We start from the raw sequence: 144,179 nt of genomic DNA on the forward strand, positions 1-144,179 counted from the left end.
TCGAATCCGGCGGCCGCGAAGTCAGGCGCCAGTAATTTTGTAATTCCCCATTCCCACTGTGTCCCAAAAGACTCAATCAGAATGGGACCAAGTTAGCACCGGCAGCGTTAATAACAGTGCCAGTGCTTCCGCGAAACTCTGCAGGTGGGTGCCGTTCTGCCTGCCAGGTCTGACACTTGCGAGTGGGACGGCACCCACAGATAGGGAGGCACTGGATTGGGTCCCATAGCAACCAAGATGCCAACGAAAATCTTAGAGTGCTATATCCTGCATCACACTGCTTGTGAGTCAAAATGAATGCTTTTGAGTCATTTTTAAACCGCAGCAGCTACCTTTGAGACTTACCACTTTTATGAGCTGGTTGACTCCATGGGAATAGAAACTTACCATTCCTCTTCCACGCATAGTATCCCGGTATTACCGGGATATCATCAGCGGAAACGGTATGGCGAGTCTGCTGGTAACCCGCCAGTAGCACCGGCGTGTTACCGCCAGACTTGTAATGAGGGCCTTTAGCAAAGGACTTTGGGCCTCATTCCGAGTACGGCGCTAACCAATGGCGCTATTAACGCCTTGGTTGACGCCGTACCCGGACCGGCAGCGCCTTGGTGGTTGGCGGAATTACCGCCCCATTCCAAGGTTGGCGGGGCGGTAATTCCCCAATCCCCATTTACCCTTCCCCATTCCCATTCTTGCCCCATAGGGCATAATGGGAGTGGGGAAGGCGTCAATTACGCCACCGTAAATTACGGTGGCGTAATTAACATCAAGGTCCCTTAGCGCCATGGTATTTAACGCCTGCTAAAAGCAGGTGTTAAAAGCACCATGGCGCTAAGGGAACTCGGAGTATGGCGGTAAGGGATTACCGCCACCGCTCTCGTTAGCGGTGGCCGCTATCCCTTACCGCCATACTCGGAATGAGGCCCTTTGTGTAGGCTGGACCCCCAATAAATGTTCAGGTGAAACATCCTTGGTTGAATACCCAAATGTGATTCAACTAAGTTAAGTTAAGGTGGTTCATGCCCTTCTACAGTCATTCTTCCATAGAGGATTCATCCATTTCAAGCCTCTGTAAAAGTTGAATCCTGAAAGCTTTGACAAGAGTCATTTACTGTTGATGTCAGTCCCAGTGTGCTTTGTAATTGCAATTGTAATTCTTTATTTGTAAAGTGCTTATACACAAGTGAAGTACTTCAACATGCCTCAAGGTGGAAAGGGAACAAGGGGATATCGTCATCATTCTTAGGCCTTGAAGATTCTCAATGATCTAACAGCAATAACTAGCATAATAGGCCAGGGCATTTCTACTAGTATAAGTGCTTGACAAAGAGTGGGAGGATAAGTGGTTGGGGGAAACATGCAAGACAAAAAAGGTTGGTCATCCATGCGCCTACACATGCTGCAACAGCCAGCTAGGGAGGGGAGATGAAGGAGGACATGACAGAAAAAACATGCTATGCCTAGTACATTCAAGGTTGTGCAAGTGCGCAGACAGAAGTGTGGGGGAGGGGGAGGTGGACAAGTGCGCTCAGACCAGCAGGGGCCAAGGTTAAGTGCAGAATGGGAGCCACTCTCATGGAATTTATTTCAAGTGCAGTAATTCAAGGCAGAGTGTGGAGGCCTGGAGGCAAGTACAGGACTAGCGGGCTAGCCTGGGACCTGTGAGGCTCTGGAGGTGCACCAAGTGACCAGTCAGCTGAACTGAACAGGTTGGGCATGAGATCAAAGGAGGTTAGCAAGGGAGAGGGAGAGAGGAAGAGAAGAGGACTGTCTTGAGGAGTTTTCAGAACGTAAGGAGGTCTAGCTCAAGACGGAGAGAGTCAGGTAGGCTGTTCCAAAGGGAGGTACCTGCAGAGGACCAGGATCTACACCCAAATCTCTGTTTGGAGCAACGGATCATCTGAAGAGATTTGAAGGAGGCCAAGTGGAGGGTTCTAGAAGGAGAGTATTTAGGAAGAGAGGGTTGTAGATAGTAAGGGCCCCAGCCCCAGAAGCCTTGTGGACTATGCAGAGAGACTTGAACTGCATGTGGGGAGGGGTCAAGGAGGTTTGAATGGCCTATGATAAGTGGGTCCCTTCTCTTGACTGTAACATGTCATCTGGGCTAGTCTAACTCCTCCCTCTCCCATGTCCATCGTATACCAACAAGAATTCAGAAATTACCATCCTGGTGTGACCTCTCCATTATCCTGGCACCACGTGACTTTGAAGCACTGGCTGCCAGCAAACATCTTGGTGGTTTATCCTGTTCTCTTCAGAATGTAACAAGCCATCCCAAACGGAACACAGAGGCTTCTAAGGCTGAACCCAAATGGTGTGTTTTAGGTGAAACATAAAGGAGTACACAAATCTCTGACAGGTTTATAGGACTCAGGAAACATGGTTCACAATCAAATGACACAGAAAGGCTTTTGGCCAATACAAATGTACATTCACAGATACAACCATAGTAAACTCGCTAAATGAACCTGAAGCGCTACATGTTTGCACTATATTTCAGTATATAGCAGTATGCGAGTGTTGTCTGATTAGAAGATGTCACTTTCTGATATATAAGTACCAGAATCATTTTGGATTAAAAACAAAAAAAAAAAGTCAAGTATTATCATCGTGGCTGTGGAACACACTTACGTGCATCTGAGTGGTCTGAATGGCCCTATCCTTTACCTCTTGCACTTTTACCTGCCACCCACGTTGTGTCCCATGTAAATCACAATACTGTGCACTCTCTGGAATCATTAACCCTAATAATCAGGTAACAATTCTGCAAGGTTTGAATTACCTGTTTCAGATGGGATAGATGGTTTTCCCAGGTGTGGCTGAATGATGCAACATCATCTAAATGGGCAAACATAGTTTGCCATCCTCCAAAACTTGTCAGGTGCATTTCTTTAACACAAAAGACATGAACTGGTAGATCCCTTCTGAGGTGGACAGATCTGACCTCTCTTTTGCAATGGCAGTTACATGAAGCTGCCAGTTTCTGGCCATGATGTGAAAGGTACTCATCTATTTGGCAGAGTCTAAATTCTCAATGAGCTCTTCTGCACCCAGTATGGGTTGTGCACCCATCTTGATCACAGAATAGAGTCCATTGTAGTTCACACAACAGTGAACTTCATTTGTCCGTTTGCTGAACTGCTGAACATTATAAGAAAAGTACTCCAGAGGGCTTGCCCATGGGATACAGGATGCTGCAATGATCCACAGATTCAAATTATTGGAGACTGTCCCCTTCATGAAATGTATTACCTTGTGAAGATGGCCGGTGAATTTTAATTTTTACTGGCGTTCTGTCTCATGTGTCAATATCATGCACACACACAATCATGTGTGACCTGAAGTCAATGAGAAAAATACTTGAAATCGACCGAGCAGCCACTGACAGCATTAGAGATTGCTGTCCTGTCATGTAAGAGGAGATTAGCAACTTTGAAAGGAGAACTGTTGCCTCTTTAGATTCACCATCTGTCGCCAGAGCTATCACCAAATCAACATTGCATTAATGTTGTTTAACCTAGTTGACATGACAGTCCATAGGCCTCTGCATGGGGTGTGTTTTATGAATGAGGTCGTTAACGTCACTGATCTTTTCCAGATATATGTAGGGTTTAGGCCACACATGAAGTGCACTGGGTTTGACAGGTTCCACTACCCAGAGCTCTTTCATGGAGGCATGCTGGTCATGCAACTGCTTCATCAATTCCTGGCTACCCATCAGATTTGTTTTGCACTGTTCCATGTACAGGGTCATTTTGAATCCTAACTCAAGCACATAATCTATTATGTCGTGAGAACTATTTACCCTTCCATCCTTCACTAAAAAGAGATAGAAAACACCAAACATGATGGCCAAAGGATGCTCAAAGGGACCAAATGTTACTCCATTCTGGGGCACCTTTCTTTAGGGTAACATCAGGGATAGCGAGATAATATACCATGTTCCTGTCAGCTGCTCTTTCAAGTCACATATTATCCCTTTAAGTGTGTTTTAAAAACTGTCCACAAGTCCATTGGTTTGGGGATAGAAAGTAGAGAACTTGTAAGTAACTCCACACACCTCCCTAATCGCCTTCATATGTGGAGATATAAAGTTGAATCCTGTGTCATAAATTATTTATTTGGCAAACCCATATGAGGGAGTATCCCTATCAGTGTTTCCCACGCTGGGAGGCTTTGAAAATCCTCAATGGGACTGCTTCAGCTCACTGTGTGGAATGGTCTACTTCTACCAAAGGTACCTATGTTGTTCAAAAGAACCACAATGTCCATTTCTATTCTCTTGAAAGGTGGCCCAATCAGTAGCAGTGGAAATAAGGGGCGTTCTGTTTTTCATTGCTATAATTGGCAGGACATTTGCAGATGTGGCAGGTGTGCACACAATATTTGGGTTTTAGACCCATCTGAGGCCAGTAAAAATGGGCATACTGCCTTTCAACTGTACTAAGAGTACTACCATAGGGGTTTCATGAGCCAAGTCTAGTAGGAATCTCCTGTACCACTGGTGAACAACCAATCGCCATAGCCCTGAATCAGAGTTTTGCAGGCCGTTGTGCAGGAGTCCATTGTTGCATTACATCGTCAACAACACAGGGGCCCCGCACTGGGCATGTTCCACTGACTGCTTTTGCAGACCTGACAGAGTAGGGACATCTGTCTTTGCCTGGCAGAACACACATTGTGGCTTAAAGCTGGTAACAGAGTTCTTGCAGGCCCTTGTGGTCTGAAGCTGCAATGGCCTCCTTATCAGATTTCCTTTCTATGCTAGTAGGCAACCTTGAGATCACTAAGTATGGAGCTACAACTGTAGGCACTTCAGTGATCACTTGTCCCTATCAGACAGGAGCAGACCCCTTAGTAGACATTGGGGGTCATTACGAGTTGGGCAGTAAGGGATACCGGGTACCGGTAAGGAGACCGGTGCCGATTATCCCTTACCCTCCCGATTCCGAGGTCCCTTTGAGGGAACCGTAAGGAACGTGTGGTCTGACCACACGTCCCTTACGGGTCCCGCTAAGTGACCAGGGTACTAATAACGGGCTTGCCATTCGCGAGCCTGTTATTAGCGCCCTCCCCATTCCCATTGAGCCCTATGGGGGCTCAAATGGGAATGGGGAATGGTTTGTTCAATGGGGATTTATCGGTCCCGCAAGGGTCGGAATGCACCGGTAAGTCCTCATTGAACAAGACCGGACTCAGACACGGTATGGGAGGCAGCCATGGGGCTAATAGCACCATGGCTACCGCCCATCTCGTAATGAGGCCCATAGTATATGGACTAGGCATTGCCAGGGTCTCTGGTATCTCACACTCTCCAGCATGAATAACCTTGGGGCCCTGGACTCCAATATCCTTTGGGCCTCATTACGACCCTGGCGCTAAGTGACAAACGATGGCGGTAAATGCTTACCGCCATCGTTTTCCGCCAGGTCCGATCATGACTCCTGACCGTAAACTACGATGCCAATAGCGGCATCGTAGTTAACGCTGCCGCTAACTGCGCTAAGGGTGCGCGCACGCGACCGCCCACACCGTACTTAGCGCCATGGCGGAAAGGCACGCAAATGCCGACCCAAGCGGACATGCACCTAACGCCATCACCGAGGCCGCAAAGTACCTTACGCCATGGTGCAAATAACGCCATCGCGAACCAACCGTAAAGGGCCAATTCAAGTGAATGCAGCTGCCACAGGTGCACAGAAACAGCACAGGTGAAGGCAATACAGACTCAGGGGAGTACAAAAAGAGCACACCCCACCCCTACCCACACCCAGTCACACTCCACAATGATGCCAATACGACTAGCAATGTTGGGGCTGGAGGACCTGATAGCAATGCATGTGCTACTACAACAGCAACAACAACAACAGGCAGCACAGAGGAGACGCAGGAGGAGAAGGAGGGCAAGGCAGGCCCAGCAAGCCCCACCAGCACAGCCAGTGCCACCACGCAGGCAGCCCCCAATCCCACGCATCAGAGCCAATCCAAACAACCTCACTGCTGAGCAGATCCACACCCTGTACCGTTTGGACCGGGACACCATCACCGCCATCGTAGACATGATACACGATGACATCGTCAGCATGATAGAAAGTCCAACCGCCATCCCCCCCCTACTGAAGGTAGTGGCTGTACTCCACTTCCTGGCCACAGGCACCTACCAGCACACAGTGGGGCACCTGCATGGCATTTCACAACCATTATTCTCACGAACACTCATCCAAGTGCTCGATGCCCTCCTCAAGCACACAGACGACCACATCTCATTACCACGGACTGCCCAGGAGATTGCAAACACCAAAGAGGGTTTCCATGCACTAGCCAGCATACCCGGTTGCATTGGTGCCATCGACTGCACCCATGTGGAATTGGTGGTTCCACGTGCCATGGAGGTACCGTACCGCAACCGGAAACAGTTCCACTCTATCAACGTGCAAATGGTCTGTGACTCCAACAAGATCATCACACATTGTTGTGCCCGATTCCCCGGATCAACCCATGATTCCATGATCCTGAGGAACTCCACAATACCACGCTACATGGAGCGACATGCAGGCCCAAGATCCTGGCTACTCGGTGAGTGCTATGTCATGGAAGTGGGCATGGGAATGACGTACCAGTGCATACTCCACCTGGCAGAAAGGGGGGGGGGATGCATACTCCACCTGGCAGAAAGGGGGGGGGATGATGCATACTCCACCTGGCAGAAAGGGGGGGGGGATGATGCATACTCCACTGGCCTGTGAGTAACACAGAGAACGGATACAGAGGAAGGGCACTCACAATGCACAAAACCCCTCTGCATACATAGGGTGATGGCATGCAAAACAGGCCATGGCAGCAATGAGCATATACTGGTTGCATAGTGTGAATCAATTAGTGCATGTAGAAGTGAGCCAAGGTAACAGTACCATGCCAGCCATGGTGGAACATCATGTTCCTGATCAGACAACATGACTGACACATACATTCTCGCCTACATACAGGTGATGCAGCCTACCCCCTGAAGAGGTGGCTCCTCACGCCAGTCCGGAACCCGCAGAACCAGCACGAGGAGGACTTCAACCGTGCACATACACGTACTCGTGTGGTCATAGAGCAGACATTCGGCCTCCTGAAGGCACGGTTCCGAAGCCTCAGCAGGTCTGGTGGGGCACTCCTGTATGGCCATGAGAAGGTGGCAAAGATTGTCATGGCATGTGTCATGCTGCACAATATGTGCGTCAGACGGAATGTGCCCCTGCCCCCTGACGCAGAACTGCAACCACCTGACGATGAGGATGAGGATGAGGAGGGTGCAGATGGGGCGCCACCACATGGAGGAGGCGATGTACAGGAGGGGCGTGCCATGCGCCAAAGTATCATCAACCACTGCTTCTAGCACACACGGCTGGTGTTCATCGCATGGAGACTGCACTTGGGGCACTGTGTGTCTCTGGGGCATGCACACTGTGGACTGTACACCAATAAAGCACACATACGCAATGAAAATGTCCACACATTTCCTTTTTTTGAAAGAAAAAAGTGTATTGGAACCATGAACTGTCGTGTCACACCCCCTCCCATCTCCCCCCTGCACACCCCAACACACCCCCTCCCACCTCCCCCCTCCCCCCTGCACACCCCAACACACCCCCTCCCACCTCCCCCCTGCACACCCCAACACACCCCCTCCCACCTCCCCCCTCCCCCCTGCACACCCCAACACACCCCCTCCCACCTCCCCCCTGCACACCCCAACACACCCCAAGTAGCTGTCAACAGATGCCTGTGACAGTGTCCACAGGCCGTCACAAGCCCCCTCTCCCGGCACCCGGGGCACCCCTGGCTGTGGAGCGCAGGTTGCATCCGGAACGGCGCACGGGGCTGCTCTGCGCAGAACTGGCAGTGGAGGATGTCCCTGGCTGCTCCTGTGCATGCACGTCCTGTCGTGTGTGGGTGAGGCCAATGACCGCACGACGCAAGGCTGCAAGTTCTGCACAGATGTCCCTGGACATGGCCTGCATGGCATCCCTCAGGGTGGCAGTGCTCTGCGCCACTTCCGCCCTTAGTGTCTCCGTGGCCTGTTCAATGCTAAACCTAGCCCCCACACATTCCGCTGCATGCTCATCCAGCATTGCGGACAGTTGATGCTGCCGTTGAGTGATGTCCTCGAGGGACGGCTGGCCGTGCTGGCCCATGGCCAGTGCAGGTGGAGTGATGGAGGGGCTGGTCCCCTCCTGTGGAGTGTGGACAGGGCATGGGGTGGAAGGCCACTCCTCTGCCTCAGTGTGCCCCTGTGTGTCGCCCACATGGGGGCTGGCGTCTGAGAAACAGGGGGAATGTAGTTGGTCAGTGGGGCTTCTGACCTCCTGCTCCATGTCCGAGTCAGAACATGCAGCTGTTGCAGCTGTCTCCCCGATGTTGCTGCTGGCCGCTGACCCCCTGCCTTCTGTGGCAGGCAATGTCGGTGGAGGTGGAGCAGCAGCTGCTGGCCTGCTGCCAACAGGGGTGCTTGCCGGTGGGACCTCCGGTATGACTGCAGTGGGACCTGCTTGTCGTGGGGTCTGCCTCACTGCAGCTGAGGTTGATGGTGCAGGGAGGTTGTTGGTGGACTTCGCCCTCTTCGGCGCAGGGGTCTCCTGGTCCTCTGGGTGTGATTCTGTGCCTGTGGTGGAGCAAAGGTGGGAGGGCGTTATTGATGGGTATACAGACTTTTGAATGACAATGGTTGACATTATTTTGGCCAGTGGATGAGGCAGATTTCAGGCAGTGCCATGCAGGTTGTCTCCTTTTGGTGTGGCATGTGGATGCAGGTGTGCGGGTGCCAGCAGTGTATGCAGGGTGGTGCTCGCATGTGGCTATGGGCAGTATTGATTTGTGTTGCATTTACACTCTAGGGCAACCTTGTGCTACACATGATTGGACTGCTGTGACTATGGCATGTCTTGTATGAGGCACCTACCTTCATCGCCTGATGTCGGGGCTCCCCTTTCCATCCCTCCAGCGCCTTCGATGGATTCCATGCCGATGGTGGCAGCACAGATCTCCTCCCACGGTTGGAGTTTCAGGGGGGATTCTGACCCTCCACCGGTTCCCTGGGCAAGGTTGCGGTTTGCCGAGATGACGGCTCTGACCCGTATGCGCAGGTCATCCCAGCGTTTCCGGCACTGCTGTGGGGTGCGGGGTACGGTCCCCACCGCGCTGACGCGCTCAGCCACCAGGGCCCAGATGGCCTTCTTCTTCCCGATTGCTGTTCGGCTCATTTCAGGGGAGAAAACAACACCTGCGTTGTCCTGCAGGGTCTCCGCTAGCATGCAGAGTTCCTCCCGGCTGAATCGCTCCTGGCGCAGGCGGTCACAGGCCTTTTTCACGCATTTCGGCATTTTCGGGAACTTGGGTGGGTGGGTGTTTTGTCGGGACAGGTGTCAGGGTTGGGTCTGGTGTTGTTTGGTAGGATGGCGATGGATTGTGTTTTTAAAGATGGCCGACGGGCTGCTTCCCGTTCCGGCGCGATGACGCTATTTCCGGTTTGGCCTTTTACGGCCACCGTAAATTACGGTGGCCGTAAATTACGGTGGCCGCTACTTACGCTGGCGGATGGGCACCTTGCTCGCTTAGCGATGGCGGTAGGGGCCTTTTCCGCCATGGCGTTATTTGCATTACCGCCATGGCGTAATGCTCGTGCGCGATGGGTCGTGATGTGGCGCTCTTTACGCCATCGTCCCACGGCGTAAACGCTCATTACGCCATGGCGTTAATGACGGGCGCTTACCGCCAGGGTCGTAATGAGTCTTTTTCCGAAATTCTCATTTGAGTCCCGTCCTGACTATTTTGGGAGCAGGGCGGGTCAATACCAAGAAAACATGCTAAGAATTCCAGCAGTCCATTAGTATGAATGCACATGTTACTCTTTAACTGCCATGTTGCCAAACTACAAAGCAGCTGCTGGGAGTGTCAGTAGATTTTCCCAACAGAGAAGCATGTTTGATATATACTTTTCAGCATGGACAATTATGAAAATTAGGTCCGATCAGCATATCTCACCTTCTAAGATGAAATCACCAGAATTATTTTGTATTAATATCAAAGAAGTTTACTACACTGTAACAAAATGTTTTTGTCACACTGGCATTTTAAATGCCTACATACGAAATCGGTGACTATTTTGAGATTCAGGGCCAGATTCATGGACGTTTTAGCACAGAACAAAGTGACTTGCAACTGCCAACAAACAACCTGATTCACAGAACGGTGCAAAGTGTATTTTTGTAGTGCAAAGTGACTTTGCACTGCAAAAGTACTCTTTGCACCATGCTAAATGGGCCTAATTCACGGTGAAAAAGTACGTTTGCAGTGCAAGGTGACTTTGCAATGCAAACATACACTTTGCACCTCTCTGTGAATCAGGTGGTTTGTTGGCAGTGCACGGTCACTTTGCACCACTTTCATTCTCATGAATCAGCCCCTTAATGTGCAGAGTGTTACAAGAGGTGCATTCGTGAGAATGTGATGCTCTCTGTGTATTTCTGAAAGCCCTAAAGAGACTGCAAGTGTCCTTCGCAAGTAGTATTAATTCCTTTAAAATCGAAATCCCTCCAATCCCACTGCAGCAATATTCTGCTTATTTTGCAGCCTGTAAATTTCACGGAAGGTAACAGGAAAAAAGGTGTCATACATAATATCTGTTTGCAAACAAATTAATTTTCTTTTAAGTATTCGTAACATTTGCCAACAAACTTCCCCAATATTTTTCTGCAATACCGTTTTAAGCCATGCGGTGCAGTCTCCCTGAAAGAACAGTTGCTCCCTAAAAAGTTTGGAGTATCAGAGGATTAGATATGTAATTGTCAGTGGCAGAGGTTCCTTGCAAAGTGCAGTGGGTGGAAAAGTTCTTAATAGATCCACTCTCTAGTAAATTAGTAAATGTGTCCCTTCTATAGGCTTGCTAATTATAGAAGACCTCTTTTTGGCTTTCCCCTCTGCCAGACAAGTGGTTGCTTTTCTTTTTCCCATCATTAGTCCCAAAAACTAGGAGTGGTAGCCGGGCAATCAATGTAAACACTACTAATTGATACTAGAGAAAGCTCAACAGCGCCCCTGTGAATGCCAGAGACAGAGGGTCTATTGAGACCTAGATTTTTGGAGCACTCTTAAAAATATCTTGAGAAAAGAAACTAATAACCTTCATTTCAGAAAATGAGTGGGAACAGAACTCTTCAAACTCGCCTTTGACTGAACACTATATGCTAAAAGTGACAGAACAACGGAAGCCGATAGGGAACCATAACTGTAGCTCCTCGTTTTTCAATAACACTTAGGGGGTAATTCATGGATTCAAGCGCAGAAGTGGCGCACGTGGCTGGCGCACAGAGGGAGCGTGCGCCAGCTTGCGCCAGCCGTGTTTGCCAAACCCCATTTTGATGCACCGCGCATTCATGTATTTAAACATCAATATCCAGCCGAGGTGCAGCATGGCGAAGCGATCCTGCAGCAGCGCCAGTTACGCCAAAAACATCTGCACAAATCCCCTACATGGCGCAAAGGCCAGTGGACCAGCATACAGCCCCCCAACCATGAAATTACGCTAAAGACGCCACTCAGCCCTCACGCGACAACCCAATGGCATGTAAAACTCACCTCGCTCGCGCCAGGTCAATCGCGTATAAAACTCCCCGTGCACCCCTCGGAATACACGTACCCCGGTTGTGCCAGGCCAATCGTGTGGAAAACTCCCCACGCACCCTTCAGAATACGCATACCCCGCTCGCTCCAGGACAATCGCGTGGAAAACTCCCCGCACACCTCTCGTAATACACGTACACCACTCGCGCCAGGCCAATAGCGTGGAAAACTCCCCACGCACCCCTCAGAATATGCATACAAAGTCCCCCCTGTGGTGTGGGCTGGCTGCGGGGCATGGTCAGGGTGGATGGGGTGCCTGTGGGGCATGGTCAGGGTGGATGGGCTGCCTGCGGGGCATGGGTAGGGTTATAGGAGGCTCCCCTGTGGTGTGGGCTGCCTGCAGGGGTGCATGTGGCCCCTCACCACATAGGTGCACGAATATGGGAGTACACAAGTGTGCTTTTCATGCGATTCTGCTGCTGCTAGCAGGGTGCGTGTTGTCCAGGGGTGCGCGAGGACTTTCACACGTGATAGGGCTGGAGCGAGCGCGGTATGTGTATTCCAGGGGTGTGCAAGGAGTTCCACATGCGAATGGGCTGGCTTGAGCGGGGTACGCATATTCTGGGGATGCGCGAGGACTTTCACACATGATAGGGCTGGCACGAGTGGTGGGTATGTGTATTCTGCGGTGTGCGAGGAGTTTGACATGCGAATCAGCTGGTGTGACCGGGGTACGCATATTCTGGGGATGCGCGAGGACTTTCACACGCAATATGGCTGGCGCGAGTGGGGTACACATATTCTGGGGGTGCGCAAGGACTTTCACACGTGATTTACCAGTGTGGGCCCTCCCGGGTGTGCCCTCCCCCCTTCCCCATGCCCCGCAAGCAGCCCACACCACAGGGGACACCCCTACAACCCCTGACCATGCCCTGCAGGCATGCCACATGGCACCATGCACTTGGGAGTACCAACACATGTCTCCCCACCCCCAGTGATGGCAACTTGCCAGCAGGCCCCGGCTCATGCCCCCCCAGTGACGGCAACCTGCCAGCAGGCCCGACTCATGGTCCCCCCACCCCACCCCCAGTGACAGCAACCTGCCGGAAGGCCCGACTATTGTCCCTCCCACCCCCAGTGATGGCAACCTGCCTGCAGGCCCCAACTCATGTCCACCCATCCAATACATTGTCACAACATGCATGCATGTAGCAAATGTCCACCCAAATCCCACCCCACGCTGCCCCCCCACAGTGCAACTTCACATCCATCCATTGTCCCCACTTCCCAGTACAGGCCCTATGGCATGTCATGCACATAAGCGCACATGCATGCACCGAAATACATGCCCAACATGGCCGCACAGCAGTGACACATGATTGAGGCAATGACGACTGACACATGGACCAAACCAATGAGAGCACACAACACAAATATTTGAACTGATGAAAATGTATTAAAAAACATAAATCTCCCAAACAAAAAACAACCTTGACAAGAAAAAATAAATGAATGTGAACTGAACTGAAATGCAAAATAAAAAATAAAAAAACTAAATGTGATCAAAACAAAAGGAAAAGCACCCAGTGGTCCATGTCCAGAAAACAAAATGCAGATTCCAAAGGGTAAATAATTAAAAAAAAACATTCCATCATGTGTGTCAAAAAATCAAAATAATAAAGTCCACAGTTCCAGAAATATTTACAATGAAAGTTCTTAGGATCCATGATCCCACAACCAAATTAAACCTATAAAAAATCCTACAAAAATACAACTATGCACAAAAAGTGGAGCAATGTACATGGACTCCAAAATAAAAATAAAACGAAAGGAAACCTAAGCCTAATAAACTATTCACAATTGCGGCGGGCTAGTCCCATGGCTCACCGTTCTTAACAAGAGTCTTGGCCAGGGCATCATCGAACTCTGAGTCTATGTCCTGGAGCCGGGACTTGGCACTATACTCGAGGGCTCACAGGGACGCCGACATGGTCTCCCCCAACTCCCTGCAAGACTCCTCGAGAAACTGTGCCCGGCTCAATGCCTGCCCCATGGAGTTCTCCACCCTGACCATGGTGAGCCGTGCCCTCTCTGCCTGCCGCTGCTCTGCATCCATTTGTTGGCCCATCCGCTGCCACACAGAAGACACGCATAGTCCAGGGTCCTCCTGCCCTTCAGCTGATGCCTGCCCCTGTGATGTTGAATGCCCTGAGTCCAGACGCCTCCTACGTCGAGCCTAGTGCTGCTGCCTTGATGTCATCTGCCTGTGCCATCACGACTGGCACCGGGATGCTGATGATCCCCTGGCCTGTCGTGGACATGCGCTGCTGGAAGTTGCCTGCACATCCTCCATTACCAGGGATCCTGTTGCTTGGGTGACCACCTCTGCTGAACCTCCGACTCCCGACTGTGGCAGGGATGGAATCTCCACCAGCCTGGCCATGGTGGATGAGGCAGGTCCACAGGGTACCCTGGCGGCATCTGGTCTGGAAGACGGCATGGAGGACGACTGGCGCATAGTGGGTGCAGAGGAGGAAAGGGTCACAAGAATGGCCAGCACATGGAGGAACCTTGCAACAATGAGCCGTCCTAGCCAGTTCAAGATGGCACACAGCTGCTCGTGATGATATGTGTTGTCCTTCCAGGAATCATGCACATCATCACGAATCACGCGTGTGCGCATTGAGACACCGACTAGGATGGGCTCAACCCTGTCACGGATTGCCTTGTCCGCAGGTAGAGGAAGGTCAGTTGATGTGGACACATCCGCTACCTGCGGACAAGCCTGGAATGAGGCATCCCTGCTGGTGCAGAGAGTTGCAGTCACAGAATCAGGGACAGGATTATGCACAAGCACCTCCACAGCGACCTGGGCTGCCTCCTGTCTCTGGACTGCACCACTTGCACCAGTGGAATCACACCCACCAGGCCCCATGTGTGGGTCTAAAGCAGCCTCCTCATCAGCCACCACCAACCTGGTTGCCTCTGCACCGTCTTCTGCATTGTCCTGCCCCTGCAGGGACTCACCTGCCCCTTCCGCTGCCGAGGAGCCCACTCCCAACCTTGGCTTCTTGGGCATCCCCTCAGCAGTTGCAGTCGTAGTGGCGGACACGCCACCAGTCCCCTCGCTCCTGGAAGATGGCATAACCTGGAAGGGTGACTGGGCCTTATGTCTCCAGCCGGTGGAGGAATCCCGCTGCTCTGCTCCACAGCGCTGTCTCCGTCCTCCTCTTCACTCGCCGCTGTGGTAAGGGAGACATTGAAGACAAGCATCAGGTGACTGAACGTAAGTCTGCCAGACACAAAGCAAATGCACATGAGTGGGACTGTCGTATGTCATTGCCATCATCACCTTCCACGACACACGGGTCCTTGCAAGCAACACACATTCACATACACCACTGCACAGTCATTCATCCGTCTGTGTCCACTTCCCATCATAGTGCAACCATGGACACCTAGTCCACAAGAGTCAATGCATGCATCGAGATGTGCATGTGTCATGCTTCCATGGCGTTTCCCAGTCACACACTCATCACTCTGTAACACACGCATGTGCACCATGCATGTCCATGAGGGTGACATCAGCATCCATGATTCACACAACAGACATGGCCAGGTACAGACACAGGCATGCAAACATGTGTGCATCGTCACATGCAGGTGCACATCATGCATAGCAACACACACACCATTGTCGTTGCACAAGCTTGACCGGACTCACATGCTTCACTGTCATGTCCCTGCACACAGACATCCATACATGGGGCATGCCAGACATACGTCCAAGGTGAAAGCACCTGATACACCTCAACATGCACTACGGTGTAGATGAACACATGGACACTTACCACTCGACTCCAGACCGGTCTGCATCTGGAGGACCTGGTGGTGAAGCACTGGGTTCATGCGCTCCAGGACCCTCATCTGGTTGTTGGTCAGCTGGTCCCGCCGCTGCACTTCTCTACGAGGATCAACGAGGCACCGGGCCTTCCTGAGGGCCCTGGACCTGAAGTGCTCCCAGCACTTCAGGACATGGTCGTAGTCGCGGGATGCCACACCCACGTTGACGGCACTCACGATATCCTTCCAGGTCCTCCTCTGTCCATCCCTGTCAAGGCGTGAACTTGAGAAGAGGGCATCATAATTCCCCAGTACTCACTCAACCAGGATGCCAACTTCATATTCTGTGAAGTTGGCAGCCCTCTGCCTCTCTGACTGGGGGTTGCCACTGGCCCCAGATGGTGTTGAGTCGCACATGGCAACCCCAGAGGCAGATATCAGTGGGGAACTTGGTCCTGGGGCTGGGCTGTGGAGTGATGGTACACCAGTTGGGAGTCTTCTGCGTCAGCAGAGGTGGTCTCAGGTACAGGATCCCTGGCTATGGGTTCTCTGCAGGCACCAAATAGCAGGGCATGATGGCAGCAAGCAAGCAGGCAGCAGTAGATGTGTGTAGGAGGCTGCTCGGGGATCTGGGGGGCAGAAAAATGGCCTTCTGGGCAGGAACATGGTCTTCCATGTGTTGTCGCGTGGTCAGCTTGATGCAGAGTGAATCCGCATGTGAAAAAACAGCATGTCAGCATGTAATTCAAGGAAAGGGCCTTAGCGCGTAAGTGCTTAAGTGATGTGATGTGCATGTCCGCGTGTGAATGCGTGTAATTAAAGGAAAGGCCCTTAGCGCGTAAGCGTGCCAGTGACATTACACGTGCGTGCATTGCCTTAAGCAGGGGTTAAAGGTCCAGCAGGGAAGCAATTCGCTGTACGTGCTTTTCGTGGAGACCAATGCATCTGTTTACTCTTCTGGATTCACACGCGATTACTTCACAGCATTTGAAGTTTGTACCTCTTCTTTTGGTGGGGTGTTGCCTACGCACACAAGCGCGTGTGTTTTTCTTTTTCTTTTCCATGCAAGGCAGACAGTCAGTCGCGCAAACTATTTTTCCCACTGTGGTTCCCCCTGTGCACAGTGTACCGTTTTTGAGGTCATAGTAGGCTGCGTGTACCATGCATACATGTTTTTTGTGTCCCTGGGTGCCACAACATACTGCGGGGGGCTTATTCCATGCACGTGGGCTACCAGGGACTTGTGCACGTTTTTGTTTTGAATTTTTACTTAATTTTTTTTCATTTTTTTAAATTTTTTTGTTCTTCCTTTTATTTATTTTTCTCTATTTTGTTTTGGGGTGCCTGAGCATTGTGTGTCCCGTCATTTTTCCCCAGGGGTCACAGACAGCCCTGCAGGAGCACAGGGGTACCTATTCCATCCAGTACCCTGCCCCCTTCAACCCAATTGCCCTGGACAATTGTTGAGTGCACCTCCCATTGGCTATTCACCATCTGTGCCATGGTTGGGAGGCCACCAAAGGGTAAGGGCGGCAAAGTTGGGCATCCTCCCAAGGGTGTGCGTGGTTGGGTACATGGGCGCAGAGACCAGGGGGGACAGGGAGTCCAGGGTGGCCAGGGTGGCTACAGAGGGGGAAGAGGCAGGGGTGTCCCACGTATATGGAGCAGTTATGACATCTGCTGCCCCAAGCAGCCAGGTGGTGGTAACTGCATGGGCAGATGCAGCCAACACCACCCCGGCAGTGAGTCAGACCCAAGCCAGACCTTCCGTCCTCATCCCAACACCCACTCCCTTGGTCCAGTCCACCAGCACCACTGCCCCCACTGATCAGGGCCACATTGGCCACTCAGAGTCAGTACCACCACCCAAAAGGAGGAAGTGTGCTCCTGCGCAAGAGGCTGGGACCCCAGACATGGCTCCAGCTTCCAGCACGTCGAGGAAGAAGCTTTTCGGCAAGCAGGAACTGGACTTCCTTGTGGACTATGTGTCGGAACACAAACGCGATATGCTTGTGGGCCCACAGTGCCATACAATGCCTGCCCAGCGTTGGGTCCACTGGCAGCATATTACAGATGGTGTGATGGGATTACAGGTGCGCATGGCTCAGGACTGCTACAAGCGTTGGAATGACCTCTGACGCTGTGCAAAACAAAAGCGTGCCTCCAATTATGCCATGTCTCAGGTGACTGGTGGTGGGCCAGCACCAGAGGAGGATGAACTCACTCAGCACAAGGAGATTGCTGCAGAGTTCATCCCAGCAGCACTAATCCATGGAGTGGGAGAGAGGATGGATTATGATGCATCGTCCGGTGAGTATTGATGCATGTTACTCAATGACATGTGTGTTTGGCGTGTGTGACTCTCCCAGCAACAACCTGGGTCCTTCCTTTCATCAATCTCCATCTCTACCTGTGGTGTTCACTAGGGGTCTGACCTCTCGGCCTGGCTTTTCAAACATTACCTGGCAGCTCTCGCCAACTGCATTTCCATTTTCTGCTACAACTGCCAGTGCTATGTTGATGACACTCAACTCATTTTCAGGCTGCCCTCGGCCACCTCCTCTCTCTCCCTCATTTCTGATTGCCTAATTGCCATTTGAAATTGGTGTACTGCCAACGATCTCTGTCTACATGCCAGCAAGACTGACATCCTCCTTATTGGTACACTTTTACCATCCTTTCCCCTCACTCTCTGGCCAGTCTCTCTTGGCCCTCCTCCTACCCCCACCGGCAAGGCCAACAACTTTGGGGTCACCTTTGACTCCACACATTCCTTTCCCGCACACATTTCTGACGTCTCTTGAGATTTTAACTTCTTGCTTCACCTCCTCAGTGGTACTCTGCCTTTCCTCTCGTTCACCTACAAGCGCACTGTCTCTCAAGCTTTGGTTGTCTCAAGGTTGGACTACTGTGACAGCCTCTTTCAAAATTGTACCTGCCTCCACTCTACACCCTCTACCACTGATCCAGTACAGGACTGCGAGACTTGTCCTTGAACTCAAGCCCTGGGATCCTATCTCTCCAGCTCTGAAATCCCTTCATTGGCAACCAGTAGATGCAAGGATTACATTTTAGACCCTCTGCATTGTGCACAAGGATTTCTGGGGCCTGGGTCCAATATACCTTCAACTATCCCTCTGCCAATACCTCCCCTCTGGAGTCCTTTGCTCCTTACCTCACACTCCCTCTGGGTGCGTCCTTTATCAAAGAAAAAAGCTGGGGGCAGATCTGTGTCTACGGCTGGGACCTCCCTTTGGAACAGCCTACCTGCCATGTTGAAACTTGAGGAGAAACATCTCTGCTTCCGGAAGCACCTCAAGACCTTCCTTTTTGCTCCTGCATTAGCCCCTCTTCTCCCCTCCCCAGCTGAACTGTTTTCTCTCTTGGCACTGTGCACCTGGACATCCCCAGGTACCTGCTCACCCTGCCTCCCTGCTGCACTGCCTGCATGCCTCCCATTGCAATGGGTCCTGTATGTGTACCCATACAGACCCCCACTCTTCTTCTGCACTTATCAGATTTGCCCTATCCCAATGATCTTGAACTTGGCACTTGCTGGCTGCACTACCACCTTTTCAATGCCTATTCTATCATAAGACTTCATTTTTATTCTTTAGTCTCCTCTGTTTGGCACTTTGCACTTCTCCCCCTTCCAAAGACTTTACCCCTTTTTCACTTCTCCATGCACTTGTGTGTTCTCAATGTCACTGTGCCCAGTAAGATTGTTGTTTTCATTTTCCTTTCTCCCTTGTTCTCCTCCCTTTGCTTGGTTGCGCTCTGAGCCACTTGTGTATGAGGGCAATCTTGATGAGATGTCATATCATGTCATATACATCCTTTGTGCTTGGTTCAGTGTGTCTCTCTCTGACTGTGCTGATGGCTTGGCTCCCCGTGTACATGTGTGCACAATCATGCTCCATGTGCATTCCATGTATGCTCCTAGGTGTCCTTGTCCACCTGCTCATTGTAGTACGTCTCCAGGATGATCCAAGTGTCATGTTATTTGGACAGCAATTTAGCGCTCACTGTGGGTCTGTGTGTCATCGTGCACAACTTTAGGGTGTCCACATCTGTGTTGTGCACATGGCTCCCCCTGTTACAGGCCACCTGCCTCTGTTCAACTGGTGTTGTGTCTTCTGCATGCATGGGTGCACTACTGATTGTTCCTCATCTGTTCTGCATCATGTCCACTTCTCATCGGCTGTAGTAACATTTGACTGACAATGTGCAATAGACGCATGCCAACACTGCCAATGCGCAGTTCTGTGGTGAACCTTTCATTGCCATGCAGTGCCTCCCTGCTATTCCCCAGAGGGTAACAATGCTACATAGTGCATGTCATTTGCACATGATGGCTGCAATTGCCCTTACACTGCCATCATGTTTGGAGCTTGACATCACTACGTATTTATTGATGTTGGAAGTTGAGGGGTACACATGCACTGCACCGCACACCCCCACTCCTGTGACAAGTTCAGCCCTTCAACATGCAAACACAATGCTGCTCTGCGATAGTGACCTGCCATGTATGTACCCATGTCCCTCTTTTCACTCTATAGAAACGCACTAGCGTAGGTGCCTCCTGTGACACATGTACTCTGCATAGTCAATGGTTGTTGAGTGCGGCACGTGAACATGCATGTTACATGTGTCATGGTGTGTTTGATTTGATTGAATTTACAAAAACCGACAAATGGGTACTCACACTCGAGACAGTCCTAGATTCTGTCCGACATTCAAATTAAATCTCCATAGTAATTTAAAGGCTAGTGTTTGCGAGGCAAATCACTGGGGATACACCAAGGGAGCAGTCTGAGAAGTGCTAACCATAAATTTATTGTTGAAAGCATAGTTTTTTTGAGATTTTACACAATTTCTAAAGCAAAAAATAAGTAGAATAGAGCAATTGAAAAAATAAAGAAAAACAGAACATTCATCACAAATATATCAAGTGCAAAAGAAGGGATAACATATTAATCACATCAAGATAAAACAATTATTACAGGCTACCCATAGTTCCTGCAACATATGGCGTACCAGGGTGTATAAAAAATTACCCTGGTAGGTATGTAAAAAGAATATTATTTTAGCTGAGTTTGTATATTTAATCTGCCAACGTGTGGGAAAGAATCAAAAGTTTGTTCCTAAAGGGAACAACATATATATAAACTGGCATCAGTAGTCAGAGCCTTCCTCAGGGCAGGATGGAGGTGAGTTGATAGTATCACCCTAGAGGGGGCAGACAAAAGGGAATACTTAAGTCATTTAGACAGGCTGCTATACAGACAACTTCAGAGGGATATCATAATTCAAGTGTATGCTGTCATAAATATACGGACCACTCACCCAGTATAGATTAAAGAACGGAGTGCAGTCCGTAGAAGGCTACTTTTCCAAACCTATTGAACTTCGTACGCTGTGTAACAATGCAGCCAAGTAGAAAGAAAAAAGTAGAGCGCACCTGGGTCACACTTCTGAAAATGCTGTGGAGAGAATACAGCCTTAGTGAGAGTAAAATTCATAGAAAGAGCGAAAAGTCAGTGAAGGAGTTTGTCGGACGCCATCGGAGCATGTTGTGATATTGCTCCTGATTATTTTATCTGAAAGGTAGCGCTCCGAATCATGAATATAACTAAAGAACAAGCACTACAATAAGTAAAAGGAGTGCGAGGTGCCCAGACAGGGTCATAGAGTGAATGGTGAGGGATCCTATAGGGGAACATAACGGGGAGACGGCATGCAGGTTTATAAAAGCATGGTATAAGTATACGGGTGCATGCAAGCCCATATGTGGATATGAGCATAGCATAGTGCTAATATCAAGGTTTAAATGCTCCGGGTAGAACTTGTCCGAAGAGTTAGGTGGAAAGGAAAACACGTCCGTCTTCAGTAAATAAAGATGGAGTCAGTAGTCACCAAGGGTGCTATAATGAGCAAGCACACCTAACCTGGAAAGGCAAAAACACTGTATGAGCGCTTGTGCTGGACCTAGGCGGAAACACAGTAATAACTATGTGGAGAAGCCATATGAAAGGAACGATGTAAAGAACCGGGCAGGGGGCTGTTGCTGAAACCCAGAATAAACTGGAAAACTTACCAGTGTACGAAAGTAGAAAACAGCAGAGGTTGGATTCGTCTGTGCAAATCCCTGTGGAAACGACACCACGTTCTGCTAACTCGGTTCACTGAGTTGAAGCCAGAGGACAGAGTGCCTCGTCATGCTGGGGTGAAATGGCTGACCGAAGGTCCTGTTCGGAACCGGCAGCTGTGATAGATTAGCGCCGTCTTGTTGGATACGAGGGGGTTGTCACGCTAACCCTGGTCCTCGTCAAGTGGGTGGAGCAAGCGCCCGGCGTCTGGTGCTCGGAGCGCGGGCTAAGCAGCCAATGGAAAGGGGGGCGGGGTTGCTAGCCCCGTATGTAAACATACCAGCCCTGATGTGCGGTATGGCCGAGTGTGCTGCAGGAGCCCGCTGAGTTAGAGCTGGTTGTGGAGGGCAGGCTGGGGGGGGGGAATGCTACGACTGTCATGGCCCTACAGCATTTTACAGTAATCATACAGAGTTACCATCAAGGGCACCGATGTCCGCACAATGTAACTGTATCATCAGTATGTCCAGTCATATGGGGGGTATGAACTCTTCGTTGAGACCATTCTGAAAGGTATCAAGACGATGGATCCACCTGGCCTCTTTTTGTAGAAGGCTCGTAAGGGCATTCGAAGAATGTACAACGATGTCAGCGATCCACCAGGTAATATCATCGACCAAATGGTGGAATTCCATGTAGTGACTCACCAATGGGGCACTTATGGTTTTACAACGAATCCTCGACCGGTGTTCGCAGATTCTGATGTGGGCAGCACGCATGGTCTGACCCACGTACCTGAGGCCGCATGGACATTCGATGATGTACACTACTTGCTTGCTTTTGCAATTTGTTAGATTGCGTAGGGTCAAAGGTTTTCCATTCACCATGAAATCTTTAGTTTTTTTAGTGTATTTGCACGCAGTGCAATTGCCACAGGCAAAGTGGCCCACAGCACTTCTCAAATTCCATAGTCCCTCTCTCGGTGCAGGTTTTAAGAACCTAGAGTGTACAAGGTGGTCCCTTAGATTCTTGCCACGTTTGAAGGCAAATCTGGGGAATGGTTCATCCTGTAGGCACAGGCGGGTAAGTGGCCAATATTTAGAAATCAATTTCTTGATTTTCATAGAGTGGGTGCCGTGTGTAATGACACAGGTGGTCCTGGGGTGGGTATCCGGTGATTTTATTTCGGGGGCCAATAGTGCCTCCCTGTTATAAAATCTGGCACGTTTCTTAGATTTGGATATGATGTGGCGTGGATATCCTCTCTGGGTCAATCTATTGTCCAAATCATGAGCATGGTGGTAAAAATCTTGAATGTCAGAGCAATTGCGTCTGATCCTCAGGAATTGACCGAATGGGAGGTTCTCTCGGAGATGTCTAGGGTGGTCGCTAGAAAAATGAAGGAGAGTATTCCTATCACTAGGTTTTCGGAAAAGATTGCATTTAATTTTTCCTTCACTGTGTTTAATTTCTAAGTCTAGAAAATTAACCGTTGTTGCACTGGATTCCAATGTGAATTGGATGTCACTGTTAACATTATTCAGCCAAGCAAAAAAATCGTCAAGAGTGTCTTTGGTTCCTTCCCAAATGAAGAAAATGTCATCAATGTATCTTTTCCATTGTTGAATGTTTTCTCTGAAGGGATTAGTGTCAGCCAAAATGTTTATTTGCTCAAATTCTGCCATGAACAGAACCGCTAGGCTTGGAGCGAAAGTCGCCCCCATTGCCGTGCCTTTCGTTTGTAAGTAAAACTGGCCGTCAAAGTCAAAATAGTTTTTTGTGAGAGCTAGGGTGAGTAATTCAATGATGAAAGGGATGGGGACTCTTTCCTGGAGGTCATATTTCATCAACTGTCTTCTCATACACTCAATTGCTTGGCCCTGGGGTAGGCTAGTGTACAACGATTTTATATCCATAGTAACTAGCAGATGTTGTGTAGGGTCAAAAGCAAGGTCTTCAAAAACCTGAATCGTGTGGGTCGTGTCTCTTAGGTATGTAGGGGTCAGGACACTCATCGGTTTCAAAAAGAAATCTATAAACTTACAAACAGGTTCAAGTATCGACCCCCACCCGGACACAATGGGTCTGCCTGGTGGATCGATGTTGTTTTTATGAATCTTAGGAAGGGCATAGATGGTGGGTACCCTTCCTTGGTTACTAGTCAAAAAATCAAACTCTTTCTTAGTGATCCATTCTCTGTCCCTTGCATAGTTGGCGGTCTCAATAATCTCCTGTCTAATTTTAGTGTAGCTAATGTCATCTTCTAGAAGGTCATGAACCATTTCGAGGTATTGGGTTGAGGTCATCAATACGATCCCACCCCCCTTATCAGCTGGTTTTATGACCAATGACCGATTTTTGGATAATTCCATGATAGCATGGTGTTCTTCTCTAGAGATATTATGTTTCTCTCTTGAGATTGTGTAGATCTTTAAGCACACATTTCTCAAAGGTAATGATTTCAGGCGGTACCTGATGGTCCTGTGGACAGAAGGTGGATGGCGCATGTAACCCTGAATCTGGTTCGACATACTCTTGTTCTTGGTCCTCAAAAAATGCTTTGAGACGCACGGTACAGAAAAACTTACGTACCTCAATTTCGGTCTTAAACCAGTCGGTTTGGTGGATAGGTACATAAGACAAGCCTTTGTTTGATTTGATTGCCAGATGTGGCTATTTGTGTGTTCCCCCATGCTTATGCTACATGCCATCTCTTTGTTGCCATCTCTCATTTCTGCCTTGGATATGTGCCTGCTAGAGGTTGTGTGTGATGCAGGTGATGTGGAACATGCAATAAATGTGTTGGCTTCACATTTTGCACACATCCTTTTCTGCTTTTGGGATACCCTTGCATTGCAATGCCACTGGATGCATGTTGGGGTTTGAGTTGCGTGTGACATGTCTGCTTCATGTGTTGGCTGTCAATGCTGTGATCTGTATGTGTGTGGTATATGTAACTGACATGCGTGTTCATGTTTCTTTTGTTCATGTTGCAGGTGATGACGCACTGGAGGCAGAGGATGAAGATGTCATCCCAGACACGGTGGTCAGTTCACATCAACAACCAGGCACCAGTGGTGGTCGTGGGGTGGCAGCCCACGATAACCCACTGGTGCTCCAGGCCATCGAGTCTAGAGCTGACTCGGAGTCAGGCTCTGATGGATCCTCTGACCACTATGTTGAGCCGGATCTGCATCATAACGTGTCGTTGCTAGTAAGTGATCCTGAGTTGGATGATCTTCTGTCCACAACACCTGCAGTTGGGAGCCAGGCGGGGTTGGAATGTCCACCTGTGGTGGTTACGGGTGCAGGGTCACATTCCACACCAGTTGGCCATGTTCCTGGGCATCATGTCAACAGAGGGATGCAGTCTTGCAGCCGCAGATGGCACCAAACCAGCAAGGAGCACTGCTCCTTGGCCCCGGCAGGTGTAGTGTCTGGCCATGCGGTGGCCGTTCACCACAGGGGTCAACTGAGTGGTAGCATGCCATCTATGCCATGGCACAGCAACAGGGGGAGCAGTTGAGATGATGGCTCAAGGTATGGAAAGTGTGGCCCATTCCATCCTCCCCCCTGAAAGGCAGGTGGAGCTGCAGCAGCAGGCTACGCGGTCCACGTGCCGCTCACTCAGGCTGGGCATGGCAGCCTCTGACAGGGCGCGCCAGGCTGAAATGGCTCTGCATCAAGCATTTGCTGCTCAGGCAGAGGCACACCGTGAGGCCCTGAGGGAGGAACACCGATCCCTCCGATCTACTCTGGGTGCGCTCATGTTGGATGAGAGTAGACGGGCAGAAGAGATATGGAGCAGCTTGAAAGAACCATCTCAGCTGAACTCCATGCAAGCCGGGAGGTGCTCCATTTGTCATTTTAGGGCATGCAGGCAGAACTCTGTCTTACACGTGAGTCCTTGCAGGAGGAAGCACGTGTGGCACGTGAGGTAATGCATGCAGACCTACATGTCATTGGCGTGCAGGTCCTGGCTTAACAGACCCTCATTCTTGCTGCCGCAGAGGGGCAAGCCGCAGCTAGGCGTGGTCAGGCAACTGTGCCGTATCCACCTTCTGATTTCCATCCATAGGGTGACAACAACAACCTATCTCCCACATAGGTCGGGCCGTGCAGGCGCTCAGCCCATTGAGGTTTTATTTTTTTAATCTCAACATCTACACATGTGGATGCTGAGGTGCACCCTGTACATCTCCCCTCCTGGGTGCTCCTCTCACCCCCAGGTCGTATGTGGCCATTTTCTTTTCTTTTCTGCAATTTAAAAAAATATATATTTTGGTCTATTGTGCATTCATGTGGCTGTGTGGTGCTTTGTGCCTTTAGTGGGCATCCACTGTGTGTTCCAGCAGGGCCCATTCAGGCTTGTCTTGTGTATGTGTTTTGCTTGGGGTCCTGACACATATGCTACTCCTGCTTCGCCTTTCATTGGGCTTGCAAGGATGGCTCGGTGTGACAGCATCTTACACAGGGACATTGGGCTTCTGTGGCCAGCCTGCAGTCCTACTTGTGTGTACACCCCAGTGGGTATTCCAGATGGCTTCTCCAATGCTCTGCACTTCATTTTGGTGAGTATTCTGTTGACTGTGCATTTCATCATGTTTCTTGTGATTTTTTTATGACTTGACTGTCTATGTTCATGCACTTCCTGATGGAGGCGGTATCATGCATCCTTTGGCTGTGTAACAAACACTGATGGTGGGAGGGGTTCGTGTGCTGACAATGTGGACACTTAGCCTACAGTGATTTTGATATGCCACATCAACGCTGCACGCTGAGTTATCCGTGTGGCCATGTGTTTCATCCACCCCCAATTCCTGCTTCTCCTGTATTGGCCATCTTGCAGCCCTGCCTGGTGTTTTGTTGTGCCATTTGAAATATGGCAGCATTGCTTTTGACTTGACTGTCCTGTTTGTGGCCAGGCCCTGCTCCCCCGTCCCATTGGTTGCACTTGTCCCTTGAGACAATCCGGGCAACCAGGAGGTTGGAGCCAGCCACCACTACCAAAGGCCCACAACGGAGGCCCTGTCTACCCATGTCCACCATGGTTCCACACCCTTCTGGGTCCTTTGATTGTCCCTCTGTCTCTCCTGCCCCCCGCCAGTCTCCACCTGTCCCCCGCCAGTCTCCCTCTGTCTCCCCCTTCACCGTCACACCCCCTCCCCTTCTACACCCTCTTCTTTCCCTCTGCCCCCTGTGTGTGCTTTCTTTCCCCCTCTCCCCCTTCCTGCCTTTACACCTTGGCCCCCTCCTCTCTTCTCTCCTCCCTCTCCCTCTCCACCACCCTTCCCCCTCCTCCTTGTCCTCTGTCTGTCTTTTTCCAGCACTACCCCAACTGCCGTCAGGCGTGGTGATACGTAGCTGCTTGTTCTTTGCAGACACTTCCCCCTCTGCCTCTGTCCATCCACCCCCCACCTTCACCTTTTTGAGTTTTATTTTGGCACTTACTTTTATCATCAGTCCCTCCACAAATGATTTTGATTACAGCTAGTCTGTTACCCCTTTCCCTTCTGTGTTTCTTCTCCCAATCCCCAGCACTATCTTGATTATTCATAACCTTCCATTGTTTGTCACTTGTTTTGTTACTCTCCTCACCCCCCCCTCCTTATGTGACTCTTGCACTGCAACTATTGCCGTTAGGCATAGCAATGTTGATGCTAGTTTTGTTTTCCAACATTCCCTCCGTAGACTCTCCCTTATTGTTACAAGCACTAGTACTATCTTCTTTGATTTGATTGTTTTTTTCACATTCTGGACTGTTTGAAGGACTTGTAGGAATGCACTGTTATTCTCCCTTGTTCCCTCCCTCCTTGAACTGCTTTGATGCACTTTGTGTGTAGGTCGTATACAGGTTACTTTTGGTTGATTGTACTTATTTTTCATGATGCTCAAGGGGTTTCCCCAACACAATGCACATTCACTGTGCTGTCCGGTGGACAATGTCTTGCAGGAGACACATACTACAGGACACGGCGGTTGTAATGCCAATTTGCTATTGTCCAATGTGCACGGCAACAGGTATTCTGAGTGTTGTAGCTTGTTCCACTGGTGGCATGCATTTGTGCCACAGTTTTTAGGGTGTGAGGTTTTGGTCAGTCATTTCTTCAGATTCCATGGCAGGTGTGATTCTCTGGTGCCTATTTACATTTTTCACGTGGCACTTCATGACAATTGTGTCATGTGTTGTGCATCTGGTTTGATGTTTTGCCGTTGCATACCATGGCATGGTGTGGCAGACGGGGATCATGGGGTTGGGAGGGTTTGGGTGGCATACCAGTACTTTCATGCCCTGTTTTGCAGGGGGGTGGGTGGGATATGCACTTTGCATGTGTTCCTTTTGGTCACACGGGATTGGTTGTGTTTAAATAGCTAGGGATGCACACAATGTGGCACTTCCAAAGACACATTCTCAGGGTGGTAAGGTTGTGAGAGTTAACTGTCTCTTTCTCATCATCGATTGTCACCTGGTATGTGCCAGGCCTGTGTGCACTCTGCAGGGGTTGGAGTTTAGGTGAAAAATGTGGCCACAAGCTGGGTATGGGCTGTCTCGCCACGTGCCCTTCCCCTCCCATGCAATAGTGCCTGTGTGTGGGGTTGAGGATGTGGGGGCACCACCATGTCCAAAGGTACGCCCCGCCGTGTTGCAACGTTGTGCAGGATACATGCTGCCACAATGATCCTGCACACTACTGGGGGTGCATATAGTAGCTGTCCGCCAGAGCGATCAAGGGAGCGGAACCGTGACTTGAGCACTCCAAATGTGTGCTCCACTATGGCCCTGGTTGCAATATGGGCTGTGTTGTATCTTACCTGGGGTGGTGTGGTGGGGTTCCGTATTGGCGTAATTATGTAGGTGCTCAGAGGGTAGGCACTGTCCCCTGGTAAGGTGATAATGGTTGTCATTAGTTGGGCTTGTGTATTTATCTGTGTGCAACATGCATGCATGTGCACAGGGATTTGTACTCACCTATGAGCCATGTGTTCCCATGCGTCCCAGCTTCCAGGGCCCGGCTCAGGGCAGACATTCTGTATATGAAACTGTCATGAGGGACAATGGATAATTTGCATAGACAGAGGTGATGATTCCCTTGGTATCGAATACAACCTGCACGTTGATGGAATGCCGGTGCTTGCGGTTGCGCTAGATGTTTTCAGTGGCCCTAGGTGGACGTAGGGCCACATGGCTGCAATCTATGGCACCAAGCACTTTGGGGAAGTGTGCCATCCTGTCGAAGTTCTGAACCACGGCCTGCCTTTCTGCGGGTGTTCAGGGCATGTATATGTGCCTGCGGACTGAGGGGCACGCAGTGATGATTGCCAACACCTGGTGTAGGCAACATGACTGCGTGGGCTGTGAGATGCCACCCACTATGGCAGTTGTCCGCTGAAATAACCCAGTGGCCAAAAAATGCAGTACATTGAGCACCTTCTCCAATGGGCTCAATGCTTGGGAGCACAGGGTGGGTGATGTGAGTTCATCCTCCCACTCAGTGACCAGGTCTAGGATGATATGAGGTGGAAACCTATACCTGCCATAGACCTGGTCATCAGGCATCCCAAAAAGGCTGGTCCTGGGCAAAAAAATGCAGAGCCTGGCTATTCTTCTCCTCCTGCGGTGTCCCACGATCACTGCTACGAGGAATGAGACATTCATCGTAGCTGTATATGCTTGTTTGTTGTTTGCACGCACCTTTATGCTACGAGGGGGCGCTTCTGCCTGCTTTCGTGTGGCGGACGTATTTGTGCATGTGCGTGTGTTTTGACGTGCAAAGGTTTTCCCTATTCGATTCCATGAATACGTGAAGTTCACTAGTGTGTGGGCGTTGTGTTTCCCAGTGGTACTTCCCACATTACACCTACATTTTCACACGTTGTTCCCCATTCCCCATGTTCCGCCCCCTTGTTAGGTGTGTGCGAGAAGTTGTGCGCTTTCCCCGTTACTGTCGCGCGCGTGTTTGGAAAGTCGCAATGACGTGTAAGGTAAGCGCAGATTTGGCGCACATCCCGGGAAAAACATGCTTGCGCCACAAATTTCAGAGCACAATTATTCCATGAATTACCCTCTTAAAGTCAGCTTTTTTGGGGCTGATTCATGGAATTTGTGCGCCGAAAAACGGGGATTTGTGCGCCATTCTGCCCGCAAATCCCTGTTTAACAAATGGGGATTTGCTGGCAGAATGGCACACAAATCCCTGTTTTTCGGCGCACAAATTCGATGAATCAGTTTCTTTCCGAGCTCTCCTACTTGGAGAATGTAATGGGTAGTGTGATAAAAATCCATGCACATTAATAAATACATGTCCAGGCTGCACTGCAGAAGGAGGCAATTTTAGTGGATTCCAGGGCTTTGTAACCCAATCATAACAGAGAAGCAGCTTCCGCACTTGCACGCACACAAACACACACACGCACGCACGCACACACACAGTGCACACGAATGCATACACGTTCGTCATTGACACATCCCACTTCCGAAGACCTGCTTTGAAGTCTGTACCAACGCCTTCTCTCATCCTTAATGGCCTCTCTGTTAATACTATCAGCGAATCTGGGAACATGCGAACTCTGAAAGGTACCTCCTAGTTTTACAAGACGTATGGGCTCATTTTGAAAATCCTGTAGTGTGAATGAAGCTGCAAAAGACAGGCTACACGGTGTTAGGCCTGCCTTAACTCCTCCATACAGCTCCTGGGTATTTTCATTGTTTTTGTAGAAGTTACATTTTGACCTTCCTTTTACAATTTGCCATGAAATCTGAGAGTTTGACGTAAAACCAATGATTTCCTATGAAATGTACCTGCTTTTTACACCAGCAGAAAGCAGGCTGATTACCTAGGAGACCATTCTAAACGCTGCAAGCCATCCCATTTATAATGAGCAACTTAATAATTTTGAGAATTCCACTCATTCGCCTCAAGTAGCCTGAGTCCAGGACTGCAGGTTATAACACAGATATCAATGAGAACATAAGGGAAGGCAGCTGGCTGAATGCCAGCATGAAGTTCCAAGACAGAAAATCAGACACTGTGCGATATTATTCTGCTAGATCTAAATGCTGTTAAGAGTGGCAAACCTCAAGCTTGACATAAAGGAAGCAGATGGAGCAGAATGAAAAAGTAACTTTTGGAGCAGAGTTTCTGTTGAACGTGGTGTGTTGCTGTCCATAAATGTCGACGGAAGGGTTCATTGGGCAAAGATAGTAAAATAAGCTGACATGAAAACATTGCTTAATACTTGAACTGTTCAAGAATTTGAACGTTTGACTAACTAATGCCCATTGTACGATTTTAAAGTGGTAAACATCACAAATGGTGCAATGATTCTTTACAACTGGACACATGCTTTCTGCATGGCTGTAAACTACTAGTAAATAATAAAACGAGGTAATCCAATGGGACAGCGCAGGCATCCTCATGCATGTGCATGGGGAAGAAAACTCGCATTCTCCAGAGCACTTAAGCTTTTACAGACTTCAATATGAGAGCCTAGACAATAACATCCCTTCATTTTTGTGTTTCTGTCCAAACCAGGATCTCAAATAGACATATTATACATTATGAAAAGCTAGTACCACTTGAAATATATGTGTGGACAGTGCTAAAGAGACAACACGATTGTGAATTGAGTGAGAGATTGCGTGTGTTTGTATATGGCTGTTTGAGTCAGAGAGCTAGCAGTCATTCAGTGATTGAATCATTGGGTGAGATGTCAAACCAAGGTTAGAGCATGTATATTTCTATAGCAAAACGTTGGTCACGATTGAGGAAATAAAAAAATAAAAACAAAATAAGAAATGTTGGCAAAGCCAACAGTTTTCTCTTTTATGCAGGCATGGGAAAGACATTTTCCAGTCACAGCTATAATGGTGCTATCTGGCCACATCTGGCAAATGGTGTAAGCACCTCAGTATATTATGACAAACCTCTTGGCTTCGTGAATGCTTGTTATCAACTGAAAATCAGTTGAAGAAACAGATATAAGGACACAAATTTTGATAAGTTCTTTGAGTGAAGGCACACTTGGTTGAGACAGGTTTATTACTCCAGGAGCTGGTTTATAGATGTATATATGCCATTACCTTACAGAAGACTGCTTGGAAATAACATAGGCATCCCCAAGAGACCCTGGGAAGGGTGTTATAGATGAAGGTTGGGGGAAAGAGGGTAGTGGATGAACATGGTCATATATTGTAACATGGTTATGGGTAGTCAAAGGGTGAACACACATAAAAACCATAGCCACTGCATGTGTGACCCTGATCACATCCCTACTCTGTCCTAGCTTCACTTCCCATGACTATAGTTTTGGAGCTTTGCAGCCTTTGATGCACCATCTAATTAACACAACTTCAAAACTTTTGGAGAATTATACCCAATGTCCTATGTCTCACTATTGTGCTACTATTTGAACGTGGAATGCCAGAGCTCTCAAAGGCCATGCATGAAAAAAACATCCAGCCCTGTCTTTCCCTTCTCGATCCTGGAAATTTTGGTTTATTGTCCGTTCCCATTTGAAATGTATTAAAACTACAATTTCCAGAACTCCAAGCAAGAACAGGATTTGATAGCCGCCTCCTGCAAGGCCACCAGAAACATGAAAACTCTGTGATTCTGCGTCACCAAAATGGTTAAACATTTGATCTCGGAATGCAATTTGATCAGTGAACACAAACGTACGTCAACATAGCATTTTGATTTGCCTCTGTCTGCAAGCCAACGGTTAGGGTGTTATATGGTGATTTGCTCCCAGAGACTTTTCCCATCAAGCACCACACCCCAGTTTCTAAAAGAGGTCAAAATGAAAATCAAACAAATTGCTGTAATTTTGCAGGAGAAGATATGGGAAATGTAGGGATATGACCCGAAGGCAATCAAAAAGCAGTCACAGAGGAAGGTCTGCGTATTCTGAGGTAAACTAGAAATGGAGCGCACAACACATACATAGAATATTTGCATTACACAATGAAATATTCAAGGACGTGAAAGAATTTACACAAATCAGCTACATATTTTAGACCAATAATTACCAAAGATTTTAATGTATTGAAGGTCATGTGAGAATACGACATTTTGCTATTTCATTGGACACAGCTTATTTATAGAGAAACAAAGTGATGGCCCCTTGATAAATGGTCAGATGTAAATAATACATACATTCACGTAATACTTGATATGTGTTATGGAGAATTCTCAAAATGTGCTAATTCATCCCTACCTTAGAGACTCCCAGCTCTTTTGCTGAACTTTGGGACTCTGTACTTTTTAATTCTGTTTGTTTTCTGTGTTTATTTTCTTTGGATATGGAGTTTTAGACAACTCCATAGGCACCATCGTTTCTTGTGTGTCACACAGCACCGTCAGTGCAGTGGTACTGGGATGTCTTTCAGACTTCCCAAAGGTTTAAATACCTTCTCTGGGACTGACTGCTGTCTCCCAGTGAATGAGAAGTTAAATTGACTTTGCTAGTCTTTTTAAATTGCTAGACCCAGCACACACTGCCTTACAGCAGAGTGCTGGAGGGAATACAGAGTATTCCCTATACCTAAAAAAAAATCATGTAGCACTCAAATGCTACCCTTTCATCTCAAAATGGATGGTGGCAGTGATATTACCCTGATTTTCCTGACCGTGACCCGAATAAAAGCTCCGGTAGCTGAAATACACCAGAGCCATGTTTTTCAAGATGGCGTCTGAGACCCCTCTGTAAAAACAGGTTCCGGTTGACTTTTCTCGCCATTTCTTTTTGGAAAGGCCCTTCTAGTGTTGGTCTCTGCATGCCAAATCAGGTTTGGTCCTTTTGTTCATTTCCCTTTGGCGGATTTCAGTACTGAAGCCCCCCTCTGGTGCCTGAGCATCTGGGGTGGACAGGATGTGAGGGAGGTGCCCGAAACTCCCCGTGCTTAGTCTCCTAGGAGACCTGAATGCACTCTGCTGTGATTGGCTGGCTGACTGTCCGGCAAGGACAGCCACCCTGCTGGGTGAGTGACAGCGAGGCTGGAACGAATGGGAAAAAACTGTTTAAAGTCAGGTCTCTGGGACTTTGAAGGCAGAGTCGACCACTGGAACTGGAAAGAACCAAAGACGAGCTGAAGGAAGACGACTGCTGCAACTCCTGGGCTGTTGGTTTGCCCGGTGAACCCCTGTTGCAGGTCTGAATAGCCTTAAACTCCATCGACAGAGAAACACCTTCAAGGACAACTTCTTCCCTTGAGCTGGTGGGAACAACCGACTCGCAAACCACCTGGAAGCCATCTCCATACTGGTCAAATTTTCTTCAGAGTGCTGTTGCAAACTGGATACCCAGTGAGAAGGATACCAGTTTGTGGACTTTAAGGCACTCACACCTTAAACCGATGTTTTGCCAAGCTTGTGGATCCTTCCCCGTGCAGTGCAGGACCCTCCAACATCCTCCCTCTTGTCCCCGCGACTGAGGCCCAGGAACAGCGAGATATGCAGGAACTGCCAGGAACATTTGCCTCAGCTACAGCTTTTCGTTATACAAAGGTACTGTACAAACGCAGTTGAGAAATCCTCTCTGCCGCGGTGAAAGTTTGTTGTCCCAACTGTGGAGTCTTGTTCACTCCTAACACGAGATATAACTCTTTTTTGTGCAAACTACTTCTAAGAACATTGGCAAAGTTCCCTACCAGAACTGTGCTATCCTATCCAAGACACTGATCCATTAACTTTGGCCCAGGCCTATTGAATTGAATTGCCTCTTGTAGTAACTGGAACTATTTTCCCTGCCTGAGAAAGTATTTGCGTTTCATTCTTATAACCTTTGTCTTTTTACCCCATATGAAAGTTACTGAAGTGCCATTTTGCTCGCACTTCAGGGGAGCCTAACTTGTTCTGAAACTTATTGGTTTGGTACTGAAGTGTATTATAGTTTGATATTGAGCTGCTTACTACTAGTGGAATGTTTTGTAACTAAATGTGTAAATAAATAAATGCTGGTTTACCAAAAAACCTTGAGTAAGTGTTTGTTTGAACCACCCTGATTGCAGGTCCTTTGTCTAACACCTTGTACTGCTCACATGCCTCTTGAGATAATCCTGGCTGCTCAGCCCTGCTACCACAAAACTGTGTAGTACAGACGTATACCAAAGGTTAGATTGTGCTTACACCTGTAGTCTTAATTGTGTAATGTTCCCAAAAGGTACTGCATGTAATTCTACCTAAAAGTGTGCATGCAAAGTTGCTAGTTTAAAGCAACTCATTACAAACCAGATCACTACTCACGCAACCAAAGGGCACCCCAATGGCTAGCTTGAGATTGGAATGTCACATGAAGCCTTTATGTGACATTGCAGCAAGTAGACCTCTAAAATATTGGGTAAGATTCTGGATTGTGCATTACCCTGGATCTTGCTAAGTAAAGGGAGGCAATTTTGAGCCTGCAATGTATTCCTGGGTCAAACTGGCTCTCGTGGTTGCAGAGCTTTTGTAAAGGCTGTGTGGCCCTTAATTTACCAGCTTTTTGGTCTGAGTCTGTGAACTAACAATGAGCTTGAAGAAGGTGGCCCAAATCAAGTGTAGCGTTGATCTGAACAGGAAAATATGTAGGGCATGAGCCACATTAAAGACTTGCATACTATACTCATAGGTCAAAGGAATTATGGGCTTTGATCCGTATTTAGACTGTATAACGCCTGGGTATGCCCGAGTCCTGTATTTCCAACTACTCAACGATACACTGAATGTTGCCCTTTTTACAACCCAGTGGTCTCGCTCCTCAGTCACCCAATCTAAAATGTGTGGTGACCCTGAGGAAATAATGGTTTATGTTTTGCATGGTTGTATATGAATTTGAAACCTGTCTTAATTATTTGTTTTAATTGTACTATTGCTTTTAGGGTATAGAATGACAAATAAAGCTTGTTTGAATGCACACAAATCAGAACCTGTGTCACGGAACATGTATGGATCAGCACAATTTAAGGAGTGGAATCGTCCTTGTAAAAAAGTCAAATTAAAGCACATTAGCTGAGAGCAAGGGACGCTGTGTTTTGGCTTTTCCTCGCGGATTGCCGTGAATTTCGTTGAAATGGCTTTTTGGAGGCTGACAACCTTCAAAACTATGTTTTGAGAAAAACAGTATAGAGGGATTTTGATGATCACTTAGGGATAAGAAGGAAATTAAAGGATACATAACAAAGCTAAGCCCTGAGGATGACCAGTGTCAAAGGGTCGAAACGTGTGTCGGCGGTATACCAGACCATAAGGATTCATGTTTTGAAATCTGATCAAGAGTTGTGTCAGTTTCCTTGGACTAACTACTATAGCCAGTATATATGATTTAAGGGTGCAGTGCACATGGTCGATGGATCATTCTTTATTACTTTACAGCTCTCATGCTGCTCCATGTCCAGGGTGTCTTTATCAATGCTTGTTTTTAACTGGACCACGGTGCAAGGAACAGATACAAATTAAGTGGCTAAAGCACACTTGTTTAAGACATTTTATTACATCAGTAGCACATGTTACAGCTGCAATAAAGCCGTTCATTAACTATCAGCAGTCAGCTTAGAAATAATACTGACAGACCAAAGTGTTATGCTACTGCCTCATATAGATACCACCAAGAGATCCCAGTAGGATGTGTATTGGGCACAGAAGTGCAGCTACTGGGCAGATCTAGCCATAGGTATTAGCATGACCATGGGCATCCAATGGGTGGGTAAATAACCAAGCAACACCTATGTTTGTTTCCCTGCTCACACACCATCACCCACCTAGCTGTACTCCAATGCAATAGTTTTGTCTTATAGGTGGAGCTGAAGCACTGTCTAATCATCAAAACGAATGAGCCATATTATTTGAAACCCTATTTGAAACACATGGAAGAGATAGGCTTTTCTTAGAAAGGAACAGATAAATGGGGTTCATCGTGACTGGAAATGCCATGTTTGAAAGTAATTCATTTTAAATCTCACGGCAGTGCCATATTAATGTGGTGACAAATACATTTTGTACATGAGAAAACATTCTCCTAAATGTCCTGTGTCTCAATGAACTGAATTATTATACTTATGGCAACAGGAAGTCATACCTAATAATAGCGGCACACACATTCATCATATGCCTCTTTACCTCTCATATACCTTAAGTACTGACCATACATCACTACCATGAAAGTCAATATCCCTATCCCATGCCCATTTTTAGGGATGAACTTAATTAGTAAGGTAGACAAATTGTGTGTGGGATATGCACTTTGCATGTGTTCCTTTTGGTCACACGGGATTGGTTGTGTTTAAATAGCTAGGGATGCACACAATGTGGCACTTCCGGAGACACATTCTCAGGGTGGTAAGGTTGTGAGAGTTAACTGTCCCTTTCTCATCATCGATTGTCACCTGGTATGTGCCAGGCCTGTGTGCACTCTGCAGGGGTTGGAGTTTAGGTGAAAAATGTGGCCACAAGCTGGGTACGGGCTGTCTCGCCACGTGCCCTTCCCCTCCCATGCAACAGTGCCTGTGTGTGGGGTTGAGGATGTGGGGGCACCACCATGTCCACAGGTACGCCCGCCGTGTTGCAACGTTGTGCAGGACACATGCTGCCACAATGATCCTGCACACTACTGGGGGTGCATATAGTAGCTGTCCGCCAGAGCGATCAACGGAGCGGAAGCGTGACTTGAGCACTCCAAATGTGTGCTCCACTATGCCCTGGTTGCAATATGGGCTGTGTTGTATCTTACCTGGGGTGGTGTGGTGGGGTTCCGTATTGGCGTAATTATGTAGGTGCTCAGAGGGTAGGCACTGTCCCCTGGTAAGGTGATAATGGTTGTCATTAGTTGGGCTTGTGTATTTGTCTGTGTGCAACATGCATGCATGTGCACAGGGATTTGTACTCACCTATGAGCCATGTGTTGCCATGCTTCCCAGCTTCCAGGGCCCGGCTCAGGGCAGACATTCTGTATATGAAACTGTCATGGGTGGACAATGGATAATTTGCATAGACAGAGGTGATGATTCCCTTGGCATCGCATACAACCTGCACGTTGATGGAATGCCGGTGCTTGCGGTTGTGGTAGATGTTTTCAGTGGCCATTGGTGGACGTAGGGCCACATGGCTGCAATCTATGGCACCAAGCACTTTGGGGAAGTGTGCCACCCTGTCGAAGTTCTGAACCACGGCCTGCCTTTCTGCGGGTGTTCAGGGCATGTATATGTGCCTGCGGACTGAGGGGCACGCAGTGATGATTGCCAACACCTGGTGTAGGCAACATGACTGCGTGTGCTGTGAGATGCCACCCACTATGGCAGTTGTCCGCTGAAATAACCCAGTGGCCAAAAAATGCAGTACATTGAGCACCTTCTCCAATGGGCTCAATGCTTGGGGGCACAGGGTGGGTGATGTGAGTTCATCCTCCCACTCAGTGACAGGGTCTAGGATGATATTAGGTGGAAACCTATACCTGCCATAGACCTGGTCATCGGGCATCCCAAAAAGGCTGGTCCTGGGCAAAAAAATGCAGAGCCTGGCTATTCTTCTCCTCCTGCGGTATCCCACGATCACTGCTACGAGGAATGGGACATTCATCGTAGCTGTTTATGCTTGTTTGTTGTTTGCACGCACCTTTATGCTGCGCGGGGGCGCTTCTGCCTGCTTTCGTGTGGCGGACGTATTTGTGCATGTGCGTGTGTTTTGACGTGCAAAGGTTTTCCCTATTCGATTCCATGAATACGTGAAGTTCACTAGTGTGTGGGCGTTGTGTTTCCCAGCGGTACTTCCCACATTACACCTACATTTTCACACGTTTTTCCCCATTCCCCATGTTCCGCCCCCTTGTTAGGTGTGTGCGAGAAGTTGTGCGCTTTCCCCATTACTGTCGCGCGCGTGTTTGGAAAGTCGCAATGATGTGTAAGGTAAGTGCAGATTTGGCGCACATCCCGGGAAAAACATGCTTGCGCCACAAATTTCAGAGCGCAATTATTCCATGAATTACCCTCTTAAAGTCAGCTTTTTTGGGGCTGATTCATGGAATTTGTTCGCCGAAAAACGGGGATTTGTGCGCCATTCTGCCCGCAAATCCCTGTTTAACAAATGGGGATTTACTGGCAGAATGGCACACAAATCCCTGTTTTTCGGCGCACAAATTCGATGAATCAGTTTCTTTCCGAGCTCTCCTACTTGGAGAATGTAATGGGTAGTGTGATAAAAATCCATGCACATTAATAAATACATGTCCATGCTGCACTGCAGAAGGAGGCAATTTTAGTGGATTCCAGGGCTTTGTAACCCAATCATAACAGAGAAGCAGCTTCCGCACTTGCACGCACACAAACACACACGCACGCACACACACAGTGCACACGAATGCACACACGTTCGTCATTGACACATCCCACTTCCGAAGACCTGCTTTGAAGTCTGTTCCAACGCCTTCTCTCATCCTTAATGGCCTCTCTGTTAATACTATCAGCGAATCTGGGAACATGCGAACTCTGAAAGGTACCTCCTAGTTTTACAAGACGTATGGGCTCATTTTGAAAATCCTGGAGTGTGAATGAAGCTGCAAAAGACAGGCTAAACGGTGTTAGGCCTGCCTTAACTCCTCCATACAGCTCCTGGGTATTTTCATTGTTTTTGTAGAAGTTACATTTTGACCTTCCTTTTACAATTTGCCATGAAATCTGAGAGTTTGACGTAAAACCAATGATTTCCTATGAAATGTACCTGCTTTTTACACCAGCAGAAAGCAGGCTGATTACCTAGGAGACCATTCTAAACGCTGCAAGCCATCCCATTTATAATGAGCAACTTAATAATTTTGAGAATTCCACTCATTCGCCTCAAGTAGCCTGAGTCCAGGACTGCAGGTTATAACACAGATATCAATGAGAACATAAGGGAAGGCAGCTGGCTGAATGCCAGCATGAAGTTCCAAGACAGAAAATCAGTCGCTGTGCGATATTATTCTGCTAGATCTAAATGCTCTTAAGAGTGGCAAACCTCAAGCTTGACATAAAGGAAGCAGATGGAGCAGAATGAAAAAGTAACTTTTGGAGCAGAGTTTCTGTTGAACGTGGTGTGTTGCTGTCCATAAATGTCGACGGAAGGGTTCATTGGGCAAAGATAGTAAAATAAGCTGACATGAAAACATTGCTTAATACTTGAACTGTTCAAGAATTTGAAAGTTTTACTAACTAATGCCCATTGTACGATTTTAAAGTGGTAAACATCACAAATGGTGCAATGATTCTTTACAACTGGACACATGCTTTCTGCATGGCTGTAAACTACTAGTAAATAATAAAACGAGATAATCCAATGGCACAGCGCAGGCATCCTCATGCATGTGCATGGGGAAGAAAACTCGCATTCTCCAGAGCACTTAAGCTTTTACAGACTTCAATATGAGAGCCTAGACAATAATATCCCTTCATTTTTGTGTTTCTGTCCAAACCAGGATCTCAAATAGACATATTATACACTATGAAAAGCTAGTACCACTTGAAATATATGTGTGGACAGTGCTAAAGAGACAACACGATTGTGAATTGAGTGAGAGATTGCGTGTGTTTGCATATGGCTGTTTGAGTCAGAGAGCTAGCAGTCATTCAGTGATTGAATCATTGGGTGAGATGTCAAACCAAGGTTAGAGCATGTATATTTCTATAGCAAAACGTTGGTCACGATCGAGGAAATGAAAAAATAAAAACAAAATAAGAAATGTTGGCAAAGCCAACAGTTTTCTCTTTTATGCAGGCATGGGAAAGACATTTTCCAGTCAGAGCTATAATGGTGCTATCTGGCCACATCTGGCAAATGGTGTAAGCACCTCAGTATATTATGACAAACCTCTTGGCTTCGTGAATGCTTGTTATCAACTGAAATTCAGTTGAAGAAACAGATATAAGGACACAAATTTTGATAAGTTCTTTGAGTGAAGGCACACTTGGTTGAGACAGGTTTATTACTCCAGGAGCTGGTTTATAGATGTATATATGCCATTACCTTACAGAAGACTGCTTGGAAATAACATAGGCATCCCCATGAGACCCTGGGAAGGGTGCTATAGATGAGGGTTGGGGGAAAGAGGGTAGTGGATGAACATGGTCATATATTGTAACATGGTTATGGGTAGTCAAAGGGTGAACACACATAAAAACCATAGCCACTGCATGTGTGACCCTGATCACATCCCTACTCTGTCCTAGCTTCACTTCCCATGACTATAGTTTTGGAGCTTTGCAGCCTTTGATGCACCATCTAATTAACACAACTTCAAAACTTTTGGAGAATTATACCCAATGTCCTATGTCTCACTATTGTGCTACTATTTGAACGTGGAATGCCAGAGCTCTCAAAGGCCATGCATGAAAAAAACATCCAGCCCTGTCTTTCCCTTCTCGATCCTGGAAATTTTGGTTTATTGTCCGTTCCCATTTGAAATGTATTAAAACTTCAATTTCCAGAACTCCAAGCAAGAACAGGATTTGATAGCCGCCTCCTGCAAGGCCACCAGAAACATGAAAACTCTGTGATTCTGCGTCACCAAAATGGTTAAACATTTGATCTCTGAATGCAATTTGATCAGTGAACACAAACGTACGTCAACATAGCATTTTGATTTGCCTCTGTCTGCAAGCCAACGGTTAGGGTCTTATATGGTGATTTGCTCCCAGAGACTTTTCCCATCAAGCACCACACCCCAGTTTCTAAAAGAGGTCAAAATGAAAATCAAACAAATTGCTGTAATTTTGCAGGAGAAGATATGGAAAATGTAGGGATATGACCCGAAGGCAATCAAAAAGCAGTCACAGAGGAAGGTCTGCGTATTCTGAGGTAAACTAGAAATGGAGCGCACAACACATACATAGAATATTTGCATTACACAATGAAATATTCAAGGACGTGAAAGAATTTACACAAATCAGCTACATATTTTAGACCAATAATTACCAAAGATTTTAATGTATTGAAGGTCTTGTGAGAATACGACATTTTGCTATTTCATTGGACACAGCTTATTTATAGAGAAACAAAGTGATGGCCCCTTGATAAATGGTCAGATGTAAATAATACATACATTCACGTAATACTTGATATGTGTTATGGAGAATTCTCAAAATGTGCTAATTCATCCCTACCTTAGAGACTCCCAGCTCTTTTGCTGAACTTTGGGACTCTGTACTTTTTAATTCTGTTTGTTTTCTGTGTTTATTTTCTTTGGATATGGAGTTTTAGACAACTCCATAGGCACCATCGTTTCTTGTGTGTCACACAGCACCGTCAGTGCAGTGGTACTGGGATGTCTTTCAGACTTCCCAAAGGTTTAAATACCTTCTCTGGGACTGACTGCTGTCTCCTAGTGAATGAGAAGTTAAATTGACTTTGCTAGTCTTTTTAAATTGCTAGACCCAGCACACACTGCCTTACAGCAGAGTGCTGGAGGGAATACAGAGTATTCCCTATACCAAAAAAAAAATCATGTAGCACTCAAATGCTACCCTTTCCTCTCAGAATGGATGGTGGCAGTGATATTACCATGATTTTCCTGACCGTGACCCGAATAAAAGCTCCGGTAGCTGAAATCCACCAGAGCCATGTTTTTCAAGATGGCGTCTGAGACCCCTCTGTAAAAACAGGTTCCGGTTGACTTTTCTCGCCATTTCTTTTTGGAAAGGCCCTTCTAGTGTTGGTCTCTGCATGCCAAATCAGGTTTGGTCCTTTTGTTCATTTCCCTTTGGCGGGTTTCAGTACTGAAGCCCCCCTCTGGTGCCTGAGCATCTGGGGTGGACAGGATGTGAGGAAGGTGCCCGAAACTCCCTGTGCTTAGTCTCCTAGGAGACCTGAATGCACTCTGCTGTGATTGGCTGGCTGACTGTCCGGCAAGGACAGCCACCCTGCTGGGTGAGTGACAGCGAGGCTGGAACGAATGGGAAAAAACTGTTTAAAGTCAGGTCTCTGGGACTTTGAAGGCAGAGTCGACCACTGGAACTGGAAAGAACCAAAGACGAGCTGAAGGAAGACGACTGCTGCAACTCCTGGGCTGTTGGTTTGCCCGGTGAACCCCTGTTGCAGGTCTGAATAGCCTTAAACTCCATCGACAGAGAAACACCTTCAAGGACAACTTCTTCCCTTGAGCTGGTGGGAACAACCGACTCGCAAACCACCTGGAAGCCATCTCCATACTGGTCAAATTTTCTTCAGAGTGCTGTTGCAAACTGGATACCCAGTGAGAAGGATACCAGTTTGTGGACTTTAAGGCACTCACACCTTAAACCGATGTTTTGCCAAGCTTGTGGATCCTTCCCCGTGCAGTGCAGGACCCTCCAACATCCTCCCTCTTGTCCCCGCGACTGAGGCCCAGGAACAGCGAGATATGCAGGAACTGCCAGGAACATTTGCCTCAGCTACAGCTTTTCGTTATACAAAGGTACTGTACAAACGCAGTTGAGAAATCCTCTCTGCCGCGGTGAAAGTTTGTTGTCCCAACTGTGGAGTCTTGTTCACTCCTAACACGAGATATAACTCTTTTTTGTGCAAACTACTTCTAAGAACATTGGCAAAGTTCCCTACCAGAACTGTGCTATCCTATCCAAGACACTGATCCATTAACTTTGGCCCAGGCCTATTGAATTGAATTGCCTCTTGTAGTAACTGGAACTATTTTCCCTGCCTGAGAAAGTATTTGCGTTTCATTCTTATAACCTTTGTCTTTTTACCCCATATGAAAGTTACTGAAGTGCCATTTTGCTCGCACTTCAGGGGAGCCTAACTTGTTCTGAAACTTATTGGTTTGGTACTGAAGTGTATTATAGTTTGATATTGAGCTGCTTACTACTAGTGGAATGTTTTGTAACTAAATGTGTAAATAAATAAATGCTGGTTTACCAAAAAACCTTGAGTAAGTGTTTGTTTGAACCACCCTGATTGCAGGTCCTTTGTCTAACACCTTGTACTGCTCACATGCCTCTTGAGATAATCCTGGCTGCTCAGCCCTGCTACCACAAAACTGTGTAGTACAGACGTATACCAAAGGTTAGATTGTGCTTACACCTGTAGTCTTAATTGTGTAATGTTCCCAAAAGGTACTGCATGTAATTCTACCTAAAAGTGTGCATGCAAAGTTGCTAGTTTAAAGCAACTCATTACAAACCAGATCACTACTCACGCAACCAAAGGGCACCCCAATGGCTAGCTTGCGATTGGAATGTCACATGAAGCCTTTATGTGACATTGCAGCAAGTAGACCTCTAAAATATTGGGTAAGATTCTGGATTGTGCATTACCCTGGATCTTGCTAAGTACAGGGAGGCAATTTTGAGCCTGCAATGTATTCCTGGGTCAAACTGGCTCTCGTGGTTGCAGAGCTTTTGTAAAGGCTGTGTGGCCCTTAATTTACCAGCTTTTTGGTCTGAGTCTGTGAACTAACAATGAGCTTGAAGAAGGTGGCCCAAATCAAGTGTAGCGTTGATCTGAACAGGAAAATATGTAGGGCATGAGCCACATTAAAGACTTGCATACTATACTCATAGGTCAAAGGAATTATGGGCTTTGATCCGTATTTAGACTGTATAACGCCTGGGTATGCCCGAGTCCTGTATTTCCAACTACTCAACGATACACTGAATGTTGCCCTTTTTACAACCCAGTGGTCTCGCTCCTCAGTCACCCAATCTAAAATGTGTGGTGACCGTGAGGAAATAATGGTTTATGTTTTGCATGGTTGTATATGAATTTGAAACCTGTCTTAATTATTTGTTTTAATTGTACTATTGCTTTTAGGGTATAGAATGACAAATAAAGCTTGTTTGAATGCACACAAATCAGAACCTGTTTCACGGAACATGTATGGATCAGCACAATTTAAGGAGTGGAATCGTCCTTGTAAAAAAGTCGAATTAAAGCACATTAGCTGAGAGCAAGGGACGCTGTGTTTTGGCTTTTCCTCGCGGATTGCCGTGAATTTCGTCGAAATGGCTTTTTGGAGGCTGACAACCTTCAAAACTATGTTTTGAGAAAAACAGTATAGAGGGATTTTGATGATCACTTAGGGATAAGATGGAAATTAAAGGATACATAACAAAGCTAAGCCCTGAGGATGACCAGTGTCAAAGGGTCGAAACGTGTGTCGGCGGTATACCAGACCATAAGGATTCATGTTTTGAAATCTGATCAAGAGTTGTGTCAGTTTCCTTGGACTAACTACTATAGCCAGTATATATGATTTAAGGGTGCAGCGCACATGGTCGATGGATCATTCTTTATTACTTTACAGCTCTCATGCTGCTCCAGGGTGTCTTTATCAATGCTTGTTTTTAACTGGACCACGGTGCAAGGAACAGATACAAATTAAGTGGCTAAAGCACACTTGTTTAAGACATTTTATTACATCAGTAGCACATGTTACAGCTGCAATAAAGCCGTTCATTAACTATCAGCAGTCAGCTTAGAAATAATACTGACAGACCAAAGTGTTATGCTACTGCCTCATATAGATACCACCAAGAGATCCCAGTAGGATGTGTTTTGGGCACAGAAGTGCAGCTACTGGGCAGATCTAGCCATCGGTATTAGCATGACCATGGGCATCCAATGGGTGGGTAAATAACCAAGCAACACCTATGTTTGTTTCCCTGCTCACACACCATCACCCTCCTAGCTGTACTCCAATGCAATAGTTTTGTCTTATAGGTGGAGCTGAAGCACTGTCTAATCATCAAATATAATATAATTCACAGAAAATTGTGTCTCTCTCAATTGTCTTACCCTGTTTGTTCCTCTGACTGCCTATGTAATATGATGTAATTTGTCATTTGTAGACCACCTTTTCCCATTGGAATGGCCTCAAAGCGCTTTAGAAGAATGCCCTGGTGAGACAGAAGTCCAAGGTATGGGAGATAGATTTGTAATAGGAGTTTAGAATGCGGGTGTGCATTTTAGCCAATACAAAGTTAGGGAGGGGTGGCCAGAACCCTGCTAGCGACCCATGTCAAGCTGGCTTGTGGAAGGGTGCTGTGAGCTTGTTGGGAGAGTATGCGAGTGCAAGATATTATGTGTCTTCAAATAGTGAATGAAAGCAGATGCATGCGGATGGCTGGCCATGCCTCCAGTGTTCTTCCGTTGACATAGAGTGCGATATGTACCTGTGCGTCCTGGCCAATTTCATGGTATCGTAGGTGTGGCGCGGATTCCATCCTGTGGTCTGCTAGAATTCTCTCCATAGCACAGTACATTCTATGAGGGGTTCATTGCTGCCTTACCCTATCTGACAGGGGGTTAAGTAACCAAAGTGAGGCTTGGGATCATCAGATTCCGTCAGGGGTGGGGGGGTAGGTCTAGAGAGCTTTCCAGTAGGCAAGGTGATCCTCTAAGCAATGGATGCTAAATTCCATCTGACCTTCTTAGGAAATGTGCGTGAGGAGACCACATTCAAAGGAGAAGCTATGAACCCATAGTTCTCAATGAAGTTCCTATAATAACCAGTAAGACCTAAGAAGGCTCTCATTTGGGTTTGAGTAGTAGGGGTGGCCGATTCTTGTACAGCTTGTACTTTGCTGTGCAATGGCCTTATTTCACCTCCTCCTACCTCATGTCCAAGGTAGACCACTTTGCTCTGGCCAATTTGACATTTATTTGCCTTTATGGTCAGAGGGGCCTGCTCAAGAGCCTGCAAAACATATCCTAGGTGGTAAACATGTTCCTTCCAAGTAGGGCTGAACACTGCAATGTCATCCAAGTATGCCATGCAGAAGTCCTCCATCCCATTCAGAACTTGATTAACCATCCTTGGAATGTTGGAGGTGCATTCTTTAGTCCAAAAAGCATCACCTTAAACTGGTAGAGGCTTGCTGGGGTTGAAAATGCAGTTTTCTTCTTGGCGTGGTCTGTCAGGGCTATTTGCCAATAGCCTGACGTTAGGTCAAATGTTGGCTGAACCAAGTTTGTCCACCAGATCATCTGCCCTAGGTAAAGGATGGGCATCAGTCTTTGTGACTGCATTTAGAGCTCTATAGTCCCACACAGAATCTCAACTCCTTGGATCCTGCCTTTGGTACTAGTACAACTGGACTAGACCATGGACTAGTAGAGGGTTCTATTACCCCGACATCAAGCATCTTGTTGACCTCTTCCTATATGTGGGTTCTGACAGTATCTGACATCCGGTAACATCTGATTTTAACAGGTAAACAGTCACCAGTGAGAATATCATGCTGCCCCAAGGGGTCAATCCTGGTGATAGTGAAAACAGGGAGGCAAACTGATTTAACTGAAACTTGCACACCCCCTGTTGTTCCAGTGTCAGATTAGAAGAGGGATTAACTCCTTCTATTTTCTAATCTAAAGGTTGTCCCCTGACGAGATCAGGTAGAGGTTCACTCTCTTCCTCCTCTTCAGCTGAAGCTAGAAGCAAAGCTCCCACTTCTGGCCTGGTGACATAAGCTTTTAGACGGTTGGTGGGAAAGACCCTGGGGGCCTCCTTAGGATTGCCTAAATCCACCGGATAGCTGACCTCTCCAAGTTGTCCCACAACCTTGAAGGGTCCTATCCATTTGTCCTGTCAGACCCTCTGCCTTGTAGGAACCATAACTAAAATGTGATGTTCTTGAGTAAACTCAACCATGTTGACCTTCTGGTCATGTCAATGATTCACCAGAGCCTGACCTGCTTTTAAGTTATCAGATGCTTCTGTCATCAGGTGTGTCATTCTCCCCCGGAGACCTAACACATAGTCAATGACTCTCACTCGCTTGGGAGAAGGAGCACTCTCCAACCCCTCCTTAATTAGGGCCAATGGACCTCGATCTAGATGACCATAGACAAGCTCAAAGGGACTACATCCAACTCCCTCCTGAGGGACTTGTCGATAAGCAAATAGAAGGCATGGAAGTAGAAGGTCCCACTTTCTTCTAAGGGGTTCCTCTAAAACACCTATCATGCTCTTCATAGTACGGTTAAACCACTCTACCTATCCATTTGTCTGTGGATGGCGGGCAGTTGAGAACTTGTAAGTCACTCCACAGTTTTTCCACATGGCGTGGATGTAGTGGGACATACAGTTTGATCCTCTGTCAGAGATTACTTCCTTAGGAAAACCTACTCTGGTAAAAATACCAAGTAGAGCCTTAGCAATAGCCTGAGCTGTAACAGTCCGCATAGGTATGGCTTCAGGATACCTAGTAGCATGGTCTACTACAACCAATATAAATCGATTGCCTGAAGAGGTTGGATGGTCTAAGGGACCAACAATGTCGATTCTTACCCTCTCAAAAGGAACTACCACCACTGGGAGGGGCACCAAAGGTGCCACATTCTTGGCTCCACTCTTGCCAGAGGTCTGACAAGTGTGACAGCTCCTACATAATTTATCTACATCAGACCCCAACTTAGGCCAGTAGAAAAAGAGAGATAGCCTTTGCTTGTTATTCCTGAAGCTCAAGTGACCAGCCAAAGGGATCCCGTGGGATAACTGTAGGAACTGATGTCTCTAGAGGCACTACAAGTCTTCTGCAGTCCCCTGGGATAGACTCAGTTGGTTCATTGTAGAGGAGGCCATCTTCCCAGTACAACCTATGCTTCCCTGGTTCTTGCCCGGCTAGCTGGGAAGCTTCCTGTTGGTGAAGACCATAAAGAGTAGGACACCCTCTGTGGCCTCTACTGAAGTCTGCCCTACAGGGCCCACCTTTTGCCAGTAAAGACTGCAGCTCAGGATGGTCTTTAGGATCCAGATCTCCAATAGGGGTCAGGTCGTCTTCCAGCTCTGAATCTTCAGCAGCTGATTCAACCTTTCCTGGTTGTTCCTCACCTGGTGGAGCAGTCACAGATATGACTGTGGACAGTCCTCTCAGGGATGTCTTTCTTGGTAGCGCAGTAGTGCTTTCTGCCTTTTTCCTTGAGAACTTGGGTTTCCCCTTTGTCTCATTCTTCCTTGAAATAGCAGTTAGTAACTCCTGTGGACTAGGTTTTATAGATTCTTCTGTAACATCCTCGGAGAGCCATCTAAGGTACTCTCCCTGGCCCTCCTTGTCTGCCTCTGTTTCCTTTTGCTGGGAAGTCTGGGTGGTGCTTGATACAACTCCAAGAGTTTTTAAGTCATTCCCCAACAGGACTCTCCGAGGCACCTCAGTCTGTAGACTAACAGGTATCTTAACAGTAATGTTTTTGCACTGGATGAGAGCTGGTAGTCTATGAACCATTTGGACAGGGCCTCCAGCAAGCTTAGTGAGGCTTTTGGTTGCCTTAGCAACATCCTCAGCCTTGAAAAAAGATGTTTCCACTACAGTAATGCTGGCCCCAGTGTCTCTAATGGCAGGGGTCTGCTGACCATTTACAAGTTCACTGTCCTTTTAATATTCTTTTGTGTTATCTGGAATCAAATTATAGAAATCTACATTTTGCTGTTCCCACAGACTCAGGGACACTAAAGAAACACTGGCAGAGACTCCAATGGGGTCTTCAGCCAGTACTTAAAAGTTACCACTTGTCACATGTAATTTTACCTCTGGGGAGAAGGCAAAGGAGACAGTGTGGACCCCTGAAGGCCCTTGCATCTGGGACCCCCTTTTACATGGTAAGTAGACGCACATGCATAACATTTTCCAAACATTTTGACAAATGGGGGTCTCTGCTGACCTCCCTCTGGTTTGACACCAGAGGTTTTACTATCCTGATTCAGTTTCCCTGATGGCTTACCCCTCTTATGTTTGGGGCCATCTTTTGGATTGGAGGTATTAGAATTCTCTTTGCCATCTTTCCTTTGCTGCTTCTGATCATCCTTCTTCTGAGTTGCCCCAGATTCCTTGTGAGTGGCCCTGTTGGCAACCCACAAGTCAGCAGCCTTTGGTAACTTTTTTGGATCAATTTCCTTAGGGTCAGCCAGGTGCTGTCACAGCTCAGGAGAGCAGGCATCAAATATAGACACTAACAAAAATAGATTTCTCATTCCTTCAAAAGCGTTAACCCTGTAACCCTTTACCCAACCATCTAAGTTTTTTTTTCAAACATTCACACACCCAGGTAGCCCAAGGGGTACCATCATGCCTTTTGAGGGTCCTAAACCTCTTAAGGTACTGGGAAGGAGTTTTCCCAAATGTAGCTACCAATGATAGCTTTACATTTGCATACTCCAATCTTTCAAGTTCCCCCACCTGCATTACAGTATCGGTTGCAACCTGGGGGAACCTAGACAAAAGCCAAGGAATCAACTGATTCCCTGTGAAACCATTAATCCCATAGTTATAATAATAATAATAATAATTAGGCTTTTATATAGCGCTACAAACCCTCAGGTATCTGAGCGCTGCTTATTATTACCCACGGTGTGTGGTGCTCATTTATCGACCTCGGAAGGATGAAAGGCTGAGTTTGGCCCCGCCGGGATTCGAACCTGCGTTAACAGGCTCTGCACGGGTGTCAAAGCGGGCGCTCTACTCGCTGTGCCACTTGACCGGCTTATGTTCAAAAGTAGCCAACCAATCTAAAATATCAAGTCTCACCTCATACATACAGCTTCTTTAGGCATGCAAGGCCTATTAGGACTGGAAGACCTAGAAGACTCTGGCAGAGAACCATTTTCAAGAGACAATTTCTTCATTTCAAGTTCATGATTCAGTTCCATTTCTCTGAGCCTGAGTTCTTGATGTTTACTTTGAGATTGCATAGGGGTTATAGCTTTACCTCCCAGTCTTCTATGATTCAACAATTTCTCAATCAATTCATTTTTCTTGCCTTTAAGAGAGAGATACCTGACTTTACACATAGCTTTCAGTTGATCTACTGTTAAAACGATCAGGGCTTCCTGTTTGAAGTTATCCATATCTGGCATATAAAACAATTGCTTTTCTAGTGATGCTTGGCCTGGTTAAGGTTATTTGAACAAAAGTAATAGCAGCATTCTCAAAGTAATAACTATACTTTATCCTCACCGCTGTACACCAGTGTTAGGCAGAATTACAGGCAGTACCCTCTGGGAGCACTACCCACAATTTGGACTACAGATGTTAGCCAAACCAACCTTTGGTATAAGTCTGTACCACACAGTTTTTGGTATTGAGCTGAGCAGCCAGGCTTATCTCAACAGTGAATGTGAGCAGTACAAGTAGGTACACAGGGGACTTTCAATCACAGTGGTTCAAGTAGACACTTATACTCAAGGTTTCCTGGTAAAAACACTCAGTAATTTATTACACAATCATTTAGAAAACATTTCACTTGAAGAAAACTTAATATTATATACCCATACACTTCAATACAAAACTGTAAGCTTTTGAGACAGTTTGAGCTCCCCTGAAGTAGGAGCCAAATGGCAGTTCAGTTACTTAGCAGTGAGCAAAAAGGAGACATGCAAGTAGAATAGATCACATATACTTCTAGGCAGTGCAAATAGTTTCACTTCATAAGAGGATTTCAATTCAAGTCAATCGGCCAGGCCAAAGTCAATGGGCTAGTGTTCTGGATAGGAAAGAGCAGATCTTGTATCAAACGGTAAAGTCTTTGCAAAAGTTCTCAGAAGTAGTTTAGACAAAAAAGGATCATTTGTCGGGTCACAAGCTGATTAGACCTGCAAGTTGGGAAAGTTTTACGAACATTCACCGCGAGAGTGGCATTCTCTCAATCAGGTTGGCACAGTACCTTTCTATGAAGAAACAAATGTTGCTGAAGTCGTGGTTCCTGGCAGGCCCTGCAGATCTCGCTGTTCCTGAGCCTCAGTCATGGGGACAAGAGGGAGGACGTTGGGGGACTCCTGCACTGCACAGGATCATTGAAGAAAGCAAACAAGATGGAGTAACTTCACTTCCAGTAGCTGTAGATTCAAGAACACAAACGGGTGTCCCTCTCCCTGGTTAATCCTAACCAGCCTTGAAAATGGTGTTCACGTGTTTTATGAGTTGATTGGTCCCACCAACTCAAAGGAAGAAGCCGTCCTTGAAGGAGCTTCTCTCTAGAATGGAATTTGGCAATTCGGACCTGCAGCAGGGTTTCACCGGGCAAACCAACAGTCCAGAAGTTGCAGCAGCCGTCCTCTTCCAGCTCGCCCTTGGTTCTTTCGTTCCAGTGGTCAACTCTGCTTTTCCAGTCCAAGAGACTCACCTTTTAAACAGTTTTCTCCCTTTCATTTCAGCCTAGTTGTCACTCAGCCAGCAGGGTGGCTGTCCTATACCTGACATTCAGCCAGCCAATCACACCAGAGTGCATTTGGGTCTCCTAGAAGACTAAGCACAGGGAGTTTTGGGCCCCTCCCTTACTTCCTGCCCACCCCAGATACTCAGACGCCAAAGGCGGTCTTTAGTCCTAAAGCCTGCCAAAGGCACATGAACAAAGGGACCAAACCTGGCTTTACGCGTAGAGGAAAAAAACTAGAAGGACCTTTCCAAAAAGAAACAGTGAAAAAATAAGACTGATACCTGTTTAAACAAAGGGGCTTAAGGCACCATCTTGAAAAACATGGAACATGGCTCCCGTGATTTTTTGCTACTGGTGTTCTTTGTTGGGAAAAAATCATGGTAGTTTGTTATAAAACCACTGCCACCAGACTTTTCAATAGGAAAAGGTAGCATTTGACTGCTACATGAGTATTTAGACACGGGGGATAATATGTAACCCCTCCAGCACTCCAGTGTAAGATGGTGTGTGCTGGGTCTATGAATTTGGAAAGACTAGTAAAGTCAATTTCACTTTACATTCTCTGGGAAACAGTAGTTTATCCCAGAGAAGGTATTTAAACCTTTGGGAAGTCTAAATAAACATCCCTGTGTCACTGCACTGAAGGTGCTGTGTAACACACATGAAAAGATGATGCCTATGGAGTTATCTAAAACTCCATAATCAAAGAACACAAATGTAAAACACACATCAAAATGTATGAGTGGGAAAAAAAGGCTCACACTCTTTCCAGGTAAAAAAAGTCTAGTCCTCAAAATCCAGCAAAGTTGCTGGGGGTCTCTAATGTGAAGGGAATTGGCACTTATATGAGGATTCTCCCTGACATAGAGGAACTAGGTATGTCGACTTAAAGCATATCTTCAAACGTAAAGACCATCAGTGGGATTGGATTTAGACTCAGTAGGATAGCTCATTGGCAATGTGCTCGCCTTGGAAGCAAGGCAACATGGAGCAAAACAGGGTTGATCCCCGGATCTGCGCTCAGAAACCTCTGGGTATTAAGCACGTTATAAATAACCTATCATATTATATCATATCATAACTATGCCTATCTGGCTACACTTCATGCCAATTCTTACGTCTCAGGAATCGTGCACAGTTATCTCCAACCTCAGAGATACCTGAGACATTGTCCGAGCCCATTGGTGCAGAGTTATCGACTAAGGCCACGTATCAGCTGCCATTGTATGTTTTCCATTGTGCTCATGTTGGGATCCCATTCAAGGATGTGTGCTGACATATCTGTAAATTGGCTGGAAACAATGGAGAAGGCAAAGCATCTTTTTACTGAATGTGCAGCTTTGGGAAATGAATACATGACCATTCTGAACATTATGGTATATAGCTATGAGTTGACAAGGGAAGACGCATGTTGGAACTACTGCCTTAACATAGAAACTGAAAGTGTACACATTGCTTTGTACCGGCTATAGTGTATTATCAAAAACGCCTGCCTAATTGTAATTGATTTGATTTTATGAGGGGTGGCATTCATGAGCTATCTTTGGTCTATTTTAAGGTAATTTGTATTATCACTATGGACTATTTAATGTTTTATGTTTTGCTGTGAGATTTTATATATGACACTATGATCGATTGGCTGTGGTTAAACACAATACAAAGCAAGATGTTAGCAACTATGTTATCCTATGTATAGCATGAATATGACTTTATGAATGCTTTCAGATTTTTAGATTTTAGGATGTTAGGCTTTTGTGATATTGTAATGTGTTTTGATTCGTAAATTGTGATTTGTAACTGTAAAAGTTATTTTGGAACTGAATACAAATAAATAAATAAATATGGTTTTAAATAATAGGAGCTGTTTCCCTTGGTTTAATATTGAGGAGCTGAAAGAAAACTGAATACCTAACAAGAAAATGACAATTTACTCTATTGAAGATGCTCTGTATGGTAAGCTCTTTAACTCTGGAATGAAAAAGTAATGTTTATGGCCTACGTATCAGATTACCAAAAACCATCACCTTGATTCATGGAATTATTCGCGTGTAAAATGCAGATTTGCGTGTCATTCTGCCCGAAAATCCCTGTTTGAGGTATGCCAATGAAATAACTTAAAAAGACAATTAGTGGGCAACTGTCCTGTACTACCTGTTGTACTTTATTATGTTTTTATTGTTGTTTCTGGATTATTTTCTACTCTAGTTAAGATCCTCTGCTGATAGAATACCAAGTAGATAGCACCTGATGAAAGTTATATCTATAAACAGAAACATGTTGTGCAAAGGGTAAGAACATTGTATATATGTAGATATACGTGTATAATTGTACTTATTTAATTATTTTATTTCTTGCGATGCGCTGCATGCCCATGGGCTTCAGGTCTCACAAATAACAAGACAAGACAGACTACAGAGACAAGAAATTGCAATGCCAGGAGAACAGCAGCAGAAAACGAGTGGTAAATTATTCAGGGCTAAGATTGAAGAGGTGTGTTTTAATAGCTTTTTTAAATGAAGAATGGGAGCAGGAAGATAATTCCAGAGAAGGGGTGCATGAACATCAAAACTAGTGCCACCAAAACACACCAGTTTAAATATTCGTTGAAAAAGTGTAGGGGCCAAGGATGTCCGAACATTTCTGGTGGGTGTGTTACACTTGGCACGATCCAATAAGTATTCAGGACATGAATGGGATAAACATTAGTAGGCAAATGTAAGGATTTTGTGTGAAATCCTTTGTATTACAGGAAGCCAATGTAGGACTTTCCCAGATGCTGAAATGTGTGTTCGGTGAGAAAGATCAAAATTTGCTCATACTGCGTTATTCTGAGTGACTTGCAATGCTCTAATATTAAGAGCGGTGGTACCAGCCAACAGGCTTTGGCAGTAATCAAGCCTGGAATTGATTAAAGCTGTAGAAAGCAAGGTGGAATTTTCTGTAGTGATAAATGGACGAATGTAGTGTATGCGTTTAGTGATTAGCCCACATGTAGAGTGGATCTATGATACATGAGGCTTAATGGGTAGTTCATCGTCCAGCAGAACTCCAAGGTTTTTGTGACCCGCTATTGAAAAGCTGGAAAAGTCAGATGTGAGCTTGCTCCAAGCTGCTTTGATGGCAAAAATCATGAGCTCTGTCTTTTTGCAATTGAGAGCCAGAGAATTACAGGCCATCCAGTTCTGAATGTCAATGTAGATGGTGTTAAGAGTGCTAAAGTCCTGTTTGTAATGCCCGCAGAGCTGAAGAACAACCTGGGTATCATCAGCATAGTTTTTGTATTGGACACCCAGGCTGTTCAACAAGTCAAGAAAAGGCCAGATGTAGATATTAAACAATAGCAGGGACAAACAGGAACCCTGTGTGACACCGCAAGTTTGTGTAATGGGAGAAGAATGTTCATTCCCTACACGTACCTGCACAATGCAGTGGTCCAAAAATGAGTAAATCCTATTGGATGCCGAGGAGGAGCAGTGGGCGACCTCTCCGAGCTTGGTCACTATAATGCATGATCAACAAGATCGAAGGCTATGGAGAGGTCTAAGAGAATCAGCAGGGCAGGATAACCCTTATCTTCTATGCCAGCCAAGGTGGACTTGAGGTCGAAGCATGGCAGTTTCTGTCCCATGCTTTGCTCTACAGCCAGATTGTCACACACCCAAGATTTTGTGCTCTTCAATATGTGCCTTGTGTTGAATATACACCAATTTATCTAAGATTTTCATGTTAAATGGCACATTGGTTATAGGCCTGTATCTATCTGTAATCAGAGGGCCCAAGATTGATTTTTTTCAGCAGTGGTGTAACCTTAGCATCCTTAAGAGAAGATGTAACAATACCCTCATCAAATGATAGGTTAGTTAACTTCGTAAGCCAGGGAACCAACAAGAGAGTCTTTGAACATGCTTGTGACACAATCATCTCCTGGACATGCAGTGGCCTTAAGGACATAATGACTTACACACTTGCACCTTGGAGTAGTGGCTAAAGGAGGAGGATGGAATATCTTTGCCATTATTGACTGAGATATTAGGTGTCTTTCCAGGTACAACAGGATAACTAGAATGTTGAATGTTCTAAATGTTTTATTTGTGGGCTGCTATTTTGTCCATGAAGCCGTATGAACCTCTTGACACCAAGCAGAACCTTTAACGAGATCACTGTTGGTAGGAGGCACATTCTGGAATTTCGGCAAGCATTTTTAATAATTCTCCTACATTTGATTGGGAATTAATGATTCTTTAATTGTACAGAGTAGTTTTGGCTGATATGATCAGAGATTTATATTTCTGTACTGATTGTTTGTATGCTGTAAGAGTAAGCTCAATGGGGTGTTTTCGCCATGATCTTCCAAGTGCTCTTTTGGCCTGCCTAGCAGCAATGGTGTCTTAAGAAAACCTAGCATTCTGGTTAGTTTCAGGTTTGATCATTTTCATTTACAGTGGAGCACGATGATCAATGGTCTCCTTAATAGAGATGGTTAAATGATGTATTAAAGAAGAGAAACGTGTGACAGGATGCAGATGTGAAGATAATAGAGTAGAAAAGTTGGCAGCAGTGATATTCTTAAAATTGCAAGTACGTTTGTGAATGAAAGGCAGAAAACTCAGCTTTGGTGGCAAATCGGGTAGTGTAATCATTGCTTGAATGAAAGCATGATCGGACCAAATACACAGGATTACAGTCAATTGGTGAATTTCCAGATTCTGAGAAATGAGATGACCACTTTTTTGAGGGGGAATATTGATCCATTGTTTAAGTCCTGTAGATGTAAGGGGATCAATCAGTGCAGTACCTTGCTTGTCAAGAGGGTCATTTGCCCAAAAATTAAAATCTCCCATTATTACAAGCAGATTTTTAGATTTAGAAATGTGGGCAATGAGATCCAATAGTTGCTCTTCAAACAGGGACATTACATTGGGGGGTTGATAAGTGTAAGTATGTTAATGAAAATATTTGTTGTACTTAGCATATGTACTGGGCACTTTGTATGTTCACGGTAGGGTAAGAAAAATTAGGAAATATGTCATAACATCATCCTATTGATTAAATGATCTGGTCAATATGAGGATGTTTAATCATTTGTTATATCTCTTAGTTGTATGTGATTTATCTGTATAGAAAACCTCAATTTAAAGACAAACATGCAGTTCAAGGTTTAATTGAGTGAAGAAAACATGTGTTCTCCCCCGAAGATATTAGATAGTTTGCTCCAAACACTGTATATAACTGAACCAGACAGACTTTCATTTGTATAATGCAAAGTGGTAGAGCCATGTGTAATATTAGTTGATCATGGAAGGAAAGGTAACTGACTAACATAAGATACAATGACCATCACGTCCAGACAATTAGATGTTGACTACAAGAACACACCTGGCAACAACAGGTCTTACAATTTAGACTCCTAGTAAATACATGTAGTGATAAGACATTATAACCATTGGACTGGCCTAATACCATGTCTCTGGAGGGGTATACATGCACAAAGTTGGACAGTATAATTGTGAATTCACAACACCTCGATATGGCTTCATGTCAGCAAAATGCATGTGGGGGTAACAGCATATAATTATATTATTAGAAAGAGACTGATGGGGGGTGGGGGGTGAGAAGAGAAAGTAGCCGAGGAGATGTATAGTTAGACCCACTATTTGCATCACAGTTCATACCTTGCTCTGAGGGACTCATTTGGAAATGGAAATTCCATTAGCCACTATATAACAGTTGGATAATGTGTGCCAAGTAAAGCAGTAATGCAGATGGCTAGCATTGAGAAATGTTCAAGTATCGTGGAACATGTCGGGATCAGCAAAACATGCACCTCTTGAAATCATCTGAGATGCTGCATCTGGCATTCATCATGCAGGGTGTTTAAATGATCATTGACAAAAGCAGTAGTTCAGATGTACCCATCTGACAAACCTGACGTTTAATGTTTGATCATCCATTTAAATGTTCTCCATGGCAATTCAAAATCTACCCTTCTCTATCGAATATACAGATAAATAGCCAACTGCTACTCAATTCCATGTCACTACTGCAGTAATAGGTGGCTAGGAAGCTGTACATTAGATCAAAGCTATTTTGCATTGCAATAAAAACATTATCATTATATGTCATGTTTAGCAGGGTAAATTGGGCTTGGGAACACGACCCAAAGCTCCTCCAGTACCTGTATCAGTAGTGGAGTCTTTCACAGTTGTGTGCCATCATCTTGGTCAATATCACAGAAATAGTCCAGGGTGCTTCCAACATTACATACAAAGGTTATAAATGCCATATCATATATCATATCATATCACTGCCTCACTCTTTGATAGGCAAAAGAGTATTGTGACTCAGCTAGGTGAAGACGCTATACATGCAGAAGACAAACTGCCCTTTATGGGGGGAGAGAAACATTCAGATAGGGAACCCCTAACAGGGTGGGTCATTGAATGTGGAAAATGACTCACATGGATATCCCACCAGTATATTTCCTACTGGTCAGCATGAGTTCTAGAGATATGTCAGACTGACCTAGTTGCCAGAGCAGGGCAGATAACCAGAGGGCACAACAAAATCATGTCTGCGTTTCATGCTAAAAAGATACCACCTTGGGTCCTTTTGCATGAGTGGTGTGAGTATGGTTGCATGAGCACTATGCATATTACCTTGTTAGTAAAGATGACAGCCCACCATCTATACAAGCAAAGTCTAGCACTCGATACACCAACAGTATTACTCTCACCGGTCTAGGTTCCTGCACCACAGGTCATTATGCTGAGGACATAAAGATAAGATTGCCAGATTTCATCTGTCATATCTGGAACAGCACAAGGTGTTCCTGGCCAATCACATTCTGTAGGGCTACATGAGTAAGGAGCAAGAGCCAAAACCATGATGGTGGAGGGGATATGTGTGGATGCCTACAAGGTCAACCTACTGATAGTGCCAATTGATGTGAGGACAATCACATCCGGCGGGGACGCTGATTCTTTGCTCATACACATTGATGTAATTGTGTCTATGGCAGTCACCGCAAGACTACTAACAAAGGTACCACTCTGAGCTTTTGCTGTTCCCTGTGGTGACATCAGGAGAAACATGTGCTTTTGGAGACCGTGCTAAACACTATCGAGTAGATGTGCATTCTTAGTTAACATCTCATGAAGGACTGTTCTTATCATGTCCATAGCCACTCCTGAATGATGCTGCTGCATAGCTGTCTTAAATGGATGGTCATAGTTGCTCCAGAAGCACATAACTATTGTAGGTGTGCACTCACTGAGTATGTTTTATCACATGAGGCAGGCAGGCTTGTAGAATGTCACCATTCTTCAACACAGTGGTTTGTCTTCAGCATGTGACTTGGTGCAGGCACATATGTCTTTACTTTGAAATGCAAATAGCTCCCTATTTAGTACTTTTGGTGGCTTGTGGGTCCTGGTTTATCACTTCTTCTCGCTTGTTGTGGGTCTATTGTATGATATAATAAATCATGATTTCATTGGTTATTGTTTGTAACCTCTGAGGGGAAGATGAGTATGGTTATTTCACAGCACAGTTTGAGGTCAGATGCATTTCGGATGCAGTAGGAGAATGTCCAAATGAGTGGATATTTCCATTGATAGGTAGGTGCAATAACCATGGGGAACTGACCATTATCAGAGTAGGGCTATTTGGCAGGTCTGATGTTTTCTGGGAAGTGAGGAACTGTAACTTATTGTGGGACATGATATTTTAGCATCTTAGTGCCATTACATTTTGCCTCTGGAAGGTAGGGCTATGCCTAGTTTTTATTCCCTGGTGGATTCTTTCTATGAGAAGTTGCATAATATCATGTTGGGTCATCCTCTACCATGTATGGGATATTTTATACCTGGTCCTCTGTGAGGCTGTATAGTCTTTTTGAAAAATGTTTTAATGTGTGTATGTGTTTCATGCTTTTGCAGCATTGTGTACATCTGTGCCCTCCTACTGATGCACTCATGTAAACAAGTGCTTTTGAAATCTGTCTAATGAGGTTCAAATATTTAAAGTTGCAAAGCTGTATGCGAGTTGTAAGAGGCATCATGTTAGCATTTGCTGTTCAATGGTTGGACGCAGTGTGATGTAGGTCATCTGTCTACTCTTTTTCTGTTAATTCTGATTGCTCCATGGATGGACTGGTTGATTTATGCAGATATTTCCTTGTGAAGTGTGCCAGCTATGTGGATATCGTTTGCTCTAAGCAGGTTAACATGTATTGTTTCATAATTTAGTTTCAATGGATTCAGACATCATCAGTGTTATGTTCAATTCATATCTATGTTGTTTTCAAGTGTCCCCCCTTTCACTTGTAGTCCAGTAGCACTGCTTGATTTGTTATTTTATTTGTTTTCTTGTATTTCCATGTACCTTTTCAATAGTGTTGACATATTGTACTTTCAAAGCATTTGCTCTTTTAATTTTTCTTATGTTGTGCTCTTTGAATCAGTTATGTTTTTCATTGCATTTGAGCTCAGGTTTCTGTGGGTAGTCATTTGGTAATCATGTGATGAGCCTGATTAGGGTTTAGGGATTATGTGTGTAACAAGTGTGGATTAGTGTTTGTGGTTTCCCCTGTGATTGCTCTTTACTGTGTTGACACAATAGTTTTGGGCTCTGGTCATGGTTATTTAGATGAGAGTGACTACATGAGACAGGTGTTTAGCGTATATTCCTACATTTCAGGTCGAGATCACCTTTCTTTGATTAAGCAACGTTGGAACAGGGACATTTTTCTCTTATCCTCCTATGACATACATTGACGAGCAGTTGCTCAGTTAGGCAGCTATGCTTTTTTTTCAATATGGCTTTTTTTCAATAAGGAGTGGTTAATCATGACAGGAATTTCAAATGTCACATAGTGTGAAATAACTCTGACATAAATAGTATTCTGAAAATTTCCATGTGAGCAATGCCATTCCTGGAAATGTTTTATTTATTCATGAAATGGCTGTACTATAGTAGCACAATATCAAAATGACCAGATAAGTGGCGTATGCGACATAGGTAGATTAGACACAATGAAAATCCCTGAACAAAGGTTTGATATATCTCTATGTGGCCTAGTTTAGGCATGGATAGTGTCAGACAGAAACATGAGAGATATAAGGTCAAATTAAAGAGCAGAATTGGCTTTGTTAAAGGCAGGCATGATGATTCATGGGATCTTGTCACTTCTCTCCAGTAGGGATCCCTTTTACTGTGAGGCTAGGGAGGTGAGCCTGCTAAGCAACATTCCTACTTTGGCTGGCGGAAAGCGGGACCTCAAAGGGAGAGACTCCCCTCTTAGGGACAAGGACTCCCATTCCGTCCAGGAGCTCCCTAGACCCCCTTTTGGGCAGATGACAAGAATACCTATAGATACCTCAAGTCACTCCATACTGGTCTCTATCTGTTACTGCAATATTTCCAAGGATCCAACTCCTTAAGTCAGATGCACTGGCAAGAAGAAGAATGTAAGAACCATGTAGGGTATGCAGTGGTTGCCACCGAACCACACTTTGACCAAGAAGATAGACCAAGGAGCCATGGGTCCTCAAGGGAAAGAAACAAAGGACTGTGCATCTATGCTGGTGAGGACCCAGCATGGTCTAATAAAGCAGATGAAGGACCAGTGAAGTTTGTCACTGCAGCCAGGAAGTTTGAACCAGGGCTGAGGAAGAAGTCAGGAGACACTGAATTGAGAAGATGCTGGAAAGCCAAAGAAGTAGACCTGTTGGGGGACAGAGAGCTGAGCTGTCTACCTGGGATGAACCTGGAGGCAGTGCCATGACCCAGAGAACCAGGAGACACTGCCACATCCTGAGCAGATAGGACACTAGAAATTCAAAGAAGCTGACCCTCGGGAGACACAGGGCCGAGCTGTCCGCATGTGAAGAACCTAAACGGTGGTGGCACAACCCAAAGAGTGTGGACCAGGTGGTCCTTGTCAAGTGCTGAGACTGTACCAGGATGGGCTCATGTGAGCCACGTGAAGAAGAAAGAAGAAGCAAACGACCAAAGCCGTTGTACGAGAAATTAGAAACTGACCCCACGGGAAGAACCAGTGATGTCTGCCTGATTCAAAGGAGGTAACAGGAATGGTGTGAGACCCGGGTAAGGGGGACATGATGGAAAGAGAGTGAAGATTACCAATCGGCCAATCATACTTGTTCCAGTATACGCACATATGGTAAAGAGAGTGAATATTGCTAAGGTATGAATAATACTCGTCCCAGTGTATGCCAATATTGGAAAGAGTATAGAGACTGCCAAGGCACCAGTCAGACCCGTCCCAGTAAAAAGGAATATGATAAACCAAGAAAATAAAACCCACAAAAGCCATCCAAGGTACTTGCAAGAAAATAGAGAGACACTGCAAGGTTTAAAGACGGATCAGGAAACAGACATCCTTTGTTTGCAATAAAGGAACTGTTCATGTAGAGAACAAGGCATAGCCCAGGAGGGTTAAAGATCCCCTTGAAGTATTAAAAGAACATTCTCAGAAGCCATCCTAAAACAGGACTGTTAAGGCTTTAGAAGCCTGTCCAGAGGAAAAGAGTCATTCACCTGAACCACTCTTTTCTTTCAGTTTTTATGATCAGAGTTAGGGACAGAGTACAATAGTTTTGGATGGAGGACTGACCGTTGATTTGGACAACCTCACTGACGATGAACACCCTAGTTTGTTTTGTGCTAGATAGGGCAAATAGCTTATTTCTAAGGATAGGCAGACCTTTTATTTATTATTTGAATAAACAAATCTGAAGAAATGCCACCTATTGTCTGTCTCCTTCTTCTGGCCTACCACACAGGGTAAAAGAGAATGTGTAGAGAAAACAGGAGAAATAATCCAGACAATCAGGTTATATTTTCTTTGGTTAGAGTCTTGCCAGGTTTGATTTACTGATTCGAAGCTTGATCAACTTAGATATCAGACTATTCCAAAGTCTGAGTTCAAGGTTTGTTTTAGCGTTGTGCTCCTCTAGGTTCAATGTCTTTCTTGATCTAAACCCAGCAAGAGCAAAGACCTATCCTAAGAATCCTTTCCCCAAGGGCCATTTCACTTTGAGACAGAGGAGCTGGGGAAGATCGAACACTTTGGTGGATGGCTCTCTCTGATGGAATGCAGTCACCTAGGTACCCATGTATTTCTTCTTCCTGAAATCTCACATTGGATCACCAAGTTTGAAGGAGCTTACATTGTTTTAAGATATTTAACACCTTTCTATTCTAAGCAAGCACTTCAGCCTCAGCAGACACATTGTCATGTATTCTAAAAGTTGCATTGCATGTGAATTTCCCTACCTTGATCTCCACTTCCCTCTCACCTAGATCCTCTGTGACTACTCCCATGGAATTTTGCTCTCACACTTAATTTTCACATCCATCACTTCCTTCCCTCTTGCATCAAAGAAACTAATCTCAAGTTCTCCTTTCAGCTAAAAATGACGAAAAGTTTAATTAATTAAAACAATCAGTGTGTATGTTCAGTGAAGACAGTTTGTGCAAACTTTCACCAAAGCACAGACGTACTTGAAAAACAGCACAAATAAATGGTAAAATAGATCCAAAGTTATTTTAACATAGCGTGAGAACATGTGCTTTAAGAGAGAAATGGAAAGAATACAAGGAGAAAGAAGAACCAATAGAGATGGTCAAAGAATTCCAAAGTTTCGGCGCCAGTTAAGAGAAGGAACGAAATCGGGAGGCTCAACAGGGGGTTTAGAACAATTGAGAAGAAAGATAGATTGGGAAAAAAGAGCGCAAGCAGGAATGTGGAGCGAGACCAAAGAACAAAGAAAGGGAGGAACAAGAAAATGTGTACATTTAAAAACAATGCAAAGGAAATGAAATAATAAACAGGACTCAAAAGAAAGATAACCAGAAAATTGAGTGTAAAACATTTGAAATAGAGGTATGTTAGGAGGCGAAAAAGAGTGTGGATAGCAAAATTAAAGATTGCATGCAAAGGAGATGACAATAGTCTGAAATACTAATGAGAAGATCAGAGCAATAATTAAATCTGGAAAAAAGAGAAAAGATAAGAAGATTGGTATCATGGAAAGTTAGAAGAGAACACATTTGTATGTATAATAATAAGCAGAAAGTGGCAGGAATGGGCAGTGGCAGGAATATGGAAAGCAAGAGCATCATGAGAATCAAATATAGCTCGTAAGTTACAAGCTAAACTAGAGAGAGAGAAATAGAAGATGGGGGAAAGGTGATAGAGGAAGGAGAGAGAGAAGATATGATAGAAGAGGGTGGAAAGAACAGAATGTCTGTTGTAGATGGATTACACTGAAGGAAATGAGGATACCGCAAAGATTGAACTGAAAATAGACAGGCAGAGGCATTACTATAAATAGCTACAGAAAAGGTCAAACAAGTCTTGTGGTCAATGCTGGATTTGACTTTTATGGACTTATTCATTCACGGTGCGTCACCCTTTCTCAACTCTCATGCTTGACTTCCTTTGCATCTTGCACTCATGGTGGCCCTGAATCATGCTGTTCCCATCTCCCATCTTCATCTTGTATCCTGGCTTGCAGCATTATGTGTTACTACTGACTTCTGCGATTTTATTCACTCTCCTCTCTTGCTTCTCCACTCTTTTGACTGCTAACTCTCTGTTCTCTCCTTTTCCTATCTCCTCCCCTTACTTTCTTCTATGCACTTACTCTATCAGAATTGTCCCTGGACCTAGTAAGATAGCAACCTTGTCTGTCTCCTCCCCCACTCCCCTTACTGTTTTTTTTCCTCCCCACCTCCTCCAGCACTATCTGAAATGTTGTCAGGCCTAGTATGTTAGTCGCTTGTTTTGTTCCTCCCCTACCTTTCTCCACCCCTATCCCTCACCTCTTATTTTTCTCCGGCTCTACCAGAAATGTCATCATGCCTAGTACGGTAGTCGCCTGTCTGTTTCCATTTCCTTCCCACTCACTCCCTCCCTTTCTTATCTATGTCTTTGCTCTTGAACTATCTGAAATGTCATCAGGCCGAGTACGATAGTTAATTTCACATCCTTACTGTTCATGCCCTGTAAGAATGTCATTGTATTTTCCCTTGTTCCCTACCTTGCCTTGAAGCGCTTTGAAACACATTGTGTATCAGCGCTATATAAATAAACTTTCATAGCATATCAAGGGAGTCAAATAAGTGATAAAAGAGATCACAGGGTTTAATAATGTGAGTAAGAGGAGCAGAGTACAGAGAGAAAAGGAGCAGTCCCAGGACAGAATCTTGAGGGACACCCTGGTGAAGAGTAGCAGGAAAGGAAATGTCCCCAGCCCACGAAACTGGGAAAAAGTGATCAGAGAAATTAGAACAGAACTGATTTAAAGCAGAACCAGTGATACCAAAGAAGGAGAGAGAGGAAAAGAGAAGAGAGTGATCCACTGTCTTGAATGCAGCAAAAGGTTGCAGTAACATAGGCATAGAAGAATGTTTAGAATGACAGGCAGAGAGGAGAGAATCTGTGACAGCAAGTAAAGCCGACTGAATTGAGAGCAGAGGATAAAAAACAGATTGACATTGGGAAAGCAGAGAATTCTGATTAAGATAGAGTTCGAGTTGAGAATAGACAGCACATTCTAGAAGTTTTGAGAGGTAAGGTAGATGAGAAATCGGGTGGAAAGTTAGATGGGGCTTTAATTGACAACACTTTATTAAAGGGATGTTATGATAACAGCACAAGTATATAAACCTTCCCAGAAATGTGACAGTTATTTTACTTAAATCATCCATCACTCCTGATCCACAATTGTAAAACAACCATAAGTGCATGACTGGTATGTACTGATCATGCCCTGATGGAATGAAAGGCACCCACGAGCAGAGCATGCCTGTAGCACTGACACCGTTATGAACGGTCCCGGTGCTACAGGCATCCCCATTCCCTTTGAGCCCTTTGGGGCTGAAATGGGAATGGGGATCTACCAGCACCGGCACCCGCGAAAGGGCAATTACCAGGTCCAGCGTGGTCAGAATACCCCAATAATTGCCCATTCGCAGGTGCCAGATTGTCATGCTCTTACCGGCAAGGTTACCTCCAACCTAGTAATGAGGCCCATTAAGCCAAGGGTGTTCACTGAATTTAAATGGTTTTAATATAGGTATCTTAAGGTCAAGCCTAGGCCACCACATACCAATTGGAGCACCAATGGTTTCAAATAGGTAAATCCTGAGTCATGCGAGATATCCACTGGTCATTGTGTCGTTAGGGACAGGTGAAACACAAGAGGACAGAATGTCATCTTTAAAATGTTATCATGTGGTATATTCATAAACGCCATTGACATTGTGCATGCCACAATATCAGTCTACAAAAAAAGGTTCCCACCTGATAATCAAGCACAATCTCTCTTTTTTATTATCGAATCTGGATGCCCCTTGTGTTGGGAACAACCAGAACAAAGTCTGCAGATCTGAATCCAAGTAGCCAAAAAAGTGATTAAAAAGTGGTTCTGTGTATGTTTTTGATGGGACTCAGATATCAATAATTGCCACTTTTGAAGAGATTAAAAACAATAAGCTTACTTGATTTGCACTATGCTTGGCAAAGCCTTTGTTCATGACCCAGATTCGCAAAAGTGGCATGTAGTGGCTTGCTTTAGCTCAATCATCAGACCTCCCACAAGGTTGCCAGATTGGCCAGTGGCCATGTCCTTGTGCCATTGAGCTCCATCAAAATGTCCAATGGCCATGTTTTATAGCCATGGACACTGGAAACTATGTCCACGGGAAGGAAGTTGGCAATGTCCTGAAGCCTCCATGTCTCCAAATACAGCCATTAGATTGGTCTATGGTCATGCACATAAGCAACATTTACCTTATTAGTGGCATGTAGGCCACATGATAGGATTACAACCCCTGGAGGACTGTGGACCTTCATTCTGATTCACAAAAGCTGAGACCCATATGTATCTTAAATATTTGCTTGGCGGCCTGTGGACTCATCTACTATCATCTCGTCTTAATACATGTTTGTCTTTGGGGGCTTATTCTACATAAAATGAGCCTGCCTCGTTAATCCTTGTTAGGTTCACAACAACATCATGAGGCATACAATATTTCTCCTTTTCAAATGTGTACAGAGCCTGTTCCTGGCTGACCCTACTAAGGGTCCAGAGGATTGTGGCATGCAAACAATTGTACCCAGGGCAGAGTGCGACCGAGTGTTCTGTGGGATTGGATTTACTGGAGCTGCAAGCGGGGCATTGTGGAAGAGAGCCGATTTCCTGTGACTTTTCTCGGAGTCAGACTTAACACTCAAACACGCCTGGCACTGCGGAGCATGGCGGAGTGGGACCAAATTTTCTGTGTGTTCGGATTTACGGGAGCTGCAAGCGGAGCATTGTGGAAGACAGCCTATCTCCTGTGTCTTTTCTTGGACGCTGGACTTAACACTCAAACACGCATGGCACTGCGGAGCATGGCGGAGTGTGACCAAGTGTTCTGTGTGTTCGAATTTACTGGAGCTGCAAGCAGAGCATTGTGGAGGAGAGTATATCTCATGTGTCTTTTTTTGGAGGTGAGAATTAACACTCACAAACTCCTGGCACAGCGCAGCGTGGCGGAGTGTGAACAAGTGTTCTGTGTTCTGTGGCTCTGAGTAGAGGAGGAGCGCTGGTTGACAACTCTGCGTCAGACTTTGGGTGGCCTTGGATACTGCCTCCAATCTGGTCTCATGGGGGGACAACTGGCGTTTTTCAAAAAAGGGGCACAGAGAGCAATTTACAAGAAATAAGTACGTGATTTAAGATACACCCCTCCCCCCATCGAGGTGATTGTCGCTTCCCAAGTATTTTCATTGCTGCAAGTGTTTGGGGAGGTGCATAAGGAATAGGAAGTGATACGCTGTGCTCCTGTGCCTCCTGCAAAAGATTTCCTCAACTCTTTCTCGTGGTGACTGCAGGGCTGGTCCCTTTGAGCCATATTTCTAAAAAGAACTCAGTTTGTAAAAACTGTGGTGCTACAATATTTAGTGTGTTCGAGATGACTGCCGTGCTGGTCCCTTTGAGCCACATTGGTAAAACAACACCCTACCTAACACATTAGTGTGTTTTGCATTCCCCTCTGAAGTCCACCTAAGAGTGTGGTTTGCATCCACTAGCTTAATAACAACCAACATGCTGGGGAAGACTCCACCCAAACCAAGAAATTATAACCTAAGGTATCAAAAACCATATGGCAAATGCAAAGGATACAGGCGTGCCCCAACGGTGGGAGTGGGCGGTGCTTTGAGTGAGGAATCACCCAAAATAATAAACCCTTATGAAACCCAGGTTCCAACAAAGAAGGTCCAATGTAAAACAAAAGAAATGTCTTCATTTTTCAGAAAAAAAACAGGACACCACTGCACATGTGAATAATGCAGAACTAGCACATATCAACATACAAATCTATGATGCACCAAATGAAAATAAATCAGATTTACACTACATTTGGGGGGATTGATAATAACTATTGGAAATATGTTACCAAGTTAGCAACTCAATGCGTCCTATTGTAGAGGCGGACAGCGGTACAGAAAACCATGAAGAAGTAGCACCCAGAGGGGCCAGCTGAATTCATCTGATGCTCCTTGAAATCTAAACCCTGCTGTTTTGGTGACACAAGGTCTCTCAGCCCACCCAAATATGGTGATGAATGATACCCCACCATCACTGCATATGCCCCTTTCTGACTCTAACAACCAGACCAACAGTCAGTATAATTCCTTAAATCTAACAAGAGCATCAAAAAACAATGTTGTACACTTTGCTATAAAGATCCTATTGAAACTTTGTGGACACATTCACAGGTAATTTACAAGGCAGGACAACATTATGCGTTCCTTTCTTGAAGAATCTAAATTGAAAAAGTTATTAACTGAATCTGAGGAAGTTCCCAATGCTATTGCTGTGCCAGCACCTACAATCATTGAAGCTCGGGAGGAGTGTTATAAAAATTGTCCCTCAGAAGATGTTTTATCATCACCCCTCAATTATCCAGCATGCAAAGAAAGGCATTTTAGAAAACAGCTTCTACTGCGCTTGAAAGTGCCTAATAAACCTCAGAAACAAACTCTGTGCCTGGACACTCGACCTCTAAATGCAACTATTGTATTGGTGTCCAAGCCTCCTCCTCGGACAAAGAAAGCCAAGAAGAAGCAAATGCGGCATAAAAAACTCTACCAGCAAACGGAGGGCACATTGCCTAGTTGGCTGCTGAAAGAATAACAATACCAGCCAACCACCCCTGCAATTTGAGGAAGTACCTACTCACATTGAAAATTAGCAACTTGTACCAGCACCGACAATTCGTAATGCAGCAGCACACACAAATCAACCAGTTAATGGCCAAGTGAAAGTTCCAGGGTCGCCTGCTCTCCAAATTCTGAGACCCTCAAATGCGGTATTGGACAGCTGAATAGTAACCATTAGTCAGAATCTCTCAACTTTTAAGAGTTTAATGATAAATTGCCCAGCATTGCTGAAACTGTTAATAAGAGTGCCTTCCCTACACATTCTAAACTCCAATGATTTTGACTTTGTGCAACCCTTGGGTTCGAGTTATGGTGGCATGACAAAAATCCATTGCTCACTACCATCCACAGCATCCCTAATATGTGCTCAAAATGATTGGAATTTTTAGGATACACATTAGTTGTTACGCCTGACTTGAAGACCCCTCACAGCGTTTGTGACCAATGCTGAAAAAAGGATCATCAAAATGATTGGAATTTTTAGGATACACATTAGTTGTTACGCCTGACTTGAAGACCCCTCACAGCGTTTGTGACCAATGCTGAAAAAAGGATCATCAATGGTCACCTTCCCCACCAAATAAGCGTGCTGCTCCAGGATTCGATAATACACAGGGATGTACAGGGATGTAAGTGGTTAATGAGTGTTATAACAGGTGCCATGTTAGCCCATAAATGAATTAGTATATTTTTCCTGGAACACATGTGGCCACTCACACTTTATCTCAGATGCGAGATCCCTTACCTCCCTGGTAAAGTCAAACATATTCCTGTTACAGGAAACTTGGCTATGTGAGGCCTTTTATTTAGATGGATATGTAATTCATCAGGCCCTGACAAAGAAGGGACCATTAGGATGCCCGTTGGGTGGTCTTTTGATAGGTGTTCTCAGGACCTACCCATGGGACATATTTGCGTGGATGTTGCGGACAAGGCTCTCTTTGTGGTTTGCATGCCAGGGTGAGTTGAGCATGTGTTTTCTGTGATAAGGAGCAGAGGATTGTCCTTTCACAGGTGCCCTTTCTTTCTCAGTCTGCCTTTCTACCTCATTCTCTAGTATCAGGTAATAATATCCCCATATATATGGTCGCCGTAAATAATATCGCCCGGAAAATGTTGTGGCAATATTATTTGGGTGACCATATATATGGGGACAGGGGAAAAATATTTTGGTGGTTGCGGGGGTGTCCCCCGCATGTTCCATGCAATAATGTCGCCACAAACAACTGATATTTTTCGGCGATATTTTTGCATGGCGATATTTTTGTGGCGACATTATTACATGGAACCCATTCTCTCAGACCATGCAGCAAGGTTGTCCGGTCTTTCTGTCTCTGTATTCCTCTCTTCACTAACTTCTCTCTGCCCTCACCCAATGTAACAGCCACCCTCTCTCTCCTCATCTCCCCACCAGCCAGACCCTTTCTTGCACCATGATTCCCCAACCTCTCTCTCTCTCTCTCTCCAATCCATAACTACACTCTATGTCCTGTCTCCGTCTTACCCTCTTCATCCTTCACATCAGCACATGGGTGTTTCTAGGTCAGGAAAAGATCGGGGGCTATGTTCATTTTGGGACTGTTGGTACTGGGGGCTTGCTAGCCTTTTTGGTTGTGACCCCTCAGCTTCTATTGGGGCTACAGCCAAAAGACCCGGGCTATAGCCCCCTCAGCTCCCCCCTAGCAATGCCTCTGCATCAGCACACTTGTACTTACACTCCCCAGACCTTCACCACCTCAAATGGTCACCCTTTCTTCCTCTGCATCAATGGGCGACCCAAAGGCACACGTGACACCTGACAGTGAGTTTGCAGAACTTGTGTGCCTGAGAATATGCTCCCGGTGTTATGCCCTATCGCAGACCATCAACATTCAGCCTGCGACCCTAACCTTATGGCAGAGCTTTGCAATCATACTCTCCTTCTATCGATAGACAAAGTTGCTTCTCCGATCACACACAAACCGAAACCAGCTCACCTAAATTCCTGGTATACACCTAACCTCAAAACTCTATGGTCCGCCAAGAGAGCCGCAGATGCCACTTTGGAAAATCAACCCTCAAAAGCTAATAAAGACCAGTTCCTCACAGCAGCAAAGACCTAGAAACTGGCCAAAATCCAAGTGAAGAGTCTACCCTTTAACAGGCACATAACAAACACCAAAACAGGCACAAAATAATTATTCACTATCTTGCAGGAATTCATATCCCCTGTCAATCCTCCAGAAAGTTGCCTCAAGGACACCACAATAACATCCAAAAGGCACTCTTGGAAAAAATCACCCGATCTAGTGAACCGCACAATTCTATCCCACCACATCTCTTCTGCAACCCTCTTCTCTACCAAAGCCATAGCCTGGATCAAAACCTTCCTATCTGATGGTACAATTAGGGTCTTCTCAAACCTATTGGCCGCCACACCAGTCCCAGTCCTTTGTGGCCTGCCCCATCACTTGTGTTTATCACCTACACTTTATAACATATTTTCAAAGCCCCTGTTCGACCTCCTAGACGAACAAGGTGTCTCCTACACCAGCTATTCGGATGATACGCAGATCCTCCTGCCTATCTCCGGGAACTACAACAAGGATACCAATGCCCTCAACAAAACACATCAAATAATCCAAACATGGATGGCGCAACACGAGTTACATCTAAATGATGACAAAGCAGAAATTCTATTCCCAGACCCAGTCCTGACTAAACTAATTAGATGGAGACTGCAGATCTTTCACTATAGATGGGACCCCCGTCACTGTCCTGAAGGAAGTGAAAACCCTAGGGTTCTCTCTGGACTATTTGTTCTCTCTAACTAGACAGGTTATTTCAACGGCCTTTGCAGCAGCCTATACGGCTAAACTTATTAATGCCTGCAGACCATTCTTTATGTCAGTTAGCTGCATCACACTAGCTAGAGCCCTCATACTGTTCAAAATATATCACTGCAATGCCCTCTTTGCAGGTTCCTCCACAAGCACACCTATACTGCCAGACTTAATGTCCACTGGCTTCCTTTCCAAGACCACATCAGATTCAAAATTCTCTCCAACAAATTTGCTGATGCCCACTCTGACAGACCCACCCACACCACTACCTTGCGCCTCCTCAACACTTCCAAATTGAAATGAGAAAAGGCAGAGGGTGACAGCTTCCCATTCATGTCTGCCAAACAGTGGAATGCCATCCCCCTGTCCCTTAGATCTGGGCCCTCCTTCTGGTCTTACCGCAAAAACATAAAACCTGGTTCTTCACGCAAGACTCAGAGATCACACTGTCAAGCTCTCTTACTATTCCCGCCACTTGTGTTCACACTGTCATTGCTGTTTTTCTACCTCATGAATGTACTGCAAATAGCGGCCCGATACCTTTATGTTCAGCATACTCTCCAAATTCCAAATAAGATAAAATAAATGGATCAATGGCCCAACTTGTGCCTGCATCCTGGGAATGGCTGACACCTTTTTCCAGATTGCATGTTGTGCTGTGCTTGAAATCTGTTTGTTTCAATGCCAGTGATTTCTCTGTCAAATATTTCGTATGTTGTAAGGTTGATAGTTGCTCACGCTCTGTTATTTGCATTTCCGGACATTGACATTGGGGGGCCCATGGCGGTTACATTGTTCCATAAGTGAGTTTTCAAGGTTGTACAGTTTCTTTACTTTAAAGCCATGCATGTCTTTGCAAGCTTAAAATGTTGATTTGGGTAGAATGCTGTGGATGTGAGACAGGTGGGTAGCTTGTACAGGTAAGTTCAAGGCACTCAAGGGGGCAAATGTTGTGGTGTTGTTGGTAGCCGGTATACTGGCATTATGTGGGGTGATTTTATATTGCTTTGACTGATGTGGGTGGCTCTGACTTCAGAGGTGCAGGGAAACATGGTGATGGTAGGCTGGCAAGTCGATGTTTGATGTTTTTTTCCTGTCAATCAGGGGGAACTGCTTGCAGGGTGGTTGTTGTGAGGGAGGCTGTCAATGTGGGGTGTTTATAGTTGAGTTATCCTGAGGTGAGCAGGTCCAGCTGCATGGGTGCAGGGACATATGGTGATGGGAGTCTGGTGAGTGATTGCTTGCTGCTTTTGCATGTGTCTGGCTGGCCACGCGGCATCTTGTTCACTCAGATTTTCATGGCATGTCTACCCACACTGGCCGTCCACTCCTGGCACTTCAGCCTCTTGTGGGGGTGCTGTCCCAAGACAAATCCACACACAGCACAACATTCCAAGCCATTTGGGGATACCAAGTTCACTCCAGATACCAGGCACACAATACCAGGTGTTGCTGTTCGACATGGGGACATGTATCATGCATGGTACACCAGCAGATATTTTGCTACTTGTCGATTGGTGAATCTCAATGCTCCATTCAGTCCCAGCACATTTGTCCCCATTAATTCCAGTCCCTCTGAAATCTGTGTTCTCTTCCTCTTGCCCGTTCCCTGCTCCCTTTTTTGCACCTGCCTCCTTGACCTCATTTTCTCATTCCTTTCTCTTGTCTGCTTGTCTCTTTTATGCCAGTTGCCTCTATGTCCTGCCTTCCATTATGACTGCTGCCTTTTTGCCCAGCTGCATTCTGCCAGATCCTGCCTTCACTGCAAATGATGAGAAGTTTGAATTCCGTCATCATGGACATTCCATCAACCGCTCTCATGCCAGGGTTACTGCGCTGTCCTGATGCCACGTTTATCAGGGGATGCCATCTGTGGCATTCAGAGTGCTTCCAAGGGGATCCTGGGTTTCCAACCTCCCTGTGATCTCTTCTCAGTGTCATTCTGACTCCAGCCAAATCTGAGTGTTCACAATGACCCCTCACCAGATTAATGGGTAAGTGGCACCCGTTCCTTCAGAGCAAGGCACTCCGGGAAGGAGGCAGTGTTGGTGTTGTCGGTGGTGAAGGTATCACTGTGTGGGGTAGTTTTAATTGTATTGGCCTGGGGTGGGCACATCTGGCTCCATGGGTTCAGGGACACATGGTGATGGGTGACTGGAGAGTAATCGCTTGCATTTCTTGCATAGTACTCAGGGGGCCACATGTTGCAGTGTGATTGGGTGCATGAATTTGTTACCTGTTCTGACCTTCTTTTCTTTTTTTTTACTGAGGCATTCTGCAAGGGAAGATGTTTGCTGATATTCTGGAGTACAGTGATGTCGGATGCCTGCATGCAAAACATTAGCAGAGTAGGCAAATTTGTATGCATATAGAGGGGAGTAAGGATTCATTCCAGGATGAGGCTAAAGCAGGATCACAAGGGGAAATGTGTGAGGTGAGATGTGGATCTTTCTTGTAGTGAAGCTGTAATGTTCGCTTTCTGTATGACTATTATAAAGTAGATGTGTATTATGGACATCATTGTTGTTAGGGGATGGGGTGGCCACTCAATCTTTTTTTTGTTGTGAGCCATGCATAGGGTGACCAGGGCAGGTCACACAAGTTGTGATTTTTATTTTGTGCAGTGCCTTCCTACTTATGTTCTCTTGTGTGTTGTTGGGGGTCTGTGTGCACTATTGGTGGTGGAGATGTGAAAGTGGTCAGTGATTTCCTTGCTTGTGTTGTGTGCTTTGGTGTGTGCAGTTGCTATAACTGTGTCAGTGTTTGTTGCAGTTATTAGACTTCTATTTGCCACGCACAGTTTACCTCTTCCACACACACATTCTCAGGGTGTTTTTATGGGCATGTAGGATTGGTTACCATGTCATGAAGAATGTTCACACATTTCACTACATTGCCAAACATGCTGCATGCCTGAGAACGGCAAACTGTGAAGTACTTGCAAAGGTGATCCAATGGATGCATTGTGGCATGCCACATCAACATCTTCTCCATCCTCCCAACATTGCAACCACTGTCAGATGTCTCCGAAATGGAACACTGCACCTTGATTTGGGCAGTTGGTTCCAATGTACCATTGTGCAGACCGCAGCCCATGTACAGTGAATAATGTGATATGTGTGCAGCAATTATGAGTGTGCAGGCAAATTCACAACCCTTGCAGTCAAGCCCTCCCTGTCCAGAGCAAAAATGTGAATAGACATATCACTGTTAATGTCTGATGCGTCATACCAATGATGAGACCATGTCTACCAGCTCCCTGTGTGTGATTGTACGTGGGTGCAAGTCCCCTGCTGTATGCCTAGCAGAATTTATGAATATGCAGTGTCCTTGCACATTGTGCGTGATGACAGCACCCTTCAAATTACATTGTCATGTGAAGTGCCATGCAATGACTGTCCACAAGTGAGCAACACTTCACATTGTTTGTGTTGGCTGGGCACCATATGTGACCTCACAACTTAGTAGTCCCTGTAACTAGCTCTGTGTAACTCATTCATACAACAATGCACTCAGAATGTTGACATATGCAGCTACTACAAGTGTGCCACATTCTACCCACACACAATCACATGGTTCAATCACTCAATTCACCACAAATGCAACACTCCTATGTCCCAAACCCACATACCACACTGCAACAACATGGCATGCACTGTCTGCAGACCAGCACTTACTAGAGACGCAAATGCTACAACTGTCAATCGAAGCATGGTCTTGGTCTTGAGCTGTTATGCATGTACCACCCATGAACCATGCATAATGGTGAGTTGGCAGAGTGTCTGAAAAGGTGGACCCAATACGACATGTCAAGAGCGGCTTTTGTCATTCATACTGCTAAATCTCATTCATGGACTGTGAATTATATATAGGTACAACAATCATTCCCTACATTCATGAATCTGGTATGGGTAATTTTGTTGGGGCATCAGTCCCTGTCTATGAGCAGCATCATACATTGTGCCAGTATTGTTTACCGGGCATGGTCAGACTGAGAACCAGAACTTAATCATCTACAAATCTCATGAAGCAAAGAGCAACAGAGGTCTCATGCCATATCTGAGGGGGTGATGTTGCTGCTATCTCATTCCACATCAGAGAGAATCCCCTCTGTTGCACACAGTTGCCTCCTCCGGGACGCAGCCAGCCTATGTCTCCTCCCTCTTCCGAAACTTTCTCGGAAATGCATAGAGCCACCCCCACAATATCCTGCATGATCCACCACAATCCACACATGGTATGGTGCTAGCACCTCACAATCCTGCCCCTGTTCTCCCTCCTCCCACTTCTTGCACTCCCACACTGACACTGGTTTCCTCACTGTCAGCCATGTGTCATCAGCTGTTATCAGAATGTACACCCACCCCTGGGTGGAACTTGATATTTCCTTCACATCCACCTTCCCTTCTACCACCCTCATTATATCATCTGTCAACAACCGCCATATTGAGGCCCTCATGAAAGTTTTTTAAGCATTTTGGCAAAATTAAAGGGTCCTGTGATCTGCTTGTGTTTCATCACTATCTTCCTCATCCCTTCCCTGCAGTACCATTTGTAACTGCTGTTCCTGGGTGATCTCCACCTCCTTATTTTTTTGTACCAACTGGAGGACCACATCCTAATTGTCCACTATGCTCCTCAACCTCTCCAGCACTGCCCTCAACTCTAATTCATTTGACAGGTCTGCCCCCTCCTCTCACCTGGTCCATGGACCGGTGTCCGTCATTTTGTAATTTAATCTGTAACTGTAATCTGTAACTTGTATCCACACTACTGTAGTTTAACTCGGCGTACCGGCCTCACACTCCTACCCTGTGCCCACTACAGCATCGACCAAGCAGAGTTTCTCCACTACCAGCGCTCTGACCGTATCACAGGTGCCTAAGAATTCTCTGATCCGATTGAGGCCCTGCAGTTGCCCTTGCAACCCTGTACTGTATCACTGCAGCACTCGGAGGCACCGTATCTGTATTATGCATAGAGTCCCTGAGGATTCCAGTCCTCTAGTCAAGCAACAGGTACAGTGAAAAACAGTTTTTTCACCTACGCATTGGTGTGTTGTGCATCCCAGTCATGCATATCAGGAAGGGTAGTTCCTGATTTACAGGCTTGTCCTGCTACCCGCAATACTAGTGTGTCCCCACACCTCAGCCACAGCAGGCACTCAGGCACTTGGCACTTGGACACAAATAAAACACGGGAGGCCAGAAGTAGAGATAAATGGGCTGTAATGCAAACTCACATCAGTGCATGGGAGGGTGCTCACTGCTCTGCTCCTCCCAGGCCTGGCTCATCCTCATGTACAAATAGAGCTGATCCCATTTTCCACCCATGACACAGCACATGTAATGTGTGGTATGCTGGTGTGATTGTACTGTCTGCTTGAGTGTATGCAGGGGCCTCATCGAATGGTGAGGTGGAGTTTGGAGTGTGGGAGGCCTGGGGATTCCACAGAGTGTCGGCTGGGACTTGGAGTGAGACTGGGAACCAGGGCAGAAGCCTGTTACTTACTCTCCTACTTTTCATTGTCTACCTTTATGTAACTAAGCAAGAATAAAGCCTATTCCTTTTATACTTACCTGAGTCAGCCTGGTTCCTGCTCCATGTCATCTCTGACTCAGATACATCATTTGGCGTGTGTTATTGATGACAATAAGTGATGAATGCATTTTTAGTGAATTTGCACAGTTTTAACAAGGAGATGCATGGTTTTCTAGGAGTACAATTATGCAAAGGAGTGTAACATTAATATTGTCCACTAAGTCTCTATGGAGAGGGCTGTGTATTATTGATGATTTCATATGAGATTGTTTTTTGGATGTTTACTTTGTGAATTTTATTTTGAACGCCCCAGCATGGTGACTGATCACCACCATGGCTGGTGGCGTAGTACATCCTTATTTAGAAAATGTAAAATTCTAATGCATTTATGTATAGTGTATATGTGTTGTGTGGACTAGAAATTTTGGAGTTCGCAATTGTGTGTGCAAGTTGTATAAATTGTGAGCAGGTGACATATGGGTGTGCACATGGGGGAGCATTTTAGTATAACTGTTGAGTAGTGTGAATGGTAGCATGTGCAGTGGATTTGTACACATGTAATGGAGTTGTACATGTGTGGAGTTACATATAGATTTTGTGGGGTGGCTTTCATATGCCGGCCGGGTGTGTTTGCCTAGATTTTGGAAAACCTTTTGTAGTAACCTCAAAATAAAAAATATTTTTGGAGGTTGGACACTTGTTATAGTAGTGCTCCAGTTGAGGTTAACCCTTTAGCAGGGTAGATATGTAGACACTAGGGCAAGGGGCCCATTTTTGGTAGTTTGGAGGTCATGTAAATGCATTTGTGCATATGAGTTTTGTGCATGGGGCCCATTTTGTAGGTATGTGCGTTTAAGGTGACCGCACATGGTGGTGTCTTTTAGGAGTAGTTAGACTCCTAGTAGTTGGTCTGTAGTGCCAGGTGGTGCAGAGAATGCTATGTTTAGTAGTTTGGCACCCCAGTTGATTTTTGTTTTTCATGGTCTTTGGAATGGCACACAGATAGAAGGCCAGTGTTATATTTGAGGCGTGGTTGTTTTTGGAGGTTGTAGTTTTGGTCGTTTAAGGACCACTTTAACGACACACTGGTAACATTTAAATTGTTGAAATGTTTTTAACATCAAACATTTTATTGCATTTTACTGTGAGCTTTGGAATTTAGCATGACATAATTTTTGTTGTTGTTGTGCTATAATAATAATTCCTGCATTTTTACATTCTATGCGTACTGCTACATTCCATCATTGTAACGGTTGTGGACAGTTTATTTTTAGCATGGTTTTTACCGTGTTTGGGTTTACGCACCATTTCTCTTCTTTTCCATGGTTGCGTTTTTGTGGTTTATGTGGTCTTTGTCTAGTTGGTCTTCTTGCTATATTTTTCATAACTTTTCTATGTTTTTCTTTGGGGGAGAAGGGATAAGTGGTTGAGGCGTGGTTGTTTTTGGATGCTTTGGTTTTGTTTGTTGTTGGCATGTTAGGATGTCTGTTTAGGCCATTGTGTACGCTTGTGGGGCTACACTATTTTGGAAGGTATGTTGGTCTCATTTGAGACGTGGTTGGTGCTCAGGTGTGGCACACTTGAGGCCAGGAGTGGCAGTTCTGGCAAAGGTGGTAGGTTAGGAGGGTTTTTCATGGTAGTTTAGTTTTTATTGTCCATGTGGCAAGGTATGCGCTTGGTGGTGGCAGCACTGAGACCTCGGTGTGGCAGGCCGGGGTACAAGGTGTTATGTTTGTTTTTATTGTAATCCTAGCATGATGGTGGGTGTATTCTGTTTCTTGTGGTTGTTGTTAAAGAGGGGGATGTGTGCTATCCTGGTGTGATTGTACTGTCTGCTTGAGTGTATGCAGGGGCCTCATAGAATGGTGAGGTGGAGCTTGGAGTGTGGGAGGCCTGGGGAATACACAGAGTGTCGGTTGGGACTTGGAGTGAGACTGGGAACCAGGACAGAGGCCTGTTACTTACTCTACTACCTTTCATTGTCTATACCTATGTAACTAAGCAAAACAAGAATAAAGCCTGTTCCTTTTATACTTACCTGAGTCAGCATGGCTCCTGCTTCATGTCATCTCTGACTCAGATACATCATAATGCACGTATGATAACAAATAACAAATCTAGCAGGCGATTTGTTAGTGAATTGCTACCAAGTATAACAAAACATTGTACTTACCAATACAGTTTAATCATAAGGCTTTATTGCCTCCAATACATTTCCACTAGCACATGGCACAGTTTTGTTTGTTTGTTTGTTTGTTTGTTTATTTATTTGGTAATGCGCGCCAAACCCTTGGGCAGACGGGCGCAACAGTGTACATGAAAACTTAAGCTTATTACAGTATTTGGCATGGGAATATAAGACAGAAAGGCAAAAAAAGAGCAAATATATACAGTAATATATACAAACATATGTACAAGATCAGGGTATATCTGGGATGTCCGAGGCACTCTAGCGAGACTATCTAAGCAGACGGCTATATGATTAGGTTCATAGGTCGGGCTGTGGAAATGGCGTCATATAAAGGCTGGTAGGCTGCATGCTCGGCTATTTAAGGAATGGAGAGGTCCAGGTGAACAGAAAGATACGGTATCGGCTAAGTGGGAATATGCTCGGTGTTAGTCAAGTTATGTGTCATTGGCACGCAGCCATTTGATTATCTTGAGTCTGAATTTAGGGTACGGTTGTTCAGTTCTGAGGTTGAGCGGTAACTTGTTCCAGCAGTGAGCAGCTTTGACCGGAAAGCTGGTTCCGCCCGCAGTCGAGTGTTTGAACCTAGGAATCTCTGATTTAAAGGTGTTGGCATATCTCGTGGGTCGCAAGGAAGTTTTTCTAGTGATTTTTTCCATAAGGTGGGGGGGGGGCTAGGTTGTTTAGACATTTAGAGGTGAGGGAGGCAGTTGTGAGTAGGATTCTATCGGTTATATTTAGCCAGTTAACCTCTTTCCTATATTTGGTGATGTGCTGTTTGTAGGGGATGTTCTGTGACATTTTTACTGGCTTCAGAGTACAGGGCGTTGCATTAGTCTAACCTGGACATGATCAGAGCATTAGCTAGGGTGATGCAACTGGCACTGGATAGGTACGGTCTGGTTGCGCGGATAAGTTTGAGGTGTAAGTGGTGGAAGAGGCAAGGGAGTTGACTTGCTTCTTGAGCGTGAGGGAGGAGTCCAGATAGAACCAAGGGTTTTAACCACAGACATCACCTTGATAGGGTTGTTATCAATGCTGAAGGATGTGTAGCTGGGGCTTAATTTTTGGATGTTGGCTACAGAGCCTAGGATTAGTATCTCTGTTTTGTCGTCGTTCAGGCAAAGGCCATGTGAGGCCATCCATGCCTGAATGAGGGTGTAAATCTTGTTCACCAAGGCTGAGTCTGCATCGTAGTCACCCAAAAGGGCTATGAGGATCTGAGTGTAATCTGCATAGTTAGTGTAGGTGACACCCAGTCTGTCCAACTTGTCAAACAAAGGCAAGAAGAAGATGTTGTACATGGTAGGGGAGACACAGGATCCTTGTGGGACACCACAGGTTATTTTGGTAGGGTCAGCAGAGTCGGAGGTGGAGAAGACTCGTATGGTGCGGTTAGCTAAGAAGGATTGGACCCAGGCTATGGTGTCTCCTGTGAAGTTGGCGGCTTATTTGAGATGGTTGCATAAGACTGCATGGTCCACTAGGTCAAAAGCTGCCAACAAGTCCAGTAGGAGGAGCAAGGCTGTTTTTCCATTATCCTTTAGTTCCTCAATCTGTGTCTTGAGGTCCAGCAGAGCTGTTTCCGTGCCATGGAGTGGACGGAAGCCAGATTGCTGTGAGCCAAGCAAATTGTTAGTTTCCAGGTAGTCTTGGATTTGTATGTAGGCAGCTCTGTCTAGGATTTTAAGTAGAAATGGCACGGTGGTGATTGGTCTATAGTTGGTAGGGATGGTAGGGTCTAGGGTTTGTTTTTTTAGTAGGGGGAGGACCCATGATTCTTTGAGGTTGGTGGGTACCATGTTAGATTTAAAGGAGGAGTTTATGAGCTTGGAAATGAAGGGAGCTAGGTCCCTAGCTGTGTCCTTTATTAATTGTGCTGGGCAGGAGTCGCCTTTGGAGTTTGAGGGTTTAAGGGAGAGTATTATTTTTTCTGTGTCAATTATGGAGATGGTCTTGAATCTACACGGTGCGGTGGTCTTATTCTCCCGAGATTGGGGTATTTGTTGGTCCAAAGGTGACAATGTGGTCTTTTTTTTAGTGATTTTGCATTGAAGCAGTGAGATTTTGTTAGAGAGTGCGTTTTGTATGTTTGTGCACCAGGCTTTGTTTTTGGGGACGTTGTCTGTTGGTTGAATAGGGGATTCCAGTTCACAGAGGATGGCAAAAAGCTCTTTGGTATTAGATTTGGCTTTTGCTATCCTGTCGTTAAAGGTGCTCTTCTTGGTTTTGATTATTTCTTTTTTGTAGGATTTGGCAAATTCAGTTAGGTTGTTTTTATTGTATTCAGTGGGTGAGTGGCACCAGATGGATTGTAGCTTTCTTTTCTGTAATCTTAGAGATTTGAGGTGGGGTGTAAACCAGGTGTTTAGGTGGGCTTCCTGTTTAGCTTTGCATAGTTTAGTTCGAGCAGCTTCATCTAGTGCTTTAATCATAGCATCGTTGAACATCTCAACTAGGGTGTCAGGGTTGTTACTTTCCAATTCAGATATGGCCGGAAGGAGGAGGGGGATAATATTTTCAGCAGTTATATCCTTCTTACTTCTGGTCGGGAGAGGAGGAACCATGTTGTTGATTTTAGGGCTAAGGAGATCTAGTGTGGCTGAGAAGGTTATTAGATAATGATCAGTCCAGGTTTGTGGAGCAATATCGGCGATACTGATTTTACAGTTCAGTTCGGTGACCCAGTCAAGGGGTAGGGAAGAGGACTTTTTGGTCAAGACCGTGGTCCTTGAGCAGGGCTGCAACTGACTCAACATGTTTATTGTCAGTGTCATTAAAGCCGAGGTTGAAATCTCCCAATAGTAGGGTTTGGGAGTGGTCTTTAGTGTTATTGGGTATAAGTCTAGTTAGATCATCTTCAAAGGTACCTAAGGAGCCAGGGGGTCTGTATATTAGGTGGATTGAGAGCGTGCTGTTGTTGGAGAGGGACATTTTGGCTGTGAGTGTTTCACAGGATGAGAAGGAGACTGATGTGGCAGGTCTGATGGGATGGGTAGATTTAAAAATGATGGCTAGTCCACTGCCTCTGGCATTAGGCCTGTCGGCTCTGAGAATTTGGTATTTATCAGGCATCGCTACCATTAGTGTTGGTCATGCAGCCTCGTGGAGCCAGGTCTCTGTTATGGCCAGTAGGTCCAGGTTGTCATTCTTTAGGATGTCAACAATTTCTGTAGCGTAGGCCACCATTGATCTTGCGTTAATGAGGGGTCCTATTAGCGTTAGAGAGCTGTTATGTTTGGTTTGACCAGTTTTGAATGGTGGGATATCTAGAGGGGCACAAGTTTTAGTAGTAGTTTGAGTGCTGGTGTCGGTAGATTGCTTGACTGGGTGAGACAGATTTTTTGGATGGGTATTAGTACGTCTGTTAGCATTATTCTGGTGGCTTCTTACAGGTTAATAGATACTGGGTAGTCTGGACCTGAGTCTCATATTTCTATCCTTGGGGGGGCTAGTTTTGTTAGTAGAGGCCATTATGCTATATATAGTGGCGATGAGTATTATGGTCAGGGTGACTTTGATAAGGTCGGTGGGGGACATTTCTGTTTATGCCAGGAGCATACTGTGTGCTGGAGTCTAGATATTAGGTTTGGGTAGCAGATGTGTTCAGCAATACGTATAAAGTAGGAAGAACAATGAGCTAACCTTTATAACCACATTTTTGTAATAGGAGTGGAGTGACATACACGATCTAAGAATAGGGTCAGTAGCAGCATACGAGCAGTGGGTCATCTGAGTTTGATTTTAGCAACCAAATGTAGAAAGCATAGGAAATGGCAAAATGCACAGGCTATGGGCATCTGAATTCGATTTTAGCAACCAAAGGTAAAAAGCATAGGAAATGGCAAAATGCACTTGGTCCTACCAGTCAACCTATTGTCTCTGAATATTATCTTTTGCAACTTATACGGTCTGGGGATGCCAATAGACAGTTCTATAATAAGTACTGTTGGGTATTTTGTGTAGATTTGGGGCCTAGCAGTATTTTCTTACCACCAAAAATAAAAGTAATTTAGCAATAATCACTCCTTGCATTCAGATTGGGTTTGGTATTATAGTGGTATCATGGCTATGCATTATTTCAGTACACAGATACATTTAGATGGTATGCATTTTGTTGTGGTATAGTGATGAGCATAATTTCCTTGTTTTATTTGCGGCCCCAAAATACAAAACCCCTTTCTTTTGTTTAGACTGTTCTTGTGATCTGTAGAGGCCTCAGGCTTCTACATTATTCAAGAACAACACATTTTCATAGGAAGTGCCATTTATGGCTGTTATCACTGATTTATCTACACCAGTGAGCTATGCTTCCATAAAGTATTCACAATAACATGTGGTATAATCACTAATGTATTTACATTAGTGAAAATATTTCCAGAGGCCGCTCTCTCTGCTGACTCATGTACGTCCAGCAGACTATCAGATTGTGTTCCACTCAGAAGTCACACACACATATACACTGAGTGGAACCACGCACACAGCTATTTATAATTACTCATAACATAACTTTTTCCACATGGGATGCTTGGCATATATTACCTAATAACCTCCCCTTTTATCAGGTGATATGGACTAACTGCACCAGAGAAAAACAGAAGCAAATAGAAGCCTTTACACAGATTGTCATTTACATCAGTTTCATTTCAAAAATCATACATTACCAGTTTTGCGAGGCAGTCTTTTCTAGAATAAACATAAGAGAAACAATTGAAAAATGCATAGCATTTCATTAGATTCTTTGCAACAATAAAAAGAACAGTGCATCAGTTGACTTGCATTTCTGAATGGCAACATTAGAATGCAGCTATCGCTACGCTGCCTGACTGAAAAAGATGTCATTCACACACCGCACTCTCACTTTGTGTAAGATAATTACCAGCAAATTGTAGCTGTTCAGAATGCCAACTCTCTGGGCTGGTCGCTTTCTTTAAATGGCCTTTTAGAGCACCCGGCGAGGACATGCAGTTCCAATCTGCACTCTTTGGTCCTCAAGCCGGTGCTAATTGACTGGAATCTCCAGCCTGTGAAGGTCAGCAGTGCACTGGAACGACGCCCCTCAATCAGGCAACCCCACAGTAACTCCTGCCAAGTCCTCACCGAAGCTGTGCAAAATGTCCACTGCCTTTCTTCCTCCCCGCGATGTACCAAGAGACCTCTGTTACAGCCCCTAACGTGATGCCTGCCCAATAAGAATCCACTATGTCATACCCTCCTTCTTCAAACAATAGCTCACTTTTCAGTAAGAAACTGTATCCACTAATTTCCTGCTTATTCGAGTTTTGTTTCCTGAAAGCACAGAGAAAGAGAAAGGAAAAAAAATTCTGAATGTCCGTTTAAAATGAGTTTCAGTCTGCCTCATTTTGCACTTGGAGAACACATTATGATATTAATAAGTTACAATCATGTTAGTACTGTTAATTATATTAGTTCAATAATCCTCTAATGTGTCTCCTGCAACAGAGGCATTTCAGGTGAGAAAAAAAAAATGGTGCGTTTTTAAATGTGAAAAAAAATGATGTGTTTTTGACTGAGTAGCCTGTCTTCATTTACATATCCATATGTTACACCGGCAACACATGGCTTGCTGTACCGGATTATAGCGATACATTGTCCCATGCAGTGGTGCTGCACTCCAAAAACACGCTATATATTGATCCCATGTAGTGGCGCTGCATTCCAAAAACACGCTATATATTGATTCCATGTAGTGGCGCTGCACTCCAAAAACACGCTAAATAATCCTACATATCCCCTTCTTTTTCTGAGAATTTTGGCCATGGTCCAAGCCACAATTGGAAGAAAACCAACTTGCCCCCTTTCTTCTTTTAACGTGCAGCAATCCAACAAAATCAATATTTATATGTGAAGAAATGAAAATTGAAAAGTCACTTTTCAATCATCATAATATCAAAATTCATCTTTGGGTCCATCAGTTCTTATAAAATATGTTACATTTTTCTTCCCAATGGAAGTGTCCATAGTCCAGTGTTTTAATTTTATACTTGAAGTTAATCACAAAACAATAAAATAAAACAAATAGATAAAATAAATAATTAACATAACAGATTAAAATAATTAATTAAAATAATAAATATGTGGAACTCCATACTCCGGGACATTGTCTGCCTCTGATATGTCCCGACCGGCGATGTCACATCATTAGGTTCATTCGGGTGCTCTTCCATCTTGGCACTCTTGGATCCTTTTTCCATAGAAGTCATATTTTATTTGGCATTCTGGTTATTTTGTCTTCACCTCCAACCGGAGGCAGGCATCATCTGATCTTCTTCCAGGCACTCCAAGTCTCCATCGTCTCCCGTGTCCTATGGTCCCGTGTCCTCCAAGTACAAATAGGTTAATATTCTAAATCAAATAGAAATGAAACAAATTAAGTATATAGCACAATACTAACTTCACCCTTTTGCCAAAAATAAAACATGCTTTATAAAACATTTCGCCCTTTTTCCTCTCGCCTTCTGAAATTAAGCACAGGTTAGAGAAAACAAACATACATGAAACAACATTCAATATATAATACAGTTTTATTTTATACACCAACTTCATAAATTTCAGCTTCCATTTTTAAATATATATTTACATATATTACAGTGTTTATGTGCCATTATTATAATCAACCATCTTTATTTAACTTCTCTGCCACTACCTTCTGACTAGACCCCTTTACTCTACTTTTTTATGTTCAAGGGTCTTTATCTGTTTCTACATGCTCAAGTTGTTTAATCTCATGTCTGGGGTGACATGGTTTAATTTGATTCACATGAACAAACTTTTCTGTTGCTGTTTCACATTCAGTCTTCAAAATTTTATAGACCACAGGAGAGACCTTATCTATAATTCGAAATTGCCCCTGCCAGGCTGCTAGAAATTTGGAATTTTTCTGTTTACCTTTTCCAAAATGAAATTTATACACCTGATCGCCCACACAGTATTCCTTTACTGACGTCTTTTTATCATAATATGACTTTTCACTGTCAACAGCTCTTTGTAAATTTTTCTGTACAAAAGCAAATGCATGTTGTAAATGCTTCCTCAGTTCATAAATGTATTCATGAACTGTGGATGCGCTCACAAGTGTTTGCTCATGTGTCCTGTACAGCAGGTGTTGTGGTAACACCATTTTCCTACCTGTTAAAACTTCATGAGGGCTAATACCTATTGCTTTAGCAGGAGTTGATCTGATCGCCATCAAGACCAAAGGTAAGCGTAAATCCCAGCTGGAACCTGCTTCTGCCACACATTTCTTTAAAATGTCCACAACAGACCTATTGCTGCGTTCAATTCCACCTGAAGAAGCTGCCCGATATGCGATATGTAGCTTTCTCTTCACACCCAGTATTTGCCATACCTTACTCATTAGAGCACTTATAAAATGACTTCCTCTGTCTGATTCTATTCTTTGTGGAAACCCAAACCTGGAAAACACATGATTCACCAGCAATGTGGCTGCTGTTTTCGCACTACAATCTGGTGCAGGAATACACCCAATCCACTTCGACATCAAACACACCACACTTAAAATATAACGGTTCCCCCTGCTCGACCTCTTTACAGGCCCTACATAGTCTATTTGCAAATCTGACCATGGAAGAGTTAGGCCTCTTTTCATTAGTGGAGCTCTATGCATTGGTGAAGCAGGTTTGAATTGGGCACATACTAGACATCCTCTAGTATATAATTCTACATCTTGGGACATATGTGGCCAATAAGCATAATCTTTTAGTATTTCCATTGTTTTCTGTGAGCATTTGTGGCCTGCAATTATAGCATCATGTGCATGGTGTAGCATTAACCCTCTGAATGAAAGGGTTACCACCCACTGTATCTGTCCTGTTATGGACTCTCTAATCATGAGTCCATCTTGTAGTCTTATTCGTTTTTTATTCTTTAATAGCACCCTCAACTCTTCTTTTCCCATACAATCATTTTCTGTTGAAGGGTTTTGTTCAGGATCTATCAAATGATTATAATAGATTCCCAAAATTCGATCATTCTTTTGTGCCTCAATCAGATCTTGGTTTGGTGTATCATAACTCCACTGTACCACTGGTTGATCTGTCTCCTTTGGTGCTTTAGAACGTGTTACTGCATCAATTTGTATCTCACCCAGTAAATGTTCAATAGGTAGCAATTCTCCCATCACAGCCCCAATTTTAGCCATGTGATCTGCCTTATCATTTCCCTCCTTATCCTGTCCTGGAGTTTTTAAATGCCCACAAATTTTCCTCCACTATATTGTTAAATCATTTTCTGACACCAATTTGTCTATGGCTTGCATCATTTTTCCATGTTTAAGTGCCTTTTTGTTGTATGTAATCATGCTTCTCGCTTTCCAGCCAGGTAATTATTCCACAAAGCTATTTTGTGCGTGCTCAGAATCAGTCACAAGGACAATTTCACTGAATTTATTATCAAATGCAGTAGCAATTGCTTTATAAATGGCTGCCAATGCCGCTACCTGACTGCTCCTAGCACCAAATTCCATCCCTATACTCGGGATACCTTCACACTTCAACCAGACATTTCCTATTCCTGACACTAATTGTTTATCACTGTCATTTTCAATGTGAAAGGCACAACCATCAACATATACAGTTGGCAAGTCCTTGCATGTTTTTTCATCAAAAGCTTTGTGTGGTGATTGTTCAAATTCCTGCAAATTAGGTTCCACTTCTATTTCATTTGATACTGGTTCAGCTGCACAATCATGTAAATCTGCTAAACCTTGAGCAATTGGCCTTTTTTTATTTTGGCCATATCTCACTTCTACAGGAAAACCCTGTAAAGCTAGCGTCGATGAAGTGATTCTGGGCTGCGCTAAATTACCTGACCTAATTCTTTTACTCTCTAAAAATTGCAAAGGTTGATGATTTGTCTCAATAATCACCTTTGCTTCCTGAACAATGGGGCGGAAATGTTGTAGCGCACACACAGTGGTTAATAGGGCCTTTTCACATTCATTGAATTCAATTTCAACTTGGGAAAATGCCTTACTTGCATATGGAATTGTTTTGTGATTCAAATCATGTTTTTGTGATAACACTGCTGACATGCAATGTTCAGAGAAACCTATTTCTATATAGAAATCCCTATACTTTATGAGGTGTGCTAAACATGGTGCCTTTACAAGACATTCCTTTAATTTAGCCACTGCCTCAGACTGCTCTTTTTCCCATTTCCAGGGTGTATTCAGTTTTAGTAGTTTAGTCAATGGTTGAGTGATTTCGTCATAATTTTCAATTAACTTTCTGTTATAGCCTGTCATTCCTAATAAACTTTTTACCCCTTTCACATTTTTAGGATGTTTTAGTTTCTGTATGGCCTCTATTTTCTTCTTTTGTGGATTTAGCCCATGTTCAGTCACTTCATGGCCTAGAAAATTCAACTTTTTCTTGCACCATTGTGCTTTTTGTAAAGATACTTTGGCGCCTGCTTTCTGCAATTGGCCAAGAACATGTCTTATTTCATTAAAATGGATTTTCAAGCTATCATTTTTTATCAAGATCATCCACATAAATCATGGTTCCTCTTTCTGCTGCATCAGGCATAGCCTTCCTCAGAAATATGCCAAATTCACTCCCACTATAGACACAACTGAATGGAGCTCTAACCCATGCGTATTGAGTCTTATCAAATGAAAAGGAAAATAAATTCTTTATCTCCTCTGCCAATGGCACACACCAATATCCAGAGGTGAGATCTAATGTGGTGAACACTTTTGAACCATGTACCTGAGCTAATCCCTGATCAATGAATGGCAGTGGCCATCTGGATACTAGCACTCTTTTATTTAACTCTCTCAAATCTGCACACAGTTGCCATTGACCGTTTGGTTTTAACACACCTAAAATAGTTGTATTGGATGTGCTATGGATGGGCCTGATGATTCCCCGCGACTCCACATTTTTAATAATCTCTGCCAATGATTCTAAACATGCCAGCGGTAGTCTATACTGATGTACAAATACTGGGCTTCTGCTACACCCTTCCGGAAGTGTGGCCACATGTAAAGTAGTTAGCCCGCAATCAGAAGCATCTTTCGCTAATACATCTTTAAACTCCATAAATATCTCCCTCAATTCATTTCTATCCTCCTCGTTGTCACATGCATCCGCTAACAAAATGTGCTCCTCTACCATTTTGGAGAATTCTGGAAAATGGTCTGGCATGGGAATCTCGGCGCTTTTCTCTAATTGTGTGGCTGTGTCTCTTTGTAAAGTTGCCACTTTTAAATGTTTTGGCATATCAGCTTCCACTTCAGTGGGCTGATTTTCTGTTTCATTTTCATTTAAGTTAAATGTTATGTAATCCTCTTGATGACAGCACACTGTCTTGCTTGAATCATAAGGGTACACAGAATGAATTTTAAACATTCCTTCGGGCTGCAAGTCCAGGTATTCTGGTAACTCACCCTTGGCATCTACATACTTTTCAGGGATATTTCCAATCACTATGTTATTTAGATCTGCTGTGTAATGTGATTTTTGTATGGCCATTCCTACTGCGGAGTTTTCGTCTAAATGAATATTCTGACAACCTTTATTATTCACCATAATTTTTACAGACCCTTCACCCACATCTACCAATGGAATGTATTCATAATCCAGGCCCTCCTGTTTTATGGATTCATTCAGACACAAAAATGCATCAGAATCTTTCATCTGCTGTCCATTTTTGCATTTCAGTGTTATTGCAAACTGCTTTGTGAATGCAGGGACAACAGTATCTTTCCTCATTTGTAATTCAATTGCATAAGGGACCAGCTGTGCGCAATGATAAGCCCTTCTTTTATCTTCAAATTCAGGTGCCGGCCCACCTATGCGTGACCATATCTTTTGATTAAGGAACTCTAACATCATACACATTCTGTGCATGATGTCATTGCCCATGTAAAAGTCATTTTGTGTTCCACACACTATCCAAACATTATTGTTTTTTGTCCAATGCTAATTTTCAGCATGCATCTACCTGCAATTCGGTTTTCAAAGTCTGGACCGTCCAAACCAGAGACATACTGGTTTTTAATCCTAAATTTCGGGATCTCCTCCTTTTCCATTATTTTTTGCAACAATTTCTCATTAATGAAGCTCCTTTCCTGTTCAAGCAATAAAGTGGCTTTTATTGTTTTAGAATAGTCATTTATCCCAACATGAATCCATGGTTGTTCATCTTCCATGTGTATTTCAGCAAGAGTGGTAATGTGTTTTTCTGTACCTGCTCTAGGAGAAGTATTCAGTTTGCATGTCTTCTCTTTTAAGTAAAAACGTAAGCTGTGCTCATCTATGGCAGTTTGCCATTCTTTCCTTGAGTCTAAGTATATTTGTACAGGTATTTTTTCATTTTCACTCTGCATTTTGTCTTGACACATTAATATAACAGTGACGCTAGGTATGCAACTATTCTGGAGATACACCTCCACTGCATCATTTGTTTTTGCAACGGTGTGACATTCATTTATATTGCTGTTTTGTGATTTTAGTTTCTTAGGTCTCAATGGTTTTTTGGTTAAGGACCACAGTACTCCATTCACCCCATCTATGAGCGGAGATAATCTTTTCAGGCAATCTGTTCCCATCAGAAATGGAATATCACAAATGGATGTGACCAATACCTCCTGTTTCATTCTGTGTTTACCTATCTTTATGTCAACCTCGGTGGCGCCTATAATAGGCACCTCCTCCCCATTAAAATTATGCACTGGACCTTGATTCTCATTTACTGTGATCTGATTCTGCGGGGATCTCCCTTCATTGATACTCTTTACCAGCTCTTTAGACATAATTGTGGCATGTGCGCCAGTGTCAATCATTGGAAATGTTTGGCATTTTTCTTCTACAGTGATGGGAGCATAATACCTGTCTTCAACTTCCTCTAACACACATAAGAAGTGTGAATTCTTATTGATTTCGGGGATAACCTTTCTCAGGCCTTCTTCACTTTTGGCTAAGCACTTTGGTAAATGGAAAGACATTTTTCCCTCCTTTTTGCTCATTCCTGTGTGAGAGACTTTATTCATTTCCCCAAGTTCAGAGGTTTTTTGGAGTGTGGCCACCATTCGCCCATCCATCCAGGTATCATCAGAGGTCACACTACAACCCTCCAACTGGACATGTGTAACAACATCACTTGGCAATTTGTCATTGTCTAATTCTGTGCAATGTGATTATTCAGTATGATACCAGCCCTTTAAACCTCTTCAAAAATATGTGGTTCAAAGAATTCTTCAGGTGATTGACATGTACCCTCCTTTGGAGTATTTCTTTTTACTGCCTGTGTTTGGTTATTATTCTGATTGCCCGGGGAAGGAGTTATAGCATCGCCACTTACTCCCGGTTCACTGGTATTCCCCATGCATGAGTCATTTTCTTAAACCTGTCTCTTTGTTCTTTTGGATTTTCAGGTTTTCCTATTTCATTTGTACATATCGCCAATGTTTGATTTAGTTCTAGGTTAAACGGTACCTCTCTTTTAGAAGTATTTGCATTTTCTGTTACATGTTCATGTACTGGTATTTTCACTTTTAAATCATTACGCATCTCAGAGTCATTATGCAAAATCACATCAGAGCAAACTGTCTTTTTGGCGCTGCAGGTATCATAAGTACTTAGTCACTTTTCAGAAGCCCCCCGATCATTGCTATGGCCTTCTGCCCCCTCCTTTGATGACTGTTTTTGTGTTGTACAGAGCTTTCCTATTTGCTCAGCCAACATTTTCACTTGGGCCTCGAGGCACTGGAATCTTTCCATCTCTCTAGAATCCGCTCTCTGTGGCCTAGATCGATATTGGTTGTTTTCTCCCTGATTGGATCTATTCTGATATCTCTCAGGAGAATGATTTCTATTGGGATGGTTCCTGAACTCTTGATTCATTTGCGGAGGGGAGCGGGGTGCACCCATCCTTTGGTTGTAGTCCCCTGGTGGGGAATCATTGTACTGACGTGAAGTGTAGTTCATGTTCTGCCTCATGTCTTGTCTCTCAGCTAGTGGGTACTGGCCCCTATGTTGATTCCCATTATCAGCAAATCGATCCACGTATCAGGGTCTATCCTGATTACCATATATCATGGTATTGGGATCAAATCTGCTTTGTGTCCCCAATGTCTGATAAGGACCATCATTTCTTTGATCCTGATTTTGTCACTGGTTATTGTTCATACCTGACATATCAGGTAGATAGCCTGCCCGGGGCCTATCTTCTAAGTACCTGGGGCTGATGTAGCTCTCCCTATTACTAGGATCATGTGATTGGAACATTGGTGCAGTGTGTGATGACCTTTGTTGATTATCCCTCTGTTCAGGTGCCAAATTATTTTTACTTGGATTTTGAGCAGACTCAAAGGACACTTTGGCTGACCTGATTTCCATCACTGTTGCTGAGGGTTCTTTAGATTTAGGTCTAGTATCTCTCATTTTATCATTTTCTCTACCCTGAAAATAGAGTACCTCATATAGTTTTGTGCATTGATGTACAATCCATTCCAGGGACTTGTCACTGTCAAATTCACGGACCAATTGGGATATGATGTCTTTCTGTAGCCCATAGAAGTAGGCAGTTTTAAACTAATTGGAATTGGGTTCAAAAGATACATCAAAGCGTAAAAATGTTCTTTTTAAGTCATGTAAAAACTTGTGAGGGATGTATTAGGCCCAGCAGTGATTGTATAAGCGACTTTCTTTGCCTCCTGCAATGACTGGAAAGGAGAAAAATGACAGCTAATCTCTTTTTTCGAAATCCGCCCATGTCATATTCTGCTGTTCATTCAATCCTCTTATAATACTGGCCGTCGGGGCATCTAAAGTTAAATGAAAATATTGCCTGTACTGTTCCTTAGGTATCTGGAGGGCTTTAAAAATGTCATGAACCGCTTCTAAGTGATCCTCTATGCAGCATTCCCCTCCTTTTTTTAAATGGTTTGATCAGGGCTTTAATGGATTTCATTATCTTTATGGAGCTACTTGTTGCAATGCATGGAATTGCACTACTTGGTGAGTCACCCCTGGTTCCAGGTGTATGGGATTGGTGGCGGCCCCCAATGGGAGTATCAAATCCCCCAAGGGTGCTGCAACCAAGTTCAGTCACCGGCCCAGTCACTGGAGCACTAGCCCTTTGGGTAGAAATAGAATTCACCTCAACTCCATTGAATGTGGTACCCTGCCGCCTCTCCTGGGACATGGGAATGCACATTTGCTGTTCTAAGCCCTTACACTTTTTAAGGAGCCTGTTTGCTTCGTTTTGCAAATAGTTGTTTTCATCACTCATTTTATTAATTACCTCCTGCATGTCGCACATTTGCATTTGGCACTCATTAAATTCTTTATTCCTCTTGTCTCTTTCTTAAAGCATTTTAACCATTTCTTGTTCCGCATTTTGGAGGTCACTTTCTAACTTATAATGTTCTTTTTGTAAAATCTGCATCTCTGACACAACCTCATCTTTATCTTGTCTAATATGGTCCATCAATGCTTTTAAGTGTACCAATTCTTGTTCACTGTCCTCAAACTGTCTCTTGCTTTTGGACAATTGAATGAGTTTCAGCCTGCCTCATTTTGCACTTGGAGAACACATTATATTAATAAGTTAGAATCATGTTAGTACTGTTAATTGTATTAGTTCATTAATTCTCTAATTCTCGGTGCTAATTGACTGGAATCTCCAGCCTGTGAAGGTCAGCAGTGCACTGGAAAGACGCCCCTCAATCAGGCAACCCCACAGCAACTCCTGCCAAGTCCTCACCGAAGCTGTGCAAAATGTCCACTGCCTTTCTTTCTCCCGGGCTGCTTCAAGAGACCTCTGTTACAGCCCCTAACGTGATGCCTGCCCAATAAGAATCCAATTGTTTCCTGAAAGCACAGAGAAAGAGAAAGGAAAAAAAAAATCTGAATGTCCGTTTAAAATGAGTTTCAGCCTGCCTCATTTTGCACTTGGAGAACACATTATATTAATAAGTTAGAATCATGTTAGTACTGTTAATTGTATTAGTTCATTAATTCTCTAATGTGTCTCCTGCAACAGAGGCATTTCAGGTGAGAAAAAAATGGTGTGTTTTTAAATGTGAAAAAAAATGATGTGTTTTTGACTGAGTAGCCTGTCTTCATTTACATATCCATATGTTACACCGGCAACACATGGCTTGCTATACCGCATTTTAGCAATACATTGATCCCATGCAGTGGTGCTGCACTCCAAAAACACGCTATATATTGATCCCATGTAGTGGCGCTGCACTCCAAAAACACGATATACATTGATCCCATGTAGTGGCGCTGCACTCCAAAAACACGCTAAATAATCCTACAGTACCCATCTGCATAATGCCAACAGGCTTTTAAAAGAATATATCGCAAGAAGCTGCACAAATGTTTCCAATGAGAACTTTTTTGGATGCAGAGACCTTTTGTTTCTGGAGTTTACTCTTTCACCTTCGGGCTGCTGGTGTGTCTTTGGACTGTGCAAAGCAAAATCACCCATGCATCCACTGCAAGAATGCCAGTGATTTAGCTACTCAGCTTTTGTCAAGAAGCCAATCTGTATGCAATCACTAAGTTTTTACTACAAAGAGTGTGAGGAAAGTGGGTTTGTTTGGTAAAGCAAACTGTTTTGAAAAATTCAACTTCACTTCATTTTCACAATTAAATACATAACAAAATCTTAGGAGCGCACACGTCACACGGGGCCTGCTGTCACACTAAGGGACATCTTCAGTGAATGTCTTCTTTTAATGGCTTGGGGTAATGAAGCCTGGCTAACATGTACTTGGAAATGATGATGTCTTTGTGAAGAATATCAATATGGCAAGGTGTAAAGGACATATCTTTTTATTTGTATATTCATAAAATGCTGTTGCTTAGCCATCTTGGAAAGTTTGGTATGTTAACCAGAACACCCTTGCATTAAACCACTAGAAAAAACATAGTGCACACCTGCACCCCCTGCATCAGTATTGCAAGCTGCAGCTGTTAGGGAAAATTCTCATGTATGGGTAATTTCCCTTACCTAGTGAGTCCCTCAGCAGCTTTGCTGGATTTCTGGGGTTAATTCTTTCCACCTGGTAAGAGTGTGAGCCTTTTTCCCACTCTTACAGTGTATTTTTTTTGTGTGTGTTGTACTTTTTGTGCTCATGGGCTATGGAGTGTCACCAACTCCCTAGGTATCATCTTTTTACTTGTGTGTCACAGAGCACCTTTAGTGCAGTGACACAGGCATGTCCTTTAGAATTCCCTTGTGAACTCCATTCCTGGGGATGATTACTGTCCCCCAGAAACATGAAAAGTCACCATTGGCTTTACCAGTCCTTTTCAAATACAGATCCAGTACAAACCATCTTACAATGGAGTACTGAAGGGGAATATCTTTCCCCTGTCCTTCTGTAATTCAAGGGGCACTTTGTGTCCCCCTTTCCAACTCGACATGGCTGGTGGCAGTGGTAACTATCATTTTTACATGGATTCCCGTGTTAATGTCTGGCTGTGGTGACAGGCTTGACATAAAACCCGCTACCCCATATCGTTTTTATCTTGGGCCCTAGCGTGGTTTTTCACCATTTTGTGTTGGAAAGATCTTTCTTGTTGTTTGCTTTTCGTGCCAAACCAGGTTTGGTTTCTTTGTTCGCCGTCCTTTGGCGGGCTTCTGCACAAAAGCCCTCCTTTGGCGTCTGGGTGTCTAGGTGGGCTGAATGTGAGGGAGGGGTTTAGTAACCCCCTGCACAGCGTCTCCTTGGAGACCCAAGTCGCACTCTGTGTCGATTGGCTGAGGTGGTTGTCCGGGCCGGACAACCCCCATGCTGTGTGATTGACAGCCAGGCTGTGTGAATGGGGGATTTTGGCATAAAAGGCAGGACTCTTGGGCTGGAAGTCAGAGTCGCCACTGGAACTACAAGAGAACCGAAGAGAAGCAGAGAAGAAAACGGCTGCTGCAACTCCTGGATCCCGGTGAAGCCCTGCTGCAGTCGTGAGCTATCTACCCTTCAACGGCAGAGAAGATCCAGTCTGGAGTCTTCTTCCCTTGAGCCTGGTGTGATCAACCAGCTCACCTTCAACAGCCAGAGAATCCTCTTCTGGGTCGAAATTGCTGAATGCAATTGTAGTGGTCCAGATAGCCATCATAAGACCCCTCTACTGTTTTTAAGGAGCGCACCTTTTATTCATTGTTGCTTTGCTGCTACTGGCCTCATCCCTGGGTAGTATAGATTGCTCCAAGCATCCTCTTTCTTGTCCCCACAACTGAAGCTTCAGGAACCATGAGTCTGCAGGAACTACCAGGAACAGCTGCCATAGCACCAGCTTTCTTCATCCGAATAAGGTACTGTCTCCATTTGGTCGTTCTCTCCGTCTGACCTTCAGGAATCGGGGTGATCCCTTTTCCTTTCCAAAGGCTTTTCCTTTCTTCCTTCCAACTTATAACTTTTGCTTCCCTTTGACAATACCTAGTACTCCTGGCAAACTTTAATTGTGAACTGTTCTAACTGTGTGATCCTCGACAACAGAGCCCCTGCTCCATTTGACACTGGCGCAGGTCTATTGACTTTTACCTGCCTCTTAGGAAACATCCTCTGATTCTATTGCCTGGACAAAAGTATTGCATATGATTCTTATCTACTATTGCCTTGTTTTAATTCTATGTGCTAAGTGTGTTTGACTTCGGGTGTATTTCTTCTCGCAGGTACGCGTTATTTTTGTAAGACCGAACTGTCATTACTGTCAAAAAGTTATCACATATTAACCAACGGTAACGTCTTTGTTTCGAAACACTGGTCTGTCAAATTCTAATGTACTTACCTTGAATTGACCTGAACAAGAGGAATTGATTGTGTGTAGTATATTTAGAGTGTGGTTTTATTTAATAGAAGTGAAGTGTTTTGTGAACAGATGGTTTAAAAATAAATGTACTTACATTTTTTTTTAACCAGAAACCTTGAGTCAGTGTTTGTTTGAGTCACAGTAATTTTAGTACTTTGTGTAATCTCTATTACTGCTCATTTGCTCTTGAGATAAGTATGGCTGCTCAGCCATCGCTACCACTTTATTGTGTAGTACAGGCTTGTACCAAAGGTGAAATTGTACTATCACTTGTAGTCTTAATTTTATGTAGTGTTCCCTAAGAGTACTGCATATGATTCGGCCTAACAGCGGTGTACAGTGGTGGGACTTTTAAGTATAGTGATTACAATTGTGGTGCTGCTATTACCTTGGGTCAACTAACCACAAGGCTAAACACCACTAACGTCTATTAACTGAAAAATCATGTCAAATATGGAAAACTACAGAGAGGAGAGCCTCTTACACTAGACTGCTGAGGTTTTAAGAAGCATGTGTAGGCAACAGAGCCTCTCTGGTAAAGGAACACAATCTAAACTGGTTGCTAAGTTATTGGGAAAACAAAGGCTGGAGAGTGGGCCAGAAGGGCCTATCACTCCAGCAAATGTCGATAATGATGTTTCTGATTCTGAGAGTGTTGGAATAGAAGGAGTAGATAAGTCTATGTCAGAAGTCCCTACAACTCCTCAACCTGCCCAGAAACCACAACCTCTGTCCACAAGGACCCCATCAGGTCCTACACTCACTCCTGAATGTATTGCACTTGAGAAAATGAGACTTGAATTGGAAGTGAAACGTATTGAGGCACAAACTGCCATGAAACATCAAGAGTTAAGCCTCAGGTCAATGGAGATGGTTCATGCTTTAGAGATGAAGAAATTATCTGTAGAAAATGTTTCTCTACGAGGATCCTCTAGGTCTTCCAGTCCTAAGAGACACTGTATGCCAAAGGAAATTATTGGTATGTATGAGACTAAACTTGATCTTTTGGATTGGTTAGCAATGTTTGAATATGATCATGGGATTCAGGGTATCTCAGGGAATCAGTTGATTCCTTGGCTTTTCTCTATGCTCCTCCCTGTTGCAAGTGATGCTGTAATAGAGTTGGGGAGGAGGATATGCAGGATTATGAGTGTGTGAAGCTAGCTTTGATAGCTAGACTTGGGAAGACCCCTTCCCAGTACCTTAAGAGGTTTAGGACACTCAAAAAGCATGATGGTACCCGTTGGGCTACCTGGGTGTGTGAATGTTCGAAAAACTTAGATGGTTGGGAACGGGTTACAAAGTGAACACTTATGAAGGATTGAGGAATCTTGTTTTGTTGGAGTCAATGTATGATGTCTGCTCTTGTGAGCTTAGACAACACTTGGCTGATTCAAAGGAGATGGATCCTAAGAAGTTAGATAAGGCTGCTGACTTGTGGGTTGCCAACAGGGTTACTCACAAGGATTCTGGGGCAACTCAGAAGAAGGGTGAGGGAAAGCAGCCAAGGAAAGATAACAAGGAGAATTCTAATACCTCCCATCTAAAAGAGGGCCCCAAACATAACCATGTAAGCCACAAGGCAAACCAATATCAGGCTAGAGTACCATCTGATGCTAAACCAGGTGGAGGTCAGAGCAAGCCTCTATTCAATAGAACATTTGGTAACTGTTTTGTTTGTGAAGCTACTGACCATGTGAAAGGGGATCCTAGATGTAAGGGTAAACCTTCAGGGGTCCACACTGTCTCCTTAGCTTTCTCCCAGGTGTAAGAAGTACCTATGGCAAGTGGAAACTTTCAGTTACTGGCTGATGAACCCATGAGAGTCTCAGCTAGTGTTTCTTTAGTAACCTTGGGTTTTTGGGAGCAACAGAATTTAGATGTCTATAACTCAATCCCTGACAATACTAAAGAGATGTATTAAGATAGAGTTCTTGTGAATGGTCAGGGACCCCTGCCATCAGAGATACTGGATCCGGCATTACTGTGGTTGATGAATGTTTTTTCAAGGTAGAGGATGTTGCTAAGGCACCCAAACACCTAACCAAGTCTCTGGAGGCCCTGTGCAAATGGTTCCCCAGTTACCAGCTCTCATCCAGTGCAATAACATGACTGTCAGAATACCTGTTAGTGTGCAGAGTAAAGTACCTGGTAGGGTTCTGTTGGGTAATGACCTGAAAACTCTTGGAGTTGTGTCTAGTACCCCCAGACCTCCCAGTAAAAGGAAGCAGGAGCTCATAAGGCCTGCGAGGGAGAGAACCTTGAGAGTCTCTCCTGGGGATTTGATACAAGAAACTATCACCCCAAGTCCACAGGACTTACTTACTGCTATTGCAAGACGAAAAGAGACAAAGGGGAAACCCAAGTCTGCCAGCAAGAAAACAGCAAGCACCCCTGTGCCCACAAGGACATCACCAAGACTGTCCAAAGTCACACCTGTGACTCCTCCACCAGCTGAGGCTGAGTGTGAGGTCCAACCCTGTGTGGTTCAACTAGATACTGAGGAATCAGATATGGAAGAAGATCTTACTCTGGTTAGGGATCTTGACCCTGTTGAACATCCTGAGCTGCAGTCTTTACTGGCAGAGGGTGGACCCAACAGGGCAGACTTCAGCGGAGGACAAAGAGAGTATCCTACTCTTGAAGGTCTTCACCTACAGGCAGCTTCTCAGCTCGATGGGAAAGAGCCTAGGAAGTATAGGTTGCACTGGGAAGATGACCTCTTCTACAGTGAACTGACTGAGTCAACCCCTGGAGACTGCAAAAGACTTGTAGTACCTCTAGTGAACCAACTCCAGTTCCTACAGTTAGCCCATGAGATACCTTTGGCTGGCCACCTAAGTTTTAAGAAGACCAAGGAAAGGCTCTCCCTTTACTTCTTCTGGCCTAAAATGGGTTCAGAAGTAGACAAATTCTGTAGGAGCTGTCACACTTACCAAACCTCTGGCAAGAGTGGAGCCAAGAATGTGGCACCCTTGGTGCCTCTCCTAGTGGTGGAAGTTCCTTTTGAGAGGTTAGGGATTGACATTGTTGGTCCTCTTGATCCTCCCACATCTTCAGGTAACAGGTTTATCCTGGTTGTAGTAGATCATACTACTAGGTACCCTGAAGTAATACCTAGGAGAACTGTAACAGCTCAAGCTGTGGCTAAGGCCCTACTTGGTATTTTTACCACAGTAGGTTTTCCTAAGGAAGTGATATCTGACAGGGGATCCAATTTTATGTCCCATTACATGCAAGCCATGTGGAATAACTGTGGAGTCACTTACAAGTTCTCTACTGCCTACCATCCACAATCAAATGGACTGGTGGAGAGGTTTAATGGAACTATGAAGATCATGATAGGTGCTTTAGAAGAACCCCTAAAAAGAAAGTGGGACCTTCTACTGCCATGCCTTCTCTTTGTATATGGAGAAGTCCCTCAGGAGGGAGTAGGTTACAGTCCCTTTGAACTTCTCTATGGCTTCTCTATGGCCATCCAGTCAGAGGTCCATTGACCCTGATTAAGGAGGGGTTGGAGAGTGTTCCTTCCCCCAACCAGTCAGAGTGGCTGACTACGTGATAGGTCTCCAGAGGAGAATGTCACACATGATGGCAGAGGCAAGTGATAACTTGAAAGCTGGTCAAGCTCTGGTCAAACATTGGCATGACCAGAAGGCTAACATGGTTGAGTTTACTAAAGACCAGCTTGTTCTTGTTATGGTGCCCACAAGGCAGAGGGCCTTGCAGGACAAGTGTATAGGACCCTTCAAAGTTGTGGGTACACTTGGAGAGGTGAACTATCTGGTGGATTTAGGCAACCCTAAGGAGGCTCCCAGAGTCTTTCTCACCAACTGTTTAAAGGCGTGTGTCTCTAGACCTGAAATAGGAGATTTGCTTCTAGCTTCAACTCAGGAGGAGAAGGAGAGTGAACCTCTGCCTGACCTCCTCAGAGGCTTACCTTTAGATGAGAAAGTGGAAGGAGTTAATCTCTCTTCCAGTCTAACATCTGACCAGCAGGATGAGTGAAAGTTATTGTTGAATCGGTTTGCCTCCCTGTTCTCACTTTCACTTGGCTTGACCCCTTGGGGCCAGCATGATATCCTCACTGGTGACTGTTTGCCTGTGAAAGGCAGGGGGTACAGAATGTCAGACAATGTAAGAACTTATTCTAGGCTCTCCTAACAACTTAAAAAAGCTTGATTCCAAATACAATTCCTTCAATATTGACGTCAATATAATCCCTGTCACAAAAAAGGTAAAGACCCTTGGTTTCTACTTGGACTCCACCTTGTCCTTAAAGAAACAAGTGAACTCCCTGGCCTCATCCACAGCCTACACTGGCAAACTCATTAAAGCATGCAGACCCTTCCTCTCACCAGCTAGCTGCATTATCCTAGCCAATGCACTGATCCTCTCAAAACTGGATTACTGCAACGCACTTTATGCAGGCGCTAACAAATACATCATCAATAAACTCCAAACCCTGCAAAACAACGCGCTCAGAACGGCCTTGAACCTCCCAGTCAGAGAGCACATTTCAAATGCGCGCAGAAACTACAATTGGCTAAAAATCAGCGATAGGATTACCTTCAAAATTGTCACACTAACACTGAAATGCCTGAACAATGCTGCCCCCCCCATACCTCAGGGACAGAATAATAAGAAAAACCTTTCACGACCAACCAGAACAGCCAACTCTTTCTGCCTCCAAACCCCAAGATTCCGACTAAAAAAGAACAAGAGGCAATAGCTTCCCCGTGCAAGCAGCTCAGTACTGGAATGCCCTACCAGTTGAACTAAGACGGGATCAGTCCTACAACAGCTTCAGGCACCATACCCGCACCTGGCTCTGTCGCAATGACCTTTGAAACTTGAGACCTTGTGTATTGTGTACTGATACCATACGCACCTCTCCACTCTATCATGTAAAACGTACATAATGCATCTCCTGTTTAGAATATGTACCTATATGTAAAGTAAAGATTGTATATAATGTAATTACTGTATATAACATATAATACCAACATGTGATAACACTGTAACCTGTAACCAAGTTCTAAGTATTCTTGTTACTCTGTGCGCCCAGCTACCCAAGGGTTTTCTAGCGCCCTATAAATAAACAACCAACCAACCAAGAAGTGAAGTGTTTAGTGAACAGATTGTTTAAAAATAAATGTACTTACATTTTATTTTTAACCAGAAACCTTGAGTCAGTGTCTTTTTGAGTCATAGTAAAATTTTAGTCCTTTGTGTAATCTTTATTACTGCTCATTTGCTCCTGATATACGTCTGGCTGCTCAGCCATTGCTACCACTTTCCTGTGCAGGACAAGCTTGTAACAAAGGTGAAATTGTACTATCACTTGTAGTCTTAATTGTATGTAGTGTTCCCTAAGGGTACCGCATATGATTCTGCCTAACAGCAGCTCCTACTCTCCAGTGCCATAGAGCTGGCCCAGGGATCAGAGATGCCACGTTTGACATCTGCTGTGACAGCCAAGTCTCATCAGTGCAGACATATCATTTAAAACAGAACCCTGGTTCATAAAATAAATAAACTACAAACCTAGTGTCAGGATAATCTGGAAATATAACCATACATAGGGTCTGTTATGGTGGCTGGAAGTTATGTTATTAAACACACATTATGGGTAGCATACTTGTGTAATTTCTAGGAGCTCAGCCCAGCTACTGTAAGATATGTGGATTTTAGGCACCTGGATGTCTGCATCACATTGAATGAGACAAAATCAGGATGCATGCCTCTGTTGACTCTCTGGGAGGAAAGGTAATTCCCCATTGCCAGGCCTGGGCGCTCACAGCTGGAGATGTCTAGGGAGACTAGATTCAATGAGACAATGCCATGACTAAGTACCAGCCTCACACCAGCGGTTGTACAAAGTGAGGCTTTGATGCGGCAGGCCGGGGAAGGCCTGACTATAGGACAGTGAGAGGACCCAAGTGAACTTGAGGAAGGATTACTCCATTTTACTTTTCTGTGGGATTTTCTCCACTTCCAGTCCCCACCTCTTCATGAGGAACAATGCACTCTTGATAAGACACCATGAAGCAAGGGCCACTTGTTTCAAGGATTGGGATTTGATCCCTTAAAGCAGGTTTGATTTTTCCCAATCTCCTGTAGCAATGTAACTATAAAAGAGGAGGTCTTCCACTCCTTCTTTGATTCTTTCCTAGATAACAAGAATAATTAATTTGGACATATCTTTGGAGAGTTGACTGTTCCAAAGGCCTCAGCCATTTAGGTAAAGGAGTGCTCCAAGGGACAGGAAAGCTCTGCTCCTTGTGGTTGACTTTGCTGAGGACCAAGGCCTGCCACACAACTTTCAAACCTCCTTAGGTTGGGCGAGCAGATAAGGAAAAGGACTCACCTTGTCCTGTAACCCCCTGCTGTGGGTCCCACAGCATACTGTGTGCCAGAACAGCCAGTATCTGTGATGTTGCCTTTCAAACTGATTTTATCCACGTTCAACACCTCCGAACCAGTGGGACCTGCTGGTGCAGCCTATGCCATTTACTTAAAATGCAACTTACCACTGTTCGTATTCTTTGAACTGGCTCAATGCTGCATCGCTTCTGCAGTGCATTGTGATCTGTCCAGCACAAGTGTCACTGCACCATGTAAATGAATTTGAACTGCCTCGCCATGGAAACAAGCATTGAGAAGCCAGGACTTTGCATCACAGCTCGACTCGAACTGCTGAATCAACTCAATCAACGGTGAATAAACATTAGAGAACATTAGTCTTGCAACAGTGGGTCTTACTCTGTGAAGTGAAAGGGAAGGGTAACTGATATCTGTTAATAACATCTTAAAACCACTCTCCCATGTTGGGTGGGTGAACTGAAATTCTGTATGATAGGAATCGATAACACAGCTTCCCTGATCAAAAACCATCAGAATTCAAATGCCAATTGTTTATAAGCATATTTTAAACTGCACACACGTTAGAAAACCTTAGCACAATATTCAAAAGGGGTAACTGCAGTGGTTGGTAATATTGGGGAAAGCAAATGTCTTGTGTTTTATTTTATTTTATTTTTTATTTTTTTATTAGTGTTTGGTTTATGCAAACGCCTTTCACTTCACAAATAAAACCAATTCATATCCACATGTTAATAATCATCCTTCGCTTAACTGCAGAGATAAACTAGCATAATACATCAATAACAAATTACACATATTAACTGAAACACCATGAAATAAATCATTATAAAAGTTAATACGTTCTTAGTGGTCCAGATTGTGTGTGACAGGTTAAATCATAATGTGTGGCCTGTTTTGTGACCGTGTGAATTACTTCCTTGTCTCTGCATGTCGGATATGCTCACGTTATCCTCAAGAGTACCTTTTAAAAAGGATCCACCCTCAACTCTAGAGGTTTAGACGAGCAGCTATGGTTGTGGATAATCTGAAATTGTGAGGATATCATGCATAAATCTAAACAGGGCAATTGTTTGATTCAGATTTTCTCCACTTATAAGTCAGTACCACCACTCATCCAAGGATATTGAATGGACGTTGCTAAACGTTTTACCTAAATGTAGGTTTTTTTTTCTCAGTTAAAATGACTCTTAAAATTTGGATTGCTTATACCTGTTGTAGGAAATTGTACATCTCTCCATGTAAATAATGTATGTTGTACTCTACTAATAATGTATAGTGTCATGTAACCTTCATACTGTGTACCTGTATCCATATGTAACATGTAAGCAGAAAAGTTATCTTGTAACGCACCTAGATACCTCTGGGTTTGGAGCGCAATATAAATAAAAAAACAAACAAACAAACACAAACCCTTTGCATGCCAGTGTTAGATGATGACATGTTTCATTGGTATGAGATGTATGACAAAATCTGCAGTTGGAATCCAGTTCTTGACATTGTTTCCTGTTTATCAGGACCTCTTTTGTTGGCAATAGATTCAGCCTGAATCTTAATATGTTTTACTCGCATAAAGGGGCAAGGAAACTATCTAAGATAGATCAGAATGGAATTTCTTTGTCAGCACTCAACCTTAAAGTTCGAATACGATGTGCATACATTCTTTGCTGCTATAGTGTCGACCCAGTCTTGCCTCCATAGTTTGATTTCGATGGTGTCTGGTTGACACAATAGATCTAATTCGGAGGATCCTTGGGACTACAGCATCTTAATACAAGCTGAGGCCCAGCTGTTTAATATGGGTTTGGCTGAGTTGTCTAAGGCTTCTTTCAGAATCGTGAACGCTCGAACTGGGGGGACAAGACAATACTTTCTGAACAATGACAGGTATTTCCACTCCATCATCGCACATATAGAGGTTGGGCCTAGCTCATACCTAATTACAGGCATTGGTGTACATGTAGATAGGTCCAACACTCTCTTCCAAAATCTACTCTTAAGTGTCCTCCACCAGATCCGGACAATTGATAAAATGACTTCTGCATGGTAGGTGGCTATAGCCATCACTTTAGCTTTGTAAAATTGAATCACTGGCAGAATAAAAATGGACTAAAACTTCGTAGTAAGATTTGCGCTTGTGATGCAAAGTTTTCATTTTCAGTTGATCAATCTTTGGGGCGTCATTCAGGCTGGTGTTAATTAGCATTTAGTACACAAAAGAGGTAACAACCTAAACACATTCATCATTTAGGTACCATACTGGTCTGTTTTCTTTCCTCCCAAGCGGAGACTCTAGGATTAAGATTTTCGTTATTGAAACGTTAATCCTGAGTTTGTTTATTTTAACATACTCCTGGAGTTTGTTTAGCTGTTGTTGTAATCCAATGTGTGTTTGATCTGCGAGGACCAAGTCGTCTGCATAAAGTATATGGCCCTGTCGGCACTCACCAATCTTTGGCGGGAAAGATCCGCGATCTAGAAGATAAATAAATCTGCCGCTAGAGGGCAACCTAGTTTCAGGCCAAGGCTTGTTTCAATGCTTTTCGAGAGCGTGACTCTATTGTCAAGTCTGACTCTCAAACTAGTATCAGAGTAAAAATATTTTATGGCGAGAAGTAAACCCCCAGGAAGGCCACATGCTTTTAGTTTAAATCAGAGCAGCTGTCTCTCAACTGAATTGACCGCCTGTTTGAGGTTGATGAACGCCAAATATATGTGTTTTTTGCTCATCAGTACCCTGGATTTCCAGATGTTCAGAAAAAAGACATTGAAGGAGGTCCCAACTTGTTTAACAAAACCAGCTTGATGCAGGTCAAAACTTGCAGAGTGCGAAATCCATTGTTTCAAACTATTTGTGTTTTATGTAGAAGTGTAACTCTATGTGCAGTTTGAAGATGATAGCATATTAGAGAAAGTAACATTTGTAGAATAATCCTGTTACCATTACGATTTATCTACCATTGTAATTGTGATGGTGTACATTTAAACCAAATGGCAAGTAAACTGCAGAGTTATAATTAGAATGCCGTTGTTATCCAATCGTCAGTATATATTCAGAATTGATCATGGGTATTTTTGTGTGTGATAAATAGTGAGATGCAGGGAGTTCTTTTTCGTTTTATAGAAAAGCTGCATGTGATTGTGCAACATTGTGGTCACTCGCCCTGCAATAATCTAGTGATCCCCTTCCCCTGCATACATCTAGTGATTTCATATACATTTAATTACATTAATATATTCAACTGTTATTTAAACCATCTGTTTCTTGCCCAGAAATTTGGAGTGGGATTGTAAAGTTATTTAGGTATTCGATCTGGGTTGCTCACTAAAGAAAGAATGCACGCATTAAACAATATGGTGCTCATTTTCTATTGGGGCGTAACAGAAATTAAATGTGCAAACGCCTTGCATAAGGCTTTTCTGCCTTTCCCCTAACTTTTTGCTAGAGCAAAAAGCAGGCAGACTCCATATGAATGCATTGTTAACGATGGCTGTGTGCCATGCCTACATGGCAGGCGTGTTTACTTTATTTGCACGGCAGAGTGCAAAAGGGTGACATACATGTGTAAATGGTGCCATTTTAAACTCCTATTTTGGACACTGCCATACAAATTGTGATGCTGGAAATGCATCAGAGGGACAGGGCCTCCCTATCCTTGTCCTTTATTGCTTTATCATGCATGTTCTGAATTTTTTTCCGCGCAGGAGTTCATGTGGGACTCTCGAACTATGTCTTTGGGCACCTGTGTGGCCCACAGAGCAGGGTACAAGTTGGTGGCAGCTCTGTGCTGAATTGATAGGTGCCCTGAGCGTCCTCCATTTTGGGACACCAAGGCCCTTTCATTGGAATCAGTGGGTTCCTGATAGGAAACAAGATGGCCTCTGTGGTCTATTGCTTTCTATCACCTGTTACCTTACTTTTCCCGATGTTCCGGGACGCCCTGACTCTACCCCTTCCCGCTGACCGGCTGTTGGGTGGAAGTTCCATATATGGTGTTGTGGAGAAGTCCAAGACAGACTGGATTGAGCCTTCCCCATGACAGTATGTTGCGGGTACGCCCGTGGGGTGGGACCTGGGTGAATGGAGTGTGTGACGAATATGCATTCTGTGTTATGGGTGTCTAGTATCTGGTGTTGTCCTCATTCCGAGGTTGGTGCTAGTCATGGCGCTGTTGGCGCCATGACTAACACCAATACCGGTACCGACACTGACGTGGTGGTATGGGGACTTACCGGTCCATTCCGCCCTTTGCGGGTCCGGTAAATCCCCATTTGAAATGCCATTCCCCATTCCCATTTGAGCCCCCATAGGGCTCAATGGGAAGGGGGAAGGCGGCAATAACGGTACCGCAAATTGCGGTATCGTTATGGACCCCGATATCCCTTTGCGGGTCCCGTCCTTAACGCCTGCTAAAACCAGGTGTTAAGGAAGGACCCGCAAAAGGACATCGGAATAGGGCGTAAAGCGTATCCCTTTGCGCCCGGGTCGCAATGACCCCCAATGACTGAGACAGCCCTGCCCAAAACTGGTATGAATGCAGCGTGTAGTGCTGAATGGTAGAGTACTTGTCTGAATCAACATCCCGTGTTGTGAGGGTCTGGATGGAGAAGAATGGTCTGAATGCACTGTGCACATGATTGGTTGCCTGACTGCCTGAATGCCCTTCTGAGTGATCAGTTGCCTGAGTGTGACCCAGCAGAGTGAATGGAAGATCAACAGTATATCTGGGGTCCTCTCACTGCTACAAATCGTTCAGGAGCTGAAGTAGAAACTGACACTGAAAATGATGCTGAACTTTGAAGCTCAATGGAAGAAGAAGAACGGCTGCTGCTAATCTGAAAGTTGCTGTTCCTTCAAGGAACTGATCCAAGAGAGGACCTGGCTAGGAGACATTTCCCTGAGCTACGAGGGACCATCGTGCACCAACTGATATTTGCCAAAGTTCCCTGGTAGAGGCTGCTGACCGAAGAAGGGGACCGCCGAGGGAAAAGAAGAGAAGTACCACACGTGCTCCCTTTGCCTAAGAACATTTGATCCAAATAATCCCTTGTTCACCAGCGTTGACCGCTTTTGTCCTGCCAGAGAAAGTCAAGGTTGTCAAAGACCAAGGAGAATCTGCTGGTGGGTTTCCTGCCACCCAAAGACCGCAGAGACGCCGGACGACTTGACACCCTTGCTGGGCCAAAGTTCTTCAGTAACTCTTTGTGGATATGAACACTTGTCGTCAAGGTGCCCCGCATGCCTCAGCTTGCAGGACATTTTTAACCGATCGTCAATGAGCACTGCAAGAACCGAAGCTGCTGTCACCATGACAGTGTTCACTCTTTTCTTCACCGAATCTCGACAACCCATGGCTCCTGCCTGAATGTGAGTGCACTCAAGAAGGGCCCGTCGAAGACTCATCGAAGAGCTCTACGTAACCAGGTACATTTGGGTCGTAGACCTATTTGGAAGGAAATAAGGCTCTTGAGAACACTATATGGACTGGGCTTGTATGATATATCTTTATTTACAGGTTGCCCAGGAGGGGGGATCCTCATACCGAACTGTGTCTGGTTGGTAGGGACCAAGTATTCGGCCTATTGTTCTAACCAACTGCTTTTCTCCTAAATCTATCGTTGGTTCACTCACTTATTGATTTGTGTGACATTTAAACTACGCCTAGGTAATGCACTTTAAAGGAATCAAAGTCATTGTGGTACGACGTAGAATTGTGTATATATTTGCCATTGTGGATTAACGGAACAGAAAGTGAGTTATTGTGATTGTGTACATAACCTTGAACCTTAATTATATAAAGATTGTATTTTAACTAATACAGTGTGTGGACATTCCTTTGTGGGTGCTTCGGGACTACACTGTACTTAAGAACCAGCCCGCATCACCTCCTGAGAGCTTAAGCCTTGATTGCTAGACATCGCTACCACATAGAGAATTTTGGCTGTAGTCCTCTGTGCCTCTCCTCTGCTGTATAGAGAGCAGGAGTACAGACACCCCCCTCAGGTCTTTACACAAATGAGGAAAGTTTTGTGACAGGGACCTCTTCATGCAACAGCGCAAACTTAACTGTTCCCCACACCCGAATCACGGGGACTTAGAATATGAACCCCTATATATCTTACAGGTATCACCAAATGTGGAGGGATATGTATTGGCTGTACCTGTTTTACCTTTATGCTGAGATCACCATTGGTTTGTAGAAGTTTGATGGCTGAGCAGGCGATTTAGACACTACTCCTCGTTCTACTCATGCAGTGCAGAAGTCACTTTGTCATTCATGTTTCCGGAAAAACGTGTTATTTCGTCAACAGTGTCATTCTTCTTATGCGCTTGCTCTGGAGATGTGATTCTTCCTGTTCAGTGCATGCTGTAGCTCTGATTTGACATTGACATGCTCTATTTTGTGAATGTCAATTGTGTTGATAGTCTTTTCTTTTGGGAACAGCAACGGCAAACCATGTTTTTCTGGCATGACTCCTCACCGTCCTTACGTGCATGTGAACAATGTGATGATGGCATTTTCGGCTTCCATTCCAAGACTGCTTGTGTCCAGTTTCACCACGGACTTGCCACTGACTTGCTATTTTAGACTGAAGTTCTAAATATGCTTTGCAGACATGTTTTTTATTTTCTGGTGAGCCAAACTTCCATAATAGGGGCTCTTATACTTTATAGAATGATAGGAATCAACAAAACGAGGGCATTCAAACCACAGAGCTATTTGAAAAATATTATGTACGAGATGTTGTCTCCTGTTAAATATAATTAGGAAAGCATTTTATATTTCTATTTTTAAATTGACTTAATTAAATCACATGTTCAAAAACACATGATATATTTCGACAACTCTGTTTGACAAATCCTGTTTACGTCAGTTATCATGAGGGTGCAATCCGTGCTGGGGTACATTATGCATGCTGCATCACTGCTTCAGCACATTACTGCAGTTAGGGCTAAACACACCACTTTATCTTGTAACAAAGCTGAAATGAAATAGCAGACTCGCTAATGATGGATTTCTCCAGGTGGTTGCTAAGGTAATGTGAATGTGTAATTTTAGCTTCCTGGATGCGTGCTCACTCTGAAGAACACATGAATACATTCAGTGTCACTAGCACAATGTTCTTAATAGCACAAACGTGTCCCTGCTTCCCATTTCTTTGTTTACGTTTTTTTTTTTTATATTCTCAATAATAGCAGGATTCACAAAGGCAGAATACAAGCCGCCTCTAAAACTATTCCACTTTACACAAGCACCTCATCCACCCAGCGCCCACACAAAGTTAAAATACTCAATTCTCCTTTACTGGCAAGACACGCGCGTGCAGCTACATTGGTGCACATACAAAAACAATCACCAAAGGAAAATGCAGCAAGTCCCTAACCTAATTGTAGAACATTGATGCAGGAAAAGCGAACGTTTCGGACGCCCAATCCGCAGACGACGCATAGTAAACCTATTAAGAACAACTGTAAATGTCTCAACGCGGTTTCAAAACCAATCTCTTTTCACAAGCAAACGACATTGCAAAAGATGCAGGTAGCTTTTTTGAAATATGAACGTTACACTGGATATGAAGAGTTGCAAATTCAGCATTTTTGAAACTACAAATAACAAACATGCCACTGAAACATTTTAGATTTTCGCACAGTTATTCTGTTATACTTTTTGTCAAATATAGAAAGTGCTGTCAGAGTTTTGTTTTTCGGTAGCTGAGGAAACAACAGGGGTCCCTTTTAACCAATTCAGTGATACTGTCAGCTTAAGAAAGATGACAGTCTGTGACGATCCCAGCATGATTCCTAGTAGCGACTTGTGTAATAACGAGTAGAGTCAATGTCCTTAGGCCAAAAGTAGTCTAGCCTTCGAGGAAATCCTCCTCCGATCTCTACAGGCTCGGCAAAACTATTCAGGCTGACGCAGCATCCATTCTGGACTGAAAAGAGGGGTGGCAGACATAGAGTTCAGGATGCCCATTACAGCATCTCCCCTCCCTAAGAAAACAATCATTTTGATCAAGACTTGCTACAGTTAAGTGGCCGCATATTGCACCTCACAGCATTCGGAACACACAATCGAATTGAAAGACCAAAGAAATATCGACGCTTAGTACCACAAATGAAATACAGCAATCACTGGCTGAAAAGAGACAAGTATCTTTTATTACTGATAGAATCGTGGTTGGCTCTAGGTTTGGAATCAACCGTGCTAAGCTCTATTGTTACTTGAGCATATTAGTAAGATACATATGTTGCAAGATCACAGGAGAGTTTTGGGGTTTAGCCAGTACCCCAATTGTTGAGTAGGAAGGGAGAGTGTTCTCCTGGCTATCTTGCTTGATTGGTTCCAAGAAAGGTTCTAACACAGTGGTTATTGCGATACAATTTTCGCTTTATTTGTGCTAGTGATGGGTTAATTCTTCATACAGTTGATATGCATCTAGCACATTTGGGGCAATATTGTCCCCTGGTTGTCAGCCGACACGTGTTTCGACCCGTGGGTCTTTATCATGGCTATTGGATGTGGTCTGTAGCCTCCTATGGGGTCCTGGTACATGATGAATGACTGTCTTGTGGGGACAGTGGCTCCTGTTGGGCCCTGAGTGCTGCTTGAGCGGTTCCGTTGAGCTCCTGGTCCAAACCAGGAGCTCAACGGAACCGCTCAAGCAGCACTCGGGGCCCATCATGTACCAGGACCCCATAAGGGGCTACAGACCGCATCCAATAGCCTTGATAAAGACAGACAGGTCGAGAACACTCTCCCTTTCTATCTTTTATTACTGTACAGTTTACAAAGCAACACAGATAGCTATCTGGCTCCCAACACCTCGCAGTGTGTACCAGCAGACACAGTGAGGAGTGAGAGTGCTGGACATCTAAACACAGACATATTTATAGAATTTTAGCAATATTGTCAAGCCTCTCTTCAAGTTAATAATTTGCAGGCTAGAGTTTGTGCCTAGTTCATATAACAGATATTACAATATTATGCAAAGGATTAAACAAGTTTACATGTCCATGAATATTCAATGGTACTGGTGGTTCTCAAATCCATGGTAATCCTTATTCCAAGAGTCACTACAAAGCAGTTCAGCTAAAGCATTTGATCGAAGTTTACTCTTCATTGTTTCGGTGTTTATGTGAGGATGAGGCTTGTGAGCGCTGACACTTGAATGGCAGTTCGTATGAAGCGCCTGGTTTCTTTGCATAGGTTAAACAGTCTGCTCTCGGTCAACCTAAACATTAACGAAACTGAAAGGTTGTTTGGTTATTCTGCAAGTCGGAAACACAATCCACCATTTTAGAACATGGAACATGAGTTGAAATCAAAATGGCGGATGAGTTTCAAAATGGCGGCGAACGCGGTTTTCTGCGTAACACGAATGGGCTTATGTCATAATAAGGAGACACTATATGATTACGGTTTAAAAGAATGTTTTTGCTTCTACTCGTAGATCAGACCCTTTATCTATAGAGGGCATGCTCCCATTCAGGAATGTACCCAGCAGATCCCCTGCCCACCTGCCCCATATTCCACCTCTTGACATCCTCCAGCCACGGAGTATGTTTTTCGGAGGCTAGGGACTACCAACTGCTGCCCCAGGCCCATTTCTGGTATTTTATGCTACCGTTGTGATCTCTGGTTCATTGATGCAAGACTGCGTGCTAGGAACAGAAACAATCTTGCTCTCGTAGTCCAATGAACTGTGTGCGGTTCCTAGCCATTGTCCCAATCTTATTTTCCAAGCAAAGATTAGGAGACTGGTGAGGGTTTGAGGATTGGACGGGTGGTCGGAACACTGAATATGTGTCACTCCTCAGACTCACCAAAGCTCTGACCACCACTGCAAGAGGCAAGCAGGGGTTGTACTGGGAACCAAAGGTGGCCGTGGACGTGTTTTCTAAAGTAACTCCATATTACACCTTTGAGCAAGCTCATGCCCTTTAAGCAGTATTTGTGGGGTCCTAAGGACAGAAAAGTTGGAAAAACTGGTCCAAATACTGAGTTTTAAAGCATATGTGTCCCTATATAGGGATTAAAAAGTAGTCCAATATTTTTAAAAAAGGGCATGTAACATTTGTAAATAGTGAGGGACAGACAACATACTGGGAGCTTTATAACACATGCTTTACTTCCAAGTAATGTTGCAGATGATAATAGGAAAGGAGTGAAATGCATCAGTGAAAGTGTAAGAAGAGCAGAAAACAGATTACCCACACAAAAGATGCCCATGGAGCGCAGGCCCAAGGGGAAATCTCCAGAGTTCCCTGTAGGACAGTCTGGATCTGGGGGCAGGGCTTTCCAGCATTTTGGTTTGTGTGTTGGCCAGGGCATCGATCCGAGCAATGCGCCTAATATTTCAGAGTCTATTTCATAGTTTACAGACTCTTCATAGCGAAAGCATGCTTGCTGCAGTCACCTGTATGGCTATGTCTTTGAATTTGACTGACAACTTATTGAAAGTAACTACGTACTTGCTATATTTAGTTTACGATCTAATGCAAAAACACTCAGTTAAAAATGGTTGATATTGTTATGATGTTATAAATTAAACCCTGCATTTTAATCTGAGTCACCATCCACGAATCCAGGAGCACGTAACATTAATATTTTTGAAGTGTCTAGTTTTAATGTTCCTCTCTCTCAGTGAACAGAGGGTCTGTAGATTACCACATTACCCACTCCATACCTATTCCTAACCCCACTGAACCTCTGGGTGTGTGCTGCCGTATTTCCAAACCCAACAGCTATTTTAGGAATTAAATTACTTTTGCACATTTATATTTTCATGAAATAGACACAAAATCAAGGTCAGGACCATTAGACCAGGAAAGGGATTGCTTCTCATGCATCAGTAGTTTTTGTTGTGTTCACAACGTACTCAATTCTGGAACATTCATTATACTAGTTATGTGACACCAGCATCAGGACTTGAAAACGAGGGAGTGCTGAAAGCAAAACAGTAATTTCGTTCTTTGGCTGAGTAGAGAAAGGTAATGATACTCGAGCAGCAGGGCATGCCAAATATTAGATCTCACGGGCCATAGTATTGTTGTGCAAAGCCATAATAATGGAACTTATCAGGAGTTTGCCGAGTTGACCGAATGGTAATGTTGGTGTAAAAGAGCTGTTAGAGGTCAGGTCTGCAGTGCACTGGCAAAACCAGTCCTGAAGTTCGAGGGGTAGCTGCTAATGGGGTTTCGGGGTAACATGGTTTGTATGTGGTTGAGGGGAGTCTGTTTGGATGTGCAGGGTAATACCCAAAAATCAATAATAACAAGCAATTCAAATGAGTCAATAAAGTGCACAGGAGCAAGAAAAACAAAATGTTTATTACATGAAATCATGGCCGGGAACAATTGAAAAAGCAATCAATACAAAATGATGGTGCTTTATTGTAGAGAGTGATGCGTCATCATAAACAATGTTTCAGAATGCTTTGACAATGTAATTTTCTGATTGGTCGATCATGGTTGCCCTATATCCTCCACTGCCTATATGCCTGCCAATTTGTAACTAAGAGCCTCTGTGACCCGTTTGTAATCTTAAATATATGTATGCTCTGTAATGAAGAGCCTCTGGCACCCGTATGTAATCTTAAATCTGTGTATCCTCTGTAACAGCGCCTCAATGCCTCTTGGGCTGCAAGTGCGCTTAACAAATGCAAATAAATAAATAAAAATAAAATACACCGTCTAGCCCTACTGGCCTATCCTATCCCTCATGATCATTCGGGTATTCACCTCATAATAATGACTTCACAGTGGTACATCTTAATTCTCAGGCTTACTATTGGACAGTCAATGTTTGATATTGTTGTATTCAATCCTTAGTGTTTAATTGGTGGAGTTCCTGTGGCCATCGTGGGGTGGGCCACTTTGATCATTGTTGACCAATGAAATTGTGAGGTGTGAACAGTGTGGCAACAATTGTATTTTTCACATCCCATTCTCATGGGAATTAAATGTTGGAACCATGTTACCGTTCTCATCCTTAGAACTGGGTTAACCATCAGCATGTGATTGGAAGTTCTGATTGGAAATGTGTAACTCCTCTCCTTCATTTCTCATGGTTCATGTGCATGACCTTCTGTGCTGTGCTCCTAGGCCTGTTGCTCTGGACTGAACACTTGTCGCAACTATGGGACTTATTCACAGAGCGTTTTCCTATGGGATTGTGCCATTACAAAACACTTTTGTGAATCAAGCCCTATGTGTGCTTTACTTCTGTATGAACATGTAATATGGCAACTGGAATCAGTCCTGTAATGAACCGATGGAACCTAATTGATGCACACACCTCATTGCATCATTTGTGTTGAGCTATGGCCTTTGAACCTTTTTATACTGAGTTCTACCTGGGTTGGAAGTTGACTTTCCATTCTATTTGTCTCCATTCCTGGGCAGATATTTTCCTACAGGGGGAAATGTGTTTCTTCTGTCTAAATAACTTTGTCCTGTGTATGTCTCTGCACATAATCTTGTTCTCAATAGGTCTATGACCTTGTATTTGTTAGTTTTAAGAACATGAGCAGAACTACTATTAGTCATAGGCGTTGCTGGCGGGGTTTGGGCTCAGGGGGCTATAGCCCCAAGTCTGTTGGTTGTAGCCCATGATAGAAGCTCAGGTGCTACAAGCAAAATGCCTGTCCCGACATTAGCTTACTCCCTGATATTTTCCAGACCTAGCAACACCCCTGCTATTAGTTATATGTTTCACTTTCTGAATGTGTGGGACCAGATTGAGCCTTTCTCCTTTGCAGCCAATCCTTATGAGGAATTCTACTCCTTACCCTTGTAGAGCCTGCTCCTCTTAGCAACATCTGATTAGCACATGTTTTCTTGTACTCTGTGCAGGAAAGGGCTACACCTCCTACTTCTAACCAATTGCTACGTGACTTTACAGCCGTGCTGAAGGCTGATGACCATGTCAAAGGATTCCTCTTGCAATGTCTTGAACTGCCTCCCTTCTGCTGTGTAAAACTATTTCTAATATTCTGAGGCCTGTTATTCGAATGACCTGTGTGTTGTCTCTAGCCTTGAGGACTACTAAGTCATATATATATATTCACTGACAAAACTTTGTTAAAGATACGTATTGTTTACAAGTAAAAACGAACCCCCCCAGAAATTCGCCAGTTATGATAAGCTAAGCAACCATAACTCACCCCACACCGTGCACTGCTAAGACTAACACCCAAAACATGAAAGATGACATCACAAATGTCATTGATGACTGTTAGGGAGAATTCTCCTTGTAGGGCTAATTTCCCTCACCTAGCGAGTCCCCCAGCAGCTTTGCTGGATTTCTGGAGTTTATTTTTTCCACCTGGTAAGAGTGTACATCCTTTTTCCACTCTTACATGTGTTTTGGCCTATGTGTTTTTGCTCATTGTGTGATCTTGGGCACTGGAGCACACCACTCCAGGTGCCCCTGTTTGTGTATGGGTTACACAGCACCTTCAGTGTAGTAACCCAGGGTTGTCTTTAAGACTTCCCTCTGACTCTATTTCGCTGGGGCTGACTACTGTCCCAGGTGCCCCTGTTTGTGTATGGGTTACACAGCACCTTCAGTGTAGTAACCCAGGGTTGTCTTTAAGACTTCCCTCTGACTCTATTTCGCTGGGGCTGACTACTGTCCCCCAGAGAAAGGTACAGTTGCCATTTACTTTACATAGTAATTTTTACCACAGACCCAGTACACCCCATCTTACATGGAGTACTGGAAAGGGCTAATCTGTACTCCTTTTCTGTCTGTACCTCCCTGAGCATTGTTACGCTCTTTTAACATTTAGACTTGGCTGGTGGCAGTGGTATCTACCCTAACTTTTCTACCGCGATTATTTTAGATAAACGTGGTACTCTTCTTGGCTATTATATTAGCCTCGAACATAAACCCGCTTGACCAAATCGTCTTTCTTTTGGCTCCGGTTGGGTTTATTCGCCATTTCTTTTTGTTTAAGTCCTTCTTGTGCTTTACTTTGCGCGGCAAACTAGGTTTGCCTTTTTTGTACACCGTCTTTTGCCAGGCTTCTGCAGAGAAGCCCTCCTCAAGGCGCCTGGGTGTCTAGGTGGGCTGAATGTGAGGGAGAGGTGTAGTCACCCCCTGCACAGGGTATTTTAGGAAACCCAAGTCGCACTTTGCCATGATTGGCTGAGGTGGATGTCCCGGCTGGACAACCTCCCTGCTGCGTGATTGACAGCCAGGCTGTGTGAATGGGGGTTTTGCGCATAAAAGGCAGGTCTCTTGGGCTAGAAGTCAGAATAGCCTCTGGAACTAAAAGGAACCAAAGAGAAGCAGAGAGAACGATGGCTGCTGCAACTACTCTGTCCCGTTGAAGCCTTGCTGCAGTGATGAGCTATCTACCCTTCGACGACTAAGAGGAGATCCAGTCCAGAGTCTTCTTCCCTTGAGCCTGGTGAGGATAACCAGCTCATCTTCTTCAGCCAGACATCTCCACCGTGGTCGAAATCGCTGCACACTGCTTTAGTGGTCCGGATAGCCACCTGCCGAGCCTCTCCTGTTTTTAATGAGCACACCTTTTATTCGTTGTCGCTGCTGCCGGCTTCATCCCTGTGTGGTGCAAACCCCCTTCAGACGTCCTCCTTCACAACAAAGCTCCAGGAATCGCGGGTCTGCGGGAAACCAACAGGAACAACTGCCATGGCACCAGGTGCATCATTGGAATAAGGTACTGTGCTCTACTCGAGGAAACTGGGTGAATCCCTTTTCTTCATCCTCAAGGCTCGCCCTTGTCTTCCCTCCTTCTTATAACTTTTGCTTCCAAACATTGACAATATCAAAGTACTTTTGGGCTATGCTGAATCGTGAACTGTCTAATGGTGTGATCTTCGGCAACAGGTCTCCGGTGTCACTTAACCCTGGCTCCGACCCTTTGACTTTTGAACTCCTGCTTCTGAGTGTTTCTCGATATTGTCTGCCTAATATTGCCTGTGCTTTTTGCCTCCAACTCCCTCGGGTATCTCAGGTGCTAAGTGTGTTTTTGCCTAGGTAGCATTTCATGTCACGGATACGCATTTATTGAGTAGACCGAACTGTCAAAAAGTGATCGCAATGATATCCGCGGTATCGTGTTTTGTTCATAACACTTGTTCATTCAAACACAGGGTACTTACCTTGAGACATACTGTACAAAGTGAATTGATTAGATGTAGTATATTTAACGTGTGGTTTTGTTTAAAGTTTAATAGAGGTGTTGTGTTTATAACTGATGGTTTAAAAATAAATGTACTTATATTGTTGACCTGAAACCTTGAGTCAGTGTTTGCTTGCGCCACAGTAATTATGGTCCCTTTGTGTAATCTCTGCTACTGCTCATATACTCTTGAGATAAGCCTGGCTGCTCTGCTACTGCTACCACTATAACTCAATAGTACAGGTTTGTACCAAAGGTAAAACTTGTATTGCCACCTGTGGTCGTAATTGTGTGTAGTGGTCACTAAGGGCACTGCACAGGATTCTGCCTAACAATGGCAACACTGATGACATCACATATGGTATTAATTTTAATAAACAGTCCCTACAAGGGGTTGAGTTTATAATGTTGGAAACAAGATGTTAGGGGTGACAGTTTCACTGACAGTTCGGAACTGACTTTTCAGCTGTTCTAGGAATTTTGAAGCTCAAAATGTACCCTTGCTCAGCTCCTACACCTATTCTTACTCATATCCATTAACATTCTAGCACACAACACATACCTGGAAGAATATTAAACTGCTAGTTATCTTTAAAATGGCATCAACTATTGCTTCCCTCCTAGCTAAGAGCCACCACCACCACCAGCATCTGGTGTTCCTACACAACAAAAGAACTGCAGTACTTCAAAAGACAAGGAAGAGGACCAAGAAGATGAGGTAGAGGAAGTGCCTACCTCTAGCACTCAGAGAGAATCATGGGTGTGGCAGTTATTTACAGCTGTTGGGAATGTACCAAAGGCTAAAGCTACCAAAGTGAAATGCACTGAGTGCAAGTAGCAGACTACATGAACAGTACTCCTACAGGGCCATCTCCATGCGCCGCCAAACCAAATCCAACCACCACAATGCTCTCCGAATGGTTGTTCCTTTCTTATGAAGTAGTAGGCTGTCTTCATCCACCTCATCTTCCTCAACCATAACTGTAATCACACAGCCTACTTCTGTGAGACACACAATCCCACTAGCTACCTTGCAAGCAACAAAAGAGGCTGTTGATCCATATCTTTCGAAGACAACCGTACTCTGTATATACTGCAGGGGGCAGCCAGCAAAGTGCTTTTGAAACTGTAATCAAGGAGCATGAGAAAGACTGCCCCCTACCTTAGATGTAACAAACATGCAAGCACAACTGCCCCTATATAATTGTGGTTTGTGCCTATTCCCTAATTTCCCTCCTATCTTACTTTCTGACCTCTCTTGCAAAAAATGTTTTAAAAACACCAAAAAAAGTTTAGGAACCACCTTTCACAGTTAAAAGATAGAACAAAAAAAAATCTCATAGACTCCATCTACTTTACATTTCTCTGTAAAGTAGTTAGACACAATAAGATTCTGCAACATTTTCATTAGCATTTTGTGTTATGTTAATGGGAAAAATGAGCAATTGTGTACAAAAGAAAAACATAAATGGACTGAGACAAGTTTCTGTCCCAAATACCTTTCTCTAGCATACAATCAAATGACCTTTATAACTATCTGTGGTCTCCACAGTACACTTTCCAGGCCATGGATCATTAAAAGACCCTGATGGCACGCGCACACCATCACACAGGGCCGCGATGGTGCCTTTTTAATTTTTATGTTTGTAACACTCACTCAATGCCTGCTTTCAAACAGTCACATATCCATCCACCAATCCTTCCAAAAACTGTACATATAATCATATCACCATATTAGGCTTCCACACACCAACTGCCACTACACAGTCTTCTACAAATCTCCTGCATCTGCATTTCCCTTACCTATACAAACATATTGTACACAGGGCTCCTATAAATGCACATATGCATTGTGCAGTGATAGAAGTGCATAAATAGAAGGGGCAGTGCGGATTTGCAAGTGCTCATGAGAATCCAGGAGGGAAATGCCAAGATAAGACACCACTGGCTAAGTACTGGAGCAGAGGAATCCCAATGGTGGGATGCATCTTAACTGCAACATCCTTTTAACATGTTTTTTTCAGTCAATTTAATAGGTTTTTATAAGTGAAAATGTTTCATGGTGTTACATCACTGTATATAAGTTATTAATAATTAATCTTTTCATATATACCTGAAAGAACTATAAACTTACTTTATGAAACTTATTTTTTGCAACACATGCTTATGCCTATCGTTATCAACAGCGCATGCTGGGGATGCAAATCATCATTCGGGCAAAATCATTGTGCACTGCATAAATACACTTTGCATGATTCCATGAACTAGGGTTTGTGTCGGCAGTACAAAGTCACTTTTCAGCAGTGCAAATTCCCTTTGAACCAGGCAAATATTCCATGAAATGGTCCCCACTTACATTCTTACATTTTAGAAAAATAAAAAACTAGACATTTTTCCAAAAACATGCTTTCAGGTCCTTGCAAATGTTTGTTGTGCAAGTAATCTAGTCCGGCACTGCCAGCTGTAACTGCGAGCCGAACATATTTTCCCATTCAAACCTACCACTTCGGCTATTCCCATTACCACAATGAGCAAATAACAATGTTATATCACTGTGTTGTGTACTTACATGTTCAAACTTTCAGCAAAAATGAAATACAGGACATATTTGCAAAACTATGCTTTCACGTTTTCGCTGACCCCCCCCTTGTGAATATTTGCTGCAATCCCATCCAGCATTTCAAACTGTACCCACAAGCATATTTTATTTCCAATTCAAACCAGTCCCACGTATGGAAATGTTTAGCTCATATCCGGTCCCCGGTGGCCATGCCCACTTCAACCCAATTGCTGTTCCCTTGTGGTCATGGCCAGTAGCCAGATTGTCCAAGTCATGGTTTTGGCCATGACCCCGACAATCTGGCCACTGCCCATAGCCACAGACTATAGTCACTCACCAAAGGTATCTCACTATTTTTTGTACCTACATTATGACACTTTTCAAAAAATAAAGCACAGACACATTTACAAATCCATGCTTTCAGGTCCTTGTCAATGTTCCTTGCATGAGCTTGCTGCAAATCCGCCCATGTTTTATTTTCTGAGAAGTGTCAAAATGTAAGCACATAAAATAGTTATATAACTTAGCCCCCACTTGATAAAATCTATTCAGACTTTGGATTCAAGGTTGGGCCTATAATCTTTCTGAAAACTTTTGTCCACATTTGTCATATGACAAGAAAGTTATAAGGCATCTCGAAATGTTGAGGCCCCCTCTAATGTTGCCCCCTCTGAAAAAATCCCACCAAACTTATCACAAAAATGTATATCTAGGTATAAAATCTCTTTTCAAGCGTTTTTTCAGATTCATCAAATGGCCCCACATTTATTCCTTTAAAATATTTTGGGACCACCCTCTAATTTTGTTCCCTCTTTGCAAAACAGCACCACACTTTGCCAAACCATTCACAGGCAGGTCTAGAATGAAATTCCAGAATTTCGTGCAGTTCATTGCGTGGTGTCAAAGTTATAAGTCATCCCAAAACTACTTTTCACCAAACCTGCAATGCAGAAATAGGCATAGATGCCCCCAAACATCTCAGATGTTTGCAAACTTCACAGGATGTGGGAAATGACATCAGAGTTGAAAAGCCACCTGTTTTAAGGCCATATCCCATCAAATTACATTAAAAAAGTGGACCTTGGTGGTGGTGGTGTTAGTCTTAGCAGTGCATGCTGGTGGCGCGAGTTATGGTTGCTTAGTTTGCCATAACTGGCGAATTTCTGAGGTTTTTCAGTTGTACTTGTAACCATAATGTCCCTTTAAAGACGTTTTTGCACTGAATTTGATAGGTTTTTATTAGTGCAACTTAACCATAACGTCCCTTTTACAAAGTTTTTCACTGAATTTGATAGGTTTTTATTAGAGCAACTTAGCCATAATGTTGCTTTCACGAAGTTGTGTCACTGAATTTCACATGTTTTTACCAGGCTACCCTTAATTTGTGTACATGTGCCATACAACATATTGACCCTACTGGCCCAATGTGATAGCTGCAGAGTCTGCGGACTGTGTGACTGTCCGTGGACCCCGACAGCATCCACACTGCCCAAAAGCTCAGGGGTTGTCTTACATTGGGGGTCATTACACGGCAGGAGGTAACCATGCCGCTAATAGCAGCATGGCGACCCCCTTAACGGGAACCCAGTCCGGGTTCCTTAAATGAGGAATTACAGGGCCATTCCAACCTAGGAGGGCCCAGTAATTCCTCATTCAAGGAACACGGACCCGGTACATCCCCATTCCTATTCAAGCCCCCATAGGGCTCAATGGGAATGTGGAGGGTGCTAACAACGGCCCCGTTAATAACGGGCCCGTTGTTAGCACCCTGGTCTGTTTGCGGGATGCGCTAAGGGTGCCTGGTAAAACCATGCATCCTTAGCGTGTCCCGCGAGCAGACTCGTAATGAGGCGTTAAGGGGTTTACGGCTCCGGCACCTTTACCTACACCATTAACCCCTTACCGCCTCACTCGGAATGACCCCCATTGTTGTAGCAAGCAGCAAAGAAACTGAAGATGTTTAAAGGGCAATACATGTGTCTATTACATGGAAAGATGAAGTAGGTCTACCAAGTCTGTACTTATGGAAGCAGCAGGGCAATTACATAGGATGTGCAACATGATGGAATACACCTCAGTGCTGAGAAGCAACTGCCAACAGGAAAAGTGCAACGTAGCAACAGAAAAACCATAACAGAAAGCTGTAAGTACACTATATTTCTTCCTATAACTGTGCAGTTTGTTCTGTGTACATGCCTAGTGATAGGAATTTGTTTTTTTACACAGAAATGGCAAGCACTTGGATTGGCGTGAAGAGAATGTCCCTCTTGATGAAATGAGTGAAGATAGTAAATGTAATGGTACACAGTGCCATTTAAAAAGTAGGAACATTAATGCACATTGCTTCACATGTAACTGAAACATGTTTTTTTTTTTTACATAGTACAAACTAAGAATGAACGAATGGCCCGGAACACCAGCTGCTCCACAAGTGGATGGGCACATACAAAGTCAAACTGCCAGTGTGGGAAATGAACTAGTGAGCCTGGGGGCAAAAATCGACAAATTTAACAGCAGTTTTGCTGACTAAAAAGTGTTTGTAGAAAGGAATATAATGGGAAATGTAAAGTGCCACTGCCCCACTTGCACCTGTACCTGTTCCCCCTGTCCCAGCCAACCATCCACACAAATTTCCTGCACTGAGAGACGCTATGATGAGATCTCCTTCCCTTCCTCCCTGATAACCAGCCTGTGAAAAACTCCACTTCCCCTGTTTATGTTTCCCATTCCGCTACCCCTTCCCATTCTTAATTGAATGTTTTAATGTGTCTTAATAAATTGTATGTGTTTACTGTTGCTGTGTGTTTTTTTTTTTTTAAAAGCCCCGTTAGGGGACTGTGGATCACAAAGCTGTCTGGCCTGTCAGTAATCAAGATGCAGTGTCCTACGGACACCAAACCTGTCCAGGCTGTCTGCAATCACGGTCACCTGGGCACATGCGCATTCGATCCCCTGTGTCCTCCGAACACTGTGCCTGTCCACAAAAGTCTGTAAAGTTGTGTTGCAATTTTCATTAGTTTGGGATCCCGTCCCTGTCCTACCGACACCTGGGCACATGCGCATTTATTCCCCTGTGCCCTCCAGACAACGCTCCTGTCCTCATATGTCAGCAAAATCGTGACATAGTTTCATTAGTTCGGGGATCCCATCCCTGTCCTAGGGACACCTGGACGCATGCGTATCTGATCCCAAACAGCCTCCGAACACTGTGCCTGTCTGTAAAGTCTGCACAGTTGTGGCATACTTTTAATTAGTTTGGGGACTCCCGCCACTGTACTCTGGACCCCCGAGTACATGTGCTTCCGCTCCGTTATGCCCTCCAAACACAGCGCCTGTCTGGATCTGTCCACTGCACGTATTGTACTTTTAATTAGTTTGGGGATCCCGGCCCAGTCCTACGGACACCTACACTCATGCGCACACTGTATTCCACACAACAGATGTCCTACGGACAGCCGTCCCATTCAAGAATGTTCACAATGTCACCATGTGACCGCACCCACGCTCAGCATCAGTCCTTATCAGGGAACACTGTCCTGGCCCACATATACCTAAAAAGTGTCTTTTTGAGCATTCCAAGGTGTTTTACGGTGAAACTTCAGCCTTGCAAAAGTCCTAGACAATGTCCCTGGCGATCTTGAGACTTTTTGAAACTTTTTGAGCCAAGCTTGGGGTTCAAAGTGTTCACAGAGTGCGTGACTGTTCCCGGAGCGCTCCCCAGCACCCCTATATAAGGTCACACCCCAGCGCTGCTCCTCATTCTGTTTTTGGTTAACCACGGCAGAGCACTGAGCCAGATTGCTGCTGCTTTCTGTTTCCTGGTTGCTGAACTCTAATTTCCTGAAGAATGGCATCCATTGCTGCTTCTGCTGCTGCTGGCTCCTCATCATCACCCTCACCAACACCACCACCATCTTCTGGAGGGCCTGGGGAGGGGAACATGGGTGCTGATGCAGAAGGGGACCAAGAAGAGGAAGAGGAAGAGGTAGTGAAATTCCCCACCTCCAGCAGCCAACCAGAGGCTTGGGTGTGGAGGCTATTTACCACCATTGCAAGGGTAGCCAAAGCATGTGCAGCCAAGGTTCAATGCAATGAGTGGTACTCAGTCACAGCAAGCCTGGGATGTACAGCTGCAGCACCACCTCCATGCAGCGATACCTCAGGTTGAACCACAAGGCAGCAGTTTGGAGGGTCATACCCTTCGAACAGGGTAGTAGGTTGAGCTCCTCTGCAGCATCCTCAGCATCTGCTCCTGTCACCACAAGGGACACACCTGTGGGGCAGCGGAATCCTGAGCCAGCCTTGCAGGTCATACGTACCGCAGCAGACCCTTAGTTTTCAAAGGTCACTGTATTGTGTATGTACTGCGATGTGGTACTCTGCAGGGGTGAGTAATTCTGCAGTGCTTTCGAGGCTATGGTCCGGGATCATGAGGGAAAGTGCCCCCTACCTCCATGAGGCCCACCCAACATCTTCCTCTCTCCACCTGCCCTTTTGTACCTGTGGTTGGTGCCCCTTCCGCACTCTCCATTCCCTCAGTGTGTGTCATTTAAAAAAAAAGCAAAAAATATATAAAACAACAACCCCCCCTGAGAAAAAAACACTCTTTTCAGAGCCACCTTTCATAGTTCAAAAATAGAAATACCAAAACAAACATGCAGGTCCCTGCGCAGTCCGTAAAGTCCGCGGACAGCATGGTAGTCTGTGGACTTATAAAAAGTATCAGGGGTGGCACCATCAAAAACATTGCATTCTTTTCTGGCAGAATGTGGTGTCTCTGAAAAGAGACTTTTTTTGTTGTTTTTGGAAGGTTTTAGGTGGCCAACACATACTGCACAAATGCTTGCTATACTTGCAAAAAGGACTGCAAAGCATTTTGGATATTTTGCACAAAAAAAAAATGATTACCAGCATCAGTAAGATGGATGCCATCTCTGCGAAAAATGTTGATGCTATGAAATGTAATGTTTTCATTGTGGAAGGAGGACATGCCAACATCTCGCAAAAATGCGCAAATAGCCTTGTTGACATTGTGCATGGCTTTCTCCTTTTGCGGACCAAATTAAGAAGAGCACAGCCATATCTGTCTCTGGGCAATGCGTGAAATATTACTTGGGAGTTTGGAAACATGTCCATGAATTTTGCCAGTGCCTCCTTCATCGCAAACTGTAGAGAGATTACAGTAAAATGGCCTAAACTGTTCCCTCCACAATGAACAATAATAATGGCTGGATGATGCTTTGTCGCCAAAATGACACAAAGGGGAACCAAATCCAGCCACGTCATGCCATGCACTCCATACCAGGGCACATCCACGTGAGGCAATCCAAGATGTGCAATGTGATGCTGGAAATGCATCGTAGGGCCAGGGCCTCCGTATCCTTGTCCTTTACTGCTTTTTATCGTGTGTTCTGTCGTGTTTTCCACGCAGGAGTTCATGTGGGACTCCTGGCGGTGCAGCTCTCTCTCTTTTGGTTTGGTGAACGGACCTGTGGGATACCCTTATGGCACCCATGGGTGGGGGTACAACCCTGTACCCCTAGTGTATGTTTTTGGGCACCTGTGGGTGGCCCACAGAGCAGGGTATGGGCTGGTGGCAGCTCCATGCTGAATTTTACAGGTGCGCGGAGTATCCTCCATTTTGGAATACCCCGGCCCTGCAATTGGGATCAGTTGATTCCTGATGGAAAACAAGATGGCCTCTGTGGCCTCTTGCTTTCTATTACCGATTACCTTGTTTCCCCAAAGTTCTGGGAAGCCCTGACTTTGTCCCTTCCCCCTGATTGGCTGTTGGGTGGAAATGCCATATATGGTGTTGTTGTGAAGGCCCGGCCAGACTAGCTGGAGCTTTCCCGGTGATGTATGTTGTGGGTATCTCCTGTGGGTGGGACCTGGGTGAATAGAGTGTGTGACGAATATGCATTCTGTGTTGTGGGTGTCTAGTATCTGGTGGTTGACACAATGACTGAGACAACCCTGCCCGAAACCGGTATGAATGCAGCTTGGAGTGTTGAATGGCTTGGTACTTGTCCCAATACACATAACTTGAGATTACAGTAAAATGGCCTAAACTGCTCCCTCCACAATGAACAATAATAATGGCTGGATGATACTGTGTCACCAAAGTGACACAAAGGGGAACCAAATCCAGCCATGTCATGCCATGCACTCCATACCAGGGCACATCCACGTGAGGCAATCCAAGATGTGCACCACTGCACAGTGCTCTGCATATACCTGCAACCAACGTATCCAAGAGTCCCCCAAAATATAGACACTCTGCCTCCTAAAACACACAGCCATAGCCATAGCCATCTGCACTCCTCTCAGTAACAGAGCTTTTACCAAACTCTCTCCTTGCACAACACACCCAGGGAACCTTATTGGCAATCCCCTGGCCTCCACAGTCCCATTTCCATGCCTGCCATCCTTAAAATCCAGGATGTGGCACGTGCAATCCATGAACTACTGTGGTGTTCATGGAGAAATGGGCCAAATCAAGGGGGTGGGGAGAGAAATTTAAACCAGCGTAAGCTATTTCCTCGATTGTGGTGGCTCTCAAAAGAGCCTTTTTTTAGGTACCAGTAAACAAACACCTTTTGTTTTCTATTTTTTGGGGGAGGAGGGTTTATCTTCTTTTCCTCCTTACTGCCTTACATCAACCTCTGCAAAGCATCCCTTAGATTGTGAAGAAAATTAGCATTTCCAAGAATGGACAATGAAATGCAGTCTGGGGTTAAATAGTGCACATTAAGGGAATCAATGTTCTCATTAGAGAAAACAGACATCTCAGCACGTCACAAAACTACACCCATGCCTCTATTAATGAGATGCCTTCCAGCATTTTGCTGGTAACAAAGTACATTGGGGTTGTTCCATTGTGCTCAAGGTGATATTTAAAAAAAACACCTTTGCAGTAGGAAAAAGCAGCACCAGTTCTTCCACCGGCAACTTCAGTACAGAAACCAAACTTGGAACATTGATGTAGCCCAAATGCACTCCTCCACAGTGTAGCACCAGAACATCAGGTATACCAAAAGTAGCCATGCCTCTGCAAAGTGCAAGCATTCCCTGCAAATTGCAGCCAGTCACACTATACCACAAACCCTGCAACCCTGTAAACCCAAGATCACCAGAAACGCCTCTTGCTTCAGCATACCAGTCCAGATCGTACACAAAGGTATCTCCCACTATCCATATACTAAATCTCTTCCTCTCTCCAACACCATCCAGCTTCACTACACAGCCAACACAGCAATGAAAAAAAGGTATTACCCTCCCTTCCAGTAAAGCACAACCTGAACACCTGATTGGCTAATCCTCACAGTCCCATTTCCATTCCAGGCATGCTGAGAGACCCCAGATGTGAAACGCCCTGTCCATGGACTAACACAGCATCCGTGGACCACGTAACACAGGGGCCCCTTCTTCTATTTCCACTTCACTCTGTGCAGCACTCCCCCATTGGCTACTGTTAAGCAGTGACACACCCATCCACCAATCACAGCAAATAACTCTACATCTATGTCTGGCATCACAGTTGAACGCTTAAGATGTACTGTTGAACACTCGTACGCTGAGTACGGATCTACTGTAATTCCGAAGCAGCTCCATCAAAAAGTACTGCAAAACTCTCCAAGATTTCTGCTTCCAGATTCATCCAAGTCTACATCCAAGCATAGGTATGTATATATTTTGTACAGTACATTTGAAACTATTTTACAAATGCATATGAAAAGGGTGTCTGCCACTTATCATGTCATTTGCCCCATCACCTGACATCAAGTGGCAGTTACTTACAATGTTGTGTGCTTTCAAAGTTTTCTTTTGAAGCCCACTAGCTTTACAGTTGCAAACCACATATTTCACTTTTAGCGGCCCACTCTGTGATTCTTTTGTAAAACAAAAAAAAAAAAAGCACATTGGGAACATTTACAAAGCAAGTGAAAGTGCCACATCCTATGTGAAACTTCAATACATTACCATGACATGCATGTTTGCCCATCGAACCCATTCTGATGTGCAAACTTTTATTTTCTTCTTTCCTTCTGTTTCTTTTACAACCACTTCTCCCACTAACACACCTGATGTTAAATGCCCAGAATGCAGAGAGAAAACAAAAACTGCATGTATGTTACAAAACCATGACAAATACATAAATTGCACAATCAACAACATGCACTGCTCTTACAAGTACTCATTTCAGCACCATTTGTGTACTGTGATAACTAAATGAAAGCTACAAGAAAAGATTGCTGCAACATATTGCACTGAGGAGAATTTATATGTAGGAAAGTTAATAAAATTACTTACACTCAAATTCTTCTTTCTAATCTATATATCTTTCTGGGTGTCTACCTTTTTTCACCCTACTACTATGTGCACTGCTCCATTTCCAATGCAAGTAGTGCAGCAACAACTCACACACTTGAAAAACTAAGAAGCACAGGGAGCAGGGATTCCAAGTCTGGTTGCCCCAAGGTAACTCAGGGTGACTCACTGTGCTCAGAGAGGCACAGCTTCACCTCACTGATGAGGCCCAACAAGGCTGAAACACGTTTATGGGGTTGCTGTTGGTACTCTTGTTCAGAGAGACCCATGTAGGCGGGACAAATACTGATATGCAAATGGATATTTCCCCTCTGTGAAAGGTACTGTGAGCAAAAAGTGTGTGCTGCAAGCTCTCATCTCAGAACAGGTTATCATGCCATGTTCTTTCTGGAGAGGAGCGCCTGCTACCTTTTTTGAAATATTTGCAAGGAACTTGGGGTTGGTCACCCTGAGTTACCTGGGGACAACCAGACATGGACTCCCTGCTCACTGTGCTCTGTGAGGCACAGCTTCACCTCACTGATGCGACCCAACAAGGCTGAAACATGTGTATGGGGTTGCTGTTGGTACTCTTGTTCAGAGAGGAATTGCCATAGCATTTCGGTGCTGGACTGCCCATGTGGGCGGGACAAAGACTGATATGCAAATGGATATTTCCCATCTGTGAAAAGTACAGGGCGCATAAGGTGTGTGCTGCAAACTCTCATCTCAGAACAGGTTATCATACCATGTTCTTTCTGGAGAGGAGCGCCTGCTACCTTTTTTGAAATATTTGCAAGGAACTTGGGGTTGATCACCCTGAGTTACCCGGGGGCAACCAGACATGGACTCCCTGCTCACAATGCTCAGAGAGGCACAGCTTCACCTCACTGATGAGGCCCAACAAAGCTGAAACACTTGGTACTCTTGTTCAGAGAAGAATTGCCATAGCATTTTGGTGCTGGACTGCCCATGTGGGAGAGACAAAGACTGATATGAAAATGGTTATTTCCCATCTGTGAAAGGTACAGTGAGCACAAAGCGTGTGCTGCAAACTCTCATTTCAGAACAGGTTATCATGCCATGTTCTGGAAAGGAGTGCCTGCTACCTTTTTTGAAATGTTTGAAGAACTTAGATGGTTGGGTTAAGGGTTAAAAAGTTGACACTTATGAAGGTATGAGAAATCTGTTTATGTCAGAAACTATCTATGATGCCTGCTCTCCTAAACTGAGACAGCACTTGGCTGACTCTATGGAATTAGATCCAAAGAAATTAGCAAGATCTGCTGAATCCCAATGATTCTGGAGTAACTCAGTAGAAGGATGAGGGAAAGCAGCAAAAGAAAGATAACAGGGAGAATTCTGATACCTCCAATCCAAAGAGGGCTCCAAACAACATAAGGGTAAGCTACAAGGGAAACTGAATCAGGCTAGTGTACCATCTGGTGCCAAACCAGAAGGAGGTCAGAACAAACCCCCATTCATAAAGACATTTGGAAATTGTTATGCTTGTGGGTCAACTGACCATGTGAAAGGGGATCACAGATGTAAGGGTAAACCTTCAGGGGTCCACCCAGTCTCCTTAGCCTTCGCCCCAGAGGATAAAGTACCAATGTCAAGTGGAAACGTTCAATTACTGGCTGCGGAACCCATGAAAGTCTCAGCCAGTGTTTCTTCAGTATCCCTCGGTCTGTGGGAACAGCAGAACCTAGATCTCTATAATTCTATTCCAGACAATACTAAAGAGTATTACAAAGACAGTGTTCTTGTGAATGGTCAGGAGACCCCTGCCATCAGAGACACTATGGACAGCATTACTGTAGTTGATGAATCTAGTTTCAAGGTAGAGGATGTTGCTAAGGAACCCAAATACCTTACTTAGCTTGCCGGTGGCCCTGTCTAAATGCTTCCACAGTTACCAGCTCTCATCCAGTGCAATGACATGACTGTCAAGATATCTGTAAGTGTGCAGAGTCCTGTTGGAGAATGACTTACAAACTCTTGGAGTTGTATGAAGCACCCCCTGGCCTCCCAGCAAAAGGAAACAGGAGCAGACTAGGAAGGCCAGAGAGAGTACCTTAAAGGGCTCTCAAGAGGAGATTGGAGAGGAAATTATAACTCCCAGTCCACAGGGCGCACTGACTGCAATCTCAAAGAAGAAGGCGGAAAAGAGGAAACTTAAAACCTCCAGAAAGAAACCAGCCAGCACTCCTGTGCTACCAACAAGGACATCCCCTAGGGGACTGTCCAAAATCACACCTGTGGCTCCTCCACCAGCTGAGGCTGAGTGTGTGGAACAACCTAGTAAGGTTGCATCAGCTGCTGAGGAATCAGAGCTGGAAGCCGACCTTGCTCCTGTTGGAGATTTGGATCCTTTAGACCATCCTGAGCTGCATTATTTACTGGCAGAAGGTGGACCCTGTAGGGCAGACTTCAGCAGAGGTCAAAGAGAGTGTCCCACTCTTGAAGGTCTTCGCCAACAGGCAGCTTCCCAACTGGACAGGCAAGAACCAGGGAAGCATAGGTTGTACTGGGAACATGGCCTCTTCTACAGTGAACTGACTGAGTCTATCCCTGGGGACTACAGAAGACTTGTAGTTCCTTTAGAAAGCAGACTCCAGTTCCTGCAGTTAGCCCATGAGATACCTTTGGCTGATCACTTGAGTTTCAAGAAGACCAAGGAGAGGCTCTCCTTATATTTTTACTGGCCTAAGTTGGGGTCTGATGTAGATATGTTCTGTAGGAGTTGTCACACTTGCCAAACCTCTGGCAAGAGTTCAACAAAGAATGTGGTACTCTTGACGCCTCTCCTAGTAGTGGGAGTCCCTTTTGAGAGGGTAGGAATCGACATTGTTGGTCCCTTATACCCTCCAACATCTTCAGGAAACAGGTTTATCCTGGTTGTAGTAGACCATGCTACTAGGTATCCTGAAGCAATACCTATGAGAACTGTTACAGCTCAGGCTGTTGCTAAGGCCCTAATTGGTATTTTTACCAGGGTAGGTTTTCCTAAGGAAGTTATCTCTGACAGGGGATCCAAGTTTATGTCCCATTACATGCAGGCCATGTGGAAAAACTGTGGAGCAACTTACAAGTTCTCAACTGCCTACAATCCTCAGACAAATGGTTTGGTAGCGAGGTGTAATCGTACAATGAAGAGCATGATAGGTGCTTTAGAAGAACCCTTTAGGAGAAAGTGGGGCCTACTACTGCCATGCCTTCTCTTTGCTTATATGGAAGTCCCTCAGGAGGGAGTTGGATTTAGTCCCTTCAAACTTCTTTATTGCCATCCAGTTAGAGGCCTCTGTCCCTATTAAAGGACGGGTTAGAGAGTGTTCCTTCCCCCAAGGCAGTGAAAGTCACTGATGTTAGGGAGAATTCTCCAGAATGGCTAATTTCCCTTACCTGCTAAGTTCCTCAGCAACTTTGCTGGATTTCTAGGGGTAATGTTTTCACCTGGTAAGAGTGTGAGCTTTTTTTCCCACTCTTACATGTGTTGTTGCTATGTGTTGTAAATGTTTTTGTGCTCATGGACTATGGAGTCTCACCCACTCCCTAGGCACCATCTTTTTACTGTGTGTCACACAGCACCTTTAGTGCAGTGTCACAGGGTTGTCTTTTTATACTTCCCACTTTAAACTCAATTTTCTGGGACTGACTACAGTCTCCCGGAAAATATAAAGTTGCTCTTGAATTTACTAGTCTTTTGAAATTTACAGACCCAGTACAACCTATCTTCCAATAGAGTACTTGAAGGGTTAATAGTTTTTGAGCTTAACTTTTCCAGAATTGATAAGGGGTCATTGTAGTGTATTAAGATTGTGATTTTCTGCTGCTTTATAATAGTGAACTGTTTTATTACTGATGGTGTAAATAAATGTATATTCTTTTACTCAGAAACCTTGAATCAGTGTTTGCTTGAATCATAGTAATTGTTGTCCTTTGTGTAACTTCTGATACTGCTCACTTTACTCTTGAGATAAGTCAGGCTGCTCAGCCATCACTGCCACTTTACTGTGTAGTACAGGCTTGTGCTAAAGGTAAAATTGTACTTACACGTATAGTCTTAATTGTGTTTGGTGTTCCCAAAAGGTACTGCATATGATTCAGCCTAAAAACTGACTATGTGATAGGTCTCCGGAGGTGAATATCACACATGATGGCAGAAGCATCAGATAACTTGAAAGCAGGTCAGGCTCCGGTGAAACATTGGCATGACCAGAAGGCCAACATGGTTGAGTTTACTCAAGACCAGCCAGTTATAGTTATGGTACCTACAGGGCAGAGGGTCTTACAGGACAAATGGATAGGACCCTTCAAGGTTGTGGGTAAACTTGGAGATGACAACTATCTGGCAATCCTAAGGAGGCTCCCAGAGTCTTTCAAACCAACCGTCTAAAAGTATATGTCTCAAGACCAGAAGTAGGAGCTTTGCTTCTAGCTTCAGCTCAAGAGGAGGAGGGGAGTGAACCTCTACCTGACCTACTCAGAGGATAGCCGTTAGATGAGAAAATAGAAGGAGTTAGTCTCTCTTCTAATTTGACACCTGAACAACAGGAGGAGTGCACGTTTCTGTTAAATCAGTTTGCCTCCCTGTTTTCACCATCACCAGGCTTGACCCCTTGGGGCCAGCATGATATTCTCACTGGTGACTGTTTACCTGTTAAAAGCAGAGGTTAGAGGATGTCAGATCATGTAAGATCCCACATAAAGGAGGAGGTACAAGATGCTTGATCTCGGGGTAATAGAGCCCTCTACCCTCTACCAATCCATGGTCTAGTCCAGTTGTACTAGTGTCAAATGTAGGATCCAAGGAAATGAGATTCTGTGTGGACTATAGAGCTCTTAATGCAGTCACAAAGACTGATGCCCACCCTTTATCCAGGACAGATCAACTGGTGTCAAAACTTGGTTCAGCCAACCTCAGTGCATTTGATTTCACTTCAGGCTATTGACAAATAGCACTGACAGACCACGCCAAGGAGAAAACTGCATTCTCAACCCAGGCAGGCCTCTACCAGTTTAAGGTAATGCCTTTTGGACTAAAGAATACACCTGCAACATTCCAAAGGATGGTTCAACAGGTTCTGGATGGGAAGGAGGACTTCTGCATGGCATACTTGGATGACATTGCAGTGTTTAGCCCTACTTGGAAGGAACATGTTGACCACTTAGGATTTGTTTTGCAGGCTGTTGAGCAGGCTCATCTGACCATAAAGCCAAATAAGTGTCAAATTGGTCAGAGTAAAGTGGTCTATCTTGGACATGAGATAGGAGGAGGTGAAATCAGGCCACTGCCTAGCAAGGTACAAGCTGTACACAACTGGGCCACCCCTACTACTCAAACCCAGGTGAGAGCCTTCCTAGGCCTCACTGGTTACTATAGGAACTTCATAGAGAACTATGGGACCATAGCTTTTACCTTGAATGTAGTCTCCTCACCCAAATTTCGTAAGAAGGTCAGGTGGAATGAGAAGTGCACTCAAGTATTTGAAGGCCTAAAGAAAGTCCTTTGTCAAGCTCCAGTCCTAGGAGCTCCTGACAACAACCAAACCTTCATTGTGCAAACAGATGCTTCAAATACAGGTATAGATGCAGTTCTGAGTCAGCTGGATGAGAAAGGTAGGGAAAACCCCATTTGCTTCATCAGCAGGAGGCGGAAGGAACCAGAAACAAGGTGGGCAACCATTGAGCGTGAGTGCTTTGCTATTGTGTGGTCACTGAAGAAGTTTAGACTATACTTGTATGCATCTACTTTTGTGATTCAGACTGACCACCAACCCTTGAGATGGTTGATGCAAATGAAAGGGGAACACCCTAAAATACTAAGATGGTCAATCAGCCTGCAAGGGTTTGATTTTACAATTGAATACAGGATGTGTATTGCCACCAACATGCTGATGGTCTCTCCATGATGTTTGACCGACTGGAGTAAGGAGATTCATCCATGAGTGGTTTAAATCCTCCTGTCCTTTATTCTGCGGGGGGCGAGTGTTAGGGAGAATTCTCCAAATGTGCTAATTTCCCTTACCTTTTGAGATCCCCAGCAACTTTGCTGGATTTCTAGGATTTGGTTTTTAACCTGGGAAGAGTGTGCGCCTTTTTTCCCCCTTGTCCATGTATTTTGGTGTATGTTTTACTTTTGTAGTCTTTGGGTATGGGGTTTTTAAACAAACTCCATAGGTATCATCTTTTTCTTATGTGTCACACAGCACCTTCAGTGCAGTGGCACGGGGGTGTCTTTTAAACTCCCCAAGCTTTAAATACCTTCTCTAGAGATCACAACTGTCTCCCAGAGCATGTAAAGTTAAATTGACTTTACCAGTCTCTTTACATTTACAGACCCAGCACACACTATCTTACTAAAGAGTGCTGCAGGGGTTGCCTAGCATCCCCTGAGTCTGAACACTCATGTAAAAGTTAGATGTTACCCATTCCTACTTTAAATGGCTGGTAGCAGTGGTTTCAAACAAACTACCATGATTTTTTCCGACCGCGAACACCAGTAGCTAAAAATCGGGTCAGCCATATTTTCCAATATGGCGCCCCTGACCTATCTATAAAAACAGCCTCTGATCATCTTTTTTTGCTGTTTCTTTTAGGAAAGGTCCTTCTACTGTCCAACTCTGCGCACCAGACCAGGTTTTGTCCCTTTGTTCGTTGTCCTTTGGCAGGCTTCAGTGCTGAAGCCCTCCTCTGGCGCCTGAGTGTCTGGGTTGGACAGGATGTGAGGGAGGTGCCCGAAACTCCCTGTGCTTAGTCTCCAAGGAGACCTGAATTAACTCTGGCATAATTGGCAGGCTGGCTGTCCGGCAAGCACAGCCCCCCTGCTGTGTGAGGGACAGCCAGGCTGGAATGAATGGGGGAAAACTGTTTAAAAGCAGGATTCTGGGACTTCGAAAAAAGAGTCTACCACTGGAATGAAAGAACCGAAGATGAGCTGAATAAAGACGACTGCTGTAAATCCTGGTCCACAAGTGAAGCCTTGCTGCAACTCCGAATTGCCTGAAACTCCATCGAGCAAGAAGCCATTCAAGGTTAACTTCTTCCCTTGAGTTTGGTGGGAACAACCAACTTGTAAGCCGCCTGGACACCATCCCCCTACTGGTAGAATTTTCTGCAGAGTGCTGTGGAAAACCAGATAGCCAGTGGGAAGGATATCAGTTTGTAGTCTTTAAGGCACTCTCACCTTAAGCTGACATTTTGGCAAACTTGTGGCCTCTTCCCTGGGCAGTGCAGGAACCTCCCGGCATCCTCCTTCTTGTCCCCACGATTGAAGCTCAGGAACAGTTAGATCTGCAGGAACTGCCAGGAACAAATGCCTCAGCTACAGCTCTTCTTCACTTTAAAGGTACTATGCAAATGCGGTCAGGGAATCTTTTCAGCCGCAGTGAAAGTTTGTGAAAGTTTCCTGACTTTGAAGCGTTGTCCTTCCCTAAACCAACTTCTAACTTTTCATCTGACCAAATCTTCTAAGATCCGTGGCAAAGACTTAACCGTTTACTACCAGAACTGTGCTATCCTATACAAGACTCTGAACCATTGACTTTGGCCACGGCCTATTAAATTGAATTACTGGTTGTAATGAACTGAAACCCTTTACCCTGCCTATGCAAGTAGTTGTGCCTTGATTTCTTTTAACCTTGTCTTTTTACCCCTTTTTAAAGTAATTGAAGTGCCATTGTGCTCCCTCTTCAGGGGAGCAGAACTTGTTCAGTAACTTATTGGTTGTATATTTGTAGTATACTAGTTTATGATTTTGAGCTGCTCTTGCTTGTGTAATGTTTACCAAATGACTGTGTAAATAAATGTATATTCTTTTACCAAGAATCCTTGAGTAACTGGTTATTTGAATCACTGTAATTGTTGGTCCCTTATGTAACCCACTGTACTGCTCAATTTACTCTTGAGATAAGTCTGGATGCTCAGCCACTGCTACCACAATACTGTGTAGTACAGGCCTGTACCAAAAGTGACATTTTACTAACACTTGTAGTCTTAATTGCATGTAGTGGTCCCAAAGGGTACTGCATGTGATTCTGCCTAACAATGGCCCTAGTCCATCTTGACTCTACACTTAACAAACCCAAATTGCTCAATCTCTCATCACTCATTGTATTTCTCAAGGCAGTCTTGATTAACTTAACAGAAAAACAACGCTCACATGCTGCAGTGCTCACAGGTAATGCATGTGCAATTTTGCAAAGTTTAAACATCTCATAGAAAACTTCCATATATGGCTGAAAGCTCTAATAAACTGGTCGGTTTTTCAAAACCACTAGTTTGCCTCCTATCAAGAATTCGCTTGAAACGAGGGATCTCATATTCTAGATCCTCAGTACTGCAGTTGTATTGCGAGACAAATGGAACCACTACATTTTTCTCACAAAATGTTGGACTGCAGGGATTCAAGGCTTGTACCCTTGCATAACGGCACAACTTTCTTTAGAAAATCTTCTCTTCTCCTCAGAGAGAAGCACATCAACAATCCGAATAAATGTACCTGCCCGAAATAACTCCTTATCTGTATTGGCTTGTCTTTGAAATATAGGAGTGGACATGTAATACCCTTCAAGCCTAGAGCTTGGTGTGACCTGACGCCCTGGAGGTGCAACAGCAATGTTGTATTTCTCAGCAAGGGTCATAGTATTGTTCCAAATCTCATTAAAGACAGAGCACTATAACTGTTTAATGTGTGAATGAGAGAATGAACAAGGTTAACTGCTGCACCCAAATTGAGTTGTGGGGACTGTAAAATATCTGACAGATGTTTTCTCTCACCAAAAACATCTGTGAATTTTAAAAGGAGGCCAACAAACTCTAAATCTATTTGGGTTAATAGACCTCTTGCCTCTATGGCTCTGTCACCATTTTGCTCTTCAGATATTTGTTTTAATAGACGTATGAGGGCTGGCAGTCTGTCCCTCACGGTCTTGCAAGCATTGTACCTACAGTCCCAGCATGTCTCTATCAACCTTTGAAACTCACTTGGGGCCCCCTGAAACATGCCCCCCTGTACCTCTAGCCATCTTTGATGCACATATGACCCTGACACAAACACATACAGTTTCTGCACAAGCTGCACAAGAGAAAAGAAACAATAGGCTTCAGGGATCCATTTTACACTGTCAACTAATACTAAATGTAAGCAATGCGCTTTGCAGTGAACATAAACAGCTAATGGTGCCTCTGATTTAATGTGTGCCTGCACTCCTGTGTTCTTTCCACTCATGACAGAGGCACCATCATATGCTTAAAGCAAATAGAGTTGAGGAACCTTTTGCAAAAACACTCATCAAGGTGACCTCAGGGCCCTGATTTCTTCAACAATATCCCAGTGTTAGTCGCATGAGTTTTGTAACAACGGAGAATAAATGGTTCCTCCACTCCGTTTTGAAAATAAGTATTGGAAAAGTAGTTACTTAGTATCACTCATGCGCCAGTACGAAATAAAGCAGATTCCACTTAGTCAAGGTTTGTGTTTAAGCAATTTTAACTTTATGAATACAAAAAGTGCCCTTTATGATGACACATGTTTCAACGAACTCAGTCGTCTTTCTCAAATCAGGGCTAGTTTAGCGAAACATCATCTAATCGTATTGATTGAATGTTCAGAAGGGTGCTTTTCAGCCACTCAAATATAGTCATGGGCTCAATCCCAGCCTCTATAGTTCAAGCATGGTCTCCGTACAAATCTGTCCGCGTTGCTTGCCCTAATAGGTGGTTTCTGTAGTCAAGGCCATACCTCTGCAGTATTTGTATAATTTTCTGTGAAAGTGCTGCAATATCTAGTCGCTCTGCTGCTTCAAATGTGAGGAAACTTTCAGACATTGAACAATTGTAATAAAGTCGAATTATCAGGGACATTTGTTCCTTCTTAGCAATGTCTTTGGTCTCGTCAACCATAATGCTGATAGCCCCACTTTTTGCAACTTCATTAATTACTGAGATGCAGACAATTTCAGCCAGGCAATCAATTATTTCATTTCGGGTACTATGCCCAAGGTATGTTGCATTTTTATGACTTGTAATTTTTATTTTGACTGTGTGATCATGCTTGGCTAGCAGTTCCATGATAGAGATGACATTGCCTTTATTCTGGCCTTCCATTTCTGTATGTGCTCTCTGTGCAATGTGTTGCGTAGCGGTGAGGAGCAGGGTTTCTCCAACAGTTTTAATGTACTCTCTATTTTCTCTCACTAATTTATATATATATATATATATATATATATATATATGTATATATATATATATATATATATATATATATACATATATATATATATATATATATATATATATATATACATATATATATATATATATATTATATACATTAACTTTGTTGTATGTTGTTAAGACACTTTCCTTATGATTTGGCCTCAGGTCATGGTACACATATATGGGGAAACAAGCAAGTCTCAAACACACAATTAATTTGTGTACTTGATGATAAAGTCTAATGTTTACTATCATTTTCTGGTGGTGTTGTTTCTTTCCTTCTTACTGAAATGTTCTTGTATGTGCCTCACATGTGTATGCATTGTTGGTCTTCATGAGTACTCTTTGTACTAAAACAAGTATGTAGTAAGTCTTCCATTATAGCTAATAGCCATTAGCTATTCATTCCATCTTTATCATTACTGAAAACTCTGATAAGGTACCATTCATTATTTTACTATCCAACATTACCAAATTAATACTATTGGACGTCTATAGTGCATGCAGTAGGCATTGCCTATTTGTATGTATGAACAGGTTTCTGTATTAACAACAACACTGTAATATTATGTGTTGTTCAGATGAGTACATTCTTTAATACATTAAGTAGTTCATGATAGATCTTCTGAACACCCCTGACATCTTGTTACTAACATAAACATAATCCCTTTTAGAGACTTTTTATTCAAATTAATGTCATCAGTGATGTCCTTAATTACATTTGTGATGTCATCTTTCATGTCTTGGGTGTTAGTCTTAGCAGTGCATGGAGGTGGCTCGAGTTATGGTTGCTTAGCGTACCATAACTGGTGAATTTTATGTTTTTTTTTTGGTTTTACTTGCAACCACAATGTCCTTTTAACCAACTTTTTTCAATGAATTTCACTGGTTTTTGTTATTGCAACTAACCATAACGTCCCTTTAAGAATGTTTTTTCAGTGAATTTCAGTGAATTCCACAAGTTTTTGCTAGCGCACCTTTCATCTTCTACAAGTTCCTTATATTATATTCCTCCCAAGGTGGCAAATATGGAGTCTGCGGATAGCGCGATAGTCCGAGGACATTGGACAGCATTCAAAAGTCTCAGAACAAAGGGGAGACCCAAAAATGAGGCACCCATCAACCAACAAACAGATGTACATGAATTCCCTTCTATTTTTTGCAACACGCAAATATACCTTTTTTGTACACTTACTTTAAAAAATATATTTTTTATTTAGCACACGTTACAATGGAATGCACCAATCACAAGCCATAACTGTACACTTAATATAATCTCCTCACTACAACTCTGCATACATATTAACAAACACCAGGTGCTTATTGGATAACACATTATGTTCATTTGCATAGTCTATGCACACATGTTGAAGTAACTTTTCATCTGACCAAATCTTCTAAGATCCGTGGCAAAGACTTAACCGTTTACTACCAGAACTGTGCTATCCTATACAAGACTCTGAACCATTGACTTTGGCCACGGCCTATTAAATTGAATTACTGGTTGTAGTGAACTGAAACCCTTTACCCTGCCTATGCAAGTAGTTGTGCCTTGATTTCTTTTAACCTTGTCTTTTTACCCCTTTTTAAAGTAATTGAAGTGCCATTGTGCTCCCACTTCAGGGGAGCAGAACTTGTTCAGTAACTTATTGGTTGTATATTTGTAGTATACTAGTTTATGATTTTGAGCTGCTCTTGCTTGTGTAATGTTTACCAAATGACTGTGTAAATAAATGTATATTCTTTTACCAAGAATCCTTGAGTAACTGGTTATTTGAATCACTGTAATTGTTGGTCCCTTATGTAACCCACTGTACTGCTCAATTTACTCTTGAGATAAGTCTGGATGCTCAGCCACTGCTACCACAATACTGTGTAGTACAGGCCTGTACCAAAAGTGACATTTTACTAACACTTGTAGTCTTAATTGCATGTAGTGGTCCCAAAGGGTACTGCATGTGATTCTGCCTAACAATGGCCCTAGTCCATCTTGACTCTACACTTAACAAACCCAAATTGCTCAATCTCTCATCACTCATTGTATTTCTCAAGGCAGTCTTGATTAACTTAACAGAAAAACAACGCTCACATGCTGCAGTGCTCACAGGTAATGCATGTGCAATTTTGCAAAGTTTAAACATCTCATAGAAAACTTCCATATATGGCTGAAAGCTCTAATAAACTGGTCGGTTTTTCAAAACCACTAGTTTGCCTCCTATCAAGAATTCGCTTGAAACGAGGGATCTCATATTCTAGATCCTCAGTACTGCAGTTGTATTGCGAGACAAATGGAACCACTACATTTTTCTCACAAAATGTTGGTCTGCAGGGATTCAAGGCTTGTACCCTTGCATAACGGCACAACTTTCTTTAGAAAATCTTCTCTTCTCCTCAGAGAGAAGCACATCAACAATCCGAATAAATGTACCTGCCCGAAATAACTCCTTATCTGTATTGGCTTGTCTTTGAAATATAGGAGTGGACATGTAATACCCTTCAAGCCTAGAGCTTGGTGTGACCTGACGCCCTGGAGGTGCAACAGCAATGTTGTATTTCTCAGCAAGGGTCATAGTATTGTTCCAAATCTCATTAAAGACAGAGCACTATAACTTTTTAATGTGTGAATGAGAGAATGAACAAGGTTAACTGCTGCACCCAAATTGAGTTGTGGGGACTGTAAAATATCTGACAGATGTTTTCTCTCACCAAAAACATCTGTGAATTTTAAAAGGAGGCCAACAAACTCTAAATCTATTTGGGTTAATAGACCTCTTGCCTCTATGGCTCTGTCACCATTTTGCTCTTCAGATATTTGTTTTAATAGACGTATGAGGGCTGGCAGTCTGTCCCTCACGGTCTTGCAAGCATTGTACCTACAGTCCCAGCATGTCTCTATCAACCTTTGAAACTCACTTGGGGCCCCCTGAAACATGCCCCCCTGTACCTCTAGCCATCTTTGATGCACATATGACCCTGACAAAAACACATACAGTTTCTGCACAAGCTGCACAAGAGAAAAGAAACAATAGGCTTCAGGGATCCATTTTACACTGTCAACTAATACTAAATGTAAGCAATGCGCTTTGCAGTGAACATAAACAGCTAATGGTGCCTCTGATTTAAAGTGTGCCTGCACTCCTGTGTTCTTTCCACTCATGACAGAGGCACCATCATATGCTTAAAGCAAATAGAGTTGAGGAACCTTTTGCAAAAACACTCATCAAGGTGACCTCAGGGCCCTGATTTCTTCAACAATATCCCAGTGTTAGTCGCATGAGTTTTGTAACAACGGAGAATAAATGGTTCCTCCACTCCGTTTTGAAAATAAGTATTGGAAAAGTAGTTACTTAGTATCACTCATGCGCCAGTACGAAATAAAGCAGATTCCACTTAGTCAAGGTTTGTGTTTAAGCAATTTTAACTTTATGAATACAAAAAGTGCCCTTTATGATGACACATGTTTCAACAAACTCAGTCGTCTTTCTCAAATCAGGGCTAGTTTAGCGAAACATCATCTAATCGTATTGATTGAATGTTCAGAAGGGTGCTTTTCAGCCACTCAAATATAGTCATGGGCTCAATCCCAGCCTCTATAGTTCAAGCATGATCTCCGTACAAATCTGTCCGCGTTGCTTTCCCTAATAGGTGGTTTCTGTAGTCAAGGCCATACCTCTGCAGTATTTGTATAATTTTCTGTGAAAGTGCTGCAATATCTAGTCGCTCTGCTGCTTCAAATGTGAGGAAACTTTCAGACATTGAACAATTGTAATAAAGTCGAATTATCAGGGACATTTGTTCCTTCTTAGCAATGTCTTTGGTCTCGTCAACCATAATGCTGATAGCCCCACTTTTTGCAACTTCATTAATTACTGAGATGCAGACAATTTCAGCCAGGCAATCAATTATTTCATTTCGGGTACTATGCCCAAGGTATGTTGCATTTTTATGACTTGTAATTTTTATTTTGACTGTGTGATCATGCTTGGCTAGCAGTTCCATGATAGAGATGACATTGCCTTTATTCTGGCCTTCCATTTCTGTATGTGCTCTCTGTGCAATGTGTTGCGTAGCGGTGAGGAGCAGGGTTTCTCCAACAGTTTTAATGTACTCTCTATTTTCTCTCACTAATTTATATATATATATATATATATATATGTATATATATATATATATATATATATATATACATATACATATATATATATATATATATATATATATATATATATATATATATATATATATACATATATATATATATATATATATATATATATTATATACATTAAATTTGTTGTATGTTGTTAAGACACTTTCCTT

This window comes from Ambystoma mexicanum, chromosome 5p (assembly GCF_040938575.1).
Source record: "Ambystoma mexicanum isolate Mex_15411 chromosome 5p, UKY_AmexF1_1, whole genome shotgun sequence".
NCBI classification, from domain to species: Eukaryota; Metazoa; Chordata; class Amphibia; order Caudata; family Ambystomatidae; genus Ambystoma; species Ambystoma mexicanum.